A 120,789-nucleotide genomic window follows, 5' to 3' on the forward strand; every position below is an offset into this window, starting at 1 on the left:
GTCTCTGATCAAAGGTGTTGATTGTTTTGTAGGTGCATTTTCGTCAAGACTAAAGGCGGTGGAAATTTGCATCGACACCAACCTCTCAAAAGGATACATTCAACAATATTGCTCCCCCCCCCCCACCTCGTGGGTGCGTGAGCCTTAGGTCTCTGATCAAAGGTGTTGATTGTTTTGTAGGTGCATTTTCGTCAAGACTAAAGGTGGTGGAAATTTGTATCGACACCAACCTCTCAAAAGGATACATTCAACAATATTGCTCTAGTCCATATTGACTTGCCTCTCGTGCTACATGGATCAACAAATGAACACTAATACAAAAAATGATGAGGGAAGTATCTTTTTAGTTCGCACAGAATTGTAGAAACTTCACTTTCAAGATCTAGTAGCTTTTCGATGTTGATACTTGGCTTACATATTTTGTTAAAATACGCACAAAGCCTTAGTATAGCATTTCTCGATTCATTTAGGAGCAATCCTCTTAAAGCTACAATCATAAGTTGTTGCATCAATACACGACAATTGTGAGACTTAAGATCTTGACTTATGCACTATCAATTGATACATAGTTCCCATTATTGAAGCTATATCTGTATATAAGTTTTCTTACCTTTCTTCCTTGAATTTAGATATTTTTCTAATTCTTTTGTCAACTAAATCCGTGTGAACATTCATTCCATGTTTTGTTTTATCTTTGACATGCAACAATGTGAAGATGATGCTTTCGCACACTTTCTTTTCTAAATGCATCACATCCAAGTTATGTCGCAGAAGTAACACTTGAAAATATAAAACCTTATTATACTTTTTAAGTCTAAAACATTTATTTAGTGAAATTGGAACTTGAACAAAATTATTGTTTACTTCTCAATATGGCAGATAAAAAAAATTGACATCTTGTTCCAACTTAATTTTTCAGCAGCCTTTTTTTTCGTTTTTTTTCTCCAACCTTTCTCCAATCAATTTTTACATTCCTGAGAGCATGTGAAATGTCTACACAAGTCAATGGCCTAGGTTATCACCTCTTCTCTGACTTTCCATCAAACCATGTTTTGTTTCTTCGATGATGATAATTAGGGGCTTGAAGGCGCCTATGACCCAAATATGCAATATTGTCGCTAGCTTTTAACCATTGTGAGCATGTGTTAGTGTCACATATTGGACACGTCATCTTGCCATGTGTGCACCCAGAAGTTTCCATACGCTGGAAAATCATTGATGGTCCACATCAAAATTGTTATCAAGTTGAAAGTTTTCTGCTTAAACCCTCAGAAATACACACCCCATCACTCTATAATTTTTGCTAGTCTTCAAGCGGTTGCAAATACACATCAATGTTACTACCAAATTTTTTTAGAGCCCGGGATGAGCAAAGTCAGCAGTATGTCTACCAATCAATTGTCTTCGATCATGGGTGCACCACCACCACGTCGTCTCCCTAACTGTGTCAACTAAGGTATTCCTAAATTTTAACAAGCTGATCCTAAATGCAAAACTAGGTATCTGGTGATGTGTTATACCCCGTTAAGTAATTATGTGTCTACCAATCATGGACAGAATCAAATAAGTCATTTGTGTATTAATTGTCTACTATATCTATTTATAACAATGTGCAAGAGGTTTTAGCTGATCCATGTTAGCAAGCAACAATAAATGAAGAGTTGAAGTCTTTGAAGAAGAATGCTACCTAGGAGATCACAGACTGCCATCCGACAAGAAACTTGTGGGATGCATATGGGTCTATATTGTGAGGTACAAAGCTGATGGGACAAATGATCGCTTCAAGGCTAGGCTAGTAGCAAAAGGGTACACTAAAAAAAATATGGAATTGTTTATACAGATTGACATGCCCGACCCTAATATCCTCCAAACACCAGGGTAGGCACGTGCTGGCCGACACCCGAAGGTGACAAAGCCATACTAGCATGCATGAGAAGTAACGAACATAATTAAAACTTATAAATTTAAATATAATGATTGTGCAATTGTAGAACGTGTTCAGAGCATAGAACTAATCTGAGACACTAAAAAGGAATAATATAAAATTGAATGAACAAAGAGACGGGTCCTACACTGAGAGGACTCGAAGATGCCGATGCAGGAGTGTCTTGACGCCGAGATTGTACACCTCAATTCTAAGTCCAGAGGGGGCACAAAACAAACATGAGTGGACCCTAATACTAAAACAGTTACTTCTCAACATACTAACCCCCAAAGTTTATGAAAACCCAATAGTATAATATGTAATAGGTTTTCCGAAAACCCTAGAATGCCGTAAAACCTTCGTAAAACATATATTATATATAGTGTACTAAGTAGTGGTATCAGTATCGCCCGAATGCATCTAGAACACTTCATTTAGAATACTTCATTTAGAACACTTTGTGGATGCAAATTTCTTCCTCCTTGATTTTGGACAAAATTGTGCCTCACGCGCCCACGATGAATTCCTCGAGGGGGGAGGGGGAGGAGGGGGTGGGGGTGGGGGGCCGAAGAACCTCCGATGCCAAAGTTAGAATTTAGAAGGAAAGTGTTTCAGAATTTTAGAGAATTTTAGCAAGAGACTTCGAAGTAGTTTTTGGAGAGAATGGAGAGCTATTTATAGGGATATGGACGGCCTTATTAGGAGAATAGGGTCCGGCCATTTAGGGGAATTTTTTGGATGTAATTTGTAGTTAATTAGCCATTAATAGATTAATTAGGTAATAAATCCATTAATTGACTTGGTTGAGGGATGATTGCCCGCTGCTCCCGCATAGGAATCTTAATGTGCCTCAAGGGTATTTTTGTCTTTTTTAACCAAAAAACCCACATGTCGCCTTGTGATTATTTTTGGCTCCACACACCTCATTTGCCCGAAGGCCTTCAATCATCTGTAGGCTCCTACAGCACCCACCCAAAGGCATATATAGAAGTATCATTCGCCCGTAGGCAGTATCAGTCACCCATAGGCAATATCTTATGAATAACCACTAAATAAGCACATGAACATAATATTTCCAATATATCTCAAATCGGAGCTCAGTAACTAAAACGTCATATTGTAAAACCACGTTCATAAGTAGGTATATAGTCATCAACCATATATACCACAAAGAATGTAAAGTCGATAAAGCATAATATATCATAAAGTGTGTATCTAATTTACTCATAAATGTTTCATAAAATGTAGTTATTAAAATATGTTTTTCATGTATGCATTTCTAATAGAAAAATCATGCATTTTAGAAGGGGTCCACTCACCTTACACCGTTGGCGAAGAGCCATGCAAACAAGAGAGGATGAAAATGCCATACACAATTGCACCTAATCACATAAAATTACCAATTAATAAAACTCTATTATAACAATTGAATTTCAGGAAACGGACGTCATAAAAGGATTTAGGACATCGAAAAACATAAGAGGGGACCTCCTTTCACTCGCCGCCAAGGGGTGGTGGACCCGACGACCACGCGCCTCCACGAGCCATTTTGGGTCGCCGAAAAAGTCACCGGCGCCACCATGGATGGTGGCAGAGCACAGTATCTCTGATGGAGGCCAAGGTAGAATCCCACATGCTTTCACGCGTAGGCCGACGCGCGGCTGGGTTCTGGGATCTAATTGGGTGAGGCAGATCCGGGTTCTCGGTTAGGCTTGGTTCCTGTGCTAGGGCTATTGGGTTTTGGGTTTATGCTTGTAACTGGGCTGGGTTATAAAGGTCATAATTCTGGATTTAGGCCAAGAGTTTGGGCCGAAGTCCATGACCCAAATATTAGGGCTGATTAGGATTGCGGGCCGAGTTTAATCTGTTCTCAGGCCAGTTTCGACAGAGAAGAAAACCGAAACTTCCCCAACTCCAGTCAACCTTGAACCTCAACTACAATTTACGATCTACCTACCAAATTGAAGACAAACAAGTGTAGATTAGGATTATACCTTTGGTTTCCCTAATAGTGGTCGGAGTTGGCCGAAAAAGTTGCCTAAAAATCACGGCATTCTCGTCGAAAATTTGGGAAATCCTATCCCGATGGTTATTTTTCCAAAAACTACTCAGAGACATCACAAAATTACTCATAAAATGATTTATGGGGTTCTAGAAGCTTATCATGGTTGAGGGTTCGCCAGAGAAGGAAGTCGTTGTTTCACAAGGTTATGGGTTCGAAGGCTGGTGTCCGTTGAGGATCTTCTTCCCTCCGCTGAGATGGCGACTAGGTGCATTCATGTAAGTATGTATAGGTGTGTATGTGTGTGTGTTGTTTTCAAAGAGGAGAGGAAGAGCACATAGTGAATAGAGAGAGAGGTCCGATAGTGGTTAACGGGGAGGGGAAGGAAGAGAAAAGAATAAGGGAGGTGAGGGATTTGGGCCAGGGGACAAAATCAAGGGTGGGCCACCTTAGGCACACCATTTAAGACCAAAAAGAAACCTATTTCAAAATATCTAGCCCAAAGTGAAAATTTACAAAAATACCCTTACGTTCCGTAAATTCCACAGATACATTTGCTAATGTTTTCAAAATCAATACAGGCCATGTTTTATTGTCCTTGGTTGCAAATTTGAATTGGCTAATACATCAGTTCGATGTGAAGAATACCCTCTTTCATGGTGATTTAACATAAGAGATTTATATGAACTTTCAACCTAGATGGAATGCTTCAAATAAATACAAAAAAACTGTGTACAGGTTGAAGAAATCCTTGTATGGTTTAAAGCAGTCTCCTTGAGCATGGTTTGGAAGATTCACAAAATTTATAAGAGCATTTGGTTACAAATAGAGTAACTCTTATCATACTATATTTTGATAAGAAGAAATGGGAAACTTACGACGGTTATTATGTATGTAGATGATTTAGTGATAACATGGAATCATCTGGAAGAACATGCAGCCTTGCAAAGATACATGTTTAACCGAATTTCAGACAAATGATCTTGGATTCCTAAAATATTTTCTAGGCATTGAGGTATTAAGAAGTGGTTCTAGAATTTTTTTTGTCTCAAAGGAAATATATTATTGATCTGTTGCACGAAACCAGCATGTCAGCTTGTCAGCCAATAACTAAGCCACTAGCGGAAGGATTGAAGCTTAGTGTTCATCCTAATCAAGTACCAGTTGACAAAAGGAGATACCAAAGGTATGTAGACCGTTTATTGTACTTGGCAAACATAAGGCGGGACCTTGCCTATGCCTTAAGTGTAATGAGTCAATACATGCATGATCCTGAAGAACAACATATGAATGCAGTGATAAGGATTTTACGATATTTGAAGTGAGGATTTTACGATATTTGAAGTGAAGTCTGGGCAAAGGAATTGTTTAAAAAAAATAACAATCTTAGAGTTGAAGTTTATACTGTTGCAGGTTGGGCAAGTTTAGTTGATGATTGGCACTTAACATCAGGTTTTGGGGGATGATTGTTCCTCTATTTATTTATTTCATTTTCTCTCATTTCAAGTATTCTTCTCTCTGTTCTAGGTATTTGTCCTTTGTTTTAAGGTCAGTTGCTTTTTTTTTTTTTTTGGTTTTTTTTTCGGGGTTTTCAATTGGTTAATTTCTAACTCTGTATTTAGATTTTAATTTTTACTTTCATATATGATTAAATCGGTATTGGGTTTTGGTTGTTGAAAATATGATTTTTTTGCTTAAGCTTCTTGCTCTTTTTTTTTTTTTTTGGAATTTTTAGGCTTTCAGTTGCAAGGGTAACAGAGAACCCTAAAATCCAAAAATCGGTATTGGCATTTGTATTAATGAATTTCCATTTTCTCTCCCAAAACAATTTGTTAATTGAAAATTGTTTTCTTTATACAGAAGGTGGTGCTGAAATTGGATTTACATGACGACAAAGAAAAGAAAGAGACCTTGAAAGCAGGCTCCAGCCTTACAGGTATCAAATGTTTTTTTAAACATCTTGATTAATTTGGCTCCGTGAAAAACCTAGAAAATAATAAAAATGTAAAAAAAGAATTCTGGGTTATTTCATTCATCAGCACCTGTTGAGTTATTTGTATTGTTTGAGAAGTTCTCTTTTAAGAAAATGGATTGGAACTTGTTTTTTAGCCATGGTTTCAGCCACATTCGTCAGAATAGGACTAAATGGGAATGAAAATTTGTCCAGTTTTGTGTTTTTGCATCAGTCTAAGCACTCTCCAAACAATAGGTATATATTTGGAACTAAAACGTGCAGACCTTTGCAGACCAATGGCTAAGGTTTTCTGTAGAATTATTCCAAGCAAGCAATACATATTATAGTAGGAGTGAATTAAAGTCACAGTACCAAGTTCAATCCTCCATATATTGGATAACCTTCAGTACTCATAATCCTACAAGAAATAGAATTCCTATAAGCTTATTAACAAAACTTTTCCATAGCATGATTCACACAATATATCCGGCTCCAATGTTATCTTCGTACTCAGTCTAAGAGTACTTTCAACATAAATTAAATGGGAACCTTAAATGTCACAACAAAAATTAATCAGGCGTTCGACTTCAACAATACTATTTACATTTCAGAATTTATTTTATTTAAGTGTTTTGCTAAAACACTGAGACTTGATGATGGCCTGCACTATGCAGCCACAACTAAGACCAAGGGGTTGATTTTCAGTTCCCTTTCCTTACGAATTGGAATAATGTGCAAGCAACCAGATAAGCAGTTAATTAGTTATACTACTAAAGTAGTTAAGTTAGTTAAGTTATTTTTACATATTTTTACCGCGTGAAATTAATGAACTAGATTTCTTGACATGTATGATTGGTTTGTGAGAAATGGATGAAAAAGAGAGTTAGAACGGATTTTGAAAAAGAGAGTATAAGGATGTGGATTTTATATTCCCAGTTTTGGATCAGTGTGTTATTTGAAAAAGAGAGTTAGAGATGAATGATCAGTGTGTGTGTGTTATTTGTTCAAGGGGACATCCTTATTTGGATTTTCTCACAATCCCAGTTTATATACCCTGTTTTTATTCCAAGGCGACATCCTTAATTTTTGGCTTTTCTCCTCTGTGAAACAGAGAGCTAGAACTCTTTTTTTTTTTTTTTGTGGAATCTCTAATTTTTATGATGTTTGATGTGTATTTTAGTGTTTTAGTGTTTTGTGGCTTTTAGGATTTGGATTTAGTCTAAACTATTTGCACAGATGTTTTCGTTTTTTTTATTGTTACTCAAAGATAATGATGAAGAGGTCGCACTTGGTGCGATGGCAAGTGTCTTCGCCCATGAGCGGTAGGTCTCGGGTTCGAGACTTGGGAGCAGCCTCTCCATAAATGGGGGTAAGGCTAGCCGACATTCACCTCTCCCAGACCCTGCGTAAAGCGGGAGCCTTGTGCACTGGGTACGACCTTTACTCAAAGATAATGATGAAAAGAAGCATAAAGATTTACTTTGAATACATGTTTTATCTAAACCATCTGATAAGGCTCCCTGATTTTATGGCTGGTTTTGAAGGGCACTTTCTTCTCAACCATTACAACGTTAGTATTTCTAAAGTAGTATAAAAATAGGGTTTTAGTTCTGAGAAAAAAGACACACTGATCACAAAAAACTAAAACAGTATTTCAGAGAACATTGAGTAAGATAGTGAGTGAAAGCTTGAGATATTTCTCAGTGCAAGAAAGGTCTAGTTAGTAGTGATACTGGGCTGTTTTATCCTGGGGACGGCGTGGCGATTGTGACTGCTTGCACACATTGGGCAGAGCCGTGACACGTCTTAAAGAGAGCGACATTGTCCGCGACTCAACCCAAGATACTTTTGTGCTTCTGTTGGTTCTTCAACCTGTTTGGTAATTTCGTTCCTTGTTCTTGATTTGTGCAGTGCATTTAACAATTTTAAGACGATTCATTTCTGCCATGGACAATGAAATCACTCCCTTCGTCACTGATCTAAACAAACCTGTTAAGTTCGAAAGGCTTCACTTTAAACGCTGAAAACAAAAGATGTTGTTCTTCTTAACTACAAAGAAAATTGCTTCACACTGCACTTCTGAGTTGCCACCCCTACCTGATAATCCAACTGCTAAACAATTCAAATTGTTTCAAACATGGAATGAAAATGACTTTCTTTGCAAAAACTATGTCTTAAATGGTTTATGTGATGATCTCTATGACTATTACTCTTCCTGTAAAACTGCTAAGGAACTCTGGGATGCACTCCAAAAGAAGTATGACACTGAGGAAGCGGGAGCCAAGAAATTTGCAGTCAGTCGCTACCTTAAGTTCCAAATGACAGACGACAAGTCAGTAGAGGTTCAATCCCATGAGTTACAGAAGATCGCTCTTGAGATAATATCTGAAGGCATGAACCTGGATGAACAGTTCCAGGTTGCTATCATCATTGATAAGCTGCCACCAAGCTGGAAGGAATTCAAGAAGGACTTGCGACATAAGACAAAAGAATTTTCTCTTGAAAGCCTAATTACTTGTCTTCGAATCGAGGAAGAAGCAAGGAAGCAAGATATGCGAGAAGAGGTTCTCGTCATCTCAAATACCAACAAGAAGCCTTACTCCAAGAATCATGTTGCTGTTGTTCTCAAACCCAATGGCAAGAATCTGAAGACAGTCACCAAGTCTCACTCCAACAATAAGAACTCAATAAAGGTACGAAATACCGATTGCACTAATAACAGGAAGATACCCCCCTCAAAAGATGATACAGTTGTGCCATTTCTGTGCTACAACTGTGATAAGCCTGGACACCTGGCTCGTAACTGTCTCAACAAGCGGAGAAATGCTCCTCAAGCTAATCTTACTGAGGATCAGCTTGTTGCAATGGTGTCTGAGATCAACCTAGTTGATGGATCCAAGGGGTGGTGGGTGGACACTGGGGCATCACGCCATGTCTGCTATGATCGTGGACTCTTCAAGTCCTACACTGACTCGAAAAACAGAAGGGTTCTATTGGGTGACTCTCACTCAACACACGTTGCTGGAGTTGGAGAAGTCGAGCTCAAGTTTACCTCAAGGAAGACTATTATCCTGAAGGAAGTGCTACATGTCCCGGAGATCAGAAAGAACCTGGTTTCAAGTTATCTCATTAATAAAGTTGGTTTCACACAAACCATTGGGGCTGACATGTATACTCTCACAAAGAATGGTGTCTTTATGGGAAAGAGGTATGCCACTGATGGAATGTTCAAGCTTAATATTGATGTTATGAATAAAATTCCTGTTTCTGCTTACTTGCTATCCTCTTTCAATATGTGGCATGCTAGATTATGCCATGTGAATAAGAAACTAGTAAATCGGATGAGTAGCTTAGGACTAATTCTTGAAATCTCATTAAAAGAGTTTGATAAATGTGAATATTGTAGTCAGGCAAAAAATCACGAAAAAACCACACAAGTATGCACTTAGAGAAACTGAATTACTTGACCTAATCCACTATGATATATGTGAGTTTGATGGTGTGATTACAAGAAATGGAAAACGCTACTTCATCACCTTTATAGATGACTGCTCAAGCTATTGCTTTGTTTACCTAATGAAAAACAAGAGTGAAGCACTTGACATGTTTAAAGCCTTCTTAACTGAAGTAGAGAATTAATTCAATCGAAAAATTAAAAGGCTTCGCAGTGATAGGGGTCTTGAATATGAGTCTACTGCCTTTAATGGGTTTTGTAAAAATCTAGGTATAATACATGAGACCACTGCACCTTACTCTCCAGAAATGAATGGCAAAGCAGAAAGAAAAAATAGGACCCTTTGTGAACTAATAGTAGTTATGCGACTTAACTCTGGTTGTGCTTCATACTGGTGGGGTGAAATTATTTTAACTGTTTGTTATGTTCTTAATAGAGTTCCCTCTTCAAACTCTAAAATAGCACCATATGAAACTTGGAAAAACAAAAAGCCTAATGTTTCTTACTTAAGAACCTGGGGCAGTTTAGCTTATGTACGAAAACCTAATCCAAAAAGGTCAAAACTAGAAAGTAGGGCTCTTAAATGTGTCTTTATTGGTTATGCACTACACAGCAAAGCATATAGATTTTATGACTTAAGGAACCATGTTATTATTGAGTCTAATGATGCTGATTTCTTTGAGAACATTTTTCCTTTTATGTCAAGGAATAGTGGGGGTTCAACCTCAACTAATCTAGAGAAGGATAGAATGAACAACAATGTTTAGAATGATTCGGTCGAAACTAGTTTCGAACCAAGAAAGAGCAAGAGAACCAAAGTCACCAAGGATTTTGGGGGAGGCTTCCACACATATGCACTGGAAGAAGTTCCCTCAACAATTCAAGAATCTTTGTCTTCTGTGGACACAGATTCATGGCAAGAAGCCATAAATGATGAGATAGATTCACTGGAAGCAAATAGAACCTGGCACTTGGTAGAGCTACCTCTAGGATGCAAAACTATTGGCTGTAAATGGGTGTTGAGGAAGAAGCTTAAATTTGATGGCTCGATAGATAAGTTTAAAGCCAAGTTAGTAGCCAAAGGTTTTAGACAAAGAGAAAATGTCGACTTCTTTGACACTTACTCTCCTATTTCCAGAATTACTTCCATTAGAGTAATGTTTGCATTAGTTTCTCTTTACAATCTTGTTGTGCATCAAATGGACATTAAAACTGCCTTTTTAAATGGAGAATTAGAGGAAGAAATTTACATGGATCAACCTGATGGTTTTGTAGTACCTGGACAAGAACATAAAGATTGTAAATTAACTAAATCACTTTATGGCCTGAAACAAGCACCTAAACAATGGCATGCTAAATTTGATTGTTTACTTCTTGATAATGGCTTCAAAGTAAATGAAAGTGATAAATGCATGTATATTAAAACTAAGAACAGTCTGTGTATTGTAATATGCTTATATGTTGATGATATGCTTATCTTTGGATCAAATGTTCACCTGGTAAACGAAGTTAAAACCTTGCTTAGTAATAACTTTGACATGAATGACCTAGGAGAGGCAAACTTAATCCTCGGAATAAAAGTTATTAAAGTTGAGAATGGTTTTTCTCTAAGTCAGTCACATTACTTAGAACAAGTTTTGAAGAAGAACAAATATTTTGATTGTAAACCTGCTTGTACCCCTTATGATCCAAGTGTTAAGTTATTCAGAAAGAGTGGTGAAAGTGTTAGACAGGTTGAGTATGCAAGCATCATTGGTAACCTTCAATACGCTACCAATTACACTATGCCAAATTTAGCCTATGCAATTAGGGTTCTGTGTAGATACACCAGTAATCCTAGTATGGAACACTGGTATGCAATTGAAAGGGTAATGAGATACCTTAAGAGGACCATCAATTTTGGTCTATGTTATGTGAAGTTTTCCGCTGTTCTTGAAGGATACAGTGATGCCGATTGGAATACACTCTCAGAAGATTCTAAAGTTACGAGTGGTTATATTTTTAATATAGCCGGAGTTGCAGTCTCGTGGAAATCTAAAAAACAGACCATACTTGCACAGTCAACTATGGAGTCTGAGATGATTGCCCTAGCAACAGCTAGTGAAGAAGCAGGATGGTTGAGAGACCTTCTATCTGACATTCCATTGTGGGAGAAACCAATTCCTGATGTGCTTATTCACTGTGACAGCACAGTAGCCATTGCCAAAGTAACAAATCGATACTATAATGGAAAGAGAAGACAGATTCGTCGGAAACACAGCACAATTGTGGGGTTTCTTTCTATGGGGACTGTCAGAATAGATCATATTAGATCTGAAGATAATCTTGCTAACCCTTTGACGAAAGGATTAGCAAGAGAAAAAGTGTGGAAAACCTCTAGTGGAATGGGGTTAAAACCCTTGATACGATGAGTCACTTGTGATGGTAACCTAACCATTTGACTGGAGATCCCAAGAAAATGGTTCAACAGGTAACAACAAGTCACGAAGTGATATGGAATTATGCCCTACACATGTTTTCAATTTATAGAAACTATTTGCAGAGGGCATGAAATCTTGTAGCGTATGAAAAGGTTGAGTTGTGAAACTCTTAATGAAAACTATACTCTAAATGAGTAGGATATCAAGCTATAAGAGTATCCTTAATAGTTTCACCTTTGTGATAGTGAAGGTGAGGCCGCCTACTAAGAAGTTTCTAGGGCTGACTTCTAGCACTATCGCTAAACTAGGATACATGCACATGGCCGAAATGTGCTAGCTTTGAGCTTCACTCAAGAGGAGTTGTGTGTGCTTTGTTGTCAGAGATTGAGTTCAAGACTATGGGTTACTCATGTTATTCTGAAGCACTGTCGCTATGTTTTGGTTCAAGTTGATAAAACACCAACACTAATGCACAACTCTATTTTCACTTACTCAATGTTTGAGTTTAAATAACCAAGTGGGGGATTGTTAGGGTTTGCATGTTTATTTAAAAAACTTGGAACGTGGAACTAGTCAATTAGGGTTTACGTTGGTTTCCTAGTTTTGTGGAGAATCCTTCCCAACAGAAAGATTTACTTTGAATACATGTTTTATCTAAACCATCTGATAAGGCTCCCTGATTTTATGGCCAGTTTTGAAGGGCACTTTCTTCTCAACCATTTCAACGTTAGTATTTCTAAAGTAGTATAAAACTAGGGTTCTAGTTCTGAGAAAAAAGACACACTGATAACAAAAAACTAAAACAGTATTTCAGAGAACATTGAGTAAGATAGTGAGTGAAAGCTTGAGATCTTTGTCAGTGCAAGAAAGGTCTAGTTAGTAGTGATACTGGGCTGTTTTATCCTGGGGACGATGTGGCGATTGTGACTGCTTGCACCCCTTGGGCAGAGCCGCGAAACGTCTTAAAGAGAGCAATATTGTCCGCGACTCAACCCAAGATACTTTTGTGCTTCTGTTGGTTCTTCAACCTGTTTGGTAATTTCATTCCTTGTTCTTGATTTGTGCAGTGTATTTAACATCATCCAAATAATTAAACAATTACATTAAGGCATTCCTGAATCTGACTGTATATGTCGTACGAGAGAGTAATTTACAGCATAGATCACCCATTCAAACCTATTTTAAGGCCCCTAATTGTATTGATTCTCCATTCATTCCTCGTCAACAGAAAAATCAGGTTCCGCTGGCTTCTGCAATGAGCTAACGACTCCAGAATCTGACCCAGAATGCTTATTGGCACCCCGTCTGGTACTTGCAGCAAGCCTTGCTGCGTAAGTAACCAAGCCCAACACAGGTGGTGTTTTTGCAGGCTCAGTTTCTTTGTGGTTTTCTTTAGCCTTGAGTTCGGCTGCTTCCTTTCTTTTCTTACATCGACGCCATGCTGCCTGTATGAAACAAGCAGACCATAATCTCCATTGGTGCGAATAGAACCGGAACTTGTGTCTAAGTTGCTTGCTGTGAAGTCTTCTGAACTGGGATGCTACGAATTTCAAGTCATCTGCTACTAGAGCAAATGCTTCTACTTCAGAGATGGATTTGACTGTGCGCGTTGAAGATGGCAGGATTACACTTGGACGAGGGTCCAAGGCCCATGTCAGAAGTTCCTCACCACAGAAGTCACCTGGACCAATACGACATGAATTGAAGAATCCAGTTCGACCACCATTCGTGGTGTAAGAATCAAGGTTGCCCCGGATTATGAAGAGCATTTCATTGACAGGGTCTCCTTCACGGACTAGAAATGTGCCCTCAGTACACAAGGCCGGTTTGAGCCTTTCACATATTGCATCTAGCATCCTTTCATCCATTTGATCAAACAAAGGAACCTGTTCACCAAATGAAAAAAGAATACACAAAAATTTGTATAGTTTCAATTAAAATTACATGGTAGTATCAATAAAAACCTATTTGTTCTACTGGTTATCAAGATAATAATAACTTACCCGACGAACAAGGTCAAGGCAAAGGTGCCGCTTGATGTCTCTTCGAAGATCCATAGGTAGGCCTTTAAGAAGAGTTTCCTCATCAACTCCTCGAGTAGCCAACCACTTGTATTGATCATACTTCCGTACAGACTGTCTTAGTTCCGGAGGCAGCTGCCTATGACGCATCCATTGTTCTGTATCAGTTCTCTTAATCCTCCACTCTTCTAGTCTGACTGTTGTGGATTGGAGGTATGTCTGCCATTGTAAAGAAAGAGTGATCGGAACTTAGAAATATAAACTTCAGAAGAACTCCAAGAATATAATGGGTTGCATAGTAACAAGCCAATTCAGAGTCCAGACTGTCTAGAAGTTCAGATTTAAGTCCAGACTGTCTAGAAGCTCAGATTTAAGGTACATGTAAAAGCCTACTGAGACATCACTGACCAACGACTTACTTGCATATTACCAATCAGCAATGCGAACAGAACCAGCCCAACAGTCGCAATGATTATCGCAAACATTATCTCTCCAATGTAAGTACTTGTTGAAAGATTTTGTCCCAAAGAACTGCACAAGTTTCAAATAAAATAACTCAATCATCTACTTTAAATTAGGCAAGCCTAAGCTTTGACCTGCACTAAACATTGTTAGCCCCTTTGCAAAAACATCCAGTGAAGAAGATTTTAAAAAAGTTACAGATATAAGTTGCTCAAAATTCTACAAAGAACATAAGGTGGTAATGTTAAAAGTATTATTCACAAATGTGTTAATGCCCATTACAAACAGATATAGAAACAAACAGCTTACCTGAGGTTTCTTAGACCCCACCAGAGACAGTAAAAGTATCTGTTGAAGAACGACGAGGTTGTAACATCATATGTCACCGCATCGCCATACATACCAAACTTATAATAGCTGTTATCTGGATTACATAGATTTGTGACATTACTCGACTTGTACCAGTACTTCCTGCCAGGGTTTTGAGCCCAACGGCAATCAAAGTAATCAGGTTTACACAATGTCTTCTCAAGATCACAAACACTTCTCCAACAAGATTCTTGCCGCTCAATTGAAAGAAGGTACCAACAAGCTCCTAAAACCTTTTCACAGAGAAAAATAAAAAAAAATCAGCAGCACACAGTAGGTTAACATTTTCCTTAAATACTTGATTGTTCAATGAAAAAGAAAGGTGTGAACGAGTATTCGTCAAATGTCTATTAGACAGTCAGGAAGATGAGCTCGGCAGTTTAATTCAATACGAGAATAGGAATTGAGAAATTTCAAATTTGGTCATTATATGCAATGACAGATGATCGTTTCAGGTTTCAACCAACCAAGCAAGTCTTAGACTGAAAAAAACTCAAATTCGTAGATTAATAAGAGTCAAATAAATCCATTCATGAATTATAACAGCTGAAAACTGAAAATAACTTGTCATTTCCATATGTTTCTGAAATACTTTTAACTGTAACACATTTTGCAAAAACCACCTAAGTTTGTAATTATTCCTTCTTTTGTGTTTCTATATGATGGAGAAAGATAAGGTTCAGTGAAAATCCTTAGGCTTAGCCACTCAGTCTACACATTGACTATAGTATTATTTGTGATCAAGCTGTAGATGCACAACTAGCTATCTTATTCAAAGTTCCGAAAGAGAAACAACGGGTTTGTTTAGACTTACATGACTTGCCAACATGTATAGCATCAGATTATATGCAGCCCCTGCCCATGCTTTTTCTGTCACAACGCCAGTAGCCTTAACTATTTGTGATGAGAGCGGAAATATAAGAAAGAGCCTTGGTATGTATTGAAAGATTATGATGAACCGAAGGAAGTTTTTTGTGTTTGTCACTGTTGAACCCCTAAGGGTTGGGATTACGATCCAAATCAGCACCTGAGAGAAGATGAAAATTTAGAACTGAATTTAGTGCATATTAGCTTTGTCTCAATGGTGAACAAGAAGTTTTCAAGTAACATACCTGAGGAAGGGGCAGGGCAGCAATGAGGTCTATCCAGAAATCCTGGCGTAGGTACCTCAATGCGATCTTTGAAGGTTCTATAACAAGCTCTCCTCTCCCAAATACACGAGAGGAAGGTGCAATATAAGCTTTACGAAAGTTAATAAAAATTTGAATTATGTAAAATACATCAGCCACTGATCGAACAATTGTTAGAACAACTTCAAGTGGGATTCCAATACTAATGCAGAATTCATCTCTCGTCGATGGCAAGTAAAAGAATAGAGGGTCCACGAACAGAGAAACTAAACAAGTTACTAAGAAAATATTGTTCCAACGGTGAATAGTTTGTCCTCGAGGATCTAATATTTTCTTCTGCACTCTCTCATAGTCCTCGGAAAAGACTCTGGACAGAACTTTAGCTTTTAAAGATTTTCCCGTCCTCCCAGGAACCTCCTTTCTGCAGGGTTCTGCTACTGGTGCCCCATCAATCTTGTACTTGAGCTTAACCACACCAACTCCATTGACCGATGGTAGCTTTGCTAATTCAACATCATCTTGAAATCTGAAAATTTCAAATTTCATATGTGAATAAAAACAAATTTTTAAAATTAGAAACCAGCTTATTATGATAAGCTATATGATTAGACTACAAAACTTATAACAAAAACGGAAACACAATTGTAAAATATCGTTTGGAACACGGTAACATAAACTAAGATGACCTAAATATTGGTTGAAATCGAAACAGAATTCGGAAGAAAGATGTACCTTATAGATTTTGAATTACCATAACCCATGGCAATCTTCTAGGAATACCACTTTGCCTTCAATTAACAGAATTGACTGTAGGAAAACAACACCGAATAATCGAACATATATTAGGCCATGAATCAACTGTATGTAAATATATAGGCTCTTCGAAATAAAAGCCGAAAAATGACGCGGCATTAGCTCAAAGCCACAAGAACAGGGAAGATGTTGCAACCATGGATACTCATTCACCAGGAATCATGTGAACATGTGAAATATATAAGGAAGATGTCAACTTGGAGATGAAGCTGTTAAGACTCTATATCCCCCAAAGTGCAAGTCAAACATGTGACTGCCTTAAGATTTTTGTGTATACACATTGAGGGGGGAAAAGGTTTATTTTATGATTCATAAAAAATAAAAATTATTAGGCCTCCTATAATTAATGTATGTATATTGTGTTGAAGCAATTGAATGAGTCAAAAATGTAAAGCGCCCTGAACCTGCAAAACTAAATAGAAAACTAAACCAAAATAATTTGAAATAAATAATTACAGTTAAAACTCAACACGAAAATCAAGATTAATTAAATAAATGCAACAGGTTTAGCACTCTGGGAATCTGGCAAATGGGTTTTACTTAAAACCCATAAGAATCTTGGGGGGGGGGGGGGGGGAGAGAGAGAGAGAGAGAGAGAGAGGGAAACTTACAAGTTTTTATGTCTGTCATGGCCAAGCTTCAGCAAACTATGAAATCACTCTCTCTAGTTTCTTACAGATTTCAGCTCAAAACCGAACTGCTATTACTCCAAAAATAAAATATTGTGAAAATAAAATAATTAGAAATAAGCTCAAAAAATGGAAAAGTCTAAAATATGGGTGAGAAAAGCAATGCTGGGTTTTTAGTACTTGAAGAGCCCCGGCGTTGTTCTTCCCGTCAAAATATTTTTTGGAATTTTGAGAAAATGACTGAAGTATTAACCTATATAAGGAAAGTAATAATTTTCATTAGCATATTCGGTTCAAAAATATAAAGAAATATTGTTAGTGGTTTATATCTTTTCCATAATTCCATTGTCAATGGATATAAGAAAGACAGGGAGAGAGAGAGAGCCACAAGAGTGTGTCCAAATTTTCCAAAGACGAGAGAGATCAAGAGAAGGTTGAGAAAAGACAGGAAGAAGCTTCAATTGCCTTGCTTATTCAGTTTTGTTTTTAATCTAACTGTTTTTTCGGAAGGGTTCCAGATCAGATGTTACTATATTTTACCCTTTTTTTTTTTTTTTTTTGAAGATCCGAGGAGGAGTTGACCACGCTAGATATGCATGCTGTTGAATCTCGACACGTGTCTTTCCTATGTTTTGTAGCCTGCTTTTCAAGTTTTGATTGAGTCACTGTTCTAAAAATTCTCGTATAGGTGCTAAGCGGTTAGTCACCGCTCTGATTAATAGCTAGGTGTTTCAAAATTAAGAAATGGTGCTTAGACTTACTGAGACACCTGCCTAGGCACCGACTAGATTGTGACTCACTTAGACAGAAAATAAATAGCTTTCATTTTGCATTTTTTTTTTTTCAAAAAATTGTAAAACTTGTTGAATACTTAAATGAACACACATTATATGTTTGTTCCCCATGTTTTCATTATATCAAATACTTCATAATATATATGTTATTCTATTTTGTAGTTTATGATGAATTATATATATTTTAAGTATAGATAAACACTTATTTACACGAAATATAATAAATTCACTCAAATACACCTAGTCCGCCTAGGCGCCCGTCTAAGCCTCACTTAGCCACCTAAGCGCTAGGCTCTAGCCCCGCCTTCCAACTAGCGCCTAGCGTCTTTTAGAACTTTGGATTGAGTAGAGTAATTTATATTTAGAGAATAGACCTTTGAATAAGGGGATATCTATTTTTGAGTAAAAATTGAGACTAGTTATACGGTAATTTCACGTTGAATTTCAATTAGTCAAATTGATTATTTTGTAAATCTCGATTCATTGATCATCCTTACAAAAAATTAATTTAATTCGAAACTATTTGCCTATTTAATTATGACGTTGAAATTTTTTAAAGAACAAAGTGTTTGTCAATTTCTTTGAACCCAATTAGATGCCTCAAATATTTTCGACTTGGCTAATATTTTGTAAGGATGATCTATGAGGTGAAACTTAAAAAATAGACGATTCAAATCATTAAAGTTTAATGTGGTGTGGGCCCACCAACTAATCCCAATTTTTATAAATAAAGTAAAATAAAATTAGGAATCTCCTCCTTCAAAAGCTTCCTTTAAAGAATTCATATGTTATTAAACTGTTAATATGAGACAGATGTGACTACAACATATATAATTGTATAATCTAAATTAACTTATAGTGGAAATTATTATTAGCACTCAAAAACTCTTATTGTGCATTCTAAATTTTCTCTATTTAGAAAAGAAAAAAAACACCAATAAAGAGTGCAAAATAAAAAATTTAAAGTGACAATAACATTTCTCTGTTAAAATTTGTTTATGTATGCATTCAAAAACACACAATATTATCCAAGATTATATTAATACGAATTGCCAACTTGTTTGACATAAAAGAGAAAAAAACCCTCCACTTCTATATATTTTCTTGTATATATTTGTCACATGACTGGCGGAGCAATGAGCATTGCATACGGCACCGAATTATATAAGATTCGCCTTGACAACCTTGACGGTGACCCCTTTGTTGACTTCTTGACATTTGGCTTTCTAGAAAGAGCGACCACCAAAACTCGAAGAAGTTGGACTAAATCTTTGAACTAAATCAATTCAAAGAGTCCGCCCTTGATTTTCCCTTTGTGAGGAAAAAAAGTAGAGGCTTAAATGGCTCTGTGGCCTCTACTATAGCAATTTGTATGGTGTGTGTACATTGCTACGATGATATTTGTGCAAGCATACAAAGACACGTGAAGAAACATTAACACAAAATTTTATATCATTAAAACAAAATGTTACAATGATAGTATACTCGTATCATACAAGTTTTTCTCGTCCAATACATGTTCAACCACCAACCAAAATCGACTCTCTTATGTTGCTTGTCTATTTATTTTTAGGTTATGTTTTCCTATTAAATTTTTTTTGGTAAATTCTCACATTAAATTATATTGTATAATTAGTATTGCTTTATTTTTATTTTTTTGTGTATTTCTGGCTGCTGGACGGCAGCTTCAGTTGTGATCCTCTTCATCCTCTTCACAAAGTGATCAAAAGATATTGTATCTCAAGTTCAACTAGTTAAAGAAAATAAGATTGACCCTATGGAAGGAGAAGTGCATTTGGGTTTCGTTGGGAGCGCAAATACGTACGTACTTTACTACACATGAAATTGTCGTCCATTAATAGTATAGAATGAAACGGAGTCGGATTCTATTAATTTTTAAACATAAAGCCCAAAAATAACGAGTAAGTATTGAGAAAAACTGTCCCGATTACTTCTTGAGTGAATAATTGACCACAATAGTGTGCTTCATCATTCATGTGAACTCAAGTTTGAATCCTTTTTTAATGTTTTGACCTGTTCCATGTAACTAATTAAGATATGCGTGCATGAAGGTTACGAACTTACGACATCTAAATTTACAGACCATCACACGCTTCATTTTTTGTTGGGACACTTGTCGATTTATGCTCAATTTTTTAAAGTTGTATTATATTATGACCCAAAAAAACAAAAACTTCCATCAAAAGCATGTCTCCATTTTCCAGGAAATACAAAACTTATCACATCCATGCATGCAGGCCATACAACTTGATTTGAATTAGAATAAAGTTTTGAAATAAATTTTGTACTCGTCTTTTAGCTTCTTAAGTCACAAAGTATAAATCGATCGATGCCATTTAGGTTAGGCTATCACGGCAGCTTACAACTTGTCCACGTCATGCCAGTGGTACATATACACAAATTCAAACAACTCTGCGGGCTAATTTAGAAAAATTGAAAATATTTGTTTGATGATGGATGATCATTTACTCTAGACTAATCCGACAAGCCGGCGAGATCTCGACCCCTCCCACAGGCTGGCATGTAGTTGAAGGCCCTGCACCTTACCACCGAACATAGGAATTAAACATGCTTTTGTTTGGTATAAGTCCGGGTACTCTAATCTTTTATGAGTGATTCTAAATTGGTTCAAATAACTACCTTTTGAAAAATGTACATCTTTTAGGTTCATTAGCATTCAGTAATGACATGGACAAATATTAAGCGTGTTTAATTCTCAAGCCATCTATGGAGATTTGAATCTCTAAACTGACGTCATTTAGCTAAGCAAATTTATTGTTTAACTTGGATAAACTAGGTCAATTTGGGAGATTAGAACTCTAAAGACGTTGATTTATGAAAACCAACGTTAGTATTTGGCCACCTCATCATTTAATGCTAGTAGCATCACCACTCAATGTTGGTAAAGTCCTCGTGTCCTACCAGATGTCTAATTTCAAAATTTTAAGTAGTTATTTGGAATGCTTTAAAAGGTTAAGACTAATTTGGAATCACCCCAAAATGTTAAGTAGTTTTTTGTATTTAACCCTTTTGTTTTTATTTGTAACTAATTAAGATGCATTTGTTAATTTAAATTTTTAATGTGGCCAATTGTGATTTTGGTATTAATCGATCAAGATCAACAATAAATTATAATATAGAACTATGAACATTGAAAGTACAGTAAGTACGAATTTGCAAAAGTATGAGACAAAACAGTTTGTCCTACAATGAAGCAAGTTATGTTAATGTTTGCTCTTATTTGTGTATTTTCTTGGGATAGATGAAATTAGTTAATCCATCACATTGATCTAATAAGGTGCATCAAATCGTTATTAAAATATGTCAGCACATGGCCCTACCCTACTAATTCAGGCACATTAAGAAATATCGGCTTATAGTTTAAGTGGTTAAGATTGTGCATGATTGAGGCATTAAGTTCCACACTTCAAGATAAGTTGTAAAATAAAAATAAAATACATACAGGTGTGCTATCCACATCTCTTTTTACTTCTCACACATCCCTTGTTAATTTATATCCGTTGATCTTCTTCTTTTCATCTGATCCGACAGCCATAAACCAAAAAAGTATACGAAAAGTAAAAAAAGATGTGTGGATATCACATCCCAATACATATATATGTCGACCCTATGAGGTTGTTTGTGTCGACCCCATGGGGTTGGATGCATTTATCAACCCTTTGCTAATAATATATTTTCGTCATACATATATTATAATTGGGACCACTTGATCTCTTTCTTAATCACCATATAAAGATCATCAAAATGTATAAAACAAACCGACAATATTAATATCAAATAACATATCATAATGAACAGCCTAAAAGTAAGGGCGAATTACTAGTTAATAGTTAATACTTGAAACAGGGAACTGACTGTTTGGGGAAGGGCGCTCACTGCTCAATCCTCAGTAGTGTATTGCAATATAGCATTGTGTATGCAAAAGATGCTAGACAAGGTGTCTTTCTTTTATATGATATGATATGAAAGGGACACAGGCTTCATAACACTAAGTATTCCTTGTGTTAGTTATTCCATAATTAGTATATAAAGATATTATGTAAGTTGTTATTTTTGGTACTTAAACAGTTTTACTCTATATAATTAAGTTGCATGTGATTTTGCCTTCTTAATTATTATACCGGAGCCTGAATATCTAATAAGGAGGGTCAACTTAACTATAATATGTAGGATCTTACACATCAATAATTATTATTATGAATGCTAAGTATAACCAAATTTTTTAATAAAAGTATAACCAAATAAGAGTATCAAATGCTGATTAAAATTTACTGAAAAAAATAAAACAAATTCAAGACACATGTGAATAAATTGAAAAATTTAAGGCAAGGAATGGAGTGACATGCACCTTTAAGCCCAAGTGTTTTATGATTCTTAAGCACATATGATATTAGATTATGTTTAAAGGGGTAAATATTACTGTACAAATATGAAAAAACTTGGATATAACATATAAGTAATGTTCTAAAAATCCTCTCCTAACGCCGCCTAGGAGTTAGGCAGTTGGCTATTGTCCTGATTAATCCATAGGCATTTGAAAATGAAGAGTGGGCGCCTACACCCACCTAGGCACCCACCTAGGTCGCGACTCTCACTTAAATACAAAATAGATAACTTTCACTTTGCATTTTATTTTTTAATGAATTGTAAGAAACTTGTTGAATACTTGGATGACCACTCATTACATGCTTGTCCCTCATGTTTCAATATGTTGTAATATCTTATAATCTATATGTCATTCTAATTTGTTATTTATATATCCCAATATAATTATCTATTTTTTTAAGTATAAGTAGACCTTTATTTATATGTGTTTGGGCCCAAAATAATAGTTTGGGCCGAGGGTAGGATCACTCTCAGCCCAGGAGGCCGGGCGGCAAAAGGACCATGGATCGGTCAACCCGTGGGAGTCCAAACCTAGGGCGGTTAGGACGAATCCTAGTGCAATGGGGAGTCTCGACGGGATCGGATATCCAGGAAACTAATCCAGCTTAGCTAAGGGCTAGGTTCATAGTCCTAGTAGATGTAGGACTGGTCGAGATGATCCGGATAGGGAAACCTAGTCCGAGTAGGATTTAAACTCGGACTCAAAGTTCAGTACTATAAATAGGGGACGCTGTGCATCAGAAAGGGCCCCTGCAAATCAATACAAAATTGCCCTGCGCAAACTCTCACAACTTGAGATTTTTTTTCTTTTCCTTTTTCGCTGACACATCTTCCGTTGGCATCAACAGCACTGTGGAAGCAACCGGTGATATCTTAAGTCGGCATAGATAGCTCTGTCACCGTAGAATCGGTCGGTCTCGCAGTATCTTCCGTTGGCATCAACAGCACTGCGGCGAGAACGGTCGATTACCTATCCAAGTCTCGGTCGAGAAGGGTTTTCGAATCCTTGTTGGTCGAGGTCATCTCATTAGCCTTCTCGGCGAGGTGAGGTGTCACAGTTATTACATTCGGCACACTGCAAGCCGAATTCGGTTCGTGAACTTTGTAAGAAATAGCAGCCTTGTCTTCAGGCTCGAGAACCCAAGAGGCCGAGACGTGTTCCTTTCTCGGCCGCAATCGCAAGACGCAGAAGTCAGTAGCGCGACCCAACGCAGCATCATCAAATTTACTCCTCGGCCGAGCCTCGGCCGACGAGTTGGCACGCCCCGCAATCACCGAAGGACGTAGTTAGCTTAGAATATACTCGGCCTGCGCGCCACGTAGGCTTGGTAGTTTCTAGGGTCAACAATATGTTATATAAAAAATTCAATTAAAATTATTATATATAAAAAATAAAAATAAAAAAAAATAAAAAAACCTCATAGGTAGCCCGTCACCTTACTAGCGATTAACGCCTTTTAAAACCTTGTATATAAGAAGACATATTTTACAAATTGTGAGAATGGTCGAATGACCCTTGTGGACCTTAATTGGCTCCGCCAATGCACATAGACATTATTAATTTTCAAGTAATGATTTATTCATTACACAAATCAAAATATATAGTGACGAATTTTGTTTATAACCAAGAATATATAGTTACTAGCGGCATGTTTCCTCCCTACGGTGTCATCGGCATTACAAGCAGAAATGCTTGCCATCCAGCATGGTGTGGAGCTCGCCCATCAGCTTGGCTATTAGAAGGTTTTAGTTTACAGTGACTCCTCCCAAACAATTTCCATCATTAATACTTATGTGGATCGTGCTTCGGCCATGGATTTGTTAGAGGGGGATGTCCTTTATATTGCATATTTGTTTACTGCTTCTAAGTTTATTTTCGTTTCTAGGAATAATAACAGTATTGCTCATTGTTTGGCAAAGGTAGCGTTGTCCATTGAGACAAGAGTAGTTTAGGTTGAGGAGCCTCCTAATGTTATTCAGGATCTCCTAATCCAAGACACTTTGTAAGTTTCCCAAGTTAATGATATAGTCTTTCATTCAAAAAAAAAAAAAGAATATATAGTTACTTACCGTTAGATTTCATACTAAAAACTGACAATAAAACATTAAAGCCCCATTCATTTATACTTCTTTAGTTTTGATATCAAATTCAAAAGGTAGTCATTTCTTGATCACCAAATGACTAAAAGAACATTTTTTACGGTGATTGAGAACAAGCCTTGTGCTAGCATTAATCAATCAACTACTCATTGGGTGTCCATGTCCTTCATGTTGGAATGCCCCGTTGGATCATAACAGACTGGAACAGAACTACAAGGGACCCCAAAGGATTGGAGATCTTCACCGCACACGTGTGCCCTACCCACTGAAAACAATATAAATTAAAACATATACGGTTTTTTTTATTTTTTTATTTAATTTTTTTATTTTATCATGCACGGTTGAATATTTGTCTTCTGCTTCTGGCACATAATTTTCAGACCCCAAAATCTTCGATTTCTTATTAAATTGTTGCACAATAATTGTACCAAATTATTGATTTTCTGCAATAAAAATTAGTTTGCACAACACCCTCATCTGTAATAAATTTTGAGTGCTGATATTACCATCCCAACGTCTTATTTTTTCACCCTCCATTTAATAAAATGTTAATGACATATTTATCCTTTTATAAAAAGAATTTAAAACCCCTAATTTAATTAATTACTAAAATTTTCAAAAAAACAAAAAATAATTTAAAATAATAAATAAGGATGGGGTGGGGTGTGATATCTATGGTCAAGAGAGGCTGAGAAAGATTTGGGCTACAATCAACATAAAGGTTGGAGGAAGGAATGGGTGTGTGCTAGAAGGAAGCGAGAAACTTCAAAGAAGGAGAAAGAGACTTGGCGGTGAGATCTGCGACTTTGATAGAAAAGTAGGAAGAAGAGTGGTTTGGGATCCGGGATTTCTGTGAGACGGCGATAGGTGTGAGTATTGGGGTCAGCCAGGGGGTAGGGAATATTGGACCATAGATATGGAATTCGGTGAAAATAGAGGGTGTGGATCTGGAAAGAGATCGGGGTGGCATATTTGGGTTAGTAGAAAGATATATTATGAAATGGATGCCATGATGTTAAGGATGTGCTTGGTTTGGAGGAGATGATGAATGTCCAGGTCATGCATTTTCTTTCATTTTTCCATTCTTATTTATTTATTTTAATGTATTTAAAGACATGTTAGAGTTATTTAAAATAAAATATATTAGGTTGGAAATAATGGTGGGTGGAGAAATAACATTTACTTTATGTGAGATTATTATGTGGGAGAGAAAATAGGACACTGGGTTGAGTCTAGTAGCACTCTAAATTTTTATGTTGATTTAAATAGAGTTGAGAAAGCTATTTAATACTATGGTCTAGTGGTGTTGAGCCTAAAATAATCTCACAAATTCTAGAGGAAACACGTGGACTTTTGCCCAAGAAAGACAAAATTGCTCTCGTTAAATGGGCAGGCTTCTCAAATACTCCCATAGGTAGTTCACACCCTGAAGGTCCCTACAGCTGAATACGACTACTCACAGCTCACCCGCCTTTGTCAAAGAAAAGTCAAAGTATTAAAGATAAGGATTAATTACCCAAATCCTATCTTTAATACATTCTCAATTGAAGCTTGACTTTATTCAAGTAAGTAATCCCTATTTAAATCAACTAGGAATATTTACTCTATTATCTCAAAATATTATTTCATATTTAATATCTTGAAAATATTTCTCTATAAATCTTGGCCAATAGGATGCTGCCATGTGTAGGGTAAAACTCTAACACTATGGCCGTCTCCCCTATATATATCCTCAATTTTACCAAATTTCATTAAACTTTTACAACCTTAAAAAGTCATAAACACTTGCTCATTTCAGAGAAACTAATTTGGGCATCGGAGATTCATTGGCCTAACTCCCCACCTCGTGGGCGTGTGAAGCTTAGGTTTTTAATCAAATGTGTTGGTTGTCTTGCAGGTGCATTTTCGTCAAAACTAAAGATGGTGGAAATGTGCATTGACAAGTGGTATTCATTTTCACTCGCTAGCTCATTGTGATACTAAGGGCGCCCATCTCTTTTAGCGTAAATAATATAATATCGTTTGTTAAAAAAAAAAAATAGAGACGAGGAAGCAATCGATCAATCAGATATTGGTTTTGTTTGCTTTGGGCTGTTATAATTATAAAGGTTTTGGAATGTCTGAAGAGTGCAGGATGATAATTTTCTCGACGGACTTTTGTTTCACAAATAAAACAGCCTAATAAGATCGGAACGTGCTACTACATGGACTGCCAATTAAAGTAGAAAATACCAAAAATTTAAGGAGAACTAATAAAAAGTTCCTCACAAATCTTTTTTTTTTTAATCAAAAAATACTTAGACAACTTTTTGTATTATTAAAAACATTTTTTATATCATAAGGACACAAAATCAAAAAATGAGTCACACGTCATGAGGGTTTTGAATATAAAAAATGTCGTTAATAATAAGAAAAGATACCTTTAATGATAAAGAAAGTACGGTCTAGTAATATTCTTTACTTGTAAATGAGAGATTCTTTAGTTCAATTCGCTCCAAAAATAAATTTGAACCATATTATTGCAAGACTATTGTGAGACTTAACCGCCCACTCGTCCACCCATTTAATGTAAACAATATCGTTTGTTTAATAAAAAATACAAAAAATGTTTTGAGGGGTTTTTTTATTAATTTACTAAAAATTTAAGCCTAATTTGGAGGGAAAAGAGAGAAACAGATATATAATTAAGGGTCAAATCTTTCTCCTATATAATAACTCAAAATTTGTTCCTTACAACTTACAAGAAAAACTAACGATTACAATTGACAAAATTATCGTCCTTCCAAGGTAGAATAAGGTCCTTGCAAGCCTCCATTCTTCCAAGGTTGAATTAACCGATTACGTCCTTCCACGCATGCCCTCATGATTCTTCCAAGGTCGAATTAGTCCCCTTCAAGCATGCCCTCATGATCTCCGCAAGCTTTGCGCACGCGTCCAGGCAAATTTGCATTCCCTACTTGCAAAAACTATGTTAGGATCTCATAAGCCACATCCATCTTTGTCAAACCGTACCAGAGATTTCTCACCCCTCGGATTGACCTATCGAAATGACCTTCCTACGGATTTTAGTGTATTCCAAGGATATTAGTGAATCAAGTGTCATGGAGTTACATATCCGCATATTCGACTTTAAATGATAAGAGTTTTATCAACTATAAGGATCGAATCCCATATGTAGCATGCAACGACCAACCAAACAAGATCTCAAAGATGACCTTGCATGCATATTTACTGCTACTATTACCATTCTCCCATGTAGAAATAAGGATAAAAAATTCTTTGATCAAACAACTTATGATAGTACAAAGAATAAATCAGCCATCTGTCGTACCTCGTTAAGTTTTGGGGTTGACCATTCCCCAGTGATAGTTAGTTGGGTGACCTCATAGCGAGAAGGCATACAAGTCAGCATTAAGCTTCCATCTTGGTAGCTTTCCTCCTCCAAAACAGGATCAATGACAAGGTTCTTTCCGAGACAAGACTGGACACCACAAATAAAACACCGTAAGTGAACGAAAAAATTGAAGAACGGAAACAACTTTGATATGGAAGTCTCTACGACACACAAATCATTTGTAAATCTAAGGACAAACGTGTTGAACTTCCATATATTTGTGCTAAATGACAGCTGATAGCACAATGTGCTATTTACAGCCTCTGTGGCAAAAACATTTTAGTGGAAAAATTATTTTTCTTACACGCATGAGCGTAAGGAGAATCAGTTTAGCAGACTTCAAACCAAGCAGTACCAGAAAGAAGAAAAATCTTCCAAGAAACCAAGAAATTAATGTTTACTAAAGCCATGGTATATACTGACCAGCAATTTAGTATGTTAGATATCTAGCAAAGTGACAGATCTCTTATGCATGTGCACATGGATGCATAAGAAATGCCAATTCAATATTTAAGCAGAAAGAGCCATAAATATAAAGGAAAACTAATGAAAAGGGCTTGAAAACTTTGAGTTTTAATGATAAGGACAAAATAAAGGGTAAAGTGAATAGTACCAGGATTGACTTTTTAGTGTGAAAATGTGGTTTTTCGTTAAAGTGAACAGTACCGGGTGCTTTTCGTTAAAGTTCCCTAAATATAAATCATAAGAATTCTTCTCTGAAACAAATACTCACAGTACTATACTATGTGAATATAAAGAAAATGAGAAAACAGAGAAGTAATCTTGCTATTTAGTGGACTAGCCAAAAGAACAGAATAAATACAAAATGATGATCAAGGATCAGATTTATGTTCACTACTGTGCCATGTGCTCAAGTTTTACGAGTCTCAATTCTTACATATTCTGTAATCTGTACCGGGCAATTTGTGCATAACTATGATGTTTGCGCAATAGTAAAAGAAAAAAAAAGTAAAAGATACATTGAACAGGGTAAGAGATTCAGCACCAAAATCTTTGATTTAAACTCGATTATGAAGAAAAAGTAGAGAAGGCCGCAAGTCTGGGCTAGATGCATACCACAGAAACTGAAGCAACAAGGTCATACATCATTATCCCGGCATCTGCTAGGGCAAGGCTAGCACATGATATGATTACAGGAAAATCACCTGCAACCAAAGTGAAAGCTTATAACCATGCACAACAAACTGAATGGCACAAATGAAGTCAAAGTCAAATGATCAGTGGCAAAGATGCACCGAGGATACAAGTACAACATAAAAATCATCGTTATTTCTAGATTTTAATCCCAAATGACTGGCAGAGATGCAGATGATATTACAACATAAAAATCATCATTACTTCTCTATTACTATAATTGCTTATGATCAAGTATACATCATAATTACACAAGCAAACTCATACAAGCACAAAGAAAGCTCTGCAACTTATTACATGTCAGTCTGTGAGCTAAGTAAGAGGTAATTATCAAGCAATTACTTTTCTTTTCCCAAGCAAAAACCATAGTGTGCCAAAATTGAGCCCCAAGGAATAACAGGAAAGGGTCTGTCAACACTGAACACCACAAGCCATGGAAGCACCTTCGTATTTACATGTCTTATCAGATTCTTGTATGTTGGAGAAATTTAAAGTGAAAAACAGTACACACTCATTCAGAAGTTTACATGTTATACATTGACATATACATAAACATTCAACACAAACATATACATTTAGGTGGAGTATAATCTTATTCGTTCCACTAGAAATTCTCTTCTCTGTCCTTTCTGTTCCTCATTCCTTTTCTACATACATTTTTTCCTCAACCTAGACGTACAATGGCAGAAAGAACATGAGTTTATATGTTAAAAACCAATTGAAAACTTACTGCCCCCAGATTCTAACACCAATGCAAAAACATCCACAGTAGTCTTCGGGAAAGTGTCCAATATTATTGCACCCTCTAAAGCTTTATGAAGCATAGAAGAAAATTCTTTGTGGTCCGACCCCTAAAAAATTTGGTGTTCAAATATTAGTAACAAAGGTTTCAAAGAGAGTGGTTAAAAAAAAAGGACCAGAAGAAACATTAAAACAAAGTCATATACCTGTCCACGAACTGGAGTAGCAAAAGTTGTATAGCTAACATCACAATTTAAGCGTCCTATATCACTGTACATCATTGCCTTCTTACTCTCTCTTGGTCCAAATCTAAACCAACCAAGACAAATAAAATATCAAACACCATTCATTGTCTTTGCATTTTAAATCATATGGTGCTGCGCTTACTCAAATGAATACTAGAGTAAAAAAACATTGACTGTATGAATCTCTAAATCAGATATACTCACACAGAAACAATGACCTTGGTATTTCCAAACTCTGCATAAGCTGATCCTGAAGCACAATTTACAGCACCAGTCTTGAAAACTGTAAATTACCAACAACTTGTTAGAGCAGTACTATTTCTCTTTCTCTCCTAATCCACATGATTCGGGCAGACTACTCATGCGCTTGTTGTAGGTCAGCCGATCAAACACACATCAATCCCACATTACATCAAATTCAAACATATCGAAAAATTTCATCTTTCAAGGTAGCCAACATACATTTGTACATCCACATTCAGTTAAAGAACCGAAATTTTTTCTGAACCCCGTAAAAGGATTAACGCAAATGGAGATCACAGCCAATCAATACAACAGAGTAACAAAATCCCAACTAAATCGAGCAGTCGAAAGAAAGACTATTTTTTACAGATTGATTCAACTCAAACCAAACTAAAACACAGTCATTAAGCACAGTTCTTTACATACATTACGCTATACAAACAAAAATCAAAATCCCACTTGAACTGATTAACCAATTCAAGAACTCCATATTTAGACATGCAGAAGCAATAAAACAACAACAACCCACAACAGAGAATCGATGAAAATCATCCACAAAAATAAGAACAAGTGTAAAGGAATGAAATTTATGCGAAAAAATGGGAAGAAAGAAAAGGTCTTACAGGCAGGTCGGCATTGGTGGAATTCACGGCCGTCGGAGCGGACCCAATCGACGTCGTTGTTTCCAAAAATTAGAGATTTGGTCTTCTGGGTCGTCGGAGACGGCGCGTAAGTGCTTGAGGTTGCTCCACCTTTCCCGGCCATTTGCGGCGGCAGTCGAAACTCCCTGTCCTTCTCTTCTGTTCCCGTGCGCTACTGTGTGTTCGCTGCTACTTGGAGCCTTTTCGTTTGTCCTTCTTCTCCTCAAACGCTGCGTTCTGGCTTGCCGTGTTGGTTAATCAGTGGGCCGGACTTTGCCGTTGTTAAATTTTTGGGGCTTTTATTAAAGACCCGTTAGAGGAAATCTATGTGCACCGAGCATCCCCAAAAATACTAGTTAAATTTATTTATGGTAGCTAGGCAGGTACCCTCAAATGTTAATTTAGTTAGCCATCACTTTCAACCATATTAACTAAATCTTGAAGCTCACAAACAATGCAATTTTATAGTTTATGCTGTTTATCAAAAATTTAACTTTATCTCTTCTCCTAACTAAATCTTGCTAGTTACTATTCATAAAGATAAGATAGCCAGTCATTTAGCTAGCATGTCGGACTTTTTTTTTTTTTTGCAATTTTTATATTAAAGTAGTCAAAAAGCCTCATATACAAGGGCGGAGCTACTTAAGGTCCAGAGGGGGCATCTGCCCCCACTCAGATTTTTGTACCATGAAAAAAGTTATCATGACAATTAAAACAACAATTAAATTTTTGATTTTGGTTTCAAATATTCCACGTTTTCTAACTTAAATCAAACTTAATTGAACTGGGGATTTCATAAATAGATTGTATTCAACCGATGAAGTATTATAACTTGATATAAAAATTTTACTCTGCAAAGTATTTTATATGAATTTACTTCATCCATTCGTTTGTGGCATTACAATTTAAATTTTAACTTTTTAATTTAGAGATTTTTCATTGTACATAACCCTCAACAACTTAACACCTATTATTTTACTTGGTTGTTTTAAGATGCCCCCAGTCAAAAACATTTCTAGCTCCGTCCTTGCTCATATAGCTCTGCTATTGAGATCCTCTAAACGAAACATGATCCTCTCCGAATCCTTTTCTCAGGATCCTCCGGATGCATCAATCTTGTCCGTTCAACCGCAAATCGAACGGTCAAAAGACCATCACCCGTGTGCTGACAGCAACAGAAGAGGAAGAAGCAGCAGGATTGCAGAGAAGGAAGAAGAACTGAAGAGGAAGAAGCAGCAGCAAAACCACATAGGAAAAAGAAGAAGAAAGGTGTTGGGGGAGGATCCGGAGGATTCGGACAAAAGGAATTTGGAAAGGATCCAATCCCCCCTCTAAACACCAATTTATTGGGTACATTAGGACCAAGTGAAATATAATTTTTAAGGAAAAATACCAAGCCCAACCAATTTCTTTGGATCAAGTCATACTTTGTGACCCAAGACGTAAGAATTGTGTATTTTTCATGGTTGCCCTCATTGCAGAAGACCCAGACCCACCTAGCTCATTCGCCGATAAAAGGTCTCCGGAAATTTTACTAATAAAATATACAAATAAAATTTGGCTATAATACAAATTATTCCCTTCCAAAACCCCGTGGATGATTACTGTTCATTAACAGTGGGCTTCCTATTTCACCTTTTGTTTTCTTCATGTTTTCTGGTGTTTTTCCAAGTTGTACAGTAATTTGGCCCTTTTGCCCTCTTCTTCTTTTTGTTCCCGCCTGTTGGTGATGCTGGAAGCATGTTTTTGTTGATTTTGGTTTACATTATGCCACGTGTTGATCATTCCTTGCATTTGGCTTTTCAGCTCTTCTTTTTTATTCTTTTTTTCTTTCCCGCACGTTTGCTCTCTCATTTCTCTTTCTTTTTTGTTCCGACTTCTGCTTTTTCTCCCCTCTTTGTATTGCTGCTTGCAAATCTGGGTTTGCAAGCTCTTCTCTTTTATTTCTCTTTTCTTTCATGCATGTTTGCTGTCATATTTTCCTTCTTTTTTTTTTTCTTTCGACTTCTACTTTTTCTCATCTTTTTGTATTGCTGCTTGCAAATCTAGGTTCGTAAGTTTGGTCCTCAATCTGGTTTTGTAAGTTTAGTCCTCATTTTTGTTGTGCTTTTTGCTTTTGATTTTGTTTTGCTTTGGAGCTTTTGTTTTTCCTCTGCAATTGCGATGTTGTTTTGCTAACTATGATGTTCTTTCATTAGAGCATGCATTTTTAATTTAGTTTTTTTTTTTTTGGAAACAAGTTCAGTCTTGAGGATTTGCAGCTTGAGTTCTAGCTTTCTTTTGTCAGGTATTAAGTTTTTTTAATTTTTCCTTTTATCAATTTATCTGGGCATTATATCATATGTTTTAGTGTTCACTTGAATTTAATTTTTTTTTTTTTTTGGCTACTTGGTTTTGCTTCTGTTTAGAAAATGTACTATGATATCTGTTAATATATCACACTATATAAGTCTTATATATACTATATCAAGTGTTGTTATTAAAGTGATGATGGTGGTGTTTTTGTTTATAACCAAATAAGAACACTATTAAATCAATTGTTTTTCCTACTGCAATTTAACAGCAACTACTTTTATTCGAATGAATGGTCGTTCGCTATCGATTTTGAAATCAACATGACTAATCTACACCTGCTTTCATATTGATTGACCGTATTGATTGACCAAAGAAATATTATGGTTTGGATTTCACTTGGCTGTGAATATGAACCATAATTCAGAGTAGAAAAGATAAGGTTCTTTGGTGAATCAATTATGGTTTAGATTTGACTAGGCTGTGAATCTAACAACGCTACTTTCATTCAAATGAATGGATGTTTGCTATCAATTTTGAAAGCACCGTGACTAATCTATATCTACTTTCATATAAAATCACCATATTGATTCACCAAATAAATTTTATCATTTAGATTTCACTAGGCCGTGGATACCAACCATAATTCATAGTAAAAAACAAAAGGTTTCTTTGGTAAATCAATTATGATTTACATTTGACTAGGCTGTCAATTTAACAGCAACTACTTTCATTCAAGTAGTTTGCTATCCACACTAAGCCGTGGATACCAACCATAATTCATAGTAAATAACATAAGGTTTCTTTGGTAAATCAATTATTATTTACATTTGACTAGGCTATCAATTTAAGAGCAACTACTTTCATTCAAGCAGTTTGCTATGCATTTTGAAATCACCATGACGAATCTACTCCTACTTTCATACTGATTCACTAAAGAAACCTTATAATTTACGTTTTGCTAGGCTATGAATATCAACCATAATACACAGTAAAAAATACAAGGTTTCTTTGGTAAAGCAATTATGGTTTAGATTTCACTAAGCTCTAAATATTTACATTTGCTTGTGGTGTTGACCTTTGGTGTTTTTCCAAGCTGTTTAGCTTGCTATTGCTATATGGCATGTAAGTTTTTTAGTTCATTCTCTAACTATATTGTTGTAGTGGTTAAATTTGGTGTGGTGTAAATTAAAGTGTCTGGATAAAACTAGTTAATTGTTCCCTTGGATGGAGTAATTTTCGCAGACGATATAGTGTTGATAGATGAAACTCAGGAAGGGGTAAATGCAAAGCTTAACCTTTGGAGAGAAGTGTTGGAATCTAAAGGTCTTCGCCTCAGCCGATCAAAGACAGAATATATGGAGTGCAAGTTCAGTGCAAATGGAGGCCAAAACGAGTTAGGGGTGAGGATCGGAGATCAAGAAATACCAAAGAGCGACCGTTTTCGTTACCTAGGATCTATCTTGCAAAAGAACGGAGAATTAGATGGAGATCTCAACCATAGAATACAAGCTGGATGGATGAAGTGGAAGAGTGCATCCGGCGTGTTGTGTGACCGCCGTATGCCACTGAAGCTCAAGGGAAAATTGTATAGGACGGCAATAAGGCCGGCAATGCTGTATGGCACAGAATGTTGGGCGGTGAAACATCAACACGTACACAAAATGGGTGTAGCGGAGATGAGGATGCTTCGTTGGATGTGTGGGCACACGAGAAAGGATAAGATTAGGAATGAGGATATCCGGGGTAAAGTAGGAGTAGCCGAAATTGAAGGAAAGATGAGAGAAAATCGGTTACGGTGGTTTGGACATGTGCAAAGAAGGCCTACTGACGCTCCGATTAGAAGATGCGACTATGGGACAGAGGTTCAGGGCCGAAGGGGTAGAGGAAGACCTAGGAAAACTTTGGAAGAGACTCTAAGAAAAGACTTAGAGTACTTGGATCTAACGAAGGACATGACACAGGATCGAGCACAATGGCGTTCTAAGATTCATATAGCCGATCCCACTCAGTGACTTGGATTTTCCAAGTCTCCAACCAAGAAGTTTTCCTCACTCGGGAAATTAAGGGAACACTACCCCAACCTACATGCTCCACTCAGAAAGCTTCAACATACAAGCTTCAACAAAAGAAAATTCAAAGAACTTAGCGAAGAAGGCTTTGGTGTATTTAACACAATACGTTGAAATGAAGGAAAGCTTATTTATTGATATCCCCGATAAGCTACAAATATGTACATATACATGAGTCAAAATAAACACACAAGAGGGAGCCTTCACAAAGGTTGCTTAGGAGAAGTCTCAGCAGTCGGTAGAGCCCCAGAAAGAGAAGGCACCGGAGGGGGATCATTTGGAGCCTCAGTACTGGACAGAACCCTAGAAGGAGGAGGCATCAGAGGTTGATCATTTGGAGCTTCATTACGCGGTACAGCCCCAGAAGACGAAGGCAATAAATGCCTTTGGAACAAACCCACAAATCTCTGATGATCAAGTAAAACCTGACCATCAGTTTCCTTCATCTGGTCAAGCTTCCTTTTCATGTTTGTAGCATAGTCATGTGCGAGCCGGTGCAACTGTTTATTCTCATGCTTGAGCCCTCTAATCTCCTGTTTGAGACTCATCACTTCAGCCGCCAATGATTCAACTTGGCGGGTTCGAGCAAATAGGCGTTGTGCCATATTAGACACAGAACCTGCACACTGAACACTGAGAGCCAGCGAATCCTTAACAGCTAACTCATCAGACCGTTTGGAAAGTAGTCTGTTATCTTTGGGAGTGAGAAGGTTCCTGGCCACCACCGCAGCGGTCATATCATTCTTCATCACGGAATCCCCAACGGTAAGAGGACCAGTTGGGGAGACGAAGGATGGGCGCCATATGTTGTCTGGAGAAGGCGGGGCTGCCTCTTCAACAAGGTTCAAGTCAAAACGACGGTCGGAGGGGCCAGACATTTTCAAAGGTGTTGAAGAGAGAAGAGGTCAGACAAATCAAGATCTTAGAAGTGCAAGAATGAAGCTTCTACTGGTGGAGATTCAAGTGTGCTTTGGAACTTAATGCCAGCCCCTATAAAAATCTGCACTCGACGGAGCTTCAGAAATCAAAGAGGCGCCTGCTCAGAAATCGAAGAGGCGTTTGCTTTCTCAAAAGCTGGGCTGCTTAGAGATCACGAGGGTTGATCTCAGAAATCGAAGAGCCGTTTGCTTTCTCAAAAGTTGGGCTGCTCAAAGACCACGAAGGCCGATCTCAGAAATCGAAGAGGCGCTCGCTTTCTCAAAAGCTGGGCTCCCTAGAGACCACGAGGGCCGATCTCAGAAATCGAAGAGGCACCTACTTTTCCAGCCTTGTCAGCACCTGTCACACGCACACTCAGCTTTGCGGAAATTATGGGCATTCTGTCAAAGACTTCTGGGTAAGTAGAAAACACATGAATCTTACTGTTCAATCACCCACTTCCCACACGCAACAATAGCTCATGGGTACCACAGATAACTTTGCCAAAGTTCTCTGCCAAAGTTGAGCACGTGAAGCTTGCAGCTCCCACTACATCGCTCTGACCAAGAAGGGTAAAAGAATAGCAAAGAAACAGCACTAACAAAGTTTAGACCCATAAATTTTGAAGGTCTAGCTACCATATTATTACCCACAAGGGTAAAGGAACAGTACCACTGCTGGATAATTGGAAAGTCCATGTATGTCAACCTCTGTGCTTCGTGGCAAGGTAGACTAGCAAACATGCCCAACCTTTACTCACATTCGAGACAACACTCCCAACAAGATTGCTTGCTCCAAAATCGAAGAGGCACCGCCCTCCGAATCTCGAGAGCCAGACTCCCAACATGATTACTTCCTCAAAAATCGAAGAGACACTGCTCTCCGAATCTCGAGAGTCAGACCCCCAACATGATTGCTTTCTCAAAAATCGAAGAGGCATCGTTCTCCGAATCTCGAGAAACAGATACCACAGACCACTTTTTCAAAGTGCTCTGACAGAGTTAAAACATGTGAAACTGGCAGCTCCCACTACCGTGCTATGACCAAGCAGGGTAAAGGAATAGCATTACTACTTGTTGTTAGGGAGACTCCTATATATGTCGACCTCCATCCCCAACGGACAGGCAGACCTGCAAAAATGCTCAACCCTTCATCATATCTGAGAGGGCACTCCCAACAAAGCCTTTCGAAATATTCAGCTTTCTTTCCCCCCGATAATACCTCTGCAAACAAGCTATACTAGAGCAAGAATATCTCATATCATCAGGGTTAAAAGCAAGAGTATCCCATATCATGCTTTTTCCCTGTTTTTTCTTTTGACCTTGTTTTTACCTGCAAGACAAGGAGAAAGAGAGCAATCAGTCAGCACTTGGAATCAAGCTTCCAGCCAGGAACTGACTGCCTGGAACCCCTTACCTGATTACTTACCTGGCATTGCTCTCGAGTACTCATCTTCAACATCTTATGTTTCCAGGGAAGATTCCGCATCTGCTTGAGGAACAGATAGGGCAAGTGCGAAGGATACAAGGAAGCATGTGGAGACAAGCGTAACAGCACACGTGCCGATACATCCATTACTCTGTCAAAAGCAAAAGTATCCCATATCAGCAGGGTGGAACGTACTCTAGATTTGATGGACTTGTTTTGACCCTCAAATTCTTCAGTCGGCCTTATACTCTGGAGGAAACCAGAAAACCCTCCAGCTCAGTTCAAGAATAAGCCTGTGGAAAGTTACTTCTTCAAAAGCAAAAGTATCTCATATCATCTCTTCTCATTTTTCTTCTCTTTATCCTTCATGCTGCTGCAAGATGGGGAGAAGGTGAACAATCAGTCGGAGCTCTGATTGCTTACCTTGTCTGTCACCTCTTTCAGCAGACCCCCTAGCTCGGCGACTTGGGGGACTCCTACTACATGGTTTGTATCGCGCTTGACCAAGCCTGAAACTACAAGTAAGCTTCAAGTGAAATTGATACATTACCTTGTGCATCTCCACCAGTTAAAGATACCACCCCTGGATGGAGGAAGAGTACTTCCAGAGAAGATGCCACATCTACCTATGAGACAGATAAGGCAAGTCAAGACGACACCACACTCCGATACTTAGAAGTTTCGTGATTACGAGATCATTCTCCTACAATATTTCCCAATGTCATTTGTACTAAATCATTCACTTGTACTCACTAAAGGAGAGCTTGAACCTATGTACTTGTGTAAACCCTTCACAATTAATGAGAACTCTTCTATTCTGTGGACGTAGCCAATCTGGGTGAACCACGTACATCTTGTGTTTGCTTTCCTATCTCTATCCATTTATATACTTATCCACACTAATGACCGGAGCAATCTAGCGAAGATCACAAAAAGCGACCGTTTTCGTTACCTATGATCTATCTTGCAAGAGAACGGAGAATTAGATGGAGATCTCAACCATAGAATACGAGCTGGATGGAAAGAGTGCATCCGGCGTGTTGTGTGACCGTCGTAGGCCACTGAAGCTCAAGGGAAAATTTTATAGGACGGCAATAAGGCCAGCGATGTTGTATGGCAGAGAATGTTGGGTGGTGAAGCATCAACACGTACACAAAATGGGTGTAGCGGAGATGAGGATGCTTCGTGGGATGTGTGGGCACACGAGAAAGGATAAGATTGGGAATGAGGATATCCGAGGTACAGTAGGAGTAGCCGAAATTGTAGGAAAGATGAGAGAAAATCGGCTCTGGTGATTTGGACATGTGCAAAGAAGGCCGACTGACGCTCCGGTTCGAAGATGTGACTACGGGACAGAGGTTCAGGGCCGAAGGGGTAGAGGAAGACCTAGGAAAACTTTGGAAGAGACTCTAAGAAAAGACTTAGAGTACTTGGATCTAACGGAGGACATGACACAAAACCGAGTGCAATGGCGTTCTAGGATTCATATAGCCGACCCCACTTAGTGGGAAAAGGCTTTGTTGTTGTTGTTGTTGTATGATTTGTTCGTTAGTTAGCTTGAATCAGAGGTGATATGATTTAGTGTCCTTTGCAAATCTGGGTTTGTAAGTTTGCTCCTCAATCTGTGTTTGTAAGTTTAGTCCTCATTTTTGTTGTGTTTTTTGCCTTTGATTTTGTTTTTCCCCTAGAACTATGATGATGTTGTTCGGTCTATGATGTTCTTTCGTTGGAGCATGCAATTTTAATTTTTTTTTTTTTTGGAAACAGGTTTTGTCTTAAGGATTTTTTGTTGGAGTTCTTGCTTTCTTTTGTCAGGTATTAAGTTTTTTTTTTAACTTTTTCCTTTTATCAATTTATCTACGTGTAATATCATACGTTTTAGTGTTGGCTTCAATTTGTGTTTTTTTTTTTGGCTACTTGGTTTTGCTTCAGCTTAAAAACTCTACTATGATATTTGTTAATATATCACACTATATAAGTCTTATATATACTATGTCAAGTGTTGTTATTAAAGTGGTGATGGTGATACTTCTGTTAATATGGACTCTGTATTATTAAAATTAGTGATGGCGATGTTTTTATTTATAACCAAATAAGAACACTATTAAATTAATCAGTTTATTGGCTGCATTTTAACAGCAACTACTTTCATTCGAATGAATGGCTGTTTGATATCAATTTTAAAATCACCATGACTAATCTACAACTGTTTTCATATTGATTGACCAAAGAAATCTTATGGTTTGGATTTCACTTGGCTGTGAATATCAACCATAATTCAGAATAAAAAAGATAAGATTTCCTTCGTGAATCAATTATGGTTTAGATTTCATTAGGCTGTGAATTTAAGAGCAGCTACTTTCATTCAAATGAATGGTTGTTTGCTATCAATTTTGAAATCACTGTGACTAATCTACATCTACTTTCATTCAGAGGTGATATGATTTAGTGTCCTTTGCCAATTTATTGATAAATTCTGAAAATACTCTTTATCTTCATTTTAATGACATGAATGAGTTCTATTTAATATTTAAATAGTGTTGTTATTTGCTTATAGGAAAAACTAACAAGTGTTTCCTTTGTTCTTGATCGTATCAATATGTTGGTGTAATTGTTTAATATTATATATTATTACGTGCTCTCATCATATTAGATGTGTAGAATTTTCTTTTGTTTTTTTTTTTTTTTTGCAGACAGTGATAGTTTTTGGCAAGTATTTACATATCATGATTTTCAAGTTTTTGTTTCTTATAGGGATTTATTTGTGATACAACATTTGTATCTGTATGTTTTGTTAACTAGATTATAGTGTTCTGTATAGATGTTTATTATTTGTTGCATCAAAATCATCTCAATGCTTAATCAAATTCGATAGGATCCGCAAACGATAATTTTTTTGTCTAATTCTATTAATCAAAAGAGACTGACAACTTATTTAGTAAGTGTGTGTGTTTTGATTTGACTATTATTATTGGATAACTATTCTCACTCAAAATCAAATTTCAATTACAATTTTTTTTTCCGTTTATAATATTTATAAAAATGCACATTATAGTGTGGCTGGTATTTTAAACCTTTTTGCCTGCACCGTTTATAAATTTATAAAATTTGTATTTCATTTGTATAGATTAAATGGAAAACGAAGGTCCTGCTTGATCAATTGGTGGCATATAAAACGGTTGTCAGAAATAAAGTATGTGTTTGTAGGATATGGAGACCGAAATATCCAGGCATGGGCGACAAATATACAAACCTGCATTGTATATTGGTTGATGAAAAGGTTTGTGATAATTTTTTTTTATCAAATTACTTTATAGACGTATGATCTTCTATGTTAAGAATAAATTATTTGCTTTAAAGCGCATAATGTAGTTTTTATACTGTCTGTGCTAAAGACCGTGTACAATTTATTTGAAAACTCTTTATTCTCCAATTTTATGTTCCCAAATCATACATTTGTTTTGTCGTTTACCCTGTGCACTGCATAGCTTTTTTTACATGTATTCATTTCCTTTGAACTGTTACCTACATTTTTTATTGACTCTTGCTATTTACTATCCATATTGTTACCTACATTTTTTTTTTGTATCTCTTTTATTATCAAACAACAAGCTATCGACGCGTCTTCTAATAAAATGGACTATGAAATAATAGTTCCAAAGATTGAAGCCGGTGCTTGCTATGAGATCATGAATTTCCGTACTAACAACGCAAGGGCTCAATATAGAGTTGTTCCACATGACACCCAAATCATTTTCACTTCTAAGACAATTTTTAAGAAGTTGGCGAATGTCTTTCCACCTATTCCATGACATAGATTTTTCTTGCAGGATTATAACAGATTGTATCCTTGGTTAAACAAGCTTGATATCTTGATAGGTAATGATAGGAGCATATTTATGTGACTGAGTTAGCTTGTTCTTATGCATTTATGTTGTTATTTCTTAGTTAATTATGTATTTTAATCTATTTTCGTGTGTTTGTAGGTCTATAGGCCTTATAAAGCAATAAGATGCATTTTGGTGCATTTTGGAGCAGTTTTGGGCTTGGAATGGATAGCACATACATGAAGCAAGGTGGATGGACGAAATTGAAGACTAAAGAGGCTAGAAATGTGTTAAAGAGAAAGAAGAATTAGTGTAAAAAGGACAAAGAGCTCAGCCACAAAGGGGTGTCACTCCACCATTCACCTTTCCATCATTGCCGTGCACCACCATTGCACTCCCTTTGGATTCCTATGCCGTGCATCATCATCCATGTTCCCTTCATTGACTTATTTGTTGCATCATTCCACTTCCTTTCCTTTGTCTACCATGTGCACAATATCCTTTCACCTCCTTGCACTCATTGATTCACCACTTACTCACCTTTCCACCTATGCCATGCATAATCACCCTTGTCCCCTTCATGCCAGATTTCTTGCCCTCATTTCATTCACCATTACACTCATTACACTTCATTGCCGTGCACCACCCTTGTCTCCTTCATTATTTCTGATTTCATGCATCAATACATTGAATCATTACACTCAATTGCTGCACACTCCTTGTTCCCTTCACCCATCAGATTTCATACAACTTTTACCTCCACTACATGCACTCATTGATGCACCATCCACCACCTTTGGAATCCCATGCCGTGCATCATAACATTTGCTGCACCTTTGACTCATTTCTACACCATTCCATCTCCCTTTCCTTTCTATACCATGTGCACAATCATTCATGTTCCCTAGCTGCAACACCACTCCATTTTACCCCCATGCTTTGCATCATCACTTCACTTTCACCTTTGAATCATTTCAACACCACTTCTTGCACTCATTGCTGCAACACCACTCCATTTTACCCCCCATACTTTGCATCATTACTTCATTTTCACCCTTGAATCATCGCATACACCACCAATTCACCTTCCTTGCCGTGCACTTCCTTTATAAAAGGAAGTGTGTGGCAGCCACAGAGTTTAGTGTTTGCTTGATCATTCATCCCCATTTCAATACAACCTTCATCCAAACACATCCATTCCTCCATACAAACAAACTTTCAATCACTCACCAACACCTTGTGTCGTAGCAAAGGAAGGGAAGGAAAGTTCTTAGACGTGCTTGCTGTCCAACTTGGATCGTTGGAGCGTTTAGGTGTTTTCTTTCTTTTGTTTCCAATATTTAAATTCATTTTTTTTCGTTTTGTTGTGAATATGAGTGGCTAAACCCCTCTTAGTTAAGGGTGATTTCAAAGCCATGATTATGTGTGTAATATGATTTGATAAATTCCAATTATGAACTCTTGAATCGTGAATGCAATTGGCTTAACTATTTGTATTTGTTGATTAAGGGTCAACACTTAATTGGCATGCATAAATCCAATGCTAGAATATAAGAAAGTTTCACATAATCGTTACAAACTTATATTCATAAGTAGTGGAGGTCGCTTATAAACGATCGCGTTAAGTTTAATTCTAGCATGAGTGACATGATGTCATAGTTGCAAGTGCTTTGTCAATGCTTATGATTTTCATTAAACGTAATGATCTTTGATTGTATCTCTATTATGATGTCATGTAGGGAACTTTTGAAGAATGTTTTGGGTTGTCGAATGATGTCATCCAATCCAATAAAACAAGGAAAATCTGAGGGTTAACTAGTGATGTCATAGTTAATTTGGGGCATTGTCGTTCATAATTCAATGAAGTAGTGACTGGAAATCGAGTTGTTTGCATACATGTCATGTGTGAAGAAAAAGCCTCTAGCTATCCCATCCATCATCTTATTTCTCAAATTTGTTTTACAATCTGTCTAGTTTTTCATACTTGTTTGTTTGTTTCAACTTCATCCAAATCAAAACCCCCATTTTAGTTTCTTGTTTCAAAGTGTTTCAAATCTGTTTAGTTTGTGTTTTTAAGTGTTTTGATTCAAGTAAAAGTCAATTTTCGTCCAAAGTCATTCCTAGTGTCTAGTTTAAGTTTATTTGGTTGTTTTAAGTTGTTTTGAGTATTTTAAGTTTGCTTTGAGTCTTGTGAGACTTGTTAAGTGTTTTTAAATTTAGTTTTATGTTTTTGAGTCAGTTTAGAGGTTATTAGCAAGCTCTCCTAATCCCCGGTCCAGAACGATCCCTACTTGTACTTGTACTACAATTGTCAAAAGAGGGTTAAATTTGTGTGTTAAGATAATTTTCGCATCAGGTAATCATATACATAACTAAACATATTAATATGTGTTAGTGCCTATTTTATTCAACATTTTCTTATGAACTTACCAATTTGTTTTTTTTTTCTTCCAAATATGAAGATGTTATTGGCCACTTGATTGCAGTCCAACCTTTAAAACAAATACAGATCAATCAGAGAATTGATCACAAATGTGATTTGGTTATACAAAACATTAGGTCATTTCATGTCCATAATAAAATTTAGGTTTTTTAGCCAAAATGGTCCCTGAGATTTGCATAACACATCACTTTGGTCACTGAGATTGAAAATCAAGAGAAATGGTCCGTGAGATTGTTCACCATCTATTATTTTGGTCATTCCATTAAAAACTCCGTTAAGTGTCCCGAAGCTCTTGGCCGAAAGTTTAGGCAATTTTCAAAGTTTCGTAACTCAATCATTTCTTAACCAAATTCGACTCATAATATATCAAAATGAAGATAAAAAAGTGTAGAATAAGATTATACCTATTTGGAAGCCCAATGGTTGCCAGAGATGGTCAGAAAATAGCCTGAAATGTGATTGGTTTGCGGGAAAATTGGAAAACTCGCCGAAAGCTGTGTAAACTTTAAACGTTCATAACTTCTTCAATACTCAACGAAATCAAGTGATTGAAAAATAAAAATCATACTTCGATGAGACGAAGAGAATGGTACCTTTTTCGATGGCTAACTCGCCATGGTTTGGCTGGAAAACGGCTCAAAAGTGGTTATCTTGGTCTCGAGTTATCCACTTTCGAGCCTTTTTTGGCCAAACCATGGCAAATTAGCCATTAAAAAGATACCATTCTGTTCATCTCATTGAGAAGTATGATTTTTGTTTTTGAATCACTCAATTTCATTGAGTATTGAAGAAGTTATGAACGATTAAAATTTACCCAGTTTCCTGCGACTTTTCGTGGACCAGTCACCTTTCAGACTATTTTCCGACCATCTCCGGCAACCATTAGGCTTACAGATAGGTATAATCTTATTCTACACTTTCCTATATTCATTTTGATATATTATGGGTCAAATTTGGTTAAGAAACAATTGAGTTATGAAGCTTTGAAAATTGCCCAAACTTTCAGCCAAAAGCTATGAGACACTTAACGGAGTTTTTAACGGAAGTACCAAAATAATTGATGGTGGACAATCTCAGGGATCATTTCTATTGATTTTCAATCTCAGCAACCATTTTGGATAAAAAACCTAAAATTTAAAAGTTTTTACCTCTCAATTCCATCTCAATACTCTAATAGTCATATTCTTATATTAAAAATAGTTTCAAGAATTTTAAATACAAAGTTAAGATTTTCGTGACTTTTAAATATTTTTTCCTTTTTGGCTTTCATTGTTTTATAGAAATGAAGAGGCTAAGAGTACACTATGGTAAGATGTTGCACATGCCTTTTATGCTGTCTCATTAGTAGAAGTTTGCCAACCAATCATTGTTGTTTTTTACAAGCTTGAGGGTTAAAATGTTTGGAGGTATTTACTTTAATAAAAAAAAATTCGTTTTTTTTTCTTTCTAATATGTTTAGATATTAAATTAGCTTTTGCTTTGTTTCTCTGCGCTTGCAAAATCATGTTAGGTAATTTTATTTTATAAGAAGTGTATTAAAACATTGACTCCATTAATGTCTCATCTCTTTACATCGATGCATAACAAAAAAAAAAAATTGTCTTATGATGTTACATCATTACAATTGTAAATTAGCAATTTTTCTACACATCAATAAATATATTTTAGTTAATCATAATCAAAGATAGCTTATCACCTAAAAAAAAGTCAAATAGCTGATGAGAGATCTACATCATGTTTGCAAAATGGATGTGATTACCATAATAAACATATTGTACAGGTTGTTTTTCATACAAAAAACTTAATTTTCATGTTGCCCTTTTTGAGTTAGATATGATGTTATTGTGATTATACTATTTAAAATCTATAGAACGATATTAAATTCTATAACTTACAATTTACAATTTTTGTTTGCCTAGACTGAAAAACTATTTTAAATATCAATTATTACATAATTTTTTTCTTTTTCTATCTTGACTTTTGTTTAATGCACAGACAACATCATCTTGAACAACACTAGTTCAACACTTTTTTTTATAGATCCAGACATTCCATAATTGAATACATACAAATCAGTGTAAGTCCATTCATTCTCATAGAATGATAATCATTGCGTGGTTATATATATATATATATATATATATATATTTTAAATTATTTTTATCTCTTCGTTTTTCCAATTTTCAATCTAAATTATTGCAGGTTTTCAACTTGGCGTCATTCTATTAAAACACTGCCTCATTCTTCCAAGCAAGCCAATGAGCAAGACATTTTGCAAACTGGGAAAAAGATGACAATTGTGGACTTAGGGTATTTGGATCCTGATTTATATAAGGTATATGAAATGTTTTTTTTTTTAATTATTTTCAATAAAAACGTTTTCAATTGTTATTAAGTTATTTGATAAAACTTATTTATTTAATAATTTGTCCCTGTGTAAATACAATTTTTTTTAACATTCTACATAATGATACGTTTTTGTGCAAAGCATCGATCAAGTGATACAACACAAGGTATGAATGGTGGTACACAACTTGCCCTACGTGCGCAAAACAAATGTATAAAGATCCAACAAGTGGTCAACTGATTTGCCAGAGGTATCCAAATCAGATTCCCACTCCATCGTAATAATTCTAACACTATGTTTCAAGTTTTCTGTTTTATGAATCCTTGCAAGTTTAGATTCCATTAAATCTAAGCAATAATCAATTAAGTAGTATCAACTACAACCTGAAAATCAATCATTTCTTCTATTGTAGATATAGATATTGTTAATAAGATTTGTAGCATTTCTTTACGACTAGCTCCTCAACATGATTCTATTTAATGGACGCCTAATGCAAATGACAATTTTTCAGTTAAATGCATAACCTAGATCCAAAGAGGTGCAAACAATGGTTATAATTCTATTAATCCCCTCAATAGAATGTAGAAGCTTGGTATACCTCATAAAGTTAAATTATTTAGTTGGTAGCTTATCATGGAAATACTTCATACTCAAGATTGTTTATCTAGATATATTAATAACATTCCAACGGGTTGCCCTGTTTGGAACTCTGAGAATAAAACTATAAGTAATCTTTTTATAAACTGCACCTTTGCACCAGATTTGAAGCAGTCAAGAAATTATTAATACTATAAAGATAAATCGTTCCATGCAGTTCAATGACTAGCTCCAGTCTCTTAATTATAAGATGAATGACAATCTAAACAACAAAATTATAGTTTACTTCAATTTTATCATATGTTTAATCTTAGCATTAAACAATGACATTTAAAAGTTTAATACAAATCCCGCTTTAAACTCATTGAACAATTCATCGTTTTTTATCTATGCATTGTGTTTTTTAATGAAGGTACAAAGTGTTCTTAGTCCTTGAAGATGAGACAGATGAGATCAATGCTTTAATTATTGGCAGATCGGGTGAAAAAGTTTTTGGCATACCCTATAAAGATTTGGTTTTCAATTAGAGATTGGCTAATAAAAAACAGTTGCCAAGTGGTTTTTTAGACTTATAAGTAGAAAAAATTTTATCACCTTCAATTTGGAAGCAGAAGAAATTTACCAAACTCAAATGATTTTCTCATCTACAACATTTCTGAGTACCTCACCATTCAGCCAACAACTCTACAATCTCTAAGTAGAGAAATTACAATCTCTTCCACAATAGTTTCATCTTCCACTACACATGTTGACACAATTGGTGAATCGCATAAAAGAAAGAGAGAATCAGTTAGAAGAGCCCTTTTTATACCATCTAATACAAGGTTATACACTATATATCAATATTTTGAATTGCATCTCAAATTCAACTCAATTTAATCTAAATTTATCTTTTCCATGCCTTGAATATTTTTTACACAATGAAGGGGAAGAAATATATGAAACAGATTTACAAGATTAGGACCAGGTTCCAATCAAATTGTTCAAAATAAAATCGTCACCAACTAGCCCAAAAATAGACCTTGATCGGTAAAAAAAAACTAGGTAACTATGATTTATTATTGATTGTTCCATGCTATGAATCTGTTCATCTCAAAAATTTATTACAGGTGTATTAACATTCTCTTTCATTTTTAGCTTTCATTTTTTTCTCATGATGAAAACTGTTTTTTCTGCAGTGACTGGTTCAAGCAAAAAACTTTTGCTCATGTCTTAAAGAATGTTGATATTTGTTATCCAAAACAAACAAGTATCAGTTGACAATTTTTTGTGTGTGAATAGTAGATCCTCACATCAATTCCCCATTCTTTGTGTACATAAACAATGTGCTTTTTTACAATTTTTTTGTTCAAGTAGTCATGCCAATGAAGCACTAACTGTCAAGGGGGAATACTAGGTTAACCATTTTTGTATACTAATGATAAGGCATTTAATAATTCCTTTTCTGTAAATTATATAAACTTATACAGCTTTGTAAAAATATTTTCTCCATTTTCTATTTAGTATTTATAACACTCTTTGCATATTTATATGTTAAAAACATAATCTATATTTATATTCTCACTCCCGCAACAAGGTGCGGGTAAAATTTACTAGTAATGACTATTCGAAGATTGATCCATAATCTCCCAAGTGAAATAATGTCAATTTACCAACTCAATTACATTAATTTCTTAGCACATGATTATGTATTATAAAATGTATATCATCATTGTCGAGAATGATGGATGTCGTCAAGTAATTGTTCAACAGTGACATCAAAATAATAGCAGTACATGTAATCGGAATTGGATCCTCTCCGAAGCAACCCCTCGGGTTCCTCTTGACCGGTGTTAGTCCGTTGGATTTTTATCCAACGACTACAAATAGGGGAGCTCTCTAAAAGTTATAATAATTGTAGGCATTAGATAAAAATTCCACAGCCCACTAACCCTGGTCAGGAGGATCCCGAGGGTTTGCCTCGCAGAAGATCCAATTCCCATGTAATCTTTGTCACTTAAAAGTTTGCAAGAAAGTTGAGTAGTCTGCCATAGGTCGCTAGAGAAATTAGTGGAATTGTGTGGCAATCATGTAATTATCTTAAAATTTAGTTGTATTCATAAAATGATTTTGGTTGACTTTTCCATTGGTGCCCAAACTAAAAGTATTTCCCTAATTTTTTTTTGTAGATTTGATATTTAAACAAAAAAAATCCCCTCCGTTTCTTTCCTTTTTTTTTTCTTGTTTATTTTTTGCCTTGTTGCCGTAACAAAGGATAATGTTGATGTTTATACATTTTTCCTATTGGCTAATAATGTGGTAAATAATATTGAAGCTTCATGTAAGCGTCGTGATGCACTTAGAGAGATGCAACAAAAAGTGTAATAGCTCATCCTGAAAAATTATGATTTTTATAATTTTAATAAGTGAGTTTACGAAAATGCCCTTCGAGGCAAATCGTTGATTTTTTTGACCATCTTGTCATGTCAAGTAAGGTTAGTTTTCTTAGCGTATCCTCGTAATACTCGTCGCTACGGACGTGTGGGCACAAACGGAACGCAATTTGGAGTTATAACAAAGAAGTTATTAACGTTTAAAGTTGGGGGCATTTTAGTAAATCGGTTAATATCTAGAAAATTCCAGATTTTTGGAGCAAAATCTGGGATGCCACGTGTAAGGCCCAGATTAAAAGGAACAAAGGATGGTCGGTGCAGATGGAGTATAAAGGAGAGAAATGAGGGAAAGGTGAGACAAATGAAAAGAGGAGTGATGTAAGGAGAACCAATAGGAAGCAGAAGAAAGGAGGGGAAATGAGAGAAACGAGAAGCACAAAATCACCCTTGACCCGTGCGACCCGCAAACCTGGTGGCTACCCGTAGGTTTCTTCGGCGAAATTCATCATTTTTCCGATGAATTAAGCCAATATACCACTCCCAATCCTTATATTGACCCTTCATTTACCATTTCTACATCAAATTTGAGGAGATTGGATTCGAATTTGGGAAGAAATGCACCAGTGGGTGCGTCGGTCTCGGGATGGAAATCCATCAAATCCGAAGTTAACTCCGTCAACCATCACCACCAATAGACTCTCATCAACCTCAGGAACAAAGCCCATGCATTGATTTAGGCATCAGAGCTTGTTTGGAATCGAATCAAGAACCACCTATTTCTAGGGTGCCAACGGGTTTTCGTGAAATTGGGGCTTTTCCCGGCCAAATTGGCCTTAGTCATAGCTATGAAAGTTGCTCCACTCATTGAGGTTTTTATTCTTGTAAAATTTGAGAATTTTTAGAAATAGTTGAATTTTTCGACGAGTCGAGGCGGCGGCGCGTGGCCAGTGGACCGCCGATACTATTTTATGTTAAATCGATATCTTGATCTTAGATTTGTTATTCGTATGATGTGATTTGATTATTGTGAACCTAGTTTGATTAAGATACGTTACTTGGTAAAAATATGAATCGACGATTCGACTGTTGGATCGTCACCAAACTTTAATATGTTATAGTACGTAATATTTTAGGATCATAGGAACTTACAGATCGGGAATCTGACATACGGATCTTCTCGAATTGGATTTGTAAGTTCACAAATAAAACGTTGACCGCCACTTGAATTTGCAATTGGTGAAGATCCAACCATTGGATCATAATGAAATTTTAGGATGATGTTTTAGAAGCATAATGTGTATCTTTAGAAGTGACTGGTCAGAAATCTGAGGTGCGGATCTTCCGGATCAAGTTGCATAGGGTTGTAGACCCTACCATCGATCAAAGATAGACGGTTGACCTTTGGTCAATGGGTCTCAAGTCATTTAAGAACATCCTTAGGGATGTGTTTTACGCAAGTTACATGTTTTATTGATAAGAATTCTGAGATGTGCTTTGATAATTGTTCTGGGTGCCGATCGTTCGTGACGCCTCGATGTTCGTGCTAGGAAATTTTAAGGCGGACTCCAAGTGAGTGGGCCTTTGGTTTTTTATATATAAGTATATATTCTCTACATTTCCCATAAATTGCTTTAAAAGGATTTACATTTTTAAATGCCATGTCAATTGCATTACGCTTTGGTATATGCATTAGTGTGTGTGTGTGTGTGGTTATTGCATGATGATGCGGACGGACATGTAAGCTTCAGGTAAGTACATATTGATGATAGTGATTTCATTGAGAATGGTTATGATTACATGCATTTAGTGCTCATTATCCTGCACCCCGGTGTTAGTGCTCCGTCCAAGGCCAGGGCCTAACCTTCACGTAATTATTCACTTCCCGCACCACACACTCACCTTGGATCTAAGGCAGGTGTCAGCCTGTCGTACATACCACATTAGGTAGTTCCGACTCGTAGGTGACTTGTGATACTTCGCACATCCTTCACATGATCATAGCACTTGAGTGTATTTATTTACACCCAGCATGTCGTACAGACCACCTTCGGTGGTTCCGACTCGTGTGCAGGAATTGATTTGTGAGATATAAGCTCAACCATACAGGTCACGTTAGGTGACTCTAACTGGCACATCATTTTACATTGATTTATTCTACTTGGCTTGCTTATTGAATTTCTAAGATACTTGACATGGTATACATTTGATTTTCATTACTCTCGAGCATGATCTCTATATACGTATGTATTATTATTTTCTGGGAAACTGTATGGGTTTTACGATGAGGGGTTATTATTTTTGAAAAGAGAAATGGTTTTTAAAAAGCTTTGTTTTTGCCCACTCACATTTTCTATTTTGTGCCCCTCCAGGTTCTATTAGCAAAGTTTCTGTATCGATGAGGATTCGTGGCATTCCCAGTACAAATGGCTTCCTATGATGGTATAATCTTTATCTTACCTTATTGTAGTTTATTTATGCTCTGTAATCATGTGTGAAATGGGTCTATACCCGCTCACCGTGCACTCATGTACTTAGGCACTGTTAGGATTAAATTTATTCACATTTTTCACATCATCACACTTTATGGCTTCATCACGTTCCAGGTGTCGGCCAGCACAGCTCGATTCGAAGTCCTAGTAGACATTTTGGGTCGGTGTGTCAAAAAGAACTTATGCAAGCTCTTGAAAATTATTCTCTTATGACGGGACGAGTCTTAAATCAAGAAACTAGTCTCAAACGTGTCGGAGCTACAAGATGGAATTCACATTATGGTACTTTGATTTGTTTGATTTCTATGTACTCGTCCATGGTCAATGTGCTTTAAATGATTGTTGATGACAATACCAATGATAGTGTGGTCGAAGCAAATAGGTTATTGAGAGATATACAATCTTTTGAGTTTGTGTTTCTCCTATTTTTTATGAAATCTATATTGGGGATCACAAATGATTTATCACAAGCATTACAAAAGAATGATCAAGAGATTGTGAATGCAATGGCTTTAGTCAACATATGTAAAGAACAACTACTCTACATGAGGAATGATAAGGGGTTTGATCTTTTGGTTGACAAAGTATAGTCATTTTGTGTCCAACATCATATTGAGGTTATTAACATGGATGAGGCATATGTAGCTCAAGGGAGGTCGCGCCGTAATACCCACAAAAAGACCAACCGCCATCGTTACAAAGTTGAGCTTTTTTTTTGTTGTCATTGATTCCCAACTTACAGAGTTAAATGATCGCTTCAATGAGACAAGTACCGAATTGATCATATGTTTGGCTAGTTTGAGTCCAAATGATTCTTTTATAGCTTTTGACAAAGAAAAGCTACTTCGCCTTGCTTAATTGTACCCTCAAGATTTTATGAAGCAAGACCTATCGACACTTGAAGATCAACTCAATATTTATATTCACTCTATGCATTCGAGAAGTGACTTTTCTCAATTGCAAAACATTTGTGATCTTGCTAAGAAAATGGTGGGAAAAGGGTTGCAAAACATATGTGTATTTACTTATTGAATTGGCTTTGGTTTTACCGGTTGCAATTGCTTCAGTGGAGAGAGCATTTTCTGCCATGAATATCATTAAGAGTCAACTCCGCAACAGAATGGGGGATCAATGGTTAAATGATAACTTAGTTGTTTACATTGAGAAAGATGTTTTTTCTTGTATTGACAATGAAACTATCATGACACGTTTTCAAAGTATGAAATCCCGTCGTGGACAAATTTAGTATTTCTAGCTTGTTTAGCATAAAGATTATGAATGAAAAGTTGTAGTTTGCCATTTATTTGTTCACCGCTATTTTCGTCTTTTTTTTTTTTTGAGCTTTTATATTGGGACCACCCTATATTAAAATCCTAGATCCGCCACTGGTTCTAGCTAACCACATTTGGTTAGCCACCCTACTAAGTTTGACTTATGCGCAGATACTTTGCTGGATGAGTTTTTTTTTTTGGCGATTTGAGTAAAAAAATTACTTAAATTTTGGTCAAGCTAGATTATCAAAGTAATGTGACTCAATTAAGATATTGGAGAAAACTATATTTTTTCAATAATCTACAATGATAATATTAGGCTCCACTAGCTTCAACTCACGTGTAGTGGATAATGTGTGACAGCCCTTTGTAAATGCTTTGCAATCACTAAACAACATATCAATCTCAAATTGTGGATTGTCCAAGTTTGTGTTTTCATTAAAATCTTGCCACGTCTCCTAATCATTCTCACTATCATTGTGCCTAGGGTCATTGAATCTTCCATCTGGTCACCATTGTCAACCTCGCAAACAATTTCCTATTCACCCTTACCATTTGTTTCATTTTCTTTTACGGTCCAACCCACTATTCTCTAAGGGGTGTGATATCCACACACCCCATTTTACTTCTTATACACATTTTTAATTTTTGGCCATTGGATCAGATGAATTGAAGAAGATCAATGGACAGAAATTATCAAAGGATGTGTGAGAAGTAAATGGGGTGTGCGGATAGCACACCCCTTCTCTAAAGTCAACAAATTCCTTGAATCGTAGATCATCCTCATGCATGGCATAATCACTTTGTACCCATACTAGATGATGTTCCCATAGCCACAGGTTCTCCAAAATTACCCTTTTCGTCAGCTCCAGTAATCTCAACTTCATCATTCACACAAGGGTCTTGTGCATTCACATTACCTTCTTGATCATTAGCAATATCTATTAACATAGTTTCACCAATTGTAACTTCATTACCAATGTCACCCTTAACACAAACATTACTCCCAACTTAGGTGGATGAACAACAGAAACTTCTTCTTTAGTTTGGTATACGTGGAGGTGATCTAAGAATAAATTTATATCCCTTGCAAAAGGAATGAGGTCACACTTACAAACCACATCGAAATCTTCCTTCAGTAAAGTTAAAACCCGTTGACACCCTCCCCTGAAAAGCTTGTAATAATAATCAACATTCCCACTGTGACCCAATTCCAATACTATTGCATCAATTTTTTTTTATCAACATGTCATATCGTTATCAGAATAGTAATACATTTCCATTGACGTGGTAGGTTACAAACATTAAAACACCATGATACATTCTAATTGTGCAATGTGCTGGATCAGCTAAAAACCAACATAATATAGAAACATTTAGAACATTTAATCAAGGGATAGAATAATACTTCATGCATGCGAACTGTACACATAAAATGATCACACATGTTCTCTTGAATATCAAACACACACAAGACAACATTTTTTTTCAACTAATATTAGAAATTGCCTGCCACACGCAGCACTAACAAACAAATTGAAACAAAATAAAACCGCTAAACCACTTTATATTTAACATCAACCTAAAAGATAAACATTTCTACTCTGTAAATATAGGGTGGCGCAGCACTGGTATTTATACAGTCTATTGATACAAATACTAATTCGACTTCGGTTATACAGAAGTAGTAACAAGGAATCTAAAACAGCAGGATTTTGAGTCGTTCTAGGATTACCAGGAATCCAAAGACTATTGATGCAATACTTATTGTATCCTCTCTTCGACACCCAATCTTCAAAGAGTGAAATAAAAATATTAATAAATATGCATGTAAACACAAATTAAAATCAAATTAACCAAATTGAAATAGTTAGATCAAATGAAGATTTGAGTCCACCAATTATTACACAAAACAATTCATACAAAGTAGGCTCATAAGAAAAGGTAGCACTATGGTGGTGGAGGAGGCCCAGGCTCAAATAGTGGAGGGCAACAACATTTAAATATACCGCAGCAGCACAGAATCCACAAACTGCATAATCAAAACCAAATTTCAAAAGTTAAATTTTAACTTTTTAAAAAAATGCAGTAGAATTGTATATTTGAAAAAAATTCTCCAATGCGGATAAATTAATCTTGCGGGATGTGACTAGTTGTATTGGGCTGGCAGCCGGCATATCCTCAAATCCCGCTAGATTTATCCCGCATTAGAGAAAGCTCCCATTGTACATGATGTAGACCAAAAATATTAAGTGAAAAGAACTTACCATAAATCCAAGCATCCTGCTTGGTGATAAGGAGGAGGAGCGGGGGCTAGCAGCGGCGTGGTTGGCTGTGGTGGCGGTGGATCCATCTCTGGCACTGATATTGGCAGGTGATGAGGAACAAAGTCCAAAGAAAAACTTTATATGTAAGTGATCCAACAAACCATGCTATCTATCCCCAAGTCATAGTCTTCCAACTACCATTCAAAGAAGTTCAAAGTCTTTGCATAATGTTTGCTCAACTAACAGCACTTGGAAGTTTTGTGTACAAAAATGGATGTGCATCTTCTGAACTACTACTCCTCCCTAATGGCTCAACTACTGAACCACGAAAATTCGGAGTATAAAGGTACTATTGAGTACAAATCGAACGGTTAAAAGACCTGGGAGTATATTAGGAAATCCCAACGAAACTAACTCCATTTTCTGAAGACATGTATGATAAAGTATGAAACAGTCAAGTTTCAATACTGGATCCTTTACCATAAGTGGACGAATATTCATTGACAATTGGGATCATTAAACCATCTTGTCTAGGTTAGAATCCTTTCTTTTTTTTTTTTTTTGAGGAAATTGACACAATTTATCACAGTCAATAAGTTGTTATAAAGATATATTTCATTTTTTGGGGTAGAGGCCCACAAGTGAGTGATTGCTAATCATTGAGCATGAGAAGTTTATCACATTCGATAGTCATAATTAAGATATTTGATTTCTTGAAATAATCGCTCATGCTGATGTTCCTTGACGCAACTTAACTATAGAAAGAAATTTAAACGATAACTTTAGATTAGAAAACTGGAATCTACTGGAAAGCATGAGAAAAATCTCAAAGTTTATAATTGAATAATATGAAAGATAACAACCCTAGGTTCCCAACACCACATAAATATGGTTATATGCCCTACAAAACAAGGCTCTGCTAGGATATTCTAATGAGATGCAAAATACAAAAATAAAATAATTATGAACACGCGAAGAATATTTTTCAAGTTGTTCTTTAATCTATTTTCTGTTCTACATCATTCCTAACAAATTAAATGAAATGAGTAATTTGTAGTTAGCATTTTGAGCTGTTACTTTGACCAGATTGCAACAAAACAATTATGTGCAACCGCATGCGGCATGGAAAAATGTCTAGTGACCATGTGAGAGGTTTGACTTTTTAATTTCAAGATGATATATATTCTATACTAAATTTACAAAAACAAGAATTTGAACTTAGGTACAAACAAATAAACTATCTTGACCAATTGATCTAATCTGTCTGCATATGCGACCACAACTGTTATCCCAAGCATTCCATGTTTTTCTTTTTTTTGTGTTGCTTCAGGATAAATAGGATTATATGAAAATATGAAATGGAACCATTTTGCTGGTCCCCGGGTGATGGATATAGTTGTAAAGTTTGGCTGCTTCAATCGGTTTGCAGGTTATTTCGTGGTAATTTTGAGTTTTGGTGTTGCTATAATGTTGTTTGTTTGTGGTTTAGCTTTGTTTATCATTTGATACTTTTAAAGATGGAAGTTTTAACGAAAATCCCACAGTACTGTTCATTTTAACGAAAAATCATATTTTTACACTAAAAAGTCAAACTTGGTATTATTCACTTTACCTTTTATTTTGTCCTTATCATTAAAACTTAAAGTTTTCAAACCATTTTCATTAGTTTTCCTTTTAAAGATCTGTATATTCTATGAACTAGGTATCAGTTGTTATTTTGTGGTGCTAAATTGGCGATGTGTGTGGTTCGTTGCCTTTGGGTTCCGAGCTTCTACGGCTAGCCATCCCTCATATACTTCTTAGGTTTTCTCTACTAGCCACTTTTAAGCCTCTATTGGTTGGACCACTTAGAAGGGTATTTATTTTTGGGTTGAAACCCCGTATGCATTTCTATTATTCATCGTTTTTGTTCTCGATGCATAAAGAACTATTACTCATGCTTTATTGCATCAGTTACTTTCTTTTTATATGCTAGTTCTTTTTGGGGCTCGTTGTAAGTTGTTATATGTTTGGACTTTGTTTAATGAATTACTCTCCTTTGACCAAAAAAAAAAAAGGGAACCAATATGCTTTGAAAACTATCTTTTTGCATTTACTGAGTTACAAGCAGCATACCATCCTTTTCATCTCCTAACATATTTCAATTTCTATAACTTCTGTACAACCACCAAACAATATACACAGCCTATGATTTTCTTCAAAGAAAAAAGTATAGAAAATAAAAAAAAAAAAATCTTCAGAAACCCGCTTGCTTCCTCATGATTTCTTCGAGCAACCGACCGCAAACAAGTATCTGAACCAAGCTTAAAATCTGGTTTCCATCCTATCCGTGTGCTTTACCCAAGTCAAGTTTTCCCCTGTCATGGGGGCTTACCACTTGTTACGCAAAATGACTCAAACCTGGGCTCAGTTAAATCCACCGTCTCATCATCGTTGGCACGACAACTCCTGGCATTTGAAGTCAAGAGGATCAATCTCTCCATATAGTTATCTGAAAGAGAATCTGTATCTCTTTCAGCACAGAGATTACGGTCAATGTCTAGTGGCAGTGAACAACGAACTGAACTTTTATTGGATTTCGCTTGCCTTAGCTCCTCAGCATCTTTGTGGCCATCCATGCTTATGTGCTGAGCAGAAGAATACTCAGGTCAAGACTTTATACGCATTGCTCAAATCATACATTACGAAGAGATGACTCCACAGGACATATGAAAAGTTAAAAATGACATAAACAACAGAGGTGCGGAAAAACAATGTAACATTTCAGTGTACAAGAATTACCTCAAAAAGGTTTGCAGAAAAGTTTTTCCTTTTAGATCTCTCTGGTGAAATAGTCGAAAGGATTTGAACAACCTCACTCATGTTTGGTCTAGCATCAGGATCCAACAGTAGGCATTCTTTTGCCAAGTAAGCCATTATCTGCATCTCCTCTTCCGGGAAGTTTCCATCTAAATCTGGATCGGCCAACTCTGTGATTACTCGCTTACTATCCTGTAAACGGGGCGTAGCCTACAACAAAGACAAAAATGTTCATAGGCTAACATCAGTTTTTATTAACCCATAGATGTATTTCTGAACAAATTATTTATGATAAAGACTCATAGTAATTAGCACGGAATTTCATGCAAAAAAATTGATGGATATACGTTCCTAGTAATAAAGTTTAGCATTTTCCTTACCCATATGACAAGGCTTTCTTCTCCCTTGTTGGTTGATTGATGGATGGGCTTCCGACCAGTGATAAGCTCAAGAAGAACCACACCAAAACTGAAAACATCTGACTTAAGAGATGCTCTGCCAACAATTGCATACTCCGGTGCAAAATAACCAAAAGTCCCCTGCATTCTAGCTGGAGAACTAGATGCACTAGGGAGACCATCAGCTTTCAAGCGTTTCGCCATACCAAGATCAGTTATCTGCACATATATAATAAATGTTTCAAAATATAAGATATGCATGCCAACTATCAGCTTCAAATTAGGTTTATCTTTCATTTCCTAAAAGCAAAACAAACTGTGTTCGTAGCTAAACTGCCATAATAGTTATTTCCCTTGTTTCATTATAGAATCGAAGATTTCAATCCATGTCTCAAATAATCACTTCTTACTTTTGCTTGCCAATTTTCATCCAGAAGAATGTTAGTGGATTTGACATCTCGATGCAGAATTCTTGGAGCAGCTGCTTCATGGAGATATTCCAAACCCCTTGCAGCTCCAATGGCAATTGAAACTCGAGTGACCCAATCCATGTTTTTCCCTTCATCCCCATCCAAACAATCTCTCAGGTTACCGTTATTCATGTACTCAAATACCAATAGCCTCTCGGTATTTTTTCCATGGGTTTCAAAGCAGTACCCAAGCAAAGGCACCACATGAAAATGGTGGAGTCTTGCTAACATCTCAATCTGAGGAAAAAACAAATAAGTAAACTTATTTATTCTGCCAAGAAACCAATAAACAGGATGTTGACGTATATCGAGAAATGTATTGAATGATGAGGTACTACCTCTGTTAAAAAGACAGAGTCCATATCTGGCCCTTTCAGAGCTTTTAGACGCTTAACTGCCACAATTTCACCATCTTTAAGCTGGCCACGATAGACATAGCTACTGCCGCCAAGTCCTGTTAGATTGGAGTCTGAAAACTTATTGGTTGCATTTTCCAGTTCAACATATGAAAATTGAATAATTGCTCCAGGTGTAGCTCGGGGTTTGCTCCTAAATACGCAAGAGGTAAAGCACCCTGTGAATTGAAAAAGAATAGTTATACCAGTTGCTGTATGGAGAAAAATATACAAATAAAGGGCCCAAGTTTAAAGGAGTACTAGGAAGTGAACAGCCCGAAAAGATGAGCGGGTATATAAATATTAAGAAAACAAACTCTGCTAAAACAGTCCATAGATTAAATTACCTGTGCCTTTACTGATGGGAGAATCCATATTAATTTTGGCCTCAAACAATGAGCTCTTATAGCTAATTAAGTTGGAAGCACTATTGCAACTTGTTTCCGTGTCTGACGAAAATATTGGTGGTTGAATAGAGCACTTGGCCCTTCGGCAGAAGTAGCATGCCACCGAGGAAATAAAAGCAAGAGTTGTGAGTATGACACATGCTAAAAGAATAATCACAACAACTTTGCTCGGAAGACGGTTTTTTGAAGGCTGTGCTGCATTGAGATATCCTGTTAACAAGCAATACAGAACAAGTCACAATTAAATGACATAGCAAAAATTTGGATGTATGTAAACAAGATTATCTAAAGCATGTCCATGTGGAACAGATTATGGATGCATCAATACATGTAAGTCAAAGATGGGATGTCGCAAAAAATGGGTTGAGCGTACAAAGGAATCATGCAGTAAACCAAAATTCATGGTCACAAAAAGAAATCAATTTAAAAATAGCATGAATTTCGATATTTTTGGTAAAGTGCATCAGTTGACCAATAAATGAATACATGATGCAGACTTCAGAACATGATACATTTCCTGGTTCGATACAGTTTGTCCAACGTATAACTTAGTATTCTACCGCCTAGAAACAACTTATACTGAAAGGATTGTTAAAAAGAAACATTTGTGAGTGTGTGTGTGTGTGTACGCGAGAGAGAGAGAGAGAGAGAGAGAGAGAGAGAGAGAGTACCATAAGTGCAGTTGCAGGCTGTAAAACAATTAGGATCATGACCGTCTGCTGCCACTTTAGGAAGCCCATTCGCAGCACATATGCATGTCCATGTAGTGTTACTTCCAGCATCTATATTAAGGCAAATTGAACCATTGTTATACACCATACATTACAGGCAAAAAAACAGGTGTATAAAAGTATTCCAGTCACCAAAACAAAAGGATCTTTCTTAACCAACGCAATTAACTCCTAACATGCAAGGATTTAACCAAAGCATTTTTTGATATATAAAACTAACTTACAAAGACCTTCTACCGAAACATTGAACGAAAAAATACAACGGTTACTCAAAGCCATTATTCTTTCAATTTGAACATATAAAGAATCTCCTATGTGCGCAGAATAATCACAAAGTGCACTCAAGAACATATTTGACATAATATTCTAATATGTATTGACTGGAAACTGTTATAAACAGAACTAAATATAAAGAGATGGCAGAAGGGACAAGTGTAAAATTCTATCAGCAATAATGTTCTATCAAAAGAAGTGTAAGCTTTTGGTGATTGTACCATAAAGATCAGTGGCATACCCTGACTGCAATTACAGGATGCCGAACAGTAAGGTTCTAGAGTGTAGCTCAGGTTTCCTTGATATGAGCATCTACATGTCCAGTCTGTTGCATTGGAAGTACTCGAAACCTCATCTGCTGCAATAAATTATCCAAAGAGGATTCGCAGATACTGTTCAAATGATACTGAATTACAGATTCAAAGGCAAGGATGGTGTGCCTTGGATTTACCATCATGCAATTTCAATAACTTTTAATGAGAAAATCAATACTAACCGCAAACACTTTGCTGAATCACGATCAAGGTTATGAGACAGGCAAGGGAAACTTTCACTTGGAACTTCATTTATTCTAACCTGAACAGTATGACGATATCAAATTGAAACATTTTCAGGTCCTAATGAAAAACTCAAAATGAACAATTATGTAAGCATCCAGTAATATCGGTTTCCCTAAAAATGCTGCAAAATGCAAACAGCCTGACACCGATACAACAAACTGGAAGAAGAAGTCGTACCCAGTGCACAAGGCTCCCGCTTTACGCAGGGTCTGGGAGAGGTGAATGTCGGCTAACCTTACCCCCATTTATGGAGAGGCATAAAAAATTCAAGCCATTTACATTGCAGATAATGATTCCAAGAGATTAAGGGAAAAGGAAAAGAAAACTAAAATCTGATGTGATACTCTCATAAATCTGAAAGGCATATATAATCCAGAATCAAACAGTTGAAAGTTAGTCAAGCGTGTAGAAGTAAAATATGACAGGGAGGTGTTGTTAAATTCATGGTTGGCCAACAAATTGATAGCAACCCACTTTGCTATGCACTCAAGCAAAATATGTAGTACAACATGAAGTTCGATTATGCGGTATTGTCAACACAAAATTTTGGCAAAAATGACTTCACAAAGTTATTGTTGACCCATGGTTAGGGGTAGCTATACCCAGTCTCATAATTACACACAACTAAAAACATAAATGCAGAAATTACCATTAAAAAAAAAACCACATTGCATTACTCATTTATACCTGTAACTGCGGTAGAGTTGCATCAAATAAGAAAAACCGGAAAATTCAAGGCTTGCCGGTTGGGGATGAAGCAGAAATTGGCCCAACAAATGAGCGACTGCCCCATCCATCATCAATGCATTTCTGCTTGTAGCAGTCCCAGTCCTATCTTAAAACTAATTAAATCCCGGTCCTATCTTAAAACTAATTAAACTGCCTCCTCAAACAGTATACAAAAACTTAAAAAAGGAACAAGGTTCCTACAAACAAAATTATACTTTCCTTACAGTAACTCTATAAGACTTTAAAAGTGACATTGCTTCCAAACAGATAGAAAGTATAAAACTTGAAGAGAATTAAGGACAATCAGCACACCTGAGAAAGTAAAGAACCGCAGCAGAAACAGCAAATTAGTAACTTGACCTTGACTTGCAAAATACAAAATCAAAAGGAACAAGCATCGAGCTCAAATTACTAAAAATATCGCATCTCCCACCCACATTCTTTTACCTTCAGAGTTTAAACATGAGTACAAGTACACAAAGCGGAGCATAGCAAACCCATTATAACAACGACCAGAAAGGTCTAATATACGCAATCTCTTCAAAGATGATGGGGTGAATCTAGAAAATGGACAATGCCGAAAGCACATTTGACACGAACAGCGGGGAAAGAGACAAATGGGGTTCATGAATTAATGGAATGGAGAAATAGGAAACTCAAAGCAAACCCAGCAACCACCTCTCTGAAAGCTGCCCTTTTGCAAACCAGAAAGAGACCCCTCAGCTGCACCTAAAATCTAATCCAACATTATCCATCGAAACCCCACAATCTGTTAAATAGCAAACGTGGGCTCATTACTAATATACTAACCGAACTCTCCAACCTTTTCAAATGAGAAATATTCAGACACCCCAACGGCTAAATAACGGTTATAGTTTATCGAACACTTTTACTTAGCTTCAGAGACGGACAATCAGACATACATGTATAGATACTGGGTCCGTAAAGCGAACAAGGGTTGAGCTCACACTGGGTCCTACCAATCTGTCGGCTGTCGGAAGTGGGCCCAATATTGGGTCATTGTGGGCTCCATATTGGGTCGTAGTGGGCCCTGCGTATATAGACAGCGCGAATAGGGGTGATAGGGGGTGACATAATACAACCACGGTTGAGAAAATGCTACACAAACCCTACTCACCAACCAAACTATTCCAAAAGAGTAAAGACATAAAAAATTTTGTCAAATTATAGTCACCAACCGTGCCCTTCATTATTCTTTAAGTTAAATGAAGTTTCTAAATCCGTGCATACAACAAATGAAAATTCAAAAATTTTGGATGTTGTTTGTTGGGAAATCTTCCATTGATATGTGAACAAAACTTCCTTTCCAAAAGAAGATAGCTTTTTTCTTTTTGACCAAGCAAATATTTATCGCTCTGTAGTTCTGATCAACTAACCTAACCCAACCCAGTTGCGCAAAATCAAAGTTTAGGAGTAGAATATGAGAGCGAACGTAGTGACGTGGTATTGACTTCATAAAAAATAGTTAATAGGTTAGTAGTAACATACACTTAATTATTTCCTCGGAAAAAATATGTACTTAATTACTAAAACACCCAAGAGAATGCTCATAAATACATTTGAGTCCAATAACCAGCGTTAATTTTCTCGTCCGCCAGAAGCTGAAATGAGTCCACCAGATCCGTACAGAGAGAAATAGAAAATCGAAAAGCAAAAAACGGCATGGCATGGAAATCGATTAACGTAGTGACAATTTGGATATATTTTTACCTTGACAAAAAGTGATTCTGAAATACGGCTGCTTCTGCGATTTCGAGGTGCCTCCGTTGGTGCTAGAGAAGCTGGAAAATCGGGTCTGATGAAGCGCTTTTGAGAAACCTAATCGGCTTTTTGACCTCAGGCATTTCGGATCTGGTAATCCAACGATAATATAGAAGAAATGGAGAGAGAGAGTCAGAGCGTCTCCATTTTTAAGTGCGAGAAGAAGCTGCCGATGGAAGCTGCTGCTTCTTCAGCTGAAGATAGACAGTGAGAGTGTGAAAGTGAGAGGGTTCTTTGCAGAGAGGGAGAAAGAGACACATAATAATGAGAGATAATGCAATTCGACCGAGGTGGCTCAGTCTTGCTTTCCGAGGTGGTCCCACTTCATTATATATTTTGTTTTACTTGCTACTTTTAAAGAATGTAACGTGGCACTTCGTGTATAGGAAAAAGGCCTAATTGGATAAATGGTCTCCGTGGTCATAAGGTATTCGGATGATAGCCCCTGTGGTAAAAAAATTCGGATTTAAACCCCTGTGGTCTAAGTCTGTTAGGATTTATGCCCATCTGTTAAATAATGCTGACGTGGCTGACACATATATGCCACGTGGCTGCCAAATGTCTGCCACGTGGCAAAAATAATAATTTTTAATTTTTTTTAAAAAACCTGAATTTTTACCAAAAAAAAAAAACGCAGATCTGCAAGAAGAAGAAGAAGGAAGAGGGAGAGGGCTCCGGCGGGAAGAAGAAGAAGAAGAAGAAGGAAGAGGGAGAGGGAGGAGTCGCGCGGGGAGACCGGCGGGAAGAAGAAGAAGAAGAAGAAGAAGAAGAAGAAGAAGAAGAAGAAGAAGAAGAAGAAGAAGGAAGAGGGAGAGGGAGGAGTCGCGCGGGGAGACCGGCGGGAAGAAGAAGAAGGAAGAAGGAGAAGGACGGCCGGGCGGAGGGCGGGGGGGAGGTTCTGGTTTTTTTTTTTTTTTTTTGTAAAAATTCAGGTTTTTTAAAAAAAATATAAAAAATTATTATTTTGCCACGTGGCAGACATTTGGCAGCCACGTGAGCATTATTTAACAGATGGGCATAAATCCTAACAGACTTAGACCACAGGGGTTTAAATCCGAATTTTTTTACCACAGGGGCTATCATCCGAATACCTTATGACCACGGGGACCATTTATCCGATTAGGCCTAGGAAAAATACGTGAGATTTTTTAATATGATCGATACATAGGATGGTACATTACGTGTTATTATACAAATTATGGGATTTGTGTGCTAAAAATTTAATAACTTAAAAATAAAATCTCCCACCACTCCTATTAAAATACATGGTGTACCACTTGTATTCCCATCACAACTAAAAATTTCTCGAAAAATACAAATTGGTAGATTTTTTTTTTCTTGAAAAAATAGGACATTGAGTAATGCTAGAAAGACTAAATTTTTTAAACCAAATAATGTGTCACAAATAAGAAATAAGCACGTTAATCGACACTTAATTAATAATTCAATTATCTACAATCACATCATTTAATTTGTAAATTTGGTTTAAAAAATTTGATCTTCCTAAAATTATTCATAGGATATCTGGTGGCAAACTACGATTATCCATCATTTCGAGTTTAGAGACACTATAGGGAATTTTACTCTATCCGTGGTCATAGTTAAAGAAACTCATCAATTCGGAATATCAAACCCAAGACCTTCCACATTTTCTTTGTTTTATTGGTAGAGAGCTAAGAATAGACATAAAAATCGTGGAACCAAGAAATTGAATCACATCGGGACAAAATAATCGTAAAAAATGGTGGAACCAAAACAAATCGACTTAGGTTCAAGATGGACTTGATAGAGGAAGAGCAAATCACTTTGATCGAGATTTTTGGAAGGTGTAGTGTTGCTAACCACAATGTCTTCTAAGCCATGGATTTCAAGAAAATCCATAAAATGGGACCGCCATGAGAGATAATTGTTGCGATCTACGGGGGTGGTTATCATGTGGGAGACATTGAAGGAGGTGGGAAGAGAGGCAGTCAGGGTGGCCATGAGAGAGGTGTGAGGTGGCTGCAGTGGGGATTAGATAGGATCGTTAATGGGGGAGTATTAGCTCTAGCAAAAAGTTGATACCATATAGAAGTAATAAAAACAACAAATACGTGATTCATGTATATATTGAATGGTCTAAATTTACAATACATATTCATGTATCTGTTGAATGGTCTAAATTTATGATACATATTTCATCATATAGATGGGTTAATCATCTTATGAATACTACTATATTTAACACACGGGGCAAATGAAACACTCCAAACTCTTGCTATCTTTCTAACTAAACACACCAATTATGAAGGTTGAAATTACTCGATAAAATTTGGGCGAAGGTGGTGTTTGGTGCTGCCATGGCTTCCACGGTGAAGAAGTCTGACCATGAGGGCGGAGCAAGTGAAATGATGTTGCAGAAGCAACGAGGAGGAGAAAGGCTGGAGAGAGATGCTAAAGAGATTCTTAAAATTGATTCTCTTAAAACTATGACTCTCTATGAACTCTCTGTCATCTCATGTTAGCACAATTTTTTATAATGTTAGCATGAAAATTAACATTAAACTGTGAGGTGACAAAAAGTTCATAGAGAGTCCCACTTTGAGAAAGTCCCCTTAGCATTTCTCAAGGATGAAAGAGGGAAGAGGTTGGGATGAAATGAGATGTTTGGATATGTGGTTAACATTGTGTTTGTTTCCCTCGCCCCCTTAGCGTAGATACTGTGAGGTGACAAAAAGTTCATAGAGAGTCCCACTTTGAGAAATTCCCCTTAGCATTTCTCAAGGATGAAAGAAGGAAGACGTTGGGATGAAATGAGATGTTTGGATATGTGGTTAACATTGTGTTTGTTTCCCCCGCCCCCTCAGAGTAGATAATATCGTTTGTTCAAAAAAAAACAAAAAAAAACCACACATTATGTTTGACTACATGATTGTAGAATTATAGTTATAGCAAGTGTTTTGTTATCATTGGGCCACTTCATATGGTCAAGCATTATCCCTTGAACAAGCAATTTGAGATGTCATAAATATATCGTTAAAACATGAAAATTCACATCTATAATATTAATTTCGAAAATCCTCTATATCAACAAATCAACAAGAGAGTAAAATAACTAGGGGCGGGCTCGAAAAACCAAAAAAGTTCAGACCAAATACCGAAACTAAAAAAATCAAATTGATTGAAAATTGAACCAATACTAATATAACCAAACTAAATCGAAAGTTATTAGTTCAGTTTCGGTTCTGATGGTTCAAAAATCGAATGAAACCAAATTGAAAGAATATGAATTATTTATTTATTTATTTATACTGGGTGTTCATTTTTCAAACTCGATTCCAAGTTAACTATTAGCATAAGGGGTGTGATATCCACACACCCCATTTTACTTTTCACACACCTTTTTAATTTTCGACCGTCGGATTGGATGAATTGAAGAAGATCAACGGACATAAATTATTAAGAGGTGTGTGAGAAGTAAAATGGTATGTGTGGATAGCACACCCCTTAGCATAATTTCAATCTAAGGCTAGGGAAACCTAACTTTAGGTCCAAATATGTTGAAATCTTTATTCTTTAGGTTTTTTTTTCTTTGTTTGTATCATACTTAGGGCATCCGTATTTAGATCTCGTATAAATACTCAGATGACTCAAATGTAATTATGTAATAAAGGAATGGGCAAATATGTAATAAGTGAGGAGCCCTTATTCTATAAAAGGACTTATCACCCTCACAATTAGAGGAGGCCAACTCCTAGGCCCTCTCACCCCCTTTCAAAGCTCTCACTCTCAGAGCTCTCTCTCTTTCAGATAAATACACAATCAGTGTGGACGTAGCCCAAACCTTGGGGTGAACCACGATACATCTTGTGTTATTTACATTTCTTGCAGATTCACGGTCGGATTTACGTTGTTCCAAGACCTCTGGTTTTGTGCATCAACATTTGGCGCCGTCTGTGGGAATCGACACAAAAAACTATGTCGGTTATCTCTCATTTTTTCATCTCACCACCGTGAAACCTTCACAACCTCACCACTGTCCACCGTGAAATCTGCAAAACCCAAGAAACCAAACACCTACGAAGGGATTGAAGAATTTGACTCTCTCATCGCCATGCAATCCCTCCAATCATCCACTCGCTACCGCCTTCAGCCTTCACGCGATGCCACTAGTCAGCAATCACGTGCGTCTGTCGTGCTCTTGTGTCTATGTCTGCTTGAGGTGAGATCGGTCCAAGGGGTGCGTTGGGGACCTCTAATATTTCGGTTGCCGCCTAGCGTCTATAAGGGGAAGGACACATACCCCACGAGATCGGTCCATCGTATCTTTCGTCTCGCCGCTATCTCCTTTCTCTCGCTGATCGTTGGGCCGGGTCGGTCTGCAAGAACCACAATAAGCAGAGCTCATTTGAAGTTCGAAAGCCATATCTGAGATGCAATTTCCAGAATCTGGTTCACCCTGGAATCCGACAACGTCCTCACCTCCCCTCGTGATCGCATCAGCGACGACTGGACCTTCGTGAGTTTCGCTTGGTGACGTCTTCCTCATGCCCTCTCAACCTAATCACCAACACAAAACCCAAACCATGCATCGTTGTTTTCGTCGTCATCCTTCCACGACGTGGTCAAACATATTGTTCTCCTCTCTTGGTCCACCTAGGATGGAACATGGTCGCAGCCTTTCAGTCACTGTTCTGGCAAGATGTTCAGGAACTAAGAACTATGAAGAAGATGAAGTTGCAACAGCCATGGCTGCTGCTTTTCACTACCCTCGCAGTACTCATGCGTATCTATCTCACTTCCATCTTAACCGTCCATTTCGCAGGGAGAGCTGATCCACGACCAACACAACTTCTCCGGGCCTACCAGTCCGGTACCGATTCCGAACTCACCCAAGTCGGGTAACTCGGATTCATAAATTCCCGTGGTGGTCTCCTTCTACAAGTTTGCTGATTTTCCTGACCACAACCATTGAATTAGCTCTGCGAAGAACTGGCGGTATCATACTTGCACCGGTATGAGAATAATCACCTTGGGGAACAGAGCTAGTCACGTGGCCTCACCAAAGCAGTATGAGTTTCCAGGGATGAGAATAATGGAAAGGAGAAAAAGCAGAAAAAGGCACGTGGGGTCGGCATGTTTGTTTCAGTCTCAAGTGAGCATTCCAATTGCTGCATAGGGTCGGCATGTGCTACCAGAAGAAGACACGTGGGCTATTCTGGTATAAGTACAGGTTCTCCTACATGGTCTCCAATTCCAATTGTACGCCTTCTACAGTTATTACCAGAAGAAGGCACGTGGGGTCGGCATGTGCTATTTTGGCAGGGCGGCCTACGTGGTCTCTCAACCACCCATACAAAAGATCCTCTCGAACGTGATAGCTGGAGCCATTCAGAAAGGCATCAAGTTCTGAAAAAGATAAAGACTCTCATCATGAAGGAGCGCATGTTCCCACTCTTCACAGACGACATCATGACGTTAAGGGAAAAGAGAAAGCAAAAGAGAAAGCAAAAGAGAAAGCAAAAGCAGAAAGCAAAAGAGAAAGTAAAAAAGAAAGCAAAAGGAAGGAATAAACGCCCCACCAGAATGATGTGATTTACTTTTCTTATTTGTGAATGATGTAAATTATTTTTCTTATCTTTCGGAGACATATGTATAAACCCCATCAGAGGGTAATAAAAAATAATAAAAAAATAGCAAAGCCCAAAAATAAATGGGCTGGCATGTTGTGGAAGGCAAAGGCCCATAAGCCCAAAATAGCTTCAACTAGGAGATCAAAAGTACGTCTAGTACTTCACAATTATTTGGCAACCTGCCGCTATTACCACCAACTAGGTGATCAAAAGTACGCTCAGTACTCCACAATTATTCGGCAACCTGCTGCTATTACCACCAACCAGGTGATGAAAAGTACACCTAGTACTCTAAAATTATTTGGCAACCTGCCGCTATTACCCCTAACCAGGTGATCAAAAGTACGCCCAGTACTTCTAAATTAGACATGAGCACTACTCATGTCAATCATACATAAACATTCATGAGTATCACTCATATCAATCATACATAAACATTCATGAGCATCACTCATGTCAACATTCATGAGCATCACTCATGTCAACATTCATGAGCATCACTCATGACAACATCCATGAGCATTACTCATGTCAATCAACATAAACATTCATGAGCATCACTCATGTCAATCCTCTTCAAAAGCTTCATTTACAAAAGCTCTAGCTTCAAAAGCTTCACTTACAGAGCTCTAGCTTCAAAAGCTTCATTTACAGAGCTCTAGCTTCAAAAGCTTCATTTACAGAACTCTAGCTTCAAAAGCTTCATTTACAGAGTTACAGCTTCAAAAGCTTCATTTACAAAAGCTCTAGCTTCAAAAACTTCATTTACTGAGCTCCAGCTTCGAAGCTTCACTTACAAAGCTTCAGTGCAGGGTATACAAATACCGTCTCCAAACAACCGCCACTTCGGCCCATACATGGATTCAATTTGAGGTCTCCAGCTAACAGACTCTATTGACCGAAGACTTGGGGGACTACATTATACACCATATATTGGGCCTCAACTGGGCCTTATGAAAAATACTTGGGGAACTTAGCCCATTATTTATGTATTGATGAGCAAACCCTTATTCTATAATAGGGACTCCTTCACCATCATTAGAGAACACCCATCATTCATGTATTGAGGAGCGAACCCTTATTTTATAAAAGGGACTCCCTCACCTTCGTTAGAGAGCATCGCCGCCAGCTGAGCAACCGCTTCGCCTTGAGCATCACTCTTAACCCATCATTTATGTATTGAAGAGCGAGCCCTTATTCTATAAAAGGGACTCACTCACAGAGAGTATCAACTCTAGCCCATCATTCATGTATTAAAGAGTAAGCCTTTATGCTATAAAAAGGACTCCCTTACCTTCAAACGCCACAAAGCCGAGCCAACTAAGGCAACATAAGCCACAAGTCGAGCAGCCTCACAGCGTGTGAGTTGAGCATCATTTCAGATTGAGCACTGCCCCATATCGAGCATCAGTTCAAGACAGCATCTAGTTACTTCAGCCCATACATGGACTGAATTTCAAGTCTCCAGCCAAAAAACTCTCTTGACTGAAGACTTGGGGGACTACTGTTTGTACCATACTTAGGGCCTCCATATTTAGATCTCGTATAAATACTCGAATGACTCAAATGTAATTATGTAATAAAGGAAGGGGCAAATATATAATAAGTGATGAGTTCTTATTCTATAAAAGGATTCCTCACCCTCACAATTAGAGGATGCCAACTCCTAGGCCCTATCACCCCATCTCAAACTCTCACTCTCATAGCTCTCTCTCCCTCAGATAAATACACAATCAGTGTGGATGTAGCCCAAACCTTGGAGTGAACCACGATACATCTTGTGTTATTTACATTTCTTACAGATTCACGGTCGGATTTATGTTGTTCTAAGACCTCCGGTTTTGTGCATCAACATTTGGCGCCATCTGTGGGAAATGTACATCTTCATGCCACTAACCAGGTGATGAAATGTACAACCCGTACTCATCTTCATGCCACCAACCAGGTGATGAAATGTACAACCCATACTCTCATTCATGCCACCAACTAGGTGATGAAATGTACAACCCGTACTCTAATATCATTTGGTAACTTGCCATTCATCCCACCAACCAGGTGAAGAATGAACTCATCCTCGTGCCACCAACCAAGTGATGAAATGTGATGAAAGGTGATGAAGGAACTCACCTTCGTACCACCAACCAAGTGATGAAAGCAACTCACCATTCATTCCACCTACCAAAAGACGAATGGTACAATTTGTACATGTGAACTCCTAGCATTCATAAATAATAAAAAACCATCAAGCTTGACAACTCAACTAGGGGAGCACTTATGCTCAACAAGAGTTATAGTCACCAACAAAGTCTTATTGCAAGCCAACAACAACTTCAGTGCATAGCATACGAAGATCAAGTTATTCAGCCTTCTTGCATCTGCTTCAAACATTTCCCTCTATAACAATGCAAACACTACAACTCGTAAAAAGCTTCACACACTCTTGATTAAGACAGTGTGAAGCAAAACCAATTTATGGTGCCAACAAAAACTTCATCAAAGGAGTTCAACCACAATTCTCAAAAGCTTCACACACTCTTGATCAAGACAGTGTGAAGCAAAACCAATTTATGGTGCCAACAAGAACTTCATCAAAGGAGTTCAACCACAATTCTCAAAAGATTCACACACTCTTGATCAAGACAGTGTGAAGCAAAACCAATTTATGGTGCCAATAAGAGCTTCATCAATGAAAGGTAACCACAATTCTCAAAAGCTTCACACATTCTTAATCAAGACAGTGCGAAACAAAATCAATTCATGGTGCCCAACAAAGCTTCAACCTCAAAGCTTCACCTACAAAGCTTCAACACCAAAGCTTCACCTACAAAGCTTAAAAAAAAAAATATATATATATATATATATATATTTTCGGAAATTCGACAATTCAAAAAAAAATTTTGAAAAGAAAATTTACCTAGGCTTCCTCTTCTTTGGGCCTAACAACTTCCATAACAAATATATATGAAGGAGGAGTTTTGGGCTACCACTTAGAAAGGAAATACCTCATTTGTCAACTCCCTCGGCCGGAGACTTGGGGGACTTCTACCATATGCTACTGCATCTTGATACTCAAAAGTCTCACGACCACTCAATAACTTGGATTTTTCAAGTCTCCAATCGAGAAGTTTTCCTCACTTAGGAAATTAAGGGAGCACTACCTCAACATATATGCTTCACTCTCAAAGCTTCAGCATACAAGCTTCAAAGAACTTAGTGAAGAAGGAATTGGTGTATTTAACATACTTAGTGAAGAAGGCATTGGTGTATTTAACATAATACGTTGAAATGAAGCAAAGCTTGTTTATTGATATCTCTGATAAGTTACAAATATGTACATATACATGAATCAAAATAAACAAACAAAAGGGAGCCTTCACAAAGGTTGCTCATGAGAAGTCTCAGCAGTCGACACAGCCCCAGAAAGAGTAGGCACCGGAGGGTGATCATTTGTAGCCTCAGTACTGGGCAGAACCCTAGAATGATGAGGCACCGAAGGTTGATCATTTGGAGCTTCATTACGCGGTACAGCCCCAGCAGACGAAGGCAATAAAAGCCTTTGGAACAAATCCACAAACCTCTGATGATCAAGTAAAATCTGACCATCAGATTCCTGCAGTTGGTCAAGCTTCATCTTCATGTTTGTAGCATAGTCATGTGCGAGCCTGTGCAACTGTTTATTCTCATGCTTGAGCCCTCTGATTTCCTGTTTGAGACTTATCACTTCAGCCGCCAATGATTCAACTTGGTGGGTTCGAGCAAATAGGCGTTGGGCCATATTAGACATAGAACCTGCACACTGAACACTGAGAGCCAGAGAATCTTTAACAGCCAACTCATCAGACCGTTTGGAAAGTAGTTTGTTATCTTTAGGAGTGAGAAGGTTCCTGGCCACCACCGCAGCGGTCATATCATTCTTCATCACAGAGTCCCCAATGGTAAGAGGACCAGTATGGGATAAGAAGGATGGGCGCCATATGTTGTCTTGAGAAGGCATGGCTACCTCTTCACCAAAGTTCAAGTCAAAACGACGATCGGATGAGTTAGACATTCTCAGAAATGATGAAGGAGAAATGAGGCGCAATAAATCTCTTAAGCTAAAAAAAAAGGGAAAATTCCTAAGCAATAACTCTCTGAATGTACTTCTTGCACACAATTAGTACCCTTATAAAAGAAAGGGTAACAGGGTCGTTGGTGCAAAAATCGAAGAGATACCACTCTTCGGATTTCGAAGAGGCACCACTCTCCATATGCAACATCAGCTCCTCGGGTACCACAAATAACTTTGCCAAAGATCTCTGACAAAGTTTAGACACATAAATTTTGAAGGTCCAGCTACCCTACTATTACCCATAAGAGTAAAAGAACAGCATCACTGCTTGATAACTAGAAAGTCCTAATATGTGTTAACCTTTGTGCTCTGTGGCAAGGTAGACTGGCAAAAATGCCTAACTTTTACTCACATTTGAGAAAACACTCCCAACAAGATTGCTTGCTTAAAAATCGAAGAGGCACCGCTCTCCGAATCTCGAGAGCCAGACTCCCAACAAGATTACATGCTCAAAAATCAAAGAGGCTGAATCTCGAGAGCCAGACTGCCAACATGATTACTTTCTCAAAAATCGAAGAGACACTGCTTTCTGAATCTCAAGAGTCAGACTCCCAACAGGATTGCTTTCTCAAAAATCGAAGAGATACTGGTCTCCGAATCTCAAAAGTCAGACTCCCAACATGATTAATTTCTCAAAAATTGAAGAGGCACCGTTCTCTGAATCTCGAAAGCCAGATCCCCGACAGGATTGCTTGTTCGAAAATCGAAAAGGCACCGCTCTCTGAACTTCGAGAGCCAGATTTCCTTGGATAAAGCTTGTCTGCAATCTTCACACACAACATCAGCTTTCCAGATACCACAGACCATTTTTTCAAAGTGCTCTGACAAAGTTAAAACACGTGAAGCTTGCAGCACCCACTACATTGCTATGACCAAGAAGGGTAAAGGAATAGCACTACTACTTGTTGTTAAAGAGACTCCTATATATGTCGACCTCCACCCTTCACAGCCAGGTAAACCTGCAAATAAAAAAAATGCTCAACTTTTCTTCACATCCGAGAGGGCACTCTCAACAGAGTCTCTCGAAATACTCAGCTTATTTTCCTCCCGATAATACCTCTGCAAACAAGCCACACCAAAGCAAGAGTATCTCATATCATCATGGTTAAAAGCAAGAGTATCCCATATCATGATTTTTCCCTGTCTTTTCCTTTGGCCTTGTTCTTACCTGCAAGACAAGGAGAAAGAAAGCAATCAGTCAGCACTTGGAATCAAGCTTCCAGTCAGGAACTGACTGCCTGGAACCCCTTGCCTGATTACTTACCTGGCATTGCTCTCGAGTACTTATCTTCAACATCTTATGCTTCCAGAGAAGATATCACATTTGCCTGAGGAACAGATAGGGCAAGTGAGAAGGATACAAAGAAACATGTGGAGACAAGCGTAACAGAACACGTGCTGATACATCCATTACTTTGTCAACAGCAAAAGTATCCCATATCATCAGGGTCAAACGTACTCTAGATTTGATGGACTTGTTTTGACCCTCAAATTCTTGAGTCGGCCTTATACAATAGAGGAAACCAGAAAACCCTCCAGACCAGTTCAAGAATAAGCCTGTGGAAAGTTACTTCTCAAAAGCAAAAGTATCTCATACCATCTCTTCTCTATTTGCTTATCCTTATCCTTGTTGCTGTTTACGACATAAGGAGAAGGAGAACAATCAACCGGAAGCCGAAGTCGAACCTCCGATCCAGGTTGCTTGCTTGGAAGTCTGATTGCTTATCTTGTCTGTTACCTCCTTCGGCAAATCTCCTAGTTTGGCGACTTGGTGGACTCCTACTATAGGGGTTTGTATCGCACTTGACCAAGCCCGAAACTACAAGTAAGCTTCAAGTGAAATTGATACATTACCTTGTGCATCTTCATCGTTTAAAGATACCACCCCTGGATGGAGGAAAAGTACTTCCAAAGAAGATGCCACATCTACATATGAGACAGATAAGGCAAGTGAAAATGATACCACACTTCGGTACTTAGAAGTTTCGTGATTACTCAATGGCTTGGATCTTGCAAGTCCCTAACCGAGGAGCTTCCCTCACTCGGGAACTTAGGGGAGCACTGTTTGTACCATACTTCACCAATCCCGAAACTACTAAGCACCATTCAACGTTATACCGTCAAGGACCCAGAAGAGTTTCCCTCCAACCAGGAGGCCAATCATAGTGTGACACGTGTTGATATCAAAAGCCAATCATAGCGCGACACGTGTCAACATCAGAAGCCAATCACAACACGACACGTGTCAATGTCAGAATGAAACTAGAAACTCTCTTCTATAAGAGATCATTCTCTCACAATATTTCCTAATGTCATTTGTACTAAATCATTCACTAGTACTCACTAAATGAGAGCTTGAACCTATATACTTGTGTAAACCCTTCACAATTAATAAGAACTCCTCTACTCCGTGGACGTAGCCAATCTGGGTGAACCACGTACATCTTGTGTTTGCTTCCCTATCTTTATCCATTTGCATACTTATCCACACTAGTGATCGGAGCAATCTAGTGAAGGTCACAAACTTAACACTTTCTGTTGTACCAAAGTCCTCACTGATTTTGTGCATCAACATTCTTCATTTTCTCTCCAATATCTAGGTTATAAAGAAAATGAAAAAAAAATTGAAAAAAAAAACCAAAACTGAAAATCAAACCAAATCGAACTATGAATTGCAAAAATTGAACTGAACTGAATAGTAACTTGAGTTTGATTTTCAATTTTGACAAATAATCAAACCGAATGAAATTGACCCCTTCCCTGAAAATGACCTTCATGACCATTTTTAATTATGTAATTTTAATATTAAATTTCATAAATGAGGTGAATTAATAATTTTATACTTGCTTTCCCAAAAGAGGGTGAAAATACATTTCTGTCTTTTATCACAACAAAAAAAAAAGGCTTTTTAGCCAAAATGGTCCCTGAGATTTGCATAACTCCTCATTTTGGTCCATGAGATTTCAAATCAATAGAAATGGTCCCTGAGATTGTCCATCATCCATCATTTTGGTCATTCCGTTAAAAACTCCGTTAAGTGTTCTGGAGCTCTTGGCTGGAAGTTTGGGCAATTTTCAAAGCTTCGTAACTCAATCGTTTTTTAACCAAATTTTACCCATAACATATCAAAATGAAGATAAGAAAGTGTAGAATAAGATTATTCTATTTGGAAGCCCAATGGTTGACGGAGATGGTAGGAAATAGCCTTAAAGTTGATTGGTCCGAGAAAAAACTGGAAAACTTGCCGGAAACTGGATAAACTTTAAACGTTCATAACGTCTTCAATACTCAACGAAATCAAGTGATTCAAAAACAAAAATCATACTTCTCGACGAGACAAAAAGAATGGTACAGCCATTTTCGAGCCGTTTTTCGGACAAAACACGGCGAGTTAACTGCTGAAAAATGTACCATTCTCTTCTCCTTGTCGATAAGTATGATTTTCATTTTTAAATCACTTGACTTCGTTGAGTATTGAAGAAGTTATGAACGTTTAAATTTTACCCAGTTTCCGGCGAGTTTTCCAGTTTTCCCTTGGACCAGTCAACTTTAAGGCTATTTTCTGACTATCTTCGGCAACCATTAGACTTCCAAATATGTATAATCTTATTCTACACTTTCCTATCTTCATTTTGATATATTATGGGTCGAATTTTGTTAAGAAACGGTTGAGTTACGAAGCTTTGAAAATTGCCAAAACTTTCCGCCAAGAGCTCTAGGACACTTAACGGAATGACCAAAATGATGGATGATGGACAATCTCAGGGACCACTTCTATTGATATGAAATCTCAGGGACCAAAATGAGGAGTTATGCAAATCTCATAAACCATTTTGGCTAAAACGCCCAAAAAAAGTTAAAGACAGTAACGTAATTTCACAAAACAAATATCTTTCACTCTCTCCACTCCCACATTCTCTCTCACTCTCTTCCTTTCTCCTTCAATTTTAAAAACAAAAGTAAGTACATAAGTAAGTACAGTGGAGTAGATAAAGATTATACCCTTAGAAGTAACCACCCATCCTGAGATTTTCCAAGAATCCTTGTCGATACGAACTTTCAGCAAATTAAACTAGAGGGGCGCAAAACAGAAAGTGTGAGTAGGCAAAAATAAAGCTTTTAAAAAACAATTTCAATTATTAAAGGCAGTAACCTCTAGCCATAAAACCTGTATAATTTCTCAAAAAATAGAATATATACATATATCGAAACCATACTCGAATTAGCAAAATCCACATATCTGTCATGTCAAATATTTCATCATCAATAACGAGTAAACTAGGTGAAGTAAATCAATGAAAGTAATATGTCAGCCGGATCCACCTATTGTGGATTGTACGGCTGAACTCATAGCTCATCAAGTATACCTGCACACAAGTCGGAACCACCTATAGTGGTTTGTACGACAGAATTGGATGTAAATAAATACGCTCAAGTGCTACAATCACGTGAAGACTGTGCGAATAATCACGGGTCACTTATGAGTTGGAACCACCTATAGTGGTCTGTATGACAGGCCTGTGCACCTAACTTGGATCCAAGGTGAGCGTGCGGTACGGGAGGTGAACATCACGTGAAGGCCTATGCCATGGCCACAGGTGGGAGCACTAACACCGGGATGCAGGTTTATGAGCTCTCAATGCATCTCAACATACTGATCAACTCACATTAACAATCTATAACTCACTTGGTACTTACCTGAGCGTCCACAACGTCAAATCACAATATGCATACTATACTAACTCATAATCTAAGTATAAATCATGAGGCATCGCATTTCAAAACATAATTCCATTTAAACGCATTTTTTGGGAAAAATACCAAGCATACATATATATACTGAAACAAAAGCCCACTCACCTGGAGTTCACGCTACAACTCCCTAACACAACCATAAAGGCGTCACGAACGATTGGCGCCTAGAACAATTATCAAATCACAACTCAGAATTCTTATCAATAAAATATGTAACTTACATAACACACATCCCTACGTAGTTTGATTCGAAAGATCCACATTAAACTTCTAGAACAACATCCTAAAGTTCCATTACGATCCAACGGTCGGATCTCCGCCAATTGCCTAAACAAAGTAGCGGTTAACATTTTATTTTATGAACTTACAAATCCAATTTGGGAAGATCCGTGTATCAGATTCCCGATCCGTAAGTTCCTATGGTCCTCAAATATTACTTACTATAACATATTAAAGTTTGGTGACGATCCAACGGTTGGATTGTCGATTCATATAATGACCTATTAACGTAACGTAGAGAATTTAGGTTCCAACAATCAACCTACGTCATACCAAAACTAAGCTCAAGGCATCTAATTTAGCCTAAGAATAACATTGACGGCCCTCTGGCCACGCACCGCCGCATGCAACGTCGTGGGTGGCGGTCGGTTGCCCCGACTCGCAGTAAAATCCAACTATTTCCAAAAATTACCAAAATTTATAGGAATGAAGATCTCAATGAGTAGAGTAAGCTTTATACCTGCAGCCAAGTCTAATTTGGCCAGGAAAAGCTCCAATTTTGCTCAAACCTGCCAGAACCATAGAAAATGGTGGTTGTCGATTCGTTGTCTCTGAAGCTCCACCGCCCCAACCACCGGTTGGGTCTTTTTCCTGGGTCCAAGGGAAGGCTAACTGTGGTGGTAATCGAAGGAAATGGTTGTAGGAATGGCGGATTCGCCGTCGTGCACCCATCGGGTTCCCAGTTCGATTTCAACGAATTGGAGCCCCAATTGACTCTAGTTTTTGGTAGAAATAGGAAAGTAAAGGTCGTGAACAAGTTCCTAGGTGAAAGCTCGGTGAATTTCGATTGAAAAATTGCTAGAGGACCCCATAATTTAGATTGGAGTCGCCGGGTCTACATGCAGGTCGTGGTCCGAAACGGGTCAAGGAGAAAGGGTTCTTGATCCCCTGTTCTTCGTTCCATCCTTGGCCCTCTCTTCCATCCTCCCGATTGGCCATCTCCTCACCTCCTTCTTCTGGTTAGTCACTCACTCCCTCTTCTTTCTGATTAGGCAGTAACCCTTCTTTCTTCTCTTCTCCCATTCCCCACTTCTTCTTTCTCTTCTTCTTCAACTTTAAAAATAACTAAATGATAAATAAATATAAACATTATAAAAATATATAAATAGTGACTAAAACAAAAGTACTTCTCGAGTTTACAGTTCCGTAAAACTTTAACCGTAACCCAAAATCCTCTTCTGCTTGCGCCTATGAGTTTGTAATGTCGAGTACTTCAAGAAAACGCTAAAGGATTAATTCCTACACCTCACTATACGTTGATCAACGAAAGTCAAGACCCTCGCCTCTAAGGGCATTTTCGTAAAATCATGCTTTTAAAATTTGTAAAAACATAAAATTAGGGACGGGTTGTCACACCTGCTTATGTGCAATAAAAACTAGTATAAATTATAATATAAGTAAATTGGTAATATCATATGTATGTTTTAGCACATCGAAAAATTACTGGACATCTTCTTATTATTTATCTCAAAATGATAGGTAGACGTAAAATAATCGTCATGAATTTATGACTTTTTGTTTATCATTTTTTATGGTTCTTTTTCTCTTTTTTGTGTGACTATAGTCCCAATAAAGGCACAATTTTCACTTTGTTTTCTAGATCAATCACTTTAATTTAAAATAAAATTTTCGCATTAATTTGTTTACTTATCTAGCTAGAAAGCATTAGGAACATATTGTTTATAATCAAGGGGAGACTACAAAATTTAAACTTCGGACATCTTCAACCTTTTAGAAGAAAAATATCATTAAACTAAGAGCTAGATGGAAGAAACATCACCAACATTACCATGCTTGAAAATTAGCAAACATTTTGATAGGGCTTTCTCCCTTGGGCCACATTTTAGGAGAAACAATGTTTTATTAACACCAAAACAATTACAAGCAATAAAGAGAACACCTGAGCTTCCGTCCAAATCCTCCTAAAATAAAAAACTAGGGGGAGTGTAGTTAATTTGAATTTTAAAGGATTTAAAAAAAAAATTTACGTGATAGATTTCAAGGGATTGTATAATCCTTAGAATTTTCAAAAGGATTTTTAAGGATTCTTATGGACTATGATTAAAGATTTGAATGGATTTTCAAGGAGTCTTATGTACTTTGATTAAAGATTTGAATGGATTTTAAGAGATTCTTGTCATTTAAAAAATTATTTCTTAAATAGAAAATAAGATTAAACAAAAAAAAAAAAACAAAAAAAAAAGATTGAAGAACTTTGCTCAATCCTCCTGTGTAATGTAACTCCAATCCTCCATGATCCTTCACCAGCAGAAAATTCAAATACAAATCAAGCTCCCCGAAGTCTAACTTCCACCATACTTATTCATGAAAGCAAGATGTAGAAGGATTCAAGATGTGGGGTAGATAAAATGGTTGGGTTGAGGGCTTTCCTGACGAATGCCACCCATAAATGTAAAATGCCTTGCCATCCAAGAAGAGCCGAGTCCCATTCCTCCCCACAAAACTCAACTTTGTTTCGTCGCGAAAATTCAACTCCAAGTTACCGAAGGACATGTATATGAAGGCTACACACGACGCGAATCCGATAATTAGGTAGAAAATGCCATTTCCTAACTACCATTTTATTCTTCTTGCAGAGGACCTCAGCATCATAAAAAGCCCCAGAGTTTAATAATTTGATTTGGGCTTTGTCTAAATTTCTTTGAGCTTTGTCTCAATTTTATGGCAGACCTTCAAGCCTTTTTCTTTCCAATTTGTTGTTCCTAGCCGTGAGTCATTGTCCACCTGTTCCAGCTATTCGGCTCCTCGGGTGCTTTCTCCATGGATTTCGATTGAAGGTATGCTTTGGGTTAAAGTAGTTGCTAAAGTTCAATTTGCACGATTTGGTAAGATTAAGTGAGTGCTCGTAGCACGGGTGGCTTGCCCACCCCCGTTTTCCCTTTATCCCTTAGGTTCATAGGTTCTTCTCTCGACGGAGGCGGCTTGGTGGTGGTGATGCAACTATTTTGGTGGAGGAGGCTAGTTCCCGTTTTTAGATTCAGGGTTTTCGGTTTAAGGATTGCTATGGGGCTCACTTTTGGGATTTGTTTCTCTTTTTTCCTTTTGTATTTGGGATGCAGTTTTAGTTTAATGTTGTATATTGTCCTTAGACTTTTCTAACTTTGTATCAATGTGTTTTAATGAAGGTATGCTTTGGATTAAAGTGGTTGCTAAAGTTCAATTTGCACGATTTGGTAAGATTATAGGAGCGCTTATAGCACGAGTGGCTTGCCCACCCCTGTTTTCCCTTTATCCCTTAGGTTCATTGGTTCTTCTCTCGACGAAGGCGGCTCGGTGGTGGTGATGCAACTATTTTGGTGGAGGAGGCTAGTTCCCATTTTTAGATTTAGGGCTTTTGGTTTAAGGATTGCTATGGGGCTCACTTTTGGGGTTTGTTTCCCTTTTTTCCTTTTGCATTTGGGATGCAGTTTTAGTTGTATATTGTCCTTAGACTTTTCTAACTTTGTATCAATGTGTTTTAATGAAATTGGTTGTTTTTGGAAGAAAAAAAAATGAAATTAGTTGTTAGACCCTAGAGAGAGAGCACTGCGAATGTGAACGAAATTTGAAGGTTCCTTAAGTAAACAAGTTCAAACCTAAGAAAAGCCCCCTAAAATACCAAAGCTTGTAAAAGAGTACAAACGTTGGCGTATTTTATGTAGGAAACAGGGTTTCCAAAGGAAATAAAGCTGGACAAAAGATGACGAAAAGTTTACATATTCCGACCAAAAATTGAGAATGGAAATACTCATCATTCATCAGATTCGAACATAAAACATCTTACTTAAAAATAAAAAAAAAATACTACTAAATTGTAGTACTAGGTGTCATCATATTCCCGAAATTTGAATATGAAGAAATGAAAGAAAACAAATGAAGTGTTCAAACGGCTTTTTAGGGTATCGTTATATTTCAAATACATGTCAAATGTATTTCATCTTGTTATTCAATCGAAATAGATTCACCCTCATGTTTTCTAGTTTATGTTGCAAATTGTCAAACCCAAATCCATATTTCAAATCCCTCCACCCAACCAGAGAGTTTTAGAGCATGTTTGGTACTCTACTTAAATCAAACTTTTTAAACTCAAAAATAATTTTCAAGTTTGAAGCCTTAAAAACTTGTTTGGTATGACTATTTTCAAAAACTGAACTCAAGACTAATTCAAAATTGTAGTCTATTATCTAAAAACACAAAAAGTGAGTTTTTAAAGTTTTTAAACTTAAACTTACTTATTTCTTTTCTCTCCCTCCTCCCCTCTCACTTCAAATCTCTCTCTCTCTCTCTCTCTCTCTTTTCTTCTTTCTCTCTCCCCCTTCTCTCTCTCTTTTTTTTTTTTTTACCTTTTTTGCCTCTCCTCAAATCCGCTCTTTTCATTATCTCGGTTCTTTCTCTCTCTCATTTTCCTCTTCATCTCCTCTGATCCTCTCACTTCTTTCTTTTTCCTCTAATCATTTCTTACTTTCTTTCCTCTTCTCTCCTCTTTCTCTCTTGACCCCCTCATTCTGGATCTCTTTGTCCAATATAAGTTGTAAGATTCAAAATTTTTAAATCGCATACCAAACAAGTTTTTGAGACTTAAAGAAAATTGTTTTCAAGAAAAATTCTTAAGAAATGTTTTGAGAAATTATAAAAATTTTCAATTATGATACCAAACAAGCCCTTTTTTTTTTTTTTTTTTTTTTGCTTCACTCAATTGAATAAGTCAGAAGATTAGTAGTTCTTGAGTTCAAAACTTTAAAGCAATGATAACTTAGTGAAAAGAATGAGTAGATATACCATTGTCATATATTCAAGTGAATAATTCACCCGAAAGTATCCCCACAATTACAAGGCTATACCCCCTTCTCTTCTCATAAAAACAAAAGAAAAACTAAACCATAAACAAAATTAAAATAGAAAGACCCTCTACTCCCACCTCCTCCTCCTTTTTCACAATTGATCTCAGCCCCCATTACTCACATTTACCCAGTTCTTATTCATGTACATGAGATAACAACCAAATATACTCCCCCAAAAGTTATATCATCCAAAATTCCTCTGTATCCCAGTTATGTCCCCGACTCCCCGAACCATGAAGAAAATTAATAACGAAACAAAAAGGTCCCTTGATGAAGAACATATGGAAGGTGAGGCGAACGCTGCTCTTGAGGATTATCGTGGCTGTGGCTTGGCCGGAAATGATTGAGCACTGCTGAGGGCTCGTTGGGGAGATGGGTTCCCTAACAACATGGTTTGTGAACGTGTCACCATGTCTATCATCGATGGTGTTTGGTAAGATAGCACAAGGCTAGTGCTATCTGTGGAATCACCTCGAGCAGTTGCCCTCTGCCATGAGTGTGAGCTCAATCCTGATAAAACGTATGCTCTTCCCGATTCCTCATATGCACCACGGTTTCCCATCCTTTCTTGCATCTCCTTTAACTCAGCGGAAAGTGAGACACACAGGCAGTCACCAGCTAGTGCGGAAGCAGTTTCAGACAATGCCATACGACAGCTTTCCAGGACAGAGACTGCACCAGCCAAATCACCGTTCTCAGCTGCCACTCTAGCCTCGGCCATTGCTTCTGCTGCACGAAGCCTGTTCTGCTGCCTGTCTACTTCCAGCGACACTATTAGTTGTCCTACTACTTCAGGCCTTTGGATCGTGACTTCACTGCTTTCTTCCAAATTCACCATTTCTTTCGTAATGGGATCTCTGTAAGCACAGCTAACCTTTACCAGCGACATGTCATTACCGGACACATCATCTGGAATATTGATTGTCACCAAAAAATCCCTTTCTTCTTCAGCATACAGGTCTCCAACATCAATACAACCCATTCTTGCATCAGCCATCATGCTGGTTCTGTAACTTCCTGCTTTTATTGATCCGAGTTGCAAACTCGTGTGAACACACTCAATTCTAACCTTTAGTTCTTGCACTACCACACTCAAAAGGCCGCCAATACACTGTGCAAATGCATCCTGAATCACACTCTCAGCTTCTATGAAAGAAAATGTTCCACCAGAAATTTCCGAGATTGAATGCATCGAGGCAGCATCATGGTCTGCACCAAATCCAAATGCGTGAACTGGAATCCGCAAGCCCGCTGCATTATTGCGACGGATAGAGATTGGGATAAGTGATTGGTAATCTGATCGGGGATGGATCCCACTAGGACTACTGACAGTGTATGTATCCTGCCCATCAGATAGTAGTATGATACTGCAAACTGGGTTCTTCCACTTGCGGTCTACTAACAACTTGGTACCTTTCCTAAGAGCCTCAGCAATGTTTGTCCCACCACTTGAAACCAGAGAGTTTACCGCCTGCAATGCCTGCTGTCGCCCAGTATCTGTCATCCGACGAAGGGGAAAAAGCCGGCGGGCAGTAGATGAGAAGGCAATTACAGACAGCCGATCAGATGGACCAAGGTTCTGTACAACAAACCCCATTGCCCGTTTCAGCAAAGCAAGTTTTGTACCTGCCATGCTGCCACTGATATCAAGCACTGTCACAAGATCTACTGGAGCACGAGAAATTTGAGATACTGGCGGTGTCTGGTTTCTGCTGCTATTCTGTCTTCCACTTGTATGAGGAGCCTTAAGGTGGATTAGAACAGTGAAGTTATCATGAGAGGCTGCTCTTTGAATGGCCGGAACTTCAGGATATGTTTTGACCTCTATTGTTCGAATAGAATTGTTATCATAAGCATCTTCGACAGATGGGCTTTTGTTGGAAATCTCAGGTTGCTGATCTAAGCTTTCATCATCGTCAAATATAACTGGTTCCGGAGTGTGAAAGAGTGAAGAAACCGGTCGGGTTGCATCAACTCGTGGGGGAGGAATTTGTCGTAAAACGGCCATCCATGAATCATCTTGGGGCCAACCAACAGGGTTAATTCTAGAACCACTGCCTGAAAGATCAGAAGCGGTGCTCTGAAAGGGGATTTCTTTCCACTTTGCTCTGCAAACTGGACAAATTTGGTTTCCATGTTTTACATTAGAAGTAATACAGTGGAAGTGGAAAGCGTGGGAGCACTCTGCAGTGAAAATGGCATGCCCCTGTCCTGTCTTCATGGTCGTCAAGCATATTGCGCAGGTCCTCTACAGTCAAGAACAACCTGGTTAGAACAATGTAGGCTGGTGCTACATTCAGAACGGAAAATGTTGAAGGTACACAGGCAAAATATATTAAAGTTATGGAAACACCTCTGTCAACAAAAGTGATCCTTAAATTGACTACAGGAGGCACCTCATATAACCTACCAGTGAAGGAGAAATCAAGGATAAATTCTAAAAACCAACTCTAGTTTATTATCTGATTAACATCGCATTCAGAAGACTTGTAAAAATAAATTTAAAATAGGAATATAACATAATTTAGCAAACTAGGGTTTCAAAGAATTGGCTAGAAAAATAAAACGCATTGTTCAAAAAAAAAAATTTCTGGATCATACTATGTTTCATATATCTTTCTGCACAAAATATTACAATTGATTAGAAATATCTTCTTCAAGAGTTCCATTTAGCTTGTGGTTATTGCAGTTTACAAAGAAAGAGATTCATTCAGAACTTTATACTTTTTATAGTTAATCACTTGCTGAAAAAACTGCATTTCTACAAGTCTCAAAATTAAGATTAAGGAATGATTTGATGAATCGACACATAAACTTGATGGGATAACCTTTTATCAGATTTACTTGACCATAAGCTTCGACGTGTGGGTTTGAAACCGGTAACTCTCCAAGAAAATCATTTAGCTATCAAAGCAAGCTATGAAGAACAGTAATTTAAGTACATAAAAAATGAATGTCCAATATGGGATTTACAAGGAAATTAAACATGCATGTCCATGTCTTTGTGTACAATGAGCAGGCACTTTTCCAATAAAAAATAATAATAACAAAATAAGCATCCATATAAACATCTAGATTTCGTTTCTTTCGGGGACACGAGTTCTTAGTTTTCAGGTATCATGGATTATTAAAATAGTACCTCTCAGCTTTAACTCAAAAACCACTATTTGCATTTGCCCTAAAAACGTAGAGCATCCAAATCCAACCCTTTAATTTAGAGAATCTCAACCCTGGCTTGTAATATTATTCAGAATTTTTTGATGCATGTGAATGTTTGGAAGGGTCAACACTCCACGGTATCATATTAAAGCTTTAACCCTGCAGCTCCACTTCCACTTGTGCATAAAAAGATTAAATATATTTCACCGTATCTACAGCACAGTAACAGTTGGCAATTTCGAGATTCTTTATACAATTAATTAATCATTTTCTTGGTCAATAATACAATTAATTAACTATGATCAAAGGGGTGCCTAGTTTAATCAGCTAGCCAACAAAAGAAGGAGGTCAATGAGAAATGGTCAAAAAAATTGTGGAGGACACAACGGGAAATTCCATCGATCAAGGGGATGACTTTTCAAAAGCAAAGAATAACAAAGCATATTGCAGACTAACGATAAACCTTTCAAGTTGGTACGAAAAAAAGAAAATTGAAGCTCATCAAAAGAAGAATGATGGATTGCTCCTCTCAATTGCCTCTTCAATTCTCCTTTGGTTGCTTTTGCTGATGCTCATTGCAGGAAAGCTCACAACAATCAAAGGGTCCACAATCTAGAGAGAGAGAGAGACAGAGGTGTGTGGAACAGCGCACTTGTGCTGACCAGACAAAGCACTTTCCCTTGGAGGAAAGGAAATGTACAGCAGCCAGCAGGGACTCAGCGAGTGAAGTGCATTCCTTTTCTGATGAAATGTTAGCCAAAGGACAATGGTCCTTAAAGGGGACTAGTCCACTTTCTCTATCCCCACAACCACAACCCTTCCTCACATCTCTCTCTCATTCTCTGCAAATAGCTGAAAACAACCTGACAACCAATACCCCATATTCACAAAACTCACATTATCACCACCACCCCCCCACCCCACCAAAACCACCATCATCTACCCCACATCAACAAACACACAAAAGAAAAAAATTTCAATCATGATTAGGAGTTGGCATCACCAGTATATTATTATAAAAATATCATAAACATGTTACTTATACCATCTTTTTTTGTTTATGCAAGTGATATTGGGAGATGGGAATTCAAACTCGAGACTTCGGATGCAAGGGATAATGTTCTTAACTAAGTGAGTTACGCTAGCGCAAATATGTTTGGTTACGCCTTTACCTACTATAGAGTGCATGTAAAGAAATGAAATTTACTGTTCAAAGACAATATTTAATTAATAGCATTCACTATTCACTACGAATCTACCATGGATATTCAACTAATAGCAAAACCCATCTAGGCACCAAATGGCACAACAAATTAACAAGAAGATAAACCCAAATGATAAAATTGCACAAATAAAACAAATTAGCAAAGATTGACCCAAACAACAACAAAACCAATAACCAAAAGCTTAACATGCAAATGAATTTGTAAAGAATACAGAAAAAAAATCCAAACCTTGGAGCACTTGGTTCCAGTTTTGGGCAACCGGAGGCCGGAAGACGACGGCGTGGGCGTGGTGGGTCGGCAATCGGAGCCACCACCCATCGGAGAAAGCAGAGAGGAGGATGAAACGGCGTCGGAGAATCTAGATGCGGCAACGTCATTCGATGAGACTGGCGGTTCCTCTCTGGTTTGAGGAACATAGAGACAAGAATTCAACCCAAAAGCAAGCTTGGCTTTCCTCCATTTGCTTCCCATTTTTTTAAACTTGTTTTTTTCTCAGCTCAAAATCTTTGTAAAGATCCAAACTTCAGATCTTGAATATGTGACCCATACCCATGATATAAGGTGAAGAAGCCATGGTGGAATTGTGGAGGTGGTGTGTCATGTTGTGGTGGTTTTGAGCTCAACAAGAAATTGAATAATAAAGAGGCAACAATAAGTGTTTGACAAGTTTGAGAGCAAGTGGTTTTATAGGGACATGTAGAAAATGAAAGGGGAGACTGATAAAGTTATTTTTTTTTAATAAATTATTGCAATGATCTTTTAATTTTAACTTATTTGGAGTAACGGTCTCTCAATTAAAAATTTATTACCATTGGTCTCTCAACTCATTAAAACGTGCAACTATGATCACTCAACTAATAATCTATTACCATTAGTCCCTCAACTTTAATTCAATTGGAGAAATGGTCTCTCAACTTTAATTCAATTCGAGCAATAGTCCCTCAACTTTAACTCAATTGTAGCAATGGTCCTTCCAACATAACTCGTTTTAACAAAATTCTGACGAAGTTGACGAAAATGACCAAAGTTACACGTTTTGATGAGTTGAGGGATCCTGTATCAATGGTCCTTCCAACATAACTCATTTTAACAAAATTTTGACGAAGTTGATGGAAATGATCATAACTATATATTTTGATGAGTTGAGGGACCAATAGTAATGAATTTTTAGTTGAGGAACCATTGCTTCAATTTGACTAAAGTTGAGGGACCATTGCTACAATTTACTTTATTTTCTTTGATACAATTAACATGAATGATTATTTTTTGACATTTATTTCAAAAATGATCAAATCATCGTTATGTAGTCAGTATGTTATCATATTATCATTGTGTAGTTTTTATATAATCAATATTTCATCGTTATTAAAAATGATTACTTTTATAACTAAATATAAAAAAGTGATGTATTTTTTATATATTTGAAAATATTGTTACATGATGTTACATTCACTCAAATTGTCACAACCCGCCCCAGGGTCCATCACATCCCAGGTCTGCTCAACCACCGTAGCACGATATTGTCCGCTTTGGGCCCTGACTACGCCCTCACGATTTTGTTTTTAGGAACTCACACGAGAACTTCCCAGTGAGTCACCCATCATGGGATTGCTCTCGCGTGCTACTCATTTAACTTCGAAGTTCTGATGGAACTCGAAGCCAGTGAGCTCCTAAAAAGCCTCATGGTAGGTAGGGATGGGAATACTTTGGGCCTCGACTACGCCCTCACGATTTTGTTTCTAGGAACTTACACGAGAACTTCCCAGTGGGTCACCCATCATGGGATTGCTCTCTCGCGCTACTCATTTAACTTCGAAGTTCCAATGGAACTCGAAGCCAGTGAGCTCCTAAAAAGCCTCATTGTAGGTAGGGATGTGAATATACATATAAAGATCACTCCTCTGGACGATATGGGATCTTACAATCTACCTCCTTAAAAAGCCTGACGACCTCATCAGTACATCACGGCCAGGGTTAGGCTTTAATACCAATTGTCACATCCCGGCTAGGGCGGGACCACTTCCTGGGCTCGACTCCGCCGTAACACGATATTGTCCGCTTTGGGCCTCGACCACACCCTCACGGTTTTGTTTTTGGGAACTTACATGAGAACCTCCCAATGGGTCACCCATCATGGGATTGCTCTCGCGTGCTACTCGCTTAACTTCGGAGTTCCGATGGAACCCGAAGCCAGTAAGCTCCCAAAAGGCCTCGTGCTAGGTAGGGATGAGAATATACATATAAGGATTACTCCCCTAGGCAATGTGGAATCTTACACAAATTATAATACATCCATTTATTTTTTGCTAATATACCCTAAATATGAAGCATATCAACTTTAATTTTTGACACACATAACAATACACAACATAACTTATGTTCACAACATCATAAATGCTTTTTTTTAGGGAAATGGGTTATTTTTTTTGGGATTGAATTTCTTTTTAAGAGCATTTTCGAAAGAGACGTTAAATATTGAATACCAAATTTCAACTTAATGATCAACTAATGTGTTTAATATATTATTTTGTATTTTAATATATTACTTTTTCAAATCATAGTAAATGCTAAAAAAAAATATAATAACTTCACTTATACCAAGCATTTAATACAAGGCCAAGGCTAGCCCAAAAGTTTTAAAAAAAAAAAAAAAAAAAAAAAAAAAAAAAAAAAAAAACTGAAATAATTATTTGGCATATGAATTTGCACTTTTGACCCCAACTACCAAGCCTTTAAACTATATGGGTGTGTTTGTTGCACCGGACTATTTCGGACTGGACTAACTTCTATGACTAAGCTATAATTTCTTGGCTTGGACTAAGCTAGATAAGAATAGTGAAGTGTTTGGTATACTATTGGACTAAATCACGGACTAAAATATTTTACTATTATTAATACACCTTTTTTATCTTAAAAAAATAAACAAATTACACCTATTTTTATTTGACTCTCTCTCCCCTGTCTCTCTATTTTTCTTTTTTCATTTGCTTTGGTTCTTCACGCCCAGATTTGCTAAACTCAAACCAGAAAAAATAAAACCCATATTTTCTCTTCTTTTCATTTGCTTTCTCTTGAATTCAAATCCATATATATCTTCCTTTAATTTACTTTTCTCTTCAAATCAAACCCAGAAAAATCCCCAATATTTTTTTTCAAATTGCAGAGGTTTCGTCGATCATCGGATCTACAAATCGACGAACTGAGCTCCATTTGGTCCAAGTGGAGCTTTGGCTCCTCCCTGGAACTGAAAACAACCCAATTCTTGAGCCTCAGAGGGAAATTTTGGGTTGTGCAAGAAAGTGAAGGAAGAAGACGAGTGCGAGTGAGAAAGAAAGGGTTAGTGTTGGTGGTGAGGGAGAGAGAGAAATTGTCCATTTCTAGAGAGAGAAGGGAACAACCAAGCTCATCAGACGAAGATCTGGGTTTTGGGCTTTGGGTTCTCCGCGATTCGAAACGAGCAGACAAAGATCTGGTGATTTTGGGTTCTCCACGATTCGAAACGAGATGACTTGATTCTGGATTATAGGTTCTCTGCAGTTCTGGGTTGGTGGGTGTAGGTGATGTTGGCGAAGCGAGCAGGCGAGGTCTTAGCAATCCCATGGTATTCAAGGGGTCTAGTTAAGACCTCCTAGTGACGGAGATAGTCCACGCAATCCGGCTCCCATTAAACTTAGTCCGTACAAGTAACAAACACAGGACTACACTAATGTGTAGTCCAGTCCAGTCCAGTGAGGGTAAACGAGTCCAAACAAACGCATCCTATTAGCTTTTGGCTGATCAGTTAGGACAAAATGAAATGTTATTTTTTTACCATTACACGTTCACTTGACAATTTGAAGCATCGGTTGGTGGGTAGCAAATCCGGCCTTGAAATTTTGGGGCCCTAAAGTTAAACCAAGCCCCCAAAATTTGAATTAACTTCGAGTTTTTGTATTTTTATTTATTTTATTTAACATATTTACAAATAATATATAGAGTTATAAAACCAAACAGAAAAATTAAAGTGTACTAAAAATTAGCAAAGCATCTAGTTTGAGTTTTTTTTTTTCTCTCAAAATCTGGTTTGAGTTTCAATTGACCTTTTTATGTCTTATTTATTTACAAAAATAAATAAATAAATAAAAGCACAATAAAAAGAATTGTGAAAATACTTCTTTAGAGACAGCTGCTGCATTACAAGTATATAGACTTCTATGGTCCGCATAAAAAAGTATACATCCTTGTTAAAATACAAAATCGGGGATCCTTCTGCTATCGGAGTCTTGTGCGGTGGCACCACCTACACACCCTCCGAGCTGGTGGGAAGGTGGATAGGGTAAAGAGATTGGAGTGGTCAGAGAGGTTCCACAACAGCCCTTTTCTTTTATCAGCTGCGGGAGGATGACAACATAAGTTTTTGTTTTTTTTAAAAGGGGCTAGCTAGTGGCTTCGACACAGCAGTCTACCTATTCTTTATAAGACCGGAAAACTCTAGAAAGACATTTCTGCTTTGCTTGACCATCATCGTGTGATTTATCAATACTAGAAATTGAACCCAGAACGACAACAAAAGTTAATTGCACAGAGATACACAAAAAACATTTTCTGCACACATGCAAAAAACAATGGGGAATTTGTATTATAATTTGTTAGAAAATTAGGAAGGACTTTTCCCTTTCTTGTAAACTAAATTACAAGGGAGCGTCACACAAGCAACAGCTAATAAATCCAATAACATATTGGATGGAATATCCAAAACCAAACTAATAAAGAATATGATTCTTTTATTTTTCCTTTCAAAATCTGGAAAATCGACCGTTCCTTGACAAATGTTGTCGACATTATGCCCGACACATCTCACCAAATTGAGCTCTCCGGTAACATTGCTGGACGAAATAGAATCAAAACGAGCCTTCAACCCATGAATGTTGAACATAACAGTCTTAAGCCGACGGAATATCAGGCATCCCAGATTTACAACATTACAAGTTTAGAATCTCCGTCAACAATGATATTCTTTAAATCATAAGAGTGAGGTCACTTGATCCCGTCAATAAAGGTTGAACTTCCGCTACCTGCACAGAGACGGCAGTTACTACAAAATTATGAGTGGAGGAGCATGACCCGTATCAGATCCAACTTTGGCACATAAAGCTAGGACATATGAGTGAATGATCTACGGAAAAGATACACACAAAATATAGTTGTTGGATGGTGTTAACAGTGTAAGTTTAGGAAATTTGATTTAGCTCAACAAACAATTTCATTTTAATTTTTTTTAATATTTTGACATAGGTTGATAGATTATTCATTTTAAAGCATATGTCACTAGAAAACAATTTTGAGTAGATGTGTTGTCCACACACCGATTTTTACTTCATGCACACCCTTGGTTATTTTCTATCATTTAATTTTCTTCAATTCATTTGATCTGACTGTCGGAAATTGAGAGAATTGTTTAGAAGGTAAAAGAAATTGTGTAGATAGCACCACCAATCCATAAAAGGACGTTTTACAAAACCCTTCACCTGCATCACCGTGAGTCCGTGACACCCTCCCCCAAGTACTTAAAATCAAAGTCAAATGTAAGAATAAATGCTATATATTACTTGGGTTACAAGATACTTCTGCTTATAATATGGCCGATTTCACGTGGAAAATTTTAAACCAAATTTTAAATACACCTATGAGGAGCAATTATGAACCGATTCCAAATCTCAACCTAAAATGGAGGCGCATGCAATGTAAGTGAACCAAAGCAGTGTATATCAATCATATCCATTTTTCATTTACTCATCATAATGAATTTCTATCTGTTCCGATATATATATATCGGAATGTATCTGTGGTATTTTTTACACAAAGTTTGACACAAATTTTGGACCATTAAATTAGTCCACTTTTAGTGGTTGAGATGTCATGGTAATTAATTTTCAGTAACTCTAAGTTTGGTCATACGTATATTCTTAATAATGTAAAAAAAAAAAAGAAAAAAAGGTCAAGAATGTTCTTGATTTCGAATCCTTTGCTTGGTTCTATCAAATTTTCCTCGACGATGAAAGGAATATAATGAAAAAAAGAATACAACATTAGGTTTGTGACGTACAATGCATGCTTATATGTGACCAATTAAATGAAGTGAAGATCATGTTCAAACTAATCCAAGAAAGAAAACGTAAGAATATTGATAGAAAATCATGTGCCCAGAGTCTTCTTCAATCTCTCTCTCTCTCTCTCATTCTCTCTCTCTTCTCTCTCTCTCTCTCTCTCTCTCTCTCTCTCTCTCTCTCTCTCTCTCTCTCTCTCTCATAAGTCATATGATGAAGGGAACTCTACTAGGGTTCTTTTTTTTTTAGGCAATGGGGCTCTGCATTGCTTTAGCCCAGTTGACTTCGACTCTTCTTGTTCGTTTCTATGATGAAAAGAAATAAGATTGATATATGGTTGCCGAATTGATCACTTTTCTACGCTGCAAGCATTTTTCCCATTATTCTTCTGCTTATAGCTGATTGCACTGCACGTCATATGTAGACTTGGACATAGAGAGTAATATTGGTCTGCACTTTCATTTGTATCCCAACTTAATCACTTTTACAGTTCAGCATGCCTATTTGGTTTTATCAAAAAAAAAATTGTATTGGTATAATACAAGTGAAACCATTTGATACAAGGTTTTTATCATAAATGAACTTTGAAATTGACCAAACTCATAATTTTAGTTTCTGAATTTGAAAATCAATTAGTTTCATTCCTGAAATTCACTACCTCACATCAATTTAGTCCCTGCGGTCCAAATCTGTCAAATTTTTTATTAATCTGCTGCCCAAACCACCAATGATTTAGCAACAAAAAATCAATTATTCAAAATTAAAAAAAAAAATGAGAACCCCAAATAACAAATAAAAATAGAAAATAAAAAATAGAGAAACCCATCTGCTCGAATCACGACCCCTTTCCATCTTTCTACTCGACCTCTTCTCTCCCATGGACCTTTCCTGCAGGGTTTAGGGTATAGGTTAGGTTTAGGGTGTGTGAGTGCCACATCAACAAATTGTTGGATATATGTTAATAATCTGTGATAAACTTATATATGCTAATAAATAATAAATACGAATAAATATTGAACAAAGTATGAACAACGAAATAATTTTAAACAGAAAAATTGAAGATCGAGGCTTGCGTACCGCAATGTCCTTGAAACAGAAATTTCGTCCCTACTCAGTGCTTGTAGTTCTACGGACGTCTGCTTCACCAAGATTCAAAGTTCAAGTTAGAATTCCAACATCGGAAAACTTAACTTCTGGCGAATTTCTGTGTGGTTCTCTCAGAAAGGATGTTTGTGATTGTAGAAGAAGAAGAATATTGATTTTCTGTTTTGTAAATGTCATGCAGATGGATGTATATATAATAAAAGGATGTATGTTCGCAACAGGTATGAGAATGGGATGTGTCTGTTGGGAGACATCTTCTCCAGAGGGGTGCTTTGCTCTGTGTTCTTTCTGAACTCTTCGGACTTCATCTGAAAGAATGAGTCTGTTGGTAAAAAAATAATTAATTAATTAAATTCGAAACTAATTAAAAATAATTAATTAAATCTGAAAATAATTAATTAAATAATTTAATTATTAGAGCCTGAGCCCCAAGGCCCAAGGCCCATATTTTGACAATTAATTATATATTAATTATCAATTAATTATTACACCCCAAAGCCCCACTCCAAGGATGGGCCCAATTTTATTCTCCAAGGTCCATCACTCCAATCACTTTCTATAAGGGACAAAACCTTATAAAGTAAGGAAACCTTGTGGTTGTGAGCAATGTGGGATAATGAAATTCTACTCAAAATTTCCAACACAAATTAGCAGACAATTTGACAAATTTGGACGGCAGGGACTTAATTGATGTGAGATAGTGAATTTCAATCGAAATCGATCGATTCTCGAATTGAAAGACCAATATGATGAGTTTATCAATTTTAGATACCATATAAAAACTCAGCTAAATTGTAATTTAATATTTTCTCAAGTTTTCAGAATGAGATTGAATTATTCACTACTTAAATGAGGTTTAGAAATATAAGTTTCAGCTATACCTAGAGCGCGGTTTGGGATGAAATTAAATAAATGGTTGAGTCTCATGTGAAAATCTAGTAATAGGTAGTTAAGTTGGGACAATATCAGTAATGTTGGTGGTAGACTTGTATCTATCTATAAGGTTTATCATATTAATATAATTATATGTACCGGTGTTAGCACTCTATTGGCAGCTTGCTTGTAGACCGGGCAGTTTTTGACACGACACGAAAATAACGGGTTTCGAGTCAACACGATAACTAATCGGGTCATTATTGGGTGACCCGTTAAGAACCTGTTATTAACGGGTATACACGTGGGTAACCTGTTTCGACCCGTTAAGAAAAAATTTATTTTGATAATTTTAAAGTTCAATTACTAAAATATTTATTATAAAATACAATAGCCATATTAATATATACAATATATTCTATATTAAATATATAGTTTTGTATTATTATTCTATATAAGTTTAAAAAAAAAAGTTTTAGTCATTATTTATTTTTATTATGAGAGTTCCTTATTATCATTACTAGGATAAATTTTACTTAACATGTTGTTGTCCAAAATTAAAATAAACTAATATTGTATAGGCAAGAACTAAGAAGACATACATACAAGTATGAAAAATGTGAAAAAATATATAAACACTCGTGATTCATCATTATTCCTCCATGAGTAGATCATGGTTACACTTACATTATCGTTTAGATTTTTAAAATCCTCCAAACTTTCAAGAATAATGTTTTTTATTTGAGGGAAAAATTAATAAAATTAATAAAAATTATTGTAGAAGTGTAAAAAATGTAAAAAATATATACAATCACTCATAGTGACAAACTTTACAACTTTCATGAAGGGGTCAGCTTCGAAATCCAACACTATAATTTATAAACCTTAAATTTATGTTTAACCGTCGATTGTCATTTAAGCTTTATTCTTCTTACTGAATTTCATTTTTAAAATTTTCTTTTTTGAAAACATGATCATCTAGCGGATGTAAGAAGATGAACGGTTCAGATCTTTGAGATCATGTTTCGATATTTACGGTTAACTGAAATATGAGTCGATTTCATATAATTTGTAAAAACTTTATAAACATCAAACAATATTTTCACTAACCGTAAAACTCTAAATATAATATCAACGATCCAAACCGTTCATCTTCCTGCATCCTCTAATAGATCAAGTTTTCAAAAAAGAAAATATAAAAAAACAAAATTTGATGAGAACAATGAAGCGTAAATGTAAACAACAATCAACGGTTAAAATTTGATCTATGATTTATATGATTATAGTGGCGAATTTCGAAGTTAAGCTCTTCATGAAAGTTGTAAAACTTGTCGTTACGAGCATTTATATATTTTTTCTATATTTTTTTACACTTCTACATTAATTAAAAAACTGTTAAAGACTTTAGGTAAGTGAAAATATACTTAAAAGAAAAATGCTTTTTTATGTTTTGGATGTGACAATATGTTATGTATATACTTATTTAGTATTATGTTTTTCATTTGATTATTTATTGGTTTCAAATATATTTTCCTTAACGGGCAACGGGTCGGGTCATATTACCTGTTAATATTATCGGGTCAGGTCATTTTACTCGTTTATTTTAACGGGTGTTACACGACATGACCCGTTAAGATATCGGGTATGACACGAAAACGACACGAACACGGAAACACACGACACGAATGCTAGGTCTACTTGCTTGCATGGCCTTAAGAATGAAGAAAGTGTCTGTATTAATGGGGGATGTCGCATTGTTGCAACTGCCTTCTCACATTGTGGGGTTTGAACCTGTAAACATTGAAAGATCCCACATCATTTTTGTCAAGTCTGGCACACAATGCAGCTTAAGTTTTAACGGGGTAGAGCCAACCTCCATAATATGTGACGTGCAAGAAGCTTTGGGGCTCCGGCTACTGCACAATAATATTGCTCCTTAATTTTAAGAAAGGGTCGTGTTAGTCATCAAAGCCTACCGCGTACAATAGAAATATTAAGCAATACTAGCTTTGATTCAAAAAGCTTGATAAACTTTCAAGAGCTCATGCCAATGCCTCTGGAATTAGTATCTCACAAGAGAAAGTGTTCAAAAATACATGAGATTTTTCTGTGTAATTGGAATATATATTATATATTTATCTATATTTTTTTCATTATTTATGCTCTTAATCTCTTATAACGTGATGAGAGATGTAAATACAAAAAGAATATGGATAAAAATCTCGAAATGTTGAATCCGAGGAGGCTTGGAATATGGTTAACTGGCCCAGATTAATAAACTGAATTTGGATAACTATTGTTGCCTATTATTATTAATTTTTTTTTTTTTTGGTAAAGCTATCGTTTGCTTAATTTAGTGGCACAATAAGAGGGGATGTTCCCTGAGAAATCCTTTTTCTTTATGGCAAGGGATCGAATCTCTTCTTCCTAATCTACCAAATCAGTGGATCAATACTCTTGAAATTTGATCAAACGGTTGAAGTTATTATAATTTTTAAAGTGGACCACTGTTTATAGATGTTAGATCAAATTTCAATAGTACGGATTCCTTGATTTGGTGGATTAGGAGGAAATGATTCGGAGATGATCCATTTCCTTTCTTTACATTTTCTGTTGACTTGCACTAGAAAGTCTAGCAAATTTAAGGGCAGGAGATCAATAAAGCCTTAAGTACCCCACGCAAAGGATTCTTTACTTAATGGCTTCTAGTTTCTGTCCAACAACCATGATAATGGTTAGAGTAGTTCTATTCACACATCATTAATTTTTTCATCTTCCACACACATTTTGTTAATTTTTATTCATTGATTTTCTATAACTTGATTTGATTGTCAAAAATTAAGAAAAATGTGTAAGACGTAAAAATAGATGTGTAGATCATACTATCCTTATTTTTCAAAGGGAATCAAATATATATCTAAATATTTGAGGCCTCAAAAGGAGTAAAAGGCTCCCACTGTCCCGGGTCCCTATTATGTTCTCTTGTGGGAACAACTTTTGCATGTGAAAGATAGTGCCCTGGGACCCTTATATATTTATGGGCCGAGGGTGAAATATGAAATGGCTATTAGACCATTTCTAATCCTTGGGCTAAAAGCCAAATTTTTTAGCCCGGAAAATTTAGTTTTTAGCCCAGAAATATCTTTTCTGCTCCAACCCTTCTACCCTAAAATTTTAGCCCGGAATTATTAAAGAATGAAAGTAGCCTAAATTTTTTTCTTAAATCAATTTTTTTTTAAAATAAATATGTAGATTATTGTAAATTAATTTTATGAACATTTTAATCTAAAAAAATTTAAATTCCGATAAACATTTCGCATTTAGCCCGGGGGGAAAGCTGGGGGGTATTTGGCCCAGAAATAGCATTTGGAATTTAGCCTAAAATTTTAGCATGGGTTGGAGAGTGTTTGGGGGGGTAATTTGGGGGGTAATTTGGCTTTTAGCCCAGGGTTGGAGATGGTCTTAGGGCAAGAAAGAGAGATTTTTTAATGTAATCGGAACACATAATAGTATATCACTTGTTATTTTATAAATAGTGAGATATGTGTGTTAGAAATTTAATAATTTAAAAAATAAAATTTCCCACCACTTATAGAGAAACACGTCCGGTCATAATGAAAAATTTCTCGGCAAGAAGAATAGTAATAAACACATATTTTTTTATCTCTCACATATTATTGTTTAATTTTGTTCATGAATTATGTTTGATTTATTAAATTTAATAACTAAAGATAAAGAAAAGTGTAAAAAAAAAAAAAGTGTAAAAATCACTTCCCAAACAAATTTATGACTCGTATTTTAATTTATAAATGATAGGCCAGAGGGATGGGCTCATTCAACTAATAAGTAATTCCTGGCCCTACCTAACAGGAGATGTCCCTGAAATAGGGGATTGGTTGATCGGAAAGCTCGGGCAATAGTAGGACATTCCATAAAAAAGTCCTGTTTAGCATAGTAGCTGAGAAGAAAGGATAGCTTGTGGGTTTTGTTCAAATGTTCAATCTGAGTAGTTGAGGTACATAATTAAGCTGGTTTCCCTTAATAGTCATTTTATTTGCCTTTCAAAGTGCTTGAACATCTGCCATTTTAGTGGAGAAGAATGTTTGAATCTCGCATCTACAACGTCGTCACTGTGGAAGTGATGACAGGGTGTCATGCATAAACTATGCAAGGCAAGTAAGGTAGCAAAGATCTATTATGATGGAAAATACTTAGCATTCGCATGAGGGGACTATACATATCCCACTCTTTACGGATAATATATCTTCATATGTATAAATTTCACATTCAAAATCGTTCAAATTATTGATCTTCATTTGCAAATCATCCTATGAAAAAATCATTCGAATCAGAAATATAGTTAATGTACCAAATGACATATGGACTATTGACTGTGAGTACTAAGTAAAATATTCATAATAAACCGTTTATTTATTTGATACATTTGGATAACTAAACAATATCCGATTCGATTGATTTTTTTTTGGATAATCTTCAAATGAAAATTAAAAAATTCAATAGTATTACTATAAGGAAACAACAAACATAACTTTCTTTATTTTTTAACTAGCATATGGGCACACACAAAGTGTGTGAGAAATTTTTTTATTTTTGTTTTTGAAATAGAAGGATAGAGGAAGAGAGATTGATAGAGAATGTGGGAGTGAGAAGTTTTTATTTTATTTTATTTTATTTTTTAATTAGAGATATGTTAGGATTACATGTAAGTGAGACTTTGAAAAAAAAAACAGCAAAATTTGGTTGTGTGAAATTACATTTCTGCCCCATATTTCTTATTCATGTTTTGTTTTAATTAGAGAGTTAAACTGGTAATTTAATAGGATTTTGGTTAACAATGAGTGTTTTATTAATTAGTAGAGATAACAACAATTTTTTTATTTACTATATTGTCATGTTTTTAATACACGATATTATTTACAGTAAGGAAATGTGAGATGGGGCTAAGCCGCGTGATGTGCCAGCCATAAAAGTTTAGTTTGAATACGCTTTTGGCAATAATCAAATTTAAAATATCTCACTTATTAGTCAAAATGAATACTACTACACTATTATACTAAGTGACTATTTTTTCTACAAAATTAATTATTCACTTCTAATAAACCGTTATTTTCTCGGGCTGTACTTGGGTTTGAGGTGGTTTTTTTATTAAGTTCAAGCCTAAGAAAGTAAAAGAAACACTTTTGGGAGGCCTCTGCTATTGTTTTTCTTTTGGTTACGCTAAAGGGCTGATGAGGTGTGATTCCTTTTTTTTGAGAAAGGGAAATATATTATCCACAAAGAAACAAATGGAATCACACCTCATTACAAAGCCCAAAGAAAGCCTTAGGACCCATCACAAAAACACCACACAACAAAAGAAACCCTAAATCGCACCAATTACTGTAGCAGCTCCTCCTGCCACCAAAACTTCCCAACAAATCGAAGCCATCTCCGCCACAAGGACGTGCCATCACACCATCTCGAGTCCCAAAATTGAGGAAGAAGAAAGCCGCTCCATCATCCATGAACCACCAAAACGATCGCCGCCATAAAACAAAAGAAGCTCGAGGGAGAGATCCCACGAACGACGGTGCCAACAAGGGCAAACAATGGGAAGAAACTACAAGGGCCAACAAAGGTGGTGGTGTGAACGAACAGCGATAAATCGTGGTGAAAACTAGCAGAATCGAAATTAGGATTGGTGGAAAGAAAATGGAGCCAAGTGATGATGAAGGTATAGGGGAAAGGACCGAATGAGATGGATGAAATGGGTGAACTAGATTTGAGGCTCGGGATGATAAAAACAGAGGCAAACAAAGTACCAGGAAGAAGAGATTGTGGGAAGATTTGGAAGGAAACGGGGCTGAGGTTATTACAAAAAACATTCGGAGAAAGAAAATGAACAAGACAAAGAGAAATCAAGGGACTACCACCGGCCTTACTATGGCAAGAGCCGGCGGCGATGCAGAAAATTAAAAACGGAGACACTCACACTGCCGGTGAGAAATACTCTCACTAGAGGAGAGAGTTTTTATTATCAGTTAGTCAGATCTCTTGATATTTGGGTGTAGTTCCTTGCTTCGTTTCATACCCAAATATTTTTCCAATTCGTCATGCTAAGTTTATCATCATGAGGCTTTGAAGGTGATGAAATTATTGTTCTTTGTATGGCTTTTGCCCGATGTAGTTTTAGAGAAGTAATTTTCACTTATTGTAGCTTCTCACACACCTTTATTATTTATGGTAATTGGATTTAATAAATCAAACAAAATAAACGGTCAAGATTAAAATATAGATGTGTAAGAAGCTAAAAATAGTGTGTGTGAGAATCACTTTCCTAATTTTATCGTTTGTTTGATAACTTTAATATAATATTCAAGTTTATCTAATGAAAGTTATTCACTTCATAAAAAAGATTGATGATCGTTTGGTAATTAAGTAGAAGGAAATAAAATCCGGTAAGTGGAGAAGAAATTAAAGAGAAGGAAAAATAAAATTTTCATCTTTGGCAATGGAACATCTGATGGTGTTCCATTTTCCTATCCTCCCATGCTGTAAATAAGAAAGTGGCATACACATCGCATGCTTCAGGAAAGGAAAAAACCAATGGCTCCTGATATGACCTAAGTTAGAAAAGGCCAGTGTCACCTCACTACTGAACTTTAATGCAAAGACGTAAATGCATCAAATTTGTCAAAAATAAGAGGAAAAAAAGAGAGAAACGTATTAATGGTAATAATTTCTTATTTTTAATGTTATTACAAGCAATATTATTACTCTAACTTATATTAAATAGATGAAAGATTTGAACGCGAAATACAATGGGTCGAAGAAAAAGACCACTCAACCCAGATTCACCCCTTGCTATGTAGTGGTGATAGTGTGGATGAAGACAAAACACTCGCGGCCCTCTTACGTCCATAATCTTTATTTGGTATTTCAAATGGTTGTTAGTTCATATCCAAGCATCCGTTTAAAGCTGATGTATATTATTATTAATACTAATTATTAACTGTATGTTATTCTATCAGTTTTAGTTGTTGTTACACCTTTATTGGTCTATCTTTATTAATTTTGAACCTTCTTTGGTCCAAATAGATGACCTTAATTAAGTTTATGAGGGGCTGTTACACAAGTTGATGTTTTTTTTTTTTAACAGCCGATCGATCAGAACTTCATTTAATATGAGCAGTTTGCGAGAAAATATTTAACTGCTAACCGCTCCTAATTTCCTCCACATATACTGGGTTTATTGTATATATGGCTTCACAGATAACTTTATTAATATAAGTACATGTTTACCAAAGTCTTTAGTTTTTTGAATAATGGAAAGTCGACACACATTAGACCTTTTGCTCCGTGATACATACAAGGACAGAGCCAATGAAGGCTCACTGGGGCACATGCTCCCACTTAAGTGATTTGTTTGTTAAGTTACAGATTACAATTATATAATACACATGCATTATTTTTGAAGAAAATATATGTACCTAGTATCTAACATACTTTCATACTGCGTATACTCCATATCAAATATTATATGAGCAAAAATGCTCTTGTTCTGTCATTCAAATTGAAAAACCTCACTCTTGTGTAATTATGTGTTAATATTTTTCTTATCACTTTGCCACTTTTCATTACTACACTGAAATTTTTGTAACATTAGAATTGTGATACATTATCATTTGAAATCATTCATATTTTCCATATTGGTTATACGTCATACTATAATAAGATTTTTTTAATTGATATTCGGGTTGCCCCCACTAAAAGAAATTTTTAGCTCCGTCTCTGGATACATACTGAGAACGCCAAACGGGCTTTAAGAATAGTTTCCGTCTCCATAAAATCTTTCTGCGACTCTTTGGATTTCATATTCTTGTAAGTTTTTGTTCCTAACAATCTTTACGTTTTTTTAGCACAGTAGCGGGCATCTATTCCCTCCTATCCTCTGCTCACTCTACACTCAAATATAGGGGTGTACTCTATGAAGATTTTATATGGTTTTCGTTGAGTTTTTAAAATGATGGATTTTCACAGATTTAATAGATTTTTACAAACTATTATAATTCCATAAAATTTCATAATTTAATGATTACTTTTGTGGAAAATAAATGAGTTAAATGAAAGGGTTTTGTAGAATTTTGTTGAGTTCCATGCTAGAATTATTAATTTTAAGCTTGAATTATTAAAATGGTGATCGTGACGTGACAAAGTGTTACGTGGTGAGATTGTCGACAAGATAGTAGTGGTAAAGTTGGTGTATTTGGTCATGGTGGTAAATAGTATAGGTGGTGAGTGTGGTGGCGGGGTAAAGAGAGGAGTAAGGAGAGGGGCGGTGATGATAGTGGTAGAGATGACAATCATAGTAAGGGTGGCAATGATACTCATAGCAATGACGGTGACGACGACGATGGTGACATTGGTGGTGGTGAGGATGGAGGAGATGGCCTGGTTGAGAATGAATCCACATTTATGAGCGGAGAGACCTTACATGTGCTTATAAGTAGTTAGGTACTCCCCATATTGCCAATTGGTTTTATGGTGAAACCCTAATTTTCTTCATGCCACACGTGCTCCACATAATCCAATTCGTGTTGTCCACGTGTTTGGCTTGAAAATTCGCCACACTTGAGGGTGTGTGTAAGGATGTGAAGGTAAAGAGTCTCATATTGCCAATTGGTTTTATGGTGGAACCTCAACTTTTTTCATGGTATTAGAGCAGGTTGTCCCACGTGTGAAGCCCAACGGCCACACGTGCTCCACGTTGATGTATTATGTGGATAACATGTTAGGCTTGAAATTCGCCGCACGTGAGAGGACGTGTTAAGAATGAATCTCACATTGATGAGAGGAGGGACCTTGCATGTGCTTATAAGTAGTTGGGTTACTCCCCATATTGCTAATTGGTTTGATGGTGGAACATCAACTTTCTTCACAGTATCAAAGTAGGTTGTCTCACATGTGAAGCCCAATGACCACACGTACTCCACGTCACATGAGCTGTGTTTTCCACGTGTTAGACTTGAAAGTCGTCGCACATGAGAGGCATGTTGAGAAAACTTTCTTCAGTAAGGTAGTGGTGGTGGCCACACGGTGTTGAAAGTAGTGAAAGTGATAGTCATTGCATTATAGTGGGTGGTGGATTATATCACAAGAGAATTGAGAAAATGAATCGACCAAAATATTAAGAGGGCAGGTGAAAACAATTAAAGTCTATCAAAATCCATGACTTTTTAAAATTCTTTACAGTCAAATGATTTTTTTTTAACAAATGATATTATCTACACTAAGAGGGAGGGGGTGGCCTTAGCCTCACAATGGGTTAGCAATAATGTGATTCAAAATTTCCTTTCAAATGAAACTTTTAAATAGCATGAACTTTTTATGACTCAAAGAAAGTCATAGTTGGATTAAAAATGGTGACTTCAAGCTAACAAGGCTCCCCGATTTGCGAGGGTCAAGGGAGAAACGTCTATCATACGCTGACCCTTACTTTGCAAAGCGGCTGCTTCCAGAAAAGTCATAATTGAATACTACTAGATTTTCATAGAATTTTTATATAAAAGTCTTTACTCAATACAAGGTAAGTTTTCTTAACACTAAAGTCTATAATGAATACACTTGGATTTCAGAGTCAAGCAAATCCATCAAACTTCATATACATCACCTTAGTAACTTTGAGTATATGCAATCAATGAAGAGTAATGCTATATGGACTAAATTTGCAAACTAAATGATATGTCACCAATAAGAAGTATGCTCATTGATCAATACTTAAATCATAACCTAATCATTAATTTCCATATTATTTAGTTTTACAGAATTTAATCTACATATTTTAGTGTCCCTCCCTAGTATTACCCATCACTATCAACAATGATAACATTAATAAGATCAAGTCTTTGTATATAATATTTTTTTAAGGGGGAGGTAGTCAATTTGGATTTCAAATGATTTTAATGTATTTTTTTAGGTGTTAGATTTCAGAGGATTTTAATAGACTCTAGAATTGTATATGAATTTTAATAGATTTATATGGATTATATTATAGATTTGTATTGATTTGTATGGACTTCTTTCATGGATTTCGTAGTATTCTGAAAAAAAGGGAAATCACACAACAGAGCTGTTAGATCATTTTTAATAAAATCTTATGGCTGAGATTAAACTGCCTTCATGACCTACTGCACACCAAATGATGCATACAACAAAAGTACTCGCCTAAGAGAGCATGAGACTGGTGGGGAGTCCTCTATGGAAAGATTACAACTTGCAAATATAAGGGATTAGCGTTTACGGTGCGTCACTTCACCTTGGAAAAAATGGTTGTAAAAATATGGTGGCTGCTGTTGTAGTGTCCCTAATTCCTTTCTTCCACCAACATGCCAAGATTAGAACTGGCAAAGGGGATTAGAACTTGCCAGAACCCAATAGTTAATTAGGGATTAGAATGGATTTTTTTATTAATTTAGAATTTAATTTAAGAGTTCTTGAATCCTGGAGAATAAGATTTTATTTAGAATTAGGGATTAGAACTTGCCAAACCCAATAGTTGTTTACGAGTAGAATTTGAAAAAAAAATCCATGATAGATGAAAATGAAGACGATGAAGTCGAAGAGGACGATGGGGTGTCTTCCGAAGAGGAAGGTATAGATGAAGATGAAGGGGTTAGGAGGTTCTTTTATGTTTGAGGGTGTGAAAAGAAATCAGATAGGGGATGGTAGAATTCTTGATAGCATTTGGTATATATACCATCCACCTTCAAATCCATCAAAATCCCTCTATCATTCAAATCCTACCAAATCTTTTGCATTCTCACTAACTCTGGATTTAGATGTATTCGTTAAAATTTTAATTGATTATCCTTGGATTTGGATGTATTCCATAAAATCCTCTTAAATCCTACTTTGACTACACCATGATTTCTAAATCTTTTAAAATTGTAATTGACTACACCCTGATTTTAAAGTCTATAAAATTCTATCAAATCCTATTTTGACTACACCCCCCTAAATGTGTAGAAAAGTTGCAGCAAAACAACGATAATAATGAAAAGGGAGGCAATTATTGGCTCCCCAATTTTAATTTAAGCTGTCAAAATTTAAACATGAAATTTAAATTTGACAGTTTTATGTGAGCACTTTAACATCTTTTACAGTTTAGCTCTCTATCCGATATGTCAAATTTAAACATTAAATAAAAATTCATATTTATTTGCTTTGCATTGGTAATAAAAGAAAATGAATTAAAAAGTATAAAAATATTGAAGCATTGCATTCATAATGAAAAGAAATTAAAAGGCAAGCCTTTAAACCAATAAAAAAAAATTAGTAAAAAACGTTTAATAATTAATGGAAAAAAATTGAAGTTGCTATCAAATTTGGCAGCAAGAGGGAGATATGTCATTCCATGTCATACCACATCAGATTTGGCTTCTTGGTTGGAAAACATTGCTTCTGTTTTTTTTTTACCGTTATTGCTTATTTAGACATTTTGACATCTCTTTTGGAGATACTCTAAGTTCACCCAATCTATTCACCCAATCACCATTTTTCCCACTTAGTACTACGGTATAGTGACATTCATTTTCACTTGTAAGTGAGAGGTTTTAGGTTTATTCTTGCTAAAGACGAATTTAAACCACATTATTGTTAACTCATTGTGAAGCTTAACCCAATGTCATGAAGTTTTAGAATATGCAAGTTCACCCACCCACACCCTACAAGTACATGGTCGCCTTTGATAATTTAGGAGTTATGCGAAAATTTTAAATGGGTCCCTACTTAATATAATGTAAAACAATACTAATATATATTTTTTTAAATACTAATTTTTTTAGACATTGTACAAAGAAAATGATGAATGTGGATGCAAATTTCTTCCTCCTTGATCTTGGACAATTTTGCACCTACAAAACAATTAACACCTTAGGTTAAGGCCAAGAGCCTCACACGCCCACGATGAATGGGGGGGGCTTTGGCCGAGGAACCTCCGATGCCAAAGTTAGAATTTAGAGAGAAATAATGTTTAGAGAATTTTGGGATTTTTGCCATAGTGTTGGAATGGCTTTTTGGTGAGAATGGGATCACTTTTATAGGGATAGGAAGTGGCCGGCCTAGCTAGGGTTTTTGGGTTTAATTTAGGTTTAATTAGTCAATTTATTTGGCTAATTAAACCCTAAAGAATAAATTGGTGGTTACAAAATTGATTATTTGTATAAATGGGGTAATAAAATGGAGAAAAGTGAAAAAGGTTAGGAAAAGGGAGGTGGCCAGCTTCTTAGTAATTTTAGGTGTGAATGGGTGTTTTAATTGATAATTAAGGGATTGATTAGGTAATTAATCCCTTAATTAATCAATTTTTAGGGAATATGAAAGGAAAATATTATTTAGCTAATTGATTAGCTAAATAATGGAATACAAAATATATAGAATAAATTAGGTTTTAGGAATTACCTTATAGAAAGGATTTAATGAAATAGGCTTTAAATTGTTACCTATTTTGGGCACTTTTGACTTGGTTGAGGATGATTGTCCACCGCTCGTGCGTAGGAATCTCGGTATGCCTCAAGGGTATTTTTGTCCTCTTTTACCCAAAAATCCACGTGTCGCCTTGTGATTATTTTTGGCTCCACAAATGCCCCCACACCTATTAGGCTACTCACAGGAAATGGCAGCAGGTGTAGAGATCTTCTTGCTTTAGGAAACTTAAGACTGCTTCCTATTTTGATGTTGATTATCTCTTTAATAGGAAATTAGATCCTTTTAGGAAAGGGAAATAAATTTCTCTCAAAGCTTATTAAGTCCACCTTAAGTGGGTTATTAAATCAACTTTAGAGAGCGATTTATTCTACCCTACAAGAGAGAGATAGCTTAGAGGATATTTGTTCCCCCTCTTCTAGTAATCTTCTACATCTTGCCCATGCAAATGACCGTCTTTCGTTACTTTTTTCGGCTTCTTCGTGCCGCACTGAGGTAAGAAAAAATTAATTTTCCTTGTCTTCTTCTTGGATGGTGCTACCGCGGGGCAGCCGTCAGGGTGATGCGGCATATCGACTGGCATGGGCCAGGAGACGGCTCGGCATAGACCGATGAGGTATTGTGGCAGGGACCACTGCTTTAAGCTGCTCTACTTGGCTAGAACCAAGGGTAGCTTGTGTGGCTGAGGCCGCGGATTGTGGCGTTGGGGCGCAGTACTAGGCGAGTCACATGGCTCATGTTCTTTTAGGCTGTTGGACATGACGCGAGCTAGGCCGGTGATTGAGAGAAATGAAGAGGTTGTGGGCCTCATGAGCTGCTGGAATATTGGGTTGAACTCCCCTGCTAGGTACCACGAATGGTGTTGGCTACTTTAACTCTCTTCGTCAGGAGAAACGTGGGCTGCTCCCAAAAGATGAAGTGAATAGGATCAAGGCGGATGCATTGGCTCGTCCAATCACTGTTGTGGATCCTGCTGCAAGTGAATGTGGGAAAAGGGATCTTCCCTGCCTGCTCAAGAGATGCTGGCTGAGAAAAAACCAAAGACTTTTTTTGCTGCTCACGCGGGTTCACCGACTGCCTCCAGGCTTGTGATTGACTTGACTTTTTCCAAGGGGACGAAAAATGAGGCTGCTAGATCTGAGCATGTGGCGTATGTGCCAAGTTTGTTGATGGCGTCAGAAAGGTTGTTTGCCCAAGCTCATTTGCGAAGCATACGATCCAATATAGAATAACTGTTCTGCTTGCTATGATGCAGATATAGCAAGGCTACTAAGGAGATGGCAAATACTATGGCAGAATCTGAGCTCGTTGCTTTGAAGGGGTCTAATATTTTGCCCCCACTTCTAAGCAGCTTGAGACCGCTCACCAAGAGATCGTTGACTTGAAGACTAGGCTTGACGTGATCCAAGTTAAGCATGAAAGTGTAGAGAAGAAGATCGGATGTCATATACCTTAGATTCAAGATCTTAAGCATGTCGTTTCTGAGCTTCGTTCTACTGCAAAGGATGAAGAGTGATTGCTGCTTATAACCAAGTGATCCACTTCAAGAAAATCATCGATAAGCTTGAACCCCAAGTGTTGGAACTTCAAGGCATACTGAAAGTCTGAAGAAGGAAGTGGATGAGATGCAAAGCATCCATGTTGGTCTGCTCGAGGAGGATGAGCAACTGAAAGGTGAAAAGGCTGGGCTCAAGGTTTTGAGACCTTCTCTATTTCTCCGGAAGACTTACTTGATTTTACTTTTGAGGCCTCCATTGGTGAAGTAGTTGGAGAAGTTAGTGCCCAAGCTAGGGCAGCAGGGGGTGAAGGGCCGGATAATACCACTGCTAAGAGCGTCGCGGTTGCTGAAGGTGTGGTGACCGAGTAGTCATGGGATGTCCAAGCTGCTATAGTCTTCTAGGTAGCCTTTAGGATTTTATTTGTTTTTCCTTGTAGCTCTTGTTTTGCTTGAACTCCTTCGGCCTTTGCTAGTTGTTTATAAACATTTTTCCTTCGTTTTTCTTCATCTTCGCTTCTTTTGTTCATGCCCTAACCTTTAGACTTGATAGACCAGTGGCAGGCATGCTACTTTTTTATAAGCAGACAAGCCCGCGTAGCCTATGTAACAGTAGGTGTTGGTGTAGAACTTTGCAAAGTTGTTAGCCATAGGGTTGGCAGCCGGATGCCTTACTTACAGAAGTAGACAAATACGCGTAACCATTAGGCTGTTAACCTTGGCTTTCTCCAATTTCGTAGGTTGTGTAACAAGTATCACAACACTTTAGGACTTGGTGTAGGTTGTTCTGCGCTTGGCAGAGGTGAAGCTTATCGACTACGTAACATGTCGACAGTGGATAAAACTTCATATATGCGCGTTAGCTTGTTTAACCTTTCACAAGAATGTGCGGTTGTATAAGTCTAGCACGGCTTTATTGCTTGAAAGGCAAGCTGTAGGCACTCTTCCAGAATCCGTAGGCTACCTTAGGACACTCGATAACAGCTTTAGGGTTCCAGGGCAGCCGTCTGTAGGGAGTACTGCGTAATGTGCCCCCTCCATCTCTAGGGCCCGGTTCCCCACGGATTAGGCTAAAAGACCAAAAATCCTTCAGTTAGCTAAGTCTTGACAAAGATCATTGTGGCTATTTCTAGGAATCTCGGCGCAAGCCATCATGCATCTAGTTATACTAGGGCAGCCAGGCTCATCCACGTCTGGATATTCGGAGTGTAAAGTTTATGCTCTCGTCTTGGAAAACTGACCCATATGGGTGTTAGGGAATTGGTTTACCCTCTCGCACTGGAGAGCATGGTTGGTCCCTCGGGGGGCGTAATTCCTGCGATAAGTCTCTAAGTAGGGCGCAGTCTTCTTTTGAAGTGCATGAGTGATTAGTTGTTGTAAGTATGCAACCAAGCCAATTTGTGATTACTTCTGAATTCCTCATTGAAAAAACGAGTGAAACGAACGAGAACTTAGCTGTAAGGTAGGAACTGCATAACAATTGGATAGTCATCAGCTTGTGAGGTGGTGCCCGTCGAGCTTCTTGAGTCTTCGGGTTTTGATGTAGCGGGAGGTCACACATGGTACTTCTTCAGATTGTAGGCCATCCACTGCCTTTCGATCTTTTTTCCATTTCATGGTAGCGAGGGTATAATTACTCTTGCCGCTTTCTCTGTTGATCTTGTACAAACCTTCCCAGATGAGATTTATCTTTTTGGAGCCTTCTCTGTGGGCAGTGATGAAGGCCTTAAGACTAGATCTTTGGGTTGGAATTGTCGGATCTTAGCCCTTTTGTTGTAACTAGAGAGGAACTGCTGCTGGTAAGCTGCGATGCGGGTGATAATCTGCTCGCACTTCTCCTCTGCCAGATTTTAGCTTGTAGCCATCTCCTTTCAGTTGCTCGTCTTTTGGTGGTACGATATGCTGATAGACATCCTTGGAGTTCGTCTGACCATTTTCTTTTCTTATTGGTGGGGGATTTCTTATGGCAGTTGAGGATCATCTTAATGGATGATTTGGCCCACCTATTGCCTTGATGATATCTTGGCGTAAACATGTGCTGCTTTATGCCATATTTTTGGAAGAACTTAGCCAAATCTTTGCCCACGAATTGCGGGCTGTTGTCGGTGATGATGGATTAAGGGATGCCAAATCGGCAAATGATGCTCCTTCATATGAAGCGCTCTATGTCCGTTTGAACCATGATCATCATGGGCTCTGCTTCTACTTATTTGGTGAAGTAGTCGGTTGCCACGTCATGATGCCTTTACCCCTAGTAGTTTGGCTGGTAATTAGCTAGGACTCGAAATGAATTGAAAGCTTTTTCACCACCAAGTCTTTTGTCATTCGAAGGCCTGCTAGTGGGGCTTCGTACTCTGCTTCGTTGTTAGATGCTTTGAAGCTTAAAGTGATTGCCTGCTCGAGCATTGAAACGTCTGGGGTGGCAAGAACCACAGCTGCTCATGAGCCTTCGTAGTTGGATACGCCGTCTACATGCAAACGCCAGAAATCTTCATTGAGGGAGCAGGTGTGGCTAAAGTGTGCTCGGTTGCATTCTGGGGGTCGTTGGGCTGCTCTATTGCATTGTTAAGGCTAGGCTTGAAGGCGCGGTAGGAAGCTGTAGAGCTGGGACCATGTTACATGTAGCAGGAGATGCTCAACTTCCGGTATTAGGCCACTCTAGAGCTGAATAATGGAGCAAGGGTCGACTAGGGCCGTGTGACGCACAGCAGGAGGTGGTGTTCGACTGCCAGTACATGTTGTTCTTACGTAGAATCTTCTAGGGTGACGATGATAAAACTTGCTTTAGAGTGTTCCTTCTGGTGTTCGTCTGCCATTGGCGTGTCTTTTGAGCTGAGTTGTTGCGTTCGTCAGAAAACTTTGCATCTGCCAGGGTCTACGCCTTTATCATCGCGGGTTTAGATTCGACGGAATAGTGCATCATGATGATGACTGCGTGCGTTTGAAGGTAAAACTTAAGCTTTTGGGTTACAATAACTATCGCCAAAGTTAGCTTTTGAATTTTTAATAGCATCGAGGAGAGCTTTTAAATTGTAGAATACAGGTAATTGGGCCACCAATTTTTCTCGCATGATGGTAGAGCTTATTGCTACTTTAGATACCGTCATACATGCGAATAAGTCCTCCGCTGCTCTAAGGAGGTGATGTCGGGTACTTCTTCAAGTCCTTGAATGTGCATTGGCGAGCCTCATCCCAAAGTGCATGCTTCTCTGCCAAAGCAAAAGAGTCTGCCAGAGTTAGATCTTCTTTCATGATCAATTTTCCGAATAGCAAGTGGTCTGCTGGAAGGCCTTTTTGGAAGGCTACTCTAGCTATCGAGTCGTTGCATTTAACTATTCTTACCTTCTATGCTTTAAATCTCCTCACATAGGCACGAAGTGACTCCTTTGGTTTCTTCTAAACGTCAAACAAATGGTCGGACTTCTTTTTGATCGAGCGATAGGATAAATATTCTTAGGTGAAAACCAAAGAAAGTTCGTAGAAATTCCGGATGGATTGTGGCGGCAGGGTGTAGAACCAATCTTGCGCTTCACCTTGTAGAGTGGTGGCGAATATCTTGCACATGAGATCATCGTTGTTTCGATAAAGGATCATTGCACTTCAGTAGCGCTTTAAGTATCTCTCCGGGTCTTCATCCCCTTTGAAAGATGTGAAATGTGGCATGCTGAACTCGCGTGGAGACTCTGCCTGCTCGATCTCATTCGTGAATGGTGACTTGCTTATGTTGGTTATGTTCCATCGTAGTGCCTCGTCAGTGTCCTCGTTGTGTTGGAAATCGTACAATCGCTTGGTCAAGAGTCTTTCTACTTCTTCCTGAATTTACCTTTGTTGGGGGTAGCGGAGCTCTCGGCTGCCCCCAGCCATGACTTGCTGGTCTAGGTTGCTCTTCCATGTATTTGGCTTGTCTATACCACGGATGCAGTGCATGTGGTGCGTTCCTAGCAGGCGAGCGAGTTCTTCGTAGGTTGATGGTTGAACTTGAGCTGGATTGAGTGATTGCTTCTCTCCGTCCATCGTGCTGCCTACTCCGATGTGAGGTGGATGATGCTTCTTGCGGGCTTAACCGCGAATGAACACTTTGCCCAGAAGGTTACTCATGTTGACTATTGGAGTGTGACCCCAACCGTGAATGTATGCTCACCTGTGGGCCTAATCAATAGTGCACGCTTCTCCACTCGCTAAGACGAGAGTATACGCTATCTCGGAAGCCCAATCGAGAGTGTACACTGCCCGAACGCTAGGCTCATGGCTAGTCAAGTGGCTGCTTGTCGAGATACTGCTGGAAAGGTTCGTCTGCCCTTGTCCTACTTCGGGATACCTCGTCCGGGGCACATTGGATCCTGGTGCGTTGCAAAAGTTGATTCACCAAGGTTGTCTGTTGTGCAAGGGCACTCGTCAACTCTACGACTTGTCGAGACAAGTGTTGTTTGCCATTTGGATTGGAAGAGCTTGGAAGGAATGTGCCTCCTTGGGCAGTGGAAGGGTGGTAGACTCTGGGCTCGAGATTTGAGTTGGGAAATGTCAAATTCACGAAAAAATATGGTGAGAATGCCTCCGGGTCGATGGTAAGTCAAGATGGTTGAGATAGTCTTGGGCCGACTTGGGCTGCTTGGAAAGCCACGGGAGCAGACTGGACCGCGGGAGCAAGCTGGGCCACGAGAATGGGCTGCTCGACGGGAGTGGGTTGTTCTTCGGAAGCAGGCTGGGCCACGAGAGTGGGCTGCTCGACGGGAGCAGGCTGGGCCACGAGAGTAGGCTGCTAAGCGGGAGCAGATTGCTCGGAGTGTGATGCACATGAATGCGAGGCTTATGCTCGGCTTGGCAACACATTGAGTTCGCGTTGGGCTTGGAGTTACATGGCTTGGGCTGTGGCCTTAGTGCCGTGAACCTTGGAAGGCACGGCTCGAGCCGTGGTAGCAGTGCCATGGACCTCGCCGCGGGTAGTGGTCACCGTGGTGGCCATCGCGGATGTTGCCATGGTGGAGCCCCGTAGCGATGGTGCCGCTCCTATGGTCACATTTAGCCTCGTGGATCGCCGTGGTCCCATTTCTTGAATATTAGAATTTTCATTTGTGGAATTTTCTAAATTTCTAGCCATTATATTTTTCTTATACGTTTTATCAAAGAACCTTTGCAAATAAAAAATTCTAATAATAATAACGTATGAAAAAAATATTCAAATGAACTAGAAAATAGAGAAAAACCTTTTTATGCGAGAGTCTTCTACGAGTATGGATCTCAACTCTCAATGAAAGCACCAATTTATGGATGCAAATTTCTTCCTCGATCTTTGACAATTTTACACCTAAAAAACAATTAACACCTTAGGTTAAGGCTAAGAGCCTCACGCGCCCACGATGAATGGGGGGGCTTTGGTCGAAGAACCTCCAATGCCAAAGTTAGAATTTAGAGAGAAAGAGTGTTTAGAGAATTTTGGGATTTTTGCCAAAGTGTTGGAATGGATTTTTGGTGAGAATGGAATCACTTTTATAGGGATAGGAAGTGGCGGGCCTAGCTAGGGTTTTTGGGTTTAATTTAGGTTTAATTAGTCAATTTATTTGGCTAATTAAACCCTAAAGAATAAATTGGTGGTTACAAAATTGATTATTTGTATAAATGGGGTAATAAAATGGAGAAAAGTGAAAAAGGTTAGGAAAGGGAGGTGGCCGGCTTCTTAGTAGTTTTAGGTGTGAATGGGTGTTTTAATTGATAATTAAGGGATTGATTAGGTAATTAATCCCTTAATTAATCAATTTTTAGGGAATATGAAAGGAAAATATTATTTAGCTAATTGATTAGCTAAATAATGGAATACAAAATATATAGAATAAATTAGGTTTTAGGAATTACCTTATGGAAAGGATTTGATGAAATAGGCTTTAAATTGTTACCTATTTTGGGCACTTTTGACTTGGTTGAGGATGATTGTCCACCGCTCGCGCGTAGGAATAACGGTATGCCTCAAGGGTATTTTTGTCCTCTTTTACCCAAAAATCCACGTGTCGCCTTGTGATTATTTTTGGCTCCACAATGAACATACACCTTTTTTTAGCCTTAGGCCCTTATGTTTAATTTTGTCTATTGTTTTTGTTTAATTTATCCAATTCAATGACAAAAAATAAAAAGAGGTTTTTGAGATGCTAACAATATTTTGAAAATCACATGCCAATAAGCAAATCTATTATTAAAACTAACACAAACTTCAAAACTAAAACACATGATCAATTAAGAAATACTCAAGTCAATTTCATAATAGCAGTAAAAACATAAAACATCTAAATTTACTATGCCAATTTAATGAAGAATTGTATTATAATAAATGTCAAATGCCTTACATGAATGAAATTGTTGGAACCTCAAAGTAATTGAATGATCTCATTTATTTTTGGTTTTAATTAAGAGCAGTACTATGAGTATTGACATATGTAATTAAGAGCAGTACTATGAGTATTGACTTATTTGAGAGAAATAATCCAATTTCCTTTTTCCCTATTAGACAATTTTCTAGTTATTTATTATTGAAGAAATTATGTATTATATCATATTGGAAAACTTTAGTTCCAGTTTCTAATTGACTAAAATCTTAGATTGAAGCCTTATTAATTTGAATATTTTGATTGAAAGATAAAATGTTAAATTTTAGTATATTAATTAAGATACAAAATAGGAATTTTCAATTTTTTTCCTTCAAAATTGTGTGAAATTTGATCTAATTTTCTTTAAATGATGAGTTTTAATTTATAGAAAATGGGTACATTTTACATAAGAAAATTTTGGTACATTTTACATACATATAATAATGACACACCCCGACCGGGATCAAAGCATCATGGTCGTCACGTGAGAATGACATAGCCATGTGCACATTGCGGAAGCGATAAAGATAAGAGTCATACGAATAAAAAAACCGAAAGCTACTAAAGTGCACTAATAGACAATAAGTGCTAGGAGTGAAATACAAGTGTAATTACTCTTAATCAGAGCATAGAAAGTCTAGGTGCAGTCTAGTAGGACAAGTACTAATTATACAATATCATAAGATGTCCTACAATTATTTTGATATGTCAGAACCGCCAGAATCCTCTTACGCCACCAACAGTAGTCACCTAAAACCTAGAGCGGCGCAAAACAGAAAGTGTGAGTGGGCAAAAACAAATGTTTTACAAAACCATTTCAGTTCTCAAAGTTCTAACCCCTCGCTGTAAAACATGTATAATTTTCTCAGAAGTGGAATATAAACATATGCATAAATATATATATGTAAGTATAACAATTCAAATCATGCTTCACATATTCATAATCATAAGTATGCCATGCCAAGATATAATAGAGTAAGTAATTCAGGTGAGAATAAATTCATGGGAATATATCATGTTAGCCGGAACCACTAAGGAAGTCTGTACGGCTGAATTCATAGCTCAATAATCAAATCTAGCCGGAGTCACTACGATGACCTATACGGCACTCTACTGCAAACGAGTCGGAACCAAATGAAAAGGTATGTACGACAATACTGGGTGTAATATAATTATGCTTAATACTACTCTCTCATAATAGCTGGGCGATAAATCGCTAGTCACCTACGAGTCGGAACCATAGTAAAGGTCTATACGACAGGACTATGCACCTAAATTGGATCCAATATGAGCATATGGTGCGGGAGGTGACGTTGTACTAACAGGCCTATGCCATATCTTTGACTAAATCACAATCACCCTATGTGCAGTTTTATGAGCTCAACGTTATTCAATCACATGCCATTAATCATTAATTCTCATCACAAAACATAACTCACCTGGTACTTACCTGAGCGTCCACATCACCACAATTATATATAAGCATCATATACTAATTCATATACAAAATATAAATTTAGATGCATGGCATTCAAGGCATACATTCATTTAAACGCATTTTCTGGGAAAATATCAAGTATATAATTATATACTGAAAAACAAAAGCCCACTCACTGATATGTCGAAGGGTCGTAACCCCCGAGTCACCCTTGACTGGGCTCTTCCTCGGGATAAGTCTCACCTATATGCGAATTAACTGAATAAACGTTAATTCAAAGCACATAACCAAAACTAGCTAATAACTTCTCATACAATTCTCAAATGGGGTGTTTGAATATACCAACGTGATCTACACAACTCCATAAACATCCCCATATTTTGAGAAAAATTTTCCGACCACCCACGCGTCAGCCAAGGCACGGCCAGACGCGCCGCCCATGTGCCAGACACACTGACGGTAACCCTAACGGCGTTAGAGAATATTCCATTAAAAAGGTAGCATATATCGTTAATTATTAACGGCGTCATCCAATGCCGTTAGCATATTCTGTCAGTTTTGATGAAATATACCTTCATCTTCTCCGACGAGTCGCCGGTTTCTGGGTTAATTTTCAAAACCTTATATCTCTCTTGTTTTAACACCAAACTTCATGAAACTTGAACCATTTTAAAGATCTCACCAAGACGAATCAAACCATACCTGAGTTGAGCCCGGAAATCTGCCGGAAAAAACCTCAATACTCCGGCCAAACTTAAAACTCGTCGTTCTTGCTATTCCGACATCCAAAATCTTCCAACGAACCACTCCTAGCCTTGTGAGGACCTCCTTAAGCTACCTATAAGCTTGAAATCCCAAAAAACATGAGATTTTACGTTTGCATGAATAGTACCTCAATTCGGAGGTTATGGTTTCTTAGGTTTTTCAAGGTTTCAAGTCCTGAAAATGACATATACAAACTCAGGGACATGCAAGGAGTTCGAATCTTAACTTCTTGACGTCGATCCATGCTTGAAGTGTGAGTTTGGCGTTCGTCCGTACGTGAGGGAAGGAGAGAGAGAGTGAGTCTGAGGGAGAGAACACAAGAGAGAAGAGAGAATGAGAGTTTGTGTGTGTGTGTGTGGTCCACGTGGGTCACCCACCAAAACCACAAAAATTCCTTTCTAATTTCTTCCAAAAGTTAGGGAAAAATGCAAGTTTGAACCCCCATTTACATGCATAACACACCACAACATTCACATTAAAGGGTAAAATAGACAATTCACGTCATCTATAATTTATTTCGGGACGGGTTGTGACAAATAAAGTGGTACATTTTTTAAGAAAATGAGCACATTAGAGCAACTCCACCGTTACTAAGGCCCTCTAGGGCTATTCACTATTTAATCCACCTAGTGAACAGTAACTACCCTTAATGAATAGTAACTGCCCTTTGCATCTCCATCCCTACATTGAATAGTCATGACAATAGGCAATAAAATATTATTATTATTTTTTTTATAAATTATTATTATTATTTTATTTATAAAATATTATTATTATTTTTTATTTATAAAATAATACAAAATTTTATTTGTAATTTTGGATAAGATTTTTAATCGTTCTCGTTGCGCCATGTGTCATTATCAGAAAAGACAATTATTGGTGATGAATTTCGATAAGATTTTTATCAAATGTCGTCGTACCACATGTCGTTACCTTTTCAGAATCGTTGATGATAGATTTTCGATAAGATTTTTAACCAATCATGTTGTTCCAATAAGATTTTGAAGCCTTCTTACCTTGAGGCCTAATTGGATAATAGGTCGACCCCGACGCTCGTTCAGAAGGGGGTGTTTCAGGCATTTCTTATGCATCATCTTCATGAACATGCAAGCCATGATCGGGCGTATTGTGTAGAGGGGTGTTGTTCATGAAAACTTTTGGACTGACATACACAACTATGAATTTAGGACAAATTTTGACAATATTCCAACATTCCTCCCAGTTGAATGATTTGTTTTTGCTTTTGGTTTTGACATTATACCAAGTTTGTGCTTGAAGTGCCTACACAAGGCAGGAGAAGAAATAATTATAATCAAAGTAGGTAATGTAAATTTGGGTATAGTATAAACAAATGAATAATATATTGTTACCTGATACACTAAATTTTCCCCACTTCAAAGATTACTACTAGCTTGTGCCAAGGTGTCTCTCCACATACTAAACGATTGGCTGAGTATTCCCCAACGATTGGACATCGATTCTTTGGTTCTTTTCCCACCAATTTTCTCATGATAATTGGCATGAATAAGACTCCACATTTCTTGCAACTGCATCTCATTACCCGTAATCGGATCATGAGTAACTTCAACCCAACTAGTACACAACGTAACATCTTCAATAAGTGTCCAATTTGTACCTGCATCATTAGTCATTTTGTTGGAAAAAAATTGGATTGAAACTTTGAGAGAAAGATAGGAATGTGGTTGAAACTAGTTGACAAAATATGAAATTGCTGTGTAAGGTAGAAGATAATGAGAAGGTATTTATAGAAAAGTAAAATCAATTTTTTAAAAATTTTTCAAATTCTTTTTTTTTTCGGATTTTTATTAATTTTTTTATTCACATAATTAATCTCTGCCGTTGGATTAAAAAAAATTTGAATTCCAACACTCTAGATTGTGCCACGTGGCACAACGGTAAGATTTTAGAGTTTTAAACTATTTTTTTTTTAAATTTATAAAGCCGAATAACGTGAACTGCTGATCTCAGATCCAACGGTTGAAATTAAATAAGCTTTTTAAATTTTTTTTACGGTTGGAAATCCAGCGGTCCATAAAATGTTGCTGTTGAAATCCAACGGACGTGGGAAAGCCACGTGGCCTCCCCAACGATAACATCTCAGAAAAGCGTCGTGGGCCCTAGCTCTGAATTTGTGTCGGCTGACGTGCGCCCAAGCGCGCTTGAAGCACGCACTTGACGCAAAAAAGAGACAACACATGGCTGACGTCACCCTAACGTCAGCCTTGCATCATACCCACTCTAAGCTCTTGGGCTAGCAATTCTCCACAGGCCTCTCGCTCGGGCCCCCTTTCATCAACACACCACTGTGGGCTGGAGCATGCAGCTCGAGCCATTGGGTTGGTGTGGGAGCCTGTTCATAGGGCTATTGCCCACGGTGGAAGTGCTCTTATAAAATAAATAAT

At 37.2% G+C, this 120,789-nt stretch overlaps 4 protein-coding genes and 2 long non-coding RNA genes across 19 annotated transcripts; 1 reads left to right on the top strand and 5 right to left on the bottom strand.

The window, feature by feature from the left end:
* Positions 1 to 12,841: 12,841 nt before the first annotated feature.
* Positions 12,842 to 17,637, bottom strand: LOC103407781 (protein CNGC15b-like). 3 transcript variants are annotated; one of them, XM_029099820.2, is made up of 8 exons: positions 17,161 to 17,637; positions 16,469 to 16,543; positions 15,719 to 16,262; positions 15,421 to 15,633; positions 14,547 to 14,839; positions 14,195 to 14,306; positions 13,758 to 13,994; positions 12,842 to 13,640 (listed from the first exon to the last, which is right to left on the bottom strand). In XM_029099820.2, the coding sequence occupies exons 2-8, from the start codon at positions 16,495 to 16,497 to the stop codon at positions 12,966 to 12,968; spliced, it is 2,103 nt and encodes a 700-aa protein (XP_028955653.2). In that variant the 5' UTR covers positions 16,498 to 16,543; positions 17,161 to 17,637; the 3' UTR covers positions 12,842 to 12,965. The 3 variants fall into 3 exon arrangements, with proteins under 3 accessions (XP_028955653.2, XP_070675068.1, XP_008344877.3); XM_070818967.1 differs by lacking the exon at positions 17,161 to 17,637 and adding an exon at positions 16,686 to 16,704; XM_008346655.4 differs by lacking the exon at positions 17,161 to 17,637 and having other exon boundaries at positions 16,469 to 16,826.
* A 9,547-nt stretch (positions 17,638 to 27,184) lies between these two features.
* LOC103423076 (exosome complex component RRP41-like) lies at positions 27,185 to 31,217 on the bottom strand. The gene is made up of 7 exons (XM_008361147.4): positions 30,902 to 31,217; positions 30,240 to 30,318; positions 29,997 to 30,099; positions 29,780 to 29,900; positions 28,972 to 29,060; positions 27,832 to 27,981; positions 27,185 to 27,453 (listed from the first exon to the last, which is right to left on the bottom strand). Exons 1-7 carry the CDS (start codon positions 31,041 to 31,043, stop codon positions 27,361 to 27,363), a joined length of 777 nt encoding a protein of 258 aa, XP_008359369.2. The 5' UTR covers positions 31,044 to 31,217; the 3' UTR covers positions 27,185 to 27,360.
* A 23,354-nt stretch (positions 31,218 to 54,571) lies between these two features.
* On the bottom strand, positions 54,572 to 55,396 carry LOC103423086 (uncharacterized). 2 transcript variants are annotated; one of them, XR_003772044.2, is made up of 3 exons: positions 55,243 to 55,396; positions 54,899 to 55,007; positions 54,572 to 54,767 (listed from the first exon to the last, which is right to left on the bottom strand). It is a non-coding gene; the product is annotated as an uncharacterized lncRNA (long non-coding RNA). The 2 variants fall into 2 exon arrangements; XR_527544.4 differs by lacking the exon at positions 54,572 to 54,767 and having other exon boundaries at positions 54,807 to 55,007; positions 55,243 to 55,383.
* Positions 55,397 to 57,309: 1,913 nt separating this feature from the next.
* On the bottom strand, positions 57,310 to 64,040 carry LOC103423093 (receptor-like serine/threonine-protein kinase NCRK). Of its 11 annotated transcripts, none has more exons than XM_017328100.3 (11): positions 63,736 to 63,971; positions 61,963 to 62,316; positions 61,212 to 61,291; positions 60,957 to 61,073; positions 60,383 to 60,493; positions 59,652 to 59,921; positions 59,248 to 59,483; positions 58,850 to 59,146; positions 58,422 to 58,658; positions 58,024 to 58,251; positions 57,310 to 57,869 (listed from the first exon to the last, which is right to left on the bottom strand). In XM_017328100.3, the coding sequence occupies exons 3-11, from the start codon at positions 61,279 to 61,281 to the stop codon at positions 57,603 to 57,605; spliced, it is 1,833 nt and encodes a 610-aa protein (XP_017183589.3). In that variant the 5' UTR covers positions 61,282 to 61,291; positions 61,963 to 62,316; positions 63,736 to 63,971; the 3' UTR covers positions 57,310 to 57,602. The 11 variants fall into 11 exon arrangements, with proteins under 11 accessions (XP_017183589.3, XP_070675069.1, XP_070675073.1 ...); XM_070818968.1 differs by lacking the exon at positions 63,736 to 63,971 and adding an exon at positions 62,452 to 62,836; XM_070818972.1 differs by lacking the exon at positions 63,736 to 63,971 and adding an exon at positions 62,452 to 62,705 and having other exon boundaries at positions 60,957 to 61,070.
* Positions 64,041 to 80,787: 16,747 nt separating this feature from the next.
* On the top strand, positions 80,788 to 82,084 carry LOC139194187 (uncharacterized). Its single transcript, XR_011578957.1, has 2 exons — positions 80,788 to 81,338; positions 81,453 to 82,084. It is a non-coding gene; the product is annotated as an uncharacterized lncRNA (long non-coding RNA).
* Positions 82,085 to 83,293: 1,209 nt separating this feature from the next.
* Positions 83,294 to 88,457, bottom strand: LOC103423127 (E3 ubiquitin-protein ligase WAV3). The gene is made up of 2 exons (XM_008361202.4): positions 87,995 to 88,457; positions 83,294 to 85,629 (listed from the first exon to the last, which is right to left on the bottom strand). The coding sequence occupies exons 1-2, from the start codon at positions 88,235 to 88,237 to the stop codon at positions 83,695 to 83,697; spliced, it is 2,178 nt and encodes a 725-aa protein (XP_008359424.3). The 5' UTR covers positions 88,238 to 88,457; the 3' UTR covers positions 83,294 to 83,694.
* Between the last annotated feature and the right edge of the window lie 32,332 nt (positions 88,458 to 120,789).

The sequence above is a fragment of the Malus domestica genome, chromosome 03 (genome assembly GCF_042453785.1).
Source record: "Malus domestica chromosome 03, GDT2T_hap1".
Lineage (NCBI taxonomy): Eukaryota > Viridiplantae > Streptophyta > Magnoliopsida > Rosales > Rosaceae > Malus > Malus domestica.

What these genes read in the sequence shown, in the direction of transcription:
- LOC103407781 (XM_029099820.2), bottom strand. Translation starts at nt 16,497, where the DNA reads ATGGGTTATGGTAATTCAAAATCTATAAG. An exon ending in TGCTGATTGGTAATATGCAA is followed by an intron (nt 13,995 to 14,194) that starts GTAAGTCGTTGG and finishes TTACAATGGCAG; the next exon opens with ACATACCTCCAATCCACAAC. An exon ending in GCCTTGACCTTGTTCGTCGG is followed by an intron (nt 13,641 to 13,757) that starts GTAAGTTATTAT and finishes TTTGGTGAACAG; the next exon opens with GTTCCTTTGTTTGATCAAAT.
- LOC103423076 (XM_008361147.4), bottom strand. Translation starts at nt 31,043, where the DNA reads ATGGCCGGGAAAGGTGGAGCAACCTCAAGCACTTACGCGCCGTCTCCG. An exon ending in ACCAAGGTCATTGTTTCTGT is followed by an intron (nt 30,100 to 30,239) that starts GTGAGTATATCT and finishes TGGTTGGTTTAG; the next exon opens with ATTTGGACCAAGAGAGAGTA. An exon ending in GGTGTTAGAATCTGGGGGCA is followed by an intron (nt 29,061 to 29,779) that starts GTAAGTTTTCAA and finishes CTTTGGTTGCAG; the next exon opens with GTGATTTTCCTGTAATCATA.
- LOC103423093 (XM_008361163.4), bottom strand. Translation starts at nt 61,281, where the DNA reads ATGAAGTTCCAAGTGAAAGTTTCCCTTGCCTGTCTCATAACCTTGATC. An exon ending in GATTCAGCAAAGTGTTTGCG is followed by an intron (nt 61,074 to 61,211) that starts GTTAGTATTGAT and finishes AATTTATTGCAG; the next exon opens with CAGATGAGGTTTCGAGTACT. An exon ending in TTTCTGCAAACCTTTTTGAG is followed by an intron (nt 57,870 to 58,023) that starts GTAATTCTTGTA and finishes TCTTCTGCTCAG; the next exon opens with CACATAAGCATGGATGGCCA.
- LOC103423127 (XM_008361202.4), bottom strand. Translation starts at nt 88,237, where the DNA reads ATGGGAAGCAAATGGAGGAAAGCCAAGCTTGCTTTTGGGTTGAATTCT. An exon ending in CTGGAACCAAGTGCTCCAAG is followed by an intron (nt 85,630 to 87,994) that starts GTTTGGATTTTT and finishes TCTTGACTGTAG; the next exon opens with AGGACCTGCGCAATATGCTT.